At 34.0% G+C, this 121,546-nt stretch overlaps 13 protein-coding genes, 1 non-coding gene and 1 pseudogene across 15 annotated transcripts; 8 read left to right on the forward strand and 7 right to left on the reverse strand.

Annotated features, from left to right (window-relative positions):
• Window positions 1-1,487: 1,487 nt before the first annotated feature.
• Window positions 1,488-6,705, reverse strand: LOC110783189 (vicilin Cor a 11.0101). The gene is made up of 6 exons (XM_021987508.2): window positions 5,527-6,705; window positions 4,384-4,559; window positions 4,205-4,285; window positions 3,399-3,665; window positions 2,282-2,615; window positions 1,488-1,898 (listed from the first exon to the last, which is right to left on the reverse strand). Exons 1-6 carry the CDS (start codon window positions 6,200-6,202, stop codon window positions 1,738-1,740), a joined length of 1,695 nt encoding a protein of 564 aa, XP_021843200.1. The 5' UTR covers window positions 6,203-6,705; the 3' UTR covers window positions 1,488-1,737.
• Window positions 6,706-10,528: 3,823 nt separating this feature from the next.
• LOC110783178 (40S ribosomal protein S29) lies at window positions 10,529-12,582 on the reverse strand. Its single transcript, XM_021987502.2, has 3 exons — window positions 12,422-12,582; window positions 12,199-12,298; window positions 10,529-10,717 (listed from the first exon to the last, which is right to left on the reverse strand). Exons 1-3 carry the CDS (start codon window positions 12,481-12,483, stop codon window positions 10,709-10,711), a joined length of 171 nt encoding a protein of 56 aa, XP_021843194.1. The 5' UTR covers window positions 12,484-12,582; the 3' UTR covers window positions 10,529-10,708.
• Window positions 12,583-14,261: 1,679 nt separating this feature from the next.
• On the reverse strand, window positions 14,262-16,935 carry LOC110783172 (uncharacterized). Its single transcript, XM_021987489.2, has 2 exons — window positions 16,584-16,935; window positions 14,262-14,579 (listed from the first exon to the last, which is right to left on the reverse strand). The coding sequence occupies exons 1-2, from the start codon at window positions 16,705-16,707 to the stop codon at window positions 14,368-14,370; spliced, it is 336 nt and encodes a 111-aa protein (XP_021843181.2). The 5' UTR covers window positions 16,708-16,935; the 3' UTR covers window positions 14,262-14,367.
• A 3,856-nt stretch (window positions 16,936-20,791) lies between these two features.
• LOC110783164 (pentatricopeptide repeat-containing protein At3g20730-like) lies at window positions 20,792-29,393 on the forward strand (annotated as a pseudogene).
• LOC130462322 (small nucleolar RNA U3) lies at window positions 29,176-29,394 on the forward strand. The gene has a single exon (XR_008922418.1). It is a non-coding gene; the product is annotated as a small nucleolar RNA U3 (small nucleolar RNA).
• A 524-nt stretch (window positions 29,395-29,918) lies between these two features.
• Window positions 29,919-31,726, reverse strand: LOC110782177 (PLAT domain-containing protein 3-like). Its single transcript, XM_021986306.2, has 2 exons — window positions 31,567-31,726; window positions 29,919-30,590 (listed from the first exon to the last, which is right to left on the reverse strand). The coding sequence occupies exons 1-2, from the start codon at window positions 31,633-31,635 to the stop codon at window positions 30,195-30,197; spliced, it is 465 nt and encodes a 154-aa protein (XP_021841998.1). The 5' UTR covers window positions 31,636-31,726; the 3' UTR covers window positions 29,919-30,194.
• A 7,462-nt stretch (window positions 31,727-39,188) lies between these two features.
• LOC110782164 (non-specific lipid transfer protein GPI-anchored 16) lies at window positions 39,189-41,256 on the reverse strand. The gene is made up of 3 exons (XM_021986282.2): window positions 40,819-41,256; window positions 40,137-40,274; window positions 39,189-39,593 (listed from the first exon to the last, which is right to left on the reverse strand). The coding sequence occupies exons 1-3, from the start codon at window positions 41,195-41,197 to the stop codon at window positions 39,361-39,363; spliced, it is 750 nt and encodes a 249-aa protein (XP_021841974.2). The 5' UTR covers window positions 41,198-41,256; the 3' UTR covers window positions 39,189-39,360.
• Window positions 41,257-42,476: 1,220 nt separating this feature from the next.
• On the forward strand, window positions 42,477-44,374 carry LOC110782155 (non-specific lipid transfer protein GPI-anchored 5). Its single transcript, XM_021986270.2, has 3 exons — window positions 42,477-42,891; window positions 43,695-43,799; window positions 44,086-44,374. The coding sequence occupies exons 1-3, from the start codon at window positions 42,549-42,551 to the stop codon at window positions 44,208-44,210; spliced, it is 573 nt and encodes a 190-aa protein (XP_021841962.1). The 5' UTR covers window positions 42,477-42,548; the 3' UTR covers window positions 44,211-44,374.
• A 1,658-nt stretch (window positions 44,375-46,032) lies between these two features.
• Window positions 46,033-48,237, forward strand: LOC110781165 (non-specific lipid transfer protein GPI-anchored 5-like). The gene is made up of 2 exons (XM_021985420.2): window positions 46,033-46,639; window positions 47,876-48,237. Exons 1-2 carry the CDS (start codon window positions 46,192-46,194, stop codon window positions 47,992-47,994), a joined length of 567 nt encoding a protein of 188 aa, XP_021841112.2. The 5' UTR covers window positions 46,033-46,191; the 3' UTR covers window positions 47,995-48,237.
• A 1,283-nt stretch (window positions 48,238-49,520) lies between these two features.
• Window positions 49,521-51,348, forward strand: LOC110782149 (non-specific lipid transfer protein GPI-anchored 5). Its single transcript, XM_021986258.2, has 3 exons — window positions 49,521-49,932; window positions 50,052-50,090; window positions 50,942-51,348. Exons 1-3 carry the CDS (start codon window positions 49,596-49,598, stop codon window positions 51,061-51,063), a joined length of 498 nt encoding a protein of 165 aa, XP_021841950.1. The 5' UTR covers window positions 49,521-49,595; the 3' UTR covers window positions 51,064-51,348.
• Window positions 51,349-64,065: 12,717 nt separating this feature from the next.
• LOC110783157 (F-box/kelch-repeat protein SKIP30) lies at window positions 64,066-68,973 on the forward strand. 2 transcript variants are annotated; one of them, XM_021987464.2, is made up of 2 exons: window positions 64,066-64,241; window positions 67,640-68,973. In XM_021987464.2, exon 2 carries the CDS (start codon window positions 67,719-67,721, stop codon window positions 68,754-68,756), a length of 1,038 nt encoding a protein of 345 aa, XP_021843156.1. In that variant the 5' UTR covers window positions 64,066-64,241; window positions 67,640-67,718; the 3' UTR covers window positions 68,757-68,973. The 2 variants fall into 2 exon arrangements, with proteins under 2 accessions (XP_021843156.1, XP_056684692.1); XM_056828714.1 differs by having other exon boundaries at window positions 64,072-64,224.
• Window positions 68,974-69,613: 640 nt separating this feature from the next.
• LOC110783147 (putative acyl-activating enzyme 19) lies at window positions 69,614-73,385 on the reverse strand. The gene has a single exon (XM_021987453.2). It carries the CDS (start codon window positions 73,179-73,181, stop codon window positions 69,753-69,755), a length of 3,429 nt encoding a protein of 1,142 aa, XP_021843145.2. The 5' UTR covers window positions 73,182-73,385; the 3' UTR covers window positions 69,614-69,752.
• Window positions 73,386-74,109: 724 nt separating this feature from the next.
• LOC110783136 (uncharacterized) lies at window positions 74,110-81,287 on the forward strand. Its single transcript, XM_021987442.2, has 10 exons — window positions 74,110-74,470; window positions 74,848-75,012; window positions 75,390-75,570; window positions 75,654-75,710; window positions 75,793-75,863; window positions 76,360-76,438; window positions 76,526-76,585; window positions 80,078-80,163; window positions 80,301-80,361; window positions 80,736-81,287. Exons 1-10 carry the CDS (start codon window positions 74,265-74,267, stop codon window positions 81,120-81,122), a joined length of 1,353 nt encoding a protein of 450 aa, XP_021843134.1. The 5' UTR covers window positions 74,110-74,264; the 3' UTR covers window positions 81,123-81,287.
• A 17,088-nt stretch (window positions 81,288-98,375) lies between these two features.
• On the forward strand, window positions 98,376-101,538 carry LOC110783125 (FCS-Like Zinc finger 8). The gene is made up of 3 exons (XM_021987431.2): window positions 98,376-99,098; window positions 99,203-100,149; window positions 101,205-101,538. Exons 2-3 carry the CDS (start codon window positions 99,206-99,208, stop codon window positions 101,272-101,274), a joined length of 1,014 nt encoding a protein of 337 aa, XP_021843123.2. The 5' UTR covers window positions 98,376-99,098; window positions 99,203-99,205; the 3' UTR covers window positions 101,275-101,538.
• Window positions 101,539-109,527: 7,989 nt separating this feature from the next.
• Window positions 109,528-112,291, reverse strand: LOC110783117 (uncharacterized). The gene is made up of 3 exons (XM_021987420.2): window positions 112,015-112,291; window positions 109,945-111,901; window positions 109,528-109,854 (listed from the first exon to the last, which is right to left on the reverse strand). Exon 2 carries the CDS (start codon window positions 111,531-111,533, stop codon window positions 110,907-110,909), a length of 627 nt encoding a protein of 208 aa, XP_021843112.2. The 5' UTR covers window positions 111,534-111,901; window positions 112,015-112,291; the 3' UTR covers window positions 109,528-109,854; window positions 109,945-110,906.
• Between the last annotated feature and the right edge of the window lie 9,255 nt (window positions 112,292-121,546).

Consider the following 121,546-nt stretch of genomic DNA (forward strand, 5'->3'; position numbering starts at 1 on the left):
AGAGAATTGATTGGGTGTAAGAGATTATAATAAATAAAGGAGTGAGAAAATAATAAAGAAATAAGGTAAGAGAGAGAAGTGATAATGATGGGTGATAAAGGAAGTGAGAGAGTGGGTATATGGGAAAGGGAAAATAATTAAATATTATGGATGGGGTAAATTAGGTGGGAATATGGGTAGAATCTTTAAGTATTTTGGTAATTAGATAGAAATGTAAGGGTATTTTAGGATAAAATGTATATCCAAAATAGAATAGATTCTAAATGGATACAACAATATGAAATGCTTAAAATGAAAACGGATACAACAAAAAGAAACGGAGGGAGTACCATATACTCCTCGATTAAAAATTTATATTTAAAATTAAAAATAAAATAAAAAAGCCAATTTATTAACGAAAATGCTCTTCGATACGTTTTGCTCGTCAATCTGCGAGATCAAGTGGGAGCTCTTTACATTCTCATTTTTTGAGCCATGCGATATAAGTAAGAGATTAGAAAACGTAAGCAACGACGAGTTAGATTAGTAACTCGTTTAACATCACCGACAATTTTCTATATTAAGAAAATCAACAACAAATATTAGTGAATTGTGAACTACTCACTTTTTATGAGTTTCATATTTTGTTTCTACCTTTCTAAGAACAAAAAAAAATAGATAATGAATTGGGCCTAAGGTTTGAAGTATAGTGTTTTACAATTGCCATGTACGACATAAAAATCTAAATGATTATCTTAATTATCTTAGCTTATATTGCCGTCTATCTTGTCCAATTTAGTTTAAGTAGGGTAGATTATGGAGTATATCTAAACGCATATAATACGTGATTCACATTTCAAAAAACATGTACCAGAAGTCATAAATAACACAGAAAATATTAATTTTAAAATAGTAATGACTTTGTTGGTATTTTAGGTGGAAGCCAAACTGCTCAAAAGATGGATAATTAATTAATTATCTTCACTCAGCAACTAATGAAGTTTAGGCAATACTCCGTACGTACCCCGTAGTGTACCGAGTACTAGACATCAGTCTCCTTGTATGGCTATTGAGTATTGGCTATGTGTTACGATAAGGAAAGTTATGCTATAAAACGCTTATTAAAATGCAATATACGGAGTAGGACCTAATTTAAATTGTATTCCGTAGTAGTTATAGTTTATGCTATAAAAAGTCTTATTAAAATACAATATACAGAGTAGGACGTAGTTTAAATTGTTCAGGATAATTTCATAGTAGTTATAGTTTACCTTACTTCTCTTTTGTATGTATGTGTAATTCGCCATCAATGAGAATACATACATAACTTTCCTTATCATAACACTATTGAGTTTATCGACCTTAATGAAGTCCTAATTCAACTAACACAACCAGATTATGTATTGATTAACTTGATTACAGAGCCGGTGAATTAATGATGGGAGTATTTCTGTATTTAGTAAAAAGAGTATTTAATAAAGCAAAATGGGAAGTAAAACAAATAGGAGTTTCACAACAAAAACTGGCAGTACATTTTTATTACCACCTGAGCTCAGCTCCTCATACTGTTATTTATTTTTACAAAGTTGGTTACCATAACATAGGTTTGTTGTTACACTTATGAGGAGGATATTTACAGCAACTACACAGTAAAAAAAAAAAGAACTTCTCTACAAAACCAAACAGCGTCCAAAACTCAGGAAAAGTTAGCCTCATTCCTCAGCTTCATTCTCGGTGTCCGTTCTCTTTCCGGCCATCTCAGATGATCGAAAAACCTCGGCGGTGTTCCTGCTGCCTTGGCCCTATAAAGAAGAACTCTTCCTCTTGACTTTTGAACACCTCATCGACCTCCTCGGCCGAGGTTGCGAATGCCAACTCCTTTGCCTCCCTCTCAATGTTCTTCAGTATGTTCCTTTGCCCTGTTAAACATAGTATGAAATACAACATGAACAAAACGATTCAATCAAAATGACTAGCTAAGGCCCCATGTGGTGCATCTGTTTCGTGGTTCTTTATCAAAATGACTAGCTAAGGCGCCGTTTGGTATCGATTTTTGTTTCCAGCTTTCTATTTACAAAACTAAAAACCAAAAACATGAAAAGTTGAAAACCACAAAATCTAGCTTTCTATTTCCAGTTTCTTGTTGTCAGATTTCAAAATCAACCTGATAACCATAAGTATGACTATTTTTTTGTGTTCATGTTTCAATCTAACTCATATGACTTTCAAAACTGAAAATTAAAAACTGACAGTGATAACGAACGAGTCCTAAGCTAGGTGCATCAGTTTCGTGGTTCTTTACCTGCAAGTGGGAATATGTGGTTGTTCTCGGCATTGATCTCAAAACAAATGACCTCCAAGTTCTCATCTTCCGAAGCTACGGTAACGAAAGGGTGGCCAGGAGGGACTACAAACACAGTGCCCTGGCTCAACTCTGAGTTGATCTTCTCATAGTGGACCGGTGATGTCTCCTCTTCACCACGCCTGGTTCTCTCACCGCGGTGGTGGTGGTGATGCTGCTGCTTGTGGCCAGACTTTGATACATGAGGACATGCCATCTCAAAGTAGCCTCTTCCATTTAGCACCACTGCTATTTTTGTTGCCCTTGAGTTGTAATATGGAGTGTGCATGGATCCCTGTCATTGAAAATGTCATAATCATTCTAATAACACACAAAAACAGTATACTAATCATGATTATTAAAATCGCGATTCAAGTGTTAGAATCTTAAAGATTCAAATATGGTCTTACTATTCTACACTTTTTTCTTGACTAGCAAGGTTAATCTTATAACACACTATAAGAGTATACTAATCATGGTTATTAAAATCGGGAAACAAATATTAGAATCTTAAAGATTCAAATATGGTCTTACTACTCTACACTTTTTCTTGACTAGCGAGGTTAATCTAAAAACACACTAAAATAATATACTAATTATGGTTATTAAAATCGCGATTCAAATCTTAAAATCATAAGATTTTAACATTCAAATATAGTCTCCTATTCTACACGATTCGACACTTTTTTCTTGACTAGCGAAAACCTCGTAAATTTGAATCACGCTAGGAAAGTTATTAATAGATAAATATTGTTAATTATTGCTTAAACAACTATATATTTCAATAACTTTTTCGCCTATATAAGCACTTCCAATCACGCTAGGAAAGTTATTAATAGATAAATATTGTTAATTATCGCTTAAACAACTATATATTTCAATTATTAACTTTTTCACCTATAATATAAACACTTTCAATTAAATTTTTTGAATAAAATCTTGACTATACTTGTTCGCAGAACTTATTCAATTTTACGATTCGATTCTAAGCCCTTTTAGATTCAAAATAAAATCCCGATTTTAATAACCTTGATACTAAACACTAACAATAATAATTCAAGGTACTCCATTGACAAACCTGAGTGATGTTGGCGAAGGAGACAGCAATGTCGAGGTCTCGGAGCTGGTTGTAGTCATTAGAGTCGACTCGGAAGAGCGTCCCGAAATCATTAGACTCTTTAGGACTCTGCCTCAAGAGGTGAATTGGGGATGAACGCTTTCCTCCTGCAAATGGCCAGTGGCTTCCTTTTTCATGAGTCAATGCCCTGATTTGTTCTTCAGATGCCCTTATTATGGCTCCTTGCCTCTGCTGTGAGAATATCCTCTTCAACCTGTCTGCTGGTGTCTGTTTACCATCAATCAACACATAATTTCTTTCAGCCTTTTCATCATTTTCTAATACAAGTAATTCCTAAAGGTGATCAAAATGCAGGTCGGGCCGCTACCTTAAAAATCTGCCCATTATATCGGGTTGGGCCAAGCTTCAGGGCGATTTTGTGTGCCCAAAACCCGCTATTTTGGGCCAAAATAACGGTCTTTTCAGGTCATTTTTGGGCCGTGGAAAATTTATAATTATAAGTGTAGTTTAACGTTGCCCAAGACCTGTTTTTTAATTTAAAAAAACGGGGCGGGTTAGAAAACCGGGCCTAACCTCTCTGCCCTAAACCGCTAATTTCGGGCCGAATCAAATTTATAACTAAAAGTGTAGTTTTACATTGCCCAAAACCTGCCTTTTTTATATTAACAAAAAAACGGGCCAGATCCAAAAACCGGGCTTAACTATTCTGCCCAAAACCCTTAAATTCGGGCCGGGTTAGCGGGCCGGGCTCATGTTGATTAGCTCCAGTATTCCCTGAACTATTAATCTGGACTGAAATATAGTACCTTAAAGGCAGCTTCAAGTATGTCACTGCTGAAGGCGTTGAAAAATGATTCTGGATTATCACCTCCTGGCCCAAAGAAGGACTACATAACAACAACAAATTCATATAATCAGAACAATATTTACTTTGAAAACTTTGTTCCAAATCAAGTACAAGGAGTTCAAAATTCAAACAGATTACCTCAAACTTTCCGGGGTTCGAAACCGGGTTGATGACCTTAACAAGGATGAGTTTCTCATTGTTGCCTCTGTTGATCAAGTAAGCAGTCACCCCAGCAGGTATCACCAAAACATGGCCATGTTCAATGTTGAAACTCTCTCTCCTATCCGTGTAAACCAGACTCACAGTACCCTTTCCTAATATCAATCCAAACATAAACACAAAAAGGCCAATTAAAACAACTGAATGTTATATAATACTCCATATAATATACAGATGAGGGACTTTCATGGCAACCATAGCTGAAGTTCAAATTGTGTCCAACAAACTTGCAAACCAATCTAAACAGCCTAAAATGTGGGACCCAAACAGATGGGTGAATAATATGCAGATTGCAAAGTATAGGGTTGAAGAGATATTGAACTTCCTACAAAATCTATTGATCTCATCTATTTTAAAACTACTACTACATGATAGTTTATTTTTCCTTGTTTTTACCAAATAATGATAATTGCTGCTGTTTTTCTGTTTTAATTACTTTGTCAGAGATTAGTACTCTTCACTCTTCAATGAATAAGGTATAGTATTCATTTTCCTTGTTTTTACCCATTAATTAGAGTATGTTTTATGATTATTGTTTAGCTCTTCACTTAATTCCATATTTTTGCAGTTGTATGTTTTTTGGTTTTATTGTAACATAGTCTTATACTTCCTCTATTAGAAATAGTCGCACCATTTTAACTTTATACACTTTTACAAATACATAATTGGTGATATTAACAGTCAAAGTTATATACGGAGTATTGGCAAACTTTAAAGTCAAAGTGGCGGAACAATTCTAAACGAAAAAAGTCCTCCGTAATACTGATCCAAAATACATTCAAACAAAGTACTACATCAGTTCCTGTGAGAGTTCTTTACATCTTTCACTTAAATTTTGATGGTTTATACTCCTTCTAATCAATCAAACAACAGTTCGAGTTGATGAAAGTAAAAGACTACTTAATTTCACCAAATACACAGTTTGACACAAGACATAAAGGAGGTATTTAGTATTCTTATAGTTGTTAAGCATACTCGAACTCTAAACATATCATAAACACATAGCTAACATACTATCAAAAGAAAAAAAAAATTGATTTGAAGCAGAAACATGAAACTTACCTTGAGCAACAAACAGGACAACATCAGCATCCCAATGATTAGGAACAACAAAAGTCTGTGGATTAGCCTCAAAGATCATCACCCTATAATTCTCAATCCCTTTAAAAAGCTTTGACCTTTTTGTAAACTTCTTAAGAACCCTAACTCTCCCTTCTTCAGTCTTAACTTTTGTACTCCAATGTTGATCTTCAAACACATAAGGCTTCCCACCCTCCCCTCCAACTTCTTCCTCATCTTCTTCTTCATCCTCACTTTTCCTCCCAAAAATGTCATCACCCCTTCTTCTGAAAATCTCTCTTTCTTGTTGTACCCTCTTCTGCTCACACCCACTCTCACAAACCTGTTGCTCTCTCCTCCCTTCTTCTCTCTCCTGGCACCTTTCCCTGCACTTTGTGTACTCCCTTTCGATTTGATGACGTGGGGATGACCTTTCCTCTCTCTCTTCTTCTTCTTCTCTTCCCCTACCCCTCTCATTCTCTGTTGCAAACTTCTCACATGAACTCTCACACTCCTGCTGATGTCTGCTGTCAAACTGTCTCTGTCCAGGTTGATGCCTGCACAGTTGCTTGCACTGTCTCAGCTGTAGATCTTCCTTTGCTACAGAGAGACTAGCACATAGCACCAGAAACGAAACACCCAGCAGAATTACAGACACTTTCCCTTTGAAAAACACCATCTTTTTAAGTTTCTTTACTCTCCCTCTTTTTTTAATTTTGGCTTAGGCTTTTTATCGAACAGTTGGTGTGCACTTCTTTTTTGGTGAATGATTAACTGGGTTAAGTAGTGGAGTTTATATAAACACTCAAATGGGTAGTGAGAATTTGATGTTGCCATGCATGGTGCCATGTGTAAAAGGGTTCTGATTAACGTGGCAAACGTAAAGAAGAAGATGATCACCGCGTATGACACTGGAATTTTTTGTTTGAATTAAATTTCTGGGTAATGTTTGTTTTGTTGGAGGAAGATGATAGACGAGAGTGAAGTGAATGGAATGGAGTGACAATCTGTATTTTTTAAGTTTGAGATTGGGATGAATTCAATTCAATTCAATCTGGGAATTTGTCAGGTTGTGTGTTGCTGTTGGATTTCATGGGTGTTTCATGCCGTAATCAGATGGCACGGTAGCAAGTACGGAATTGCGCAAAGTTCGAGAGATTTGTCACTTGACACTACTCACTAGTGTGTAGTAGTGGACCAGTGGTGTTGTTGTGTACGAAGTATTGTACGGAGTACACTCGATAATACGTACTCGTATAGTCGTATATACTCCGTATTTCATCCCAGTTTTCCATTAAGGTTAATCTAATCAAAAAAAAAAATTGTCAAACATTTGATCATATAAGGGAAATTTTTTAAATGAGTTCTTGAAATTTGATTCCTAGACCATAAGGATATGAGGTGGGAAACGATACCACTACTCAGCCACCTCAATCTCTTGTAAAGATAATAATTGCAACACACATGAATATTTATTTACTTTTTTTTTTATATAGATAAGAAAAATAGAGATTAGGAGGCCCTCCTCTCGAGGGGTATTCCTAATCTATCATTAATCTTTAGAAGTTGCGGACTATTAGAGTGTTCAACATATATAAAATCGTTCACTAGATGAATATTTATTTACTTATTTTTGGATAAGTAAATAGAATTAGAAGGCCCTCCTTTTGAGAGGTAAACCTAGTTGATCAGTTTGAAGAATTGAAAAGAGTTACGGCTACTACAAGTACTAAAGTACATGAGTTTACTATCTGATTTGCTGCTCTATTTCCTTAGTGATATGCGTGTTTGATTTTCTAGTGCTCGAAATGATGGAAAAGTAATTTTATGTCGGTGACGATGATCTGGAATTTTCATGGAAGGTTTCAAATTAAAAGGCGGTCTTTGACTGAGCTAATCACTTGTAGATTGTCGCCTTCCATTTGAATTCTTGAGATGCCTTGATCGATTGCTACTTAGGGGCCTGTGCTAAATAGGTTGGTGTTGAGCCCAATTTATAGGTAAATCCCGTAGAAGTGTCGTCGTTAATTTAAGTACCGAATATGAAGCTAGCAGATGAATAGTTGTTCTTGCACGAGCAGTCGAAGTTAAGTTTGTGGATAACTCATTAAGGGAGGCATCCAAGTGACGTGAGGATTGTTGGTAGTTGGTGACGAAGAGGTTGATGAATAGGAAAATGGGATATTTTTATTGGACTACAATATGGCGAGTCCAAGTCCAGTGTAAAAATTATTGGACTTAGTCTGAAAACTTTTTAAAGTCGATCCATATCACACCCAGTGTTAATTTAAATTTGGATTGAAATAGATTACACTTTGTATTTATTTTAATTCACTTACACCTCTGTTACAAAGTTGTAGTTGTTATGTATCAAAGAAGTACTTCAAATTAAAACAAGCACTAATCCTAAATGTAATCACTTTATTGTTATTATTTTAAAAGAAGTAACAAAACATCAATAGGAGATATTATAGTAATATTATACGAACTATGACTTATCTTGAGTTGCAAAACAAATCCAAGAAGAAAACAAAACACTGCAACTATTATTCATTATTCAGTACTTTGATAGTCGAGTGGAGTACATCAATTCATTATTCATGATAATCATCGCCGCATACGAATGAATGTGGTTCATCAAATTGGATATATACACTTTTAACACTTTGCCAACCGAAAGAGTGACATGTATGGAATATATCCAAAAACAAATTTGAAAAAAAGCGGGTCGGGTCGGATTAGGGCCTGGTCAAGGACATAAAAATATGCCAATTTTGTCGTGTCGGGTCAAGTTTCGGACCAATTTTATGTGCTCCAAACCCGTTATTTTCGGGGCAAAAATAGCGGGATTTACGGGCCAAATTCAGGTCAGGTTAAATTTATAACTAAATTTGTTGTTTTACGTTGCCCAAAGGCCAAAGCCCGCAATTTTTTAAAACAGCTCGGGCCGGACCAGATCCGAAAATCGGGTCAAAATATTCTGTCCAAAAACCGACAATTTTCGGGCCGGGCCCATGTTGATCAGCTCTAATTTGATTACTTGCTCTTCTTTTAATTTCAATTACATTTTGCTTTATTTGAACTTAGAAATATCTATGGAGTAACGAATTGGGATGAGGGTAGATCAATTCTATACGTCCTCTTCTATGAACAACCCGATTTTGTTGTTATCAAATCTGAGAAGATATAAGATACTAGTTTAATACTCCGTAAATGGTAAAAGTATGGAGTAGAAAAATTAAAATCACGAATCTAATATATTCAACAAATGAAAAAATAAAATAAAAAATGACATGAATAAGATCGTTTTTTATGTCCTAGACAGTTAACCCTATACTATCTTCTTAATTTTGTCCACAAACCACACCATTATTGATCTAGATTACAAAAGACTCCCCTTTTCTCTAACCATCATGAATATTTCGCATATTTTGGTTTGGAGGTTATCTGTTTAACCGTGTCTGCCTGCTTCCTGGATTAATCCATCTTATCTCTGTAAACAAACACAAAATAGAAAAGCATACCAATAGTTAAAACATTTATCAAAGACAAATATTCTGCATTCAACATACATTGGCCTCTAATTAGACATGTTCCACTATAACCCGACCGTTGACCCAACCCGAAAGTACAGGTTTGTGTAGCACCCAAGCTGGCCCGAAAGCCCGTTTCAACCTGCATCAAATTTATGAATATGGGCATGCTTATTGTGTTAAAGCTTGACCCAACCCAAATTTTGATCACCTCTACCTAAAGATGGTAGTGGGCTGGGCCAGCCCAACCCGACACGATACCAAAAAAGCTCGGCCCGACATAGGCACGAAGTCGTGAGCCAGGCCCTGGGCCTTATTTTTTTGGAAAAAGCACGACCCGACACGACAAAGCAAGCTAAATTTAGTAATATTAGGCTTAGGCACGACGGATCAGCCCGACCCGATACGACACGAAAGCATGTGGGCTCGGGCCGAGCCTTGTTTCGAACTTTTCGGCCCAACACGATACAATGTGGGCATGCCGTGAGCCCGGGCCGGTTAGGCCCAAGGCCATCTTTACCTCTACCTCTAATTTTCCTAAAGCTAAATTTAATACTCGTATTAACAAGCACGAGGTAGCCAGTGGGTTGAATTAAACTCGACCCCGCCAGCCCAACCCAACTACCGGAGTTGAACCGGTCAAGCTAACAGGTGAATCATGGGTAACTTGGTAAGTGTCCAGCACAAACCAGGCCCACGGCCCACAGGCACATTTATAATGATCAAAACACAAGGTTAACTTACATCCAATCTATTATTTCTGCCGCAAGCGTTGGCACATTTAACATTGCATAAGGCAACAGTTGCACCATCAATGTCCATGCATCGATCAAAACACCCTGGTGAACATTTTTCAATCCAAACCATAGCTGCAACCTCAACCATATTCATGGCAAAAACAACCATAATGCATAACACAAAAATAGCAACTACCTTGTTGGCCATTTTATTTCTTTTTCACTGTTTTTGTTTTTGTTTTTGTTTTGGAGGAACTATTTTTGTTCTCTTTGGTGTTGATTAAGGGCAAGCAAGGTTTATAAAGAGAAATTAAGAGCTAATTTTTGGAAATTTTCTAATCTTAGGAAGTTTTGGGGTACTATTTTTAGGTATTTGACAAGAAAAGAAACCATTAAAAAGGTCAAAGGATTATCTATTTTAGCAAAAGATTTTTCAACATTACCTACATCACTAGTAAAAACTAATGGATGAATGCCTCTATCAAATCGTGACGGTAAATACAAAAAAACCCCATAGTCATCTCCACCTCTCAATGAACATTATACATGAATGAATTGGGTGACACAAAAATTTATTAAAATTTTGCAAAACAAAATAATACTCTGGATTGAAGTATTAAATCAAGGCATTTTACTTCCAAGCAAACATAAAGAGGCTTAGTGAAATAATCCACTTGATAAACACCCTGTGACATAATAGTGTAAAGTAGCAGAAGAGCATGAACTACTACAATATTGAAGCACAAATAGGATTATATCATCTGAAAATCCAAATCTACTACATTCAGCAATGTATGGTATTTCAAAACAGAACAGGTTTGGTAGTCCAGACCTTTTAAGGTCACAACATAGAAAATAAATTCATTGCCTAGTCTAAGAAAACTTCAAGCAGCTTCTGCAATTCCCATGCTACACTTAACGATACTGCAAATACAAAAAAGAACAAAGCAAGTTTAGATGATTTGAAACAAACCTTTCATAGTTGAACAACATACAACTATCACAATAAAAATCATAGAAATCAGGTTAACATGACAGCCAAACTTTCTAAAACCGATATTGATAGATAGATGAGAGAAAACCTCCTAATCAAACAATGTTTGTTGAATGAACCCAACAATTTACTACGAGAGTATTAACAAACAATGTGATTGGTTAACAAAAAGTGATTTGTTGAATGAAGTTTTATATCAAATAACAATGTGATTGGTTAGCAATCGTGAAGGAGAGGAGAGGGACAGAGAAGGAACTTGTAAGGTAGGTGAGGGGAGGGAAAGAGAAAGAACTTGTAAGGATAGATTTCATCATCGACAGGTAAAATAGAACCCTTCGCATATCCAAATGACTAATATGTTGCCAATTTACCCTCCACCCTTTACCTTCAAAGGCCCTCCCCCACTCACACTATAAACTATAAGTTGAACACCAGAGGAAAATTACCCTGTTCCTAATCATCGATATAAAACTTCCAAAGAATAATGCATATATATTCCCACACTTGAAAGCACAACATGATACATTCCTAGTGAATATACAATAAGAACTCCAAAGTAACATTTTCTGATCTTTGCATGTAAAATAATGTTCCGTCTCAACATATACATAGTAACACAGATTAGCAGCTGAACCACAAATAAGGCAGGCTCACAATTGATCATCCAAATCCCAAAATGTATACTATTGACAACAAGCAAGGGGCAGAATACAAGTAAATTTTTTGAAGAAAAGGTTTGACAAAATTATTGTTTGAAAAAACTCGCAATGGGCCATCCGCCCATCCACATTACAATACCCAAAATGCACCATCACAATATTATCTCTTTTTGGTCATCATCTACGAATCAATGCAGAAAACTCCAATATCCAAATGAACAGTTCACCAATTAGGTATATCTAAGATCAGTTTCGTCAATCTATCATCCAATAACTAACATCTAAGCTAAGAAATAAAGAACCAAGTTGACAGGGAGTCAAATCAGTCACAGCTTCTACAACACCAGACCTTATCTAAATTACTCCTTATATAACCAACATATTAAGCAATTCAATATCAAAAAATTAAGTTCATCAGCTTAAATCAATAATCGATAAATCGTATGTCATTGACTCCGCCTTTGGCTTCAATGTTTCAACCACAAACTTTTATACCCAGTAGAAACGCAATAGCTCAACAAAACAAAAATGAAGGGAATTTCACAATTATTTCCTCACTAATTTAAACACTGATCACTAATCTACTAGAGCTAAGAACAAATCAAACCGAAAAACACCAACTTATATGCTAATATCAGGTCAATGAACCAAATTTAACAGAAATAATCAAGCCAATAAACAACAACAACAAAAACAACAACAACAACAACAACAACAACAACAAATTGAACTGAAAATTGAAGGGAAAATACCTTGATGAAACCGATTTCCTTAGCATTGCTACGGAAGCACTGCCTGCAGCACATCAAACCATACTTGCGGATGATTGCGTGTGGGTTTCCGCAAACTCGGCTGCCATAAATTGAAGAAAAAAACGCAATTAAAACATCAGCTTAAACCCAGAAAAAGGAAAGCAAATTAATCTGAAACACTGAACTTAGCAAAACATAAATCGAGAGGGAAAAAGAGAGTTACCAAGCGCGAGATCCAGGACCATAGCTCTTAGGGTGAGCGTTCCAGATGTTAGAGTGCCCCATTTTCTTATGCTTTACTGCTTTTCCGGCGCTCTGAAAGCTTCTAATATAAACCCTAGAAAAAGTGTCGCTTGTTATTGAAGAAGAGGAAGAAATTAGAGGTGTCGACTGGGTTTTTATTCGCTAGATTTTAGAGTTTGGACCCAACACTTACCCGCCCAAACGCAGCGTTTTGGGCCTTTAGGGCTTTAATGACCAACGTTTGAGCAATTTTCATTAGCATAGGAAGGTTTAAGATAGATTTATCCAACAATAGAAGGGTCCAATAATCTATCCCGTGTCAAACCATATGTCACATGATTATATATGATCATCCAAAAAAAAGAAAAAATTGTATATGTGTGAATGTCGAGGAACATTACTTGGGATTTTAATTTCTCCGTTACATCTTGTAAAATGATATAGTACATGGATTATTGTTTATACCTTTCATCCAAACAAATTTTATCTATGGTGTCATTGTTATTTAGCATGAGTTATATTTGGGACTTTTTTTTGAAGGCCAAGTTATAAGTTATTGCATATTTGGATCGATCGGAAGAGGGTTTATTATGCATCCTTTTGTAGTTTTGTGCCTAGGTAACTGTAGACAGGGCCCCAAATTTGATGGTCCAAAAAAATATTAGCAGTAACTTATATAGCTCAATTAATGGTCATATAGTAATCATGTAAATAGAAGATACTTAATTGATTTGTGGATCAATAGTATAACCTTCTCTTAATATTTCATAGGTTGTGAGATCGAATCCCAATATGTACATTTTTGTTTTTGTTTTTTAGTGTTACTAATCATTTTATTAAGTAAAGGGTCTCCAGTTTAAAAAAAGAAAAAGAACAGGGCCTCCGAATTCCCATATACGACCCTAGAAAGCCTTAACGTTAGGTTTACTGAGATGGTGAGTAGTGTAACTTGAAGTTGGAAGTAGTTAATTAAGAGATGAAGAAGCAAAGAATAGCCCAAATTGGCAATTGGCTTGCTCAAGTGCATTGCTATGTTCAGACAGGGCGGGACCAAGGACGGGTTGGCAGGGGCCATGGTCACCCCCCCTCGATTAGTTGATTCCAATTAAAAAATAGTTTTTCATTGTGTAAAAGACAATAAGATGTGTAGCTTAGTTGGTTTAAGCAAGGTCAAATTGGATGAAATTAGGTTTAAGCTTGAAGAATCCGTTGGCTTGGATCGTGCCTGAGCCGCCTTTTTAAATAAAATAGACAAAATACGACATGTAGCGAGTGAGCTTTGTATGATCGAGCCCATGACAAGCAAACTTAACACAAAGCATAGGCCCAACCCAACCCAACCCATAACCGTCTTTAACAACAAGGCCTTTGAAAATAAACCTATGGCAAATGAACTTCTTGGATATCCTCAATAACAACAGAACAAAACAGTACACACATAGTCAGCACAATAGCCTTCTCAGTTGTGATTTATAAAAGCACTCTTGATGCAAAATGTTTGTGGCACACATTATTACGAGTACTAAAGGAATTTTGTACACCATACATATATAGCTAGCTAGATAGATGGCGAAAAAGGTTTTGACGACTCTTTGGGGATGGACAACTGATCTCTTCTTAGGGCGCGTCTTTGCTATATTTCAATTTTCGAGTTTGATTATTTTACTAGAATACTCCTAAGAAAGGATCATCTTCTTAGGGGCGTCTAGACAATATATTCAATTTCCGAGTTTGATTATTTTACTAAAATACCCCTAACAAAGGATCATTTTACCTGCTCTCTACGAGACCAAGTCAATAATTCCTTGACAGATAGTGTCTCTAGGTGCCAAATTATCATCATACACATCCAAACAATTTTTCATTTACATGGAAATGTGGAATAATATTGATGGCCAAATACACTATAACTGTTTTTACCATAGTCTACCAAAACTTGTTGCTTAGACATGTACTGGATCTAGCCCAAGCAACGGCGTTTCTTAAAGGCTTGTTCTTGAGCCATTTAGGGGAGGAATTAGAGCGAGTTACTTCATTAGTACTTGTTGTTGTTGTCTCTGATTTCTTCAACATCTCCCACATAATTCGAACATCTTCGTATTCACAAGCTTTTACTTCTTGGCTTAGTATCAGTATACCTGTTTGTTCATCAAACACAATTTATAAATAACAAACCAATAAGGTAAAATCATGAATCATTTATTGAAAAAGTCAACCAACAATTGTTTGAAGGTCGTTTTCAGATTTATAATTCTTAGCTAAGCTGGTTTAAATTTTAATTAAGGACTGTGAGTTTGAAAGATTAAACTAACGTTGTATCATGTAAGCAGGAACATGCTTACATGATCTTGAGTACGTAGCTTTCAGATTACAGGATTCACAGCCATAATTCGTAATTAGAGCAAATAGTCGACACCAATGTTACATTTGCAAGTTGTCACGTAACACTCTTTAAACAAAACTCTATAATAGACTTACATAATAAATTACACTACGAATGTCTCAAACTTGTTATAATTCACGTTTTTGACACCAGTTGTCACGTAATTATAGCCCCCGATTTCCTTGTGCTTCACATAAATTATACGGAGTACTACATATGTCTCAAACTTGTCTTCATGCACTTGTCTCTAATTTCACGTATCAATTTTAAGCTATGTTTTGTAGTCCAGATAAATTCAGATAAATAAGTTTTTTTTAGACATTTTCACACAAAAATAAATTTATTTCAGGTGGGAAAAAAAAAATTCAGATAAAATAAGTTCAGTTAAGTTCAAATAACAAGTTCAGTGAAAATAAATCGAATAGAATAGAGCCTTAATTATGAAATGGAAACAAAAAGGTTTGAAACACACCCGACCCAATTTTTAGCTAATAGTGGTACGAATAAAGTAGTAATAAACGCATGGTGCCTACAGCCTACGTCATCAACTAATTGTAAAGGTGACCAATCCTCAATATCCCGTGCTAGGTTGCTACCAACGGTTGAACAACCAAAATTGATTAATACGCGTAGTGGCTCTAGTAGTACCAACGGGCAACGGTTGATCAACCATAAAGGTAACGGAAATGATAAAGGTCGCAACATGCGATCTTTAAGCTGTGTCACAGTAATGACGTGACATGTTTATGTGTCATGATTTAAATTGGTAACTAAAAAATTTAACTTATATAACCTATTATACATGTTACAAAAAAATGTAGGAAAATCTTAATATTCTAATTTGGTTACTTCTTTATATCGATTAATTACCTTATTTACATATTTCCATAGTAAAAATATTGCATCGATAGTAAAAATATTCTGATGACGCATAACCTACGTGTCGCCTATATGTACCAATTAAACTCCGACACGTCACAACTTGCGACCTTTATCATCACCATCACCCTAAAGGTAAAACTCGAAAACAAAAGTTGTTGTTGGTTTTACTTCATTGTGACACAGTATCGAAATTTTCATTAGCACCAAGGGGCAACGGTTGTGTACTTGTATGTATGTACAAAACAAAAATAATGATACAGAAGTACTTGGTATGATTTTCAAATCTAATCGAAAAGTTTGGACCTCAAATCCTCAATCAACAACTCTAAACCTTAGTGGTATCGTACACAAAATTATAAATCGTGACTCATATAAGAATTTGTCCATTATCTATCAAACTAAAGCTATGATACTAGCATAAGTATGATTTTTCAAATTAAATTGAAAAGTTCGGACTTAAATCCTCAATCAACAAGTCTAAATCCTCGTAGGTTCGCACACAAAATTAATCGCCCTCAATCAACAAGTCTAAACCTTAATAGCTTCACACATGAAATTAAAAATGACACAATCTCATACAAGAATTTGTCCATTATCCTTCAATTAAAAACATGACGCATACACAATTACACATAAACAAAAACCAACAAATTTCCTCAAAACTAATTAAAATTATGATTTACTATTTTACTTCATACAAAATCACAGGCTCATATAGTCATATCACACGGAAAAAGTTACTACTCTGTCAAAATAAAGTAGTGATTCTAGTTGATAGAATATGTCATCCGATTGAATTACGTTATACTACTTGGATTAATTTTGCGAAACAAAAGAACAAATCAATCAATTTACAGTAACAAAACAAAAAACTTACCGCGCTTTTGAAAACCGAGACGAGCAGCTAAACGACGGCAAAGTTTCTTGACAGGCAAAACGATCCTCTTCTCCAACCAGTAAAACTCCATAGTATTACTAACTCGAAGCAACAATTTCCCCATTTTTCCAGGTATTTATAATTTTAATTTAATTTACAGGATTCCGGATAAAAAGATAATTACTAAAACTTCGAGAAGTATTATCTCCTCAAAATTCCAAGATTCGAAGCTATCTTCTCAATTTATAATTCCTTCTATTTGAAGATAAATAATTTTTATTTTTTTATTTTTTTATTAATGAAAACGGGAAAAAGAAGCGTCGCTCCTGATTCCTGAGGTTGGGAAAGTTTAGGAAAGAGAAAGAACGTCTGCTACTTTTTTATAAGGAGTACACGAGAAGGGACAAATAAAATTAAATTTAAAAAGTTTTGAAAAAGTATCCAGTGAAAAACCACCACGTGGTTGAATATTAGTCGCGGTTTAACTGTCGGTAGCTTTTTCCGTCCACGTGGGATTTTGAACTTGGACCTTGGGTTCACTGGTTCACTCAATGGTCACAAATTCAACAAGGTTTTCTCTGATATTTTTTTGTATGGGTAATGGGCTTTGGGCCCACCAACAAGATATTATTTTTGCTTCTACTATTATTATAGTTGAAAATATATGATGGATCCACCTAATTTTTTTAGACTTTGGCAATAGTAGGGTAATATTGTTAGATTTCAAGATCTTTTTTGAGTTTTTCCACTAAAAAAATTCAAATTGTTTTTTTTTTTTGGGAAAGTTAGAGGATACAATTTGTCAAATTTATTTTGTTTTATGGACTAGTTTGTCTTATTGTGAGGAATGAATAAAATGATACTACATTATTTGAGTATTTGAAAATAGAATTCTTCTCCAAGCTAATGTAATGTATTTTTAAAATATAACTATGGTGGTGATTGGTGAGGTAAGATACAAAAATGGCTTTGAGTATGTTTGTGAACTATTTTTTTCTTTGGTTTAATTATTGAAAGATCGTTCTATCTTTTCCGTAAAATACTGCATTCACTTTTGTGTGTGCCACAATATTTGTTTTCATGTGTAAATGAGTCATTTTCTCAAGTTTGAAACACATTTTTGTGACCGTCATAACCATTGCATAACCCTTCAACAAGAGTCATCAAACAAGTGAATATCGGGCTTCAACATGTCTAAGGGGAAGTGATAAATCCAAGGAAAATTTTACTTCTTCCAAGGAAATCCACATTTTTTTAAAGGTGATTTCCTTGGAAGAAGTGAAATTATTCCTTGGATTTATCATTTCCCATGTCTAAGCGGGTAAGAAAATAAGAATCATTAAATATGATGACAATTATATTTTACATTGATACTTTTCTTCTTTGATCGAATATAGGTTGATACTTAATTACTGAAATGTTACTTATTATTATTTTTACCTTTACTTAAACTTAAAATCTAAGTATCAACGGAGTAAAACCCAAAAAAGTATCTTTAAAACGTTAATGTGTAACTAAAAACACGGTCCAACTTTTTTGAAATAAGCAATTGCCAAAAAGAATTGGCCCGAATAATTTACAACGTTTTATCAAACTATTTCAATATTCGAGTATCCAAAACTGATTTACCGGTACAATCTTACAACTATTTTGGGTTTTGGATTCGGAAATATTAAATGGATATCCGATCTTGTTCACCCATGCCCTTCAATAACTTTAATTTAGAGTGTTTACGTATGTTTTTGGCAACCACGTTTAATATTGATAATGACTAGAATAGACATTTCAACGGTTGTCTTTGTTAATTGGTAAAGCATATTATCATGTACAGTGAGGTTTCTCAAGCCATTTTTAATCATTTAATCTTATACAAATGCAAGTCCAAATCTGTATTATATGCCAAAATATAGTGCTTACGACAAGGTTTTATATTGTATAAGTAGGTTTGTGTTCTATATAAAAGTTAAAACATACTCCGTACGTGATGTGTGCAGCATGCGGGTCGATCGTGCGTGCCCCACCTATGTTAGCCTTGTTAATCCTTAAGAAGTACTAATCCGTACTCCCTCCGTCCCGGAATACTCGACTCGGTTTGACCGGCACAGAGTTTAAGGGACTTGAATTGACTTATTTAATTTAATAGGTAGTAGTTGATAGTGGGGTATTATTTTAATGTAGTTAGTGGGAGGTGGGTTAAGAGGTGGGGTTGGGGGAGAGTAGGGGTTGAATTTTTAATTATTTTTGTATGGAGTAGGGGGTAGGTGGGTTAATAGGGGTGGAGTGAGAAATAATATAGTATTGTTAGAATATTTCCATTTTTAGAAACAGGTCATGTATTAAGGGACGGCCCGATAAGGAAAACAGGTCAAGTATTCCGGGACGGAGGGAGTATTATTTATGCACGCGATATCTACTTGACATTTTACAAAAATATTATGAATTTAATATTATTAAGTATATGAACGTTATTGTTCTTTTAAATAATACTTCGTATTTGAGATATAACTATAGATATTACTCCCACAGTCTTGTTTAAATTTAAAAAAAATTCACACAAAAATTGGTCAAATGAGGCAAGTAAAACAAAGACATACATAACTTACTAGACTGACTAATACCAAGTAGATGATAGATGTTGCCGTGTTTGATTCAATAGGATCTCTTATTCGATCTTACCTAGTAAAAAAAAGTAGTATGCTTTCTTAATTTTGTACGGATTAATGGAGTAATAGTAAACTCCATCCACATAAAATAAGTTTTGATGGAGTTTGTGTCAGCTTCCTAATTCCTAAAGTTATCCCTTGTTAATTTTTTTTTTCCTAAGAAAAGAAAGAAAGAAAAAAAAAAGACACCTAAGAGTAACTCCAATTAGGGATGGCAACGGATAGGATCTGGACCAGATCCTCTAGGATTCAGATCTGTGTTTAGGCAAGGATCCAGATCTTATCTGGATCCGTTGGGTAATGAAATTGAGGATCCATATCCATGTTCAACTGATCCAAAACGGATCCTAACTTATTTTTTCATCAAGACCCTAATTTCCATTTTAACCTTAAACCATAGTTAAATAAGACTTCAATAACAACGTTATTTGTCCATACAAGCATTCACTAAATTAAATTTAACAAATCCAACATAAAGTTCAACAAACTTCAATAATGCTACAATTCATCTTATTTTTATATTTTAATTTTTTTTTTATAAAAACGCTTAAACGGATCCGGGTAATGACTTAGGACCCGATCCCTTTTTAAAACAAGGATCCAGATCCTACCCGGATCCGTCGGGTCCAAAAATTGAGGATCCAGATCCGCTGAAAACGGATCTGGATCCACTGATCTGGGTCGGGTCCATTATCCACTGCCATCCCTAACTCCAATGGTTAAAAAATTGACATGCTCACAAAAAAGAAGAATTATGTGAACATGTAGCTCACCATTGTTACAACAATGACATAAGCAGCTATAAAACCTTCTAGTTATTTTGGGCAGCTAGCTTAAAAAAAAGTACCTCAAATAAATAAATTGTTTAAAGGTTCTTTTGTCGTTGAACCCCTAAAAAAACCAGTTTTTGTAATTTAACACCTTACTTAATTTTTTTATTATACTTAAACACCTTAAGAAAACAAAAAATTTAGAAATCGACACCATTTAACGATTTCCATCAGAAAAAAACGGTGGTTTTTAACTATGTTATAGTTTCCAAGGTATGATTTGATTGTAGACAACTCCTTCTTATTGCTTGGAAGTATAACATAGACTTAAAAACCAACATTTTTTCCGACAAAAATTGTTATTTGGTGTCGATTTCAAATGTTTTTTATTAGGTGTTTAAATATGATAAAAATGAAGTAAGGTATTAAATTAAAAAAACTGATTTTTTTTTTTAGGTGTCAAATGACAAAAGATCCTTGTTTAAATTTTGTAGCCACAATGTGAAAATTTGTATTGTAGCTTAAATCAATTGTAGCTAGAAATTTGATGTGGCGAACTTAGCCACACCACTTTGTAGCTCACAATTGGAGTTCTCTAATTAACTAAATATTCGTGATGTAACCGTCACCGTAAGAGAACATCTTAGGTTCTGTTCGATCTATTCAACTTATTTTGACTTATTCAGACAAAATAAACCAGTTAAGTTCAGAAAAAATATATGATCTTTTCAGACATTTTTATACACAAATAAGTTTTTTTCAAACAAAATAAATTCGATAAATTTCTCGATCATCTCCAACAGACAACAGAGCCACCTCTACCCGTCTTTGTCTCGTTTATTTTGACCGGAATCCCTTTTTCCCACTCTCTCCACCGTCAACAACACCAGTCAACAACAGTCGGCGAACAACGCGACAAGTACAAAATTCTATCGATCACCGTCTTCTCTCTTTCAAGGTATACCATTTCTCCCTTCTAATACTCTCTTTCTCTCTCTCTTTGAATTTACTGTCTAAGTTTGACATTGAATTTCATAATTATCCTATGTTTCGCCCTAATTTAAGGAGAATATGAATTGATTGTCTAATTGTTGGTATGGTGATGACATTTGATTGTTTTCAATTGGTATTTACACAAACTAAGGAGTTGTTAGTCCGATATTTGAAATTGAAATTGAAAAAGTATTTTTGGATGACAAATGAAATATACTCAAATGCAGGGATTATTGATTGTTTCAGTTGGCATAAATTCACTTTGGTGTTTTGTTACGTGTACTTGATTTCATGGTTGTGTATAATTTGTGTAGCGAGTCTAGTGATTAGTGATGCGTCAAATTCGATATTTGAAATTGAAAAAAGTGTTTTTGAATGACAAATGAAATACTCAAATGCAGGGATTAATGTTTTATCGATTGTTTCAGCTGGCATAAAATCACTTTGGTGTTTTTTTTAATGTGTACTTGATTTCATGGCTGTGTATAATTTCTGTAGCGAGTCTAGTGATTAGTGATGCGTATATTTGACACAAGGGGAAGTTTAGCTTGTCTATTGGATTAACAACAAAGGCAAAACAACTACGGAGTACGAAATAGACTAATTTCAGCTCTTATGGGTTATCGAAAATTGCTCGACCACTCGAGCCTCGTGGAGGAGGTAAGTCGCTGTATGTGCCTCAATTGGTCGGTTTACAAGGGGTTGTGTTTTTCACAGGATTCGGACTGCATTGAACCTGTACGGCTATACACGTCATACATTTCCAAACTTACCCCCTTTGTCTTTTTGGAAGGTTGTTAAGTTGACAGAAATATCAAATGCAAGGATTATAGATTGTTTGAGTTGCCACCTGGTGTTGTTTAGGTGTATTTGATTTCATGGTTGTGTATAATTTGTGTAGCAAGTCTAGTGACCAATGTATAAAAAGGCTCAAGGCGCAACAAGGCGATTTAGAGTTCCTAGCGCCTCGAGGCGCGCCTCATTGAAGTGAGGCGCACTAATAAAAAGTGGAAAAAAGTGAAAATTGGTGTGTGCCTTAGTAGGTGCGCCTTTTTTGCGCCTTTTTGCGCCTCAAAGTGCGCTTTTTTGCGCCTTGGTTTGCCTTAGGTGCGCCTCATCGAAATCTCCTCGTCCAGACAATAAAAGACAATAAAAGGCGCTGGCTCCAATCGCCTTGCGCCTGACACGCCTTTTTATACACTGCTAGTGACTAATGACTAGTGACTTAGTGAGTGGTATATTTGACACAAGGGGAAGTTGGGTTTAAATTGTTTATTGGTTTAACAACAAATGCTAAATAGCTACTAAACAGATTAATTTCAGCTTTATATGGCCGGGTTATCAAAAATTGCCGAATCTATTTTTTTGGTGTAGAGAGAGCCACGAAGGGGAAGTCGACAATTGATGTAGACGGGATTCGATCCAGGTCTTGGGTACCACCCCCTCCAGACTTTACCAACTAAGCTAGTTGGTATCCACAAAATTGCTGAATCTAATAAGTGTCTAATGTAGTTCAATGAGTGGTAGCCAACTAGCTGTGTAGGTTGGTTTGAATTGATCGGCTCAGGGGTTCCATTTTAACATTCTATGTTGATGTGATGGATTTTTGCATTATTGATGAGGTAATGGATGATGTAGGCTATACGCTGAACTAATTGGTGTCCAAACCTAATGACTCTGTATGCATTATGACTTGAATGGATGATTAATGTTATTGTAATTGTACATGTCACCTGTGAATTATTAGTTATAATTTGAATTTTGTATTATCTGAAAATTTCAAAGCCATGAGCAAAGCATCCTAGAATCAGGAAAAGAATCTTGGAACGCCCACTGCATATAAATGGTTGTAATTTTGTTACTATCTTAAGCTGTTGGTCCTGGTCTCTGTTGGTAGAGCCATAATTCCTGAAGGGAATGCATGACATACATGTTGAGTTAACTTTAGCAAGTCACTTTCTGATTAGGTATTGTTGCCATCCTTGTTAAGATTCAAGTGTAATAGCCTGTTGATTACATTGACAGTTGGTGTAATGATGCAGGAGTAGTATAAAATATAGTATGAAATGTTCATAGCTGTTTATCATGATACTCGTGCTCCTCTTTTATTGATAGAATCTCTGATAAATATATATTCCTCTGTTTTCTGTCTCAAATTCTTTGAATTTTTTGGTTATTCCCTGTTACAAGTATCACTTATCACAAGCTATAGAGTATAGATGATTTCAGAAATAAACCACATTTAGACATTCTAGTTTCATGATGAAAGCTGGATAAACCATTTTACTGAGTAGGAGGGAGTATTTTGAAAACATTTATGATTGAAGCAGCTGATGTTGCAATATTTTGGAACTCTTGATTTTTGAATTATTTTTTTCCACAACAAAGATAAGCCAGATATTTCATATGCTAATTGAGCATAAACACTTCTAGAAGCTTGAAAGCCTAAATTCTGCACATATTCAATGATAGAGGAAAGATCTCATTCCAAGCTCCAAAACACATACAATATCACCCAGTAGGCCAGTAATAACTCAAAATTACAGATCACACAATTCATCTTCAATCTTTGTTCTTCTACACGAATCGGGAACTTTTATCGTGACTATTGAATGATTTAGATCCCAGGTAATCACTCAGCAATATTGTATACTAGAGAGGAACCACCTCTTTATTGCATAAGATCTATTTTTCCAGTAAATAGTAGAAGCTTCTTGCTGATGACATCCAACACCTTGACAATTTAAGACAAAGTACATACTTGGTTTATAACTATATGTTTCTACTTGAATTTGATTTTCCCTTTCCTTTCCCCACCAAAAATAAGAGATAAATACATGTCTAGAAATCTAGAATTGAATTTATTTTTAGTGTTTGGGTTATGGACTTATGGGTATTTGCGTGGTTGAATTTAATTTGTAATTTGTATACTTGATTTGGGGAAGAAGTACTTCTCTTTCGTTGAGCTTAGGAGTGTTAGGACTTTAATTTGTGATTTGAGTGGTCTGATTCAAGTTGCTTATACTCTCGTGCCATGTAAGTGTGTTATTGTTTATTTGTTTTTTCATTTTGTTTCTTGTTGGATTTGAATTATGTCGTGCCATGGAAAGTGTAATTTTTTAAAAATATGTTTTCATTAGTTTTGTTCTATCTTATATACAAATTTATTATTTTGTTTTTTGAAATGTGTAGGTGACTTTCAATTTTTTTGTGCAATGGAGTTGTATTAAATTTTAGACCTGGATCCGCCCCCGCTTAAAACTCTGCCTTTCATATATTCATGGGTAAATTATATGAAGCTCTGAGACCCATCTTTAGGAACCCAGTTCCTTTAGACCCTTTATTTTTCATGAATTTGCTTCAGACGTGCATTGATGCAAAAGCAGGAAAATAAGGTCGTCTGATTCATAAATATTTGGTCTATAATGGGTTAGACTCAAATGTGAATATAAATACCAAACTAATCATACTTTATGGAAAAATTGGTGACGTGAGACATGCACGTAAGGTGTTCGATAGAATGCCTGAAAGAAATGTTGTATCTTGGACTGCTTTGTTATCTGGGTACTCTCAAAATGGGTTCTTTAAGGATGCCCTGATGGTTTTTGAGGATATGCATCATTCAGGTGTGAAGGGTAATCAGTTTACTTATGGTAGTGCATTGAGGGGGTGCACCAAGTTGATGTGTTTAAGGAGTGGGAAGCAAATTCAAGGGTGTTTGCAGAAGGGTAGATTTTCTAGTAATTTGTTTGTGCAAAGTGCATTGGTTGACCTGCATTCGAAGTGTGGGAGTATCAACGATGCGAGTATCATCTTCCAGACAATGCCTGAGAGGGATTTGGTGTGCTGGAACACAATGATCGATGGTTATGCAGTCCAAGGCTTTGTAAATGATGCATTTCAATTGTTCCCATTGATGATGAAAGAAGGTGAGATTTACCTATTTAATATCCATTTTAATTGGGGTTTGTGTTGTCATTGAGTTTTTAGACAATTGTTTTGGGAGGAAGTCTATGTCAAAAGTGACTTGTATCCAAAATGGATGCAAATGACTCTGATTGGTACTCATTAACTTGGTATTGGTGTGGTATTGGTCACCCGATACACTACTAAGTAGTACCAATACGAGCCATTTACGTTATTGGTAATCGCGTACCCTTTGTTTGTACTAAAATAGGTTGTATTGGGTTACTTGTGTCCTATTTGGTTATAAGCCCCTTGACATTTAGAAAACCTCATTGTTTGGGTACTACGAAGTTAAATTCTTGTCAAGATTGCTTTATTAGGGTTAGTTTTTTATTTACAACTGTTGATTTGTTATGTTTGTCTTCCTTAATAATATAAGGTACAATACCCGATTGCTTTACTTTTGGAAGTTTATTGAGAGCCTGTACTCAAGGTAATAATCTTTCCAGAGTCTTCCAAATCCATGGACTTATGATACAACATGGTTACGGATTACATGATCTGTTGAACAGACTATTAATAGATGCGTATGCAAAATGTGGAAGCACAAAGCACGCGTACACTGTATTTAAGAGTATGATGGTAAAGAATTTGCTGTCATACACTGCTATGATTGCTGGTTTTGCACATGAACATGACCATCATATTGATGCTTTGAATCTCTTCGGTGAAATATACCACAGTGGCATGGTGCTAGATGGTTTTCTGCTCTGCACCATGCTTAGAATGCGTTCTACTACATCTTTGTTGAACTTTGGAAGACAACTTCATGCTCTTGCACTAAAGTATTTTCCTATTTTGACGTGGCTTTGGGCAATGCCCTTATCGATATGTATGCCAAATGTGGGGAGCTTAAGGAAGCCATCCGTGCTTTTGATCAAATGGAAGAAAAGAATGTTATTTCATGGTCATCTTTAATTGATGGATATGCCAAGCATGGCTATGGACATGAGGCAATGTTGTTATATAGGAAGATGGAACATGAGGGTCTCAAGCCAAATGATGTGACATTCTTGTCTATACTATTTGCTTGTAGTCATGCAGGGTTAATTAGGGAAGGATGGGAATGCTTTAATAATATGGTTGACAAACATAATATTGCCCCAACCGAAAAACACTATTCATGCATGATTGATGTATTAGCACGAGGTGGCCAATTAGAGGAAGCTTTTAATCTAATGCAAAAGATGAATATTCAACCCAATGCATCTCACTGGGGAGCAATTCTTGGTGCCTCCAAAGTCCATGGAGATATTTGTCTTGGAAAATTAGCAGCAAAACTTCTTTTTTATTTGGATACCAAAAATTCTTCTACCTATGTTGCTTTGGCTAGTATATATGCTGCATCAGGTTTGTGGAATGATTCATGGGGTACATATAAATTCATGGAAGAGAATAACTTGAAGAAGAGTCCTGGCTGCAGTTTTGACTTGTGCGAAGAGAAGAGAACAGCGCTTCTGCAAAGCTGAAAACAGTTGAAGACAAAATACGACTACTTCTCTCAAAGATGACGCCGTAGTGGGTCTTGTAGTGGTTATTACTGGTTAATTGGTTGCTTCTGTCAACGATACTCTTATGATCAAGAACCCGGCAGTCCTTTATTATCTGTGGTTCAACTTGTAAGATCATGCTTTTGCATGATTGTCTTTGCCGGATTGAGGTGATTTCTGTCTTTCAATATTGCTTTCCCATTGCATTACCCTTCCCTTGAACCCTGTCTTAGAGTCGTAACTTTTTTTTTAATTTTCAAATGCAAGGTCGATCTGTTCATGGGACAAAGAGATGGGAATCACTTTACAACAAGAACTTGCATTTCTTTATCCTTCAAAAATATCATCTGTATGTTACTATTGAGAGCACATGTGAATATTTGCTAATTGTGAGATCCGTTTGTGTAACTGTGTTGTATAACTTGTACTCAGGACATAATATGGAGGAACGATGAATTGAGGAGATGGCTGGCAAGAGTAGAAAATCAATCTTGCCTTTGATAAGTACCTAAGGTAATATCTGGCTTTCCTCTATTTTCTGATTGAGTTTAAGCACTTGAATATATGTGTGCATAAAAGTCTACTAAAATAGAACAAATGGCATATTGTCGACATCATTATTTTTGCAAATTGTGTCTTGGGCGAAAGTTGAAATCAAATAGCATAGGCTGCGTAGCATATATAAAAGGAAACAATGGCAATTTTCCCTTGTTGCCTCCGCATCCCAGTTCAGTCCCCTCTCAGAAAACTGAATGGGCAATTCTAATTATTCGTTCATGCTTGATTGGTGGTTTATCTGAATATGCTAGTTAGGGACAATCAAGGAAGCTGTATTTCACAATCTCCAAAAAATCAGAAGAAAATTATTATCTTTTATTTATTTATTTATCTTACTCTATCTTGGATGCTCTCTGTGTTTTTGGTGCATAGGAGGGCCAAATACCAAACAAAATTTATTTTATAGCAGTAAGATGTGGCTTAAAAAAGCCTTGGAAAATTTCAAACAAAACTCTCCTAATACCTTAGCCTAGGTGGGTTAGCGTGCAAAGTAAAATTTTCAGACATGGATCAGCTAGCATTTGCAAGCCAATGCACAGTTGTGTTGGCCTCAGAGCAGATGCTGTACCTCACCCTGGTGTCAGCTCATGCTTCATGGCATTGAGCAACATAGTAGGTGTGGCCGTGTGGGTAGAAATTATCTATATCTTGAAAGCATTAGTATGCCAAACATAGGATCCATTTTTAGGATATTTGGCTTGATATTCCTGCGTTCCAGCCTCTAAGCAATGTTTATACCTTGGATAGCAGTAAAGAGTGTCACTTCTACAAAGAAGCTGATACCACACTTAGGCTCCGTTCTATTCGACTTATTTTGTCTGAACTTATATTATCTAAACTTATCTGAACTTATTTTGTCTGAAATAAACTTATTCGTGTGGGAAAATGTCTGAAAAAACTTTTTTTTCCTAAACTTATATTATCTGAACTTATCTGTACATATTTTAACTTAATTGAAATTATCTGAACTTATATTGTCTGAAATAAGTCAATATTTCGGTTATTCCCTGTTACGAGTATCACTTATCAGAAGAGTATAGATAATTTCAGAAATCAACCACATTCTAGTTTCATGATGAAAGCTGGATAAAACATTTTACTGAGTAGGAGGGAGTATTTGACAACATTTATGATTTAAGATGGTTATTATAGTTCTGAAGGAGAGGAAGAGCAGAATGCTGTATCTAATCATACAAACTTGCAGCTGAATGCAGATCCCAAACTACTGGATAGGTACTGACTGATAAAGGGGTCAAGAAATGAGAAAAAGGAAGAAATGATGGCATTCCAAGTTGCTGAGCAGGTGAAACTGGAGGCGCTAAATGATGATCGTCATGCTTAATTTTACCATTGTTATTGGTGATCGCGCTAAATTAAAGAGCTTTTGAAGAATGCTGCAACTGTAAAGATATCATCTTATGAGAAAAAAGTATGGTCTGGTTGAACCAAATGGAATGGGGAAGTCCACACGTACTTTTGAAGCTTTTCGCTAAGTTTTGTTAGATTTCTTCCTCTACCCAAACCCAAAATTTTAACGTCCAAAGATTGTGTGATATACTGATATCATTCAGTAATGTAATTGTAAACAAATTAATCCATGATTCTGGATTTAGCTGGCAAATTGAAGCTGCAACTTGGAGAGCTGGACTTTGCTTTTGTATAGGCAAGACTTTTGAACACCCCAGAATGAACTGTAGTATTATGATATATGAATTATGAGTGTGTTACTTATATCATTTCAATATGCAAAGGCTTCAGATGTTTTCAATATGCAGCATAGACTAGAAATATGAATCAAATACAAATATAAAAAATGTCCGCAACATGGCAGAGCGGCCTACTATGTTATTCCGTCTCTTCATTTTATCTCAAGTACCCGTATCGGATTCTCGACACTTCGACATGGGCACGGACACTCTGACACTTAATTTTCGACTTAAATCCTGGAAACTTTTTCACAATTTAGCCGAGTTGGACACTTGGACACGTAACTGGTGTCCGACACTAGTACCCGTGTCCAAGTTACATAGGCGGCCTATGTAACGGCTTCAGTTCTGAAGCCTGAAAAAGAAGTCTGGTTGAAAAAGACCCACATCGTCTAAATAAGCTAGTATATGCTTGTTTATAAGCAGAAGCAAAGTTATAACATGATACGACCTTACTTGAACAGGATCTGTTCTATAGTATTCGTACCTCTGTATCTTTGAGTTCTAAAGAGACAGGAAACCAAGTCTGGTGGATGAATCATGACCGTGTGATCAGAGCGTGATTAACGGCTACCGTTGATCCTCGGATCGCTGTGTGCTGTAGATGATCGTTCCCCTGTTCCTTTGTGTGAGCTTGGGATGTTCATACGGTTGTCTGACAGACTTCCAATCTTTTTTTTTAATTATTTTGATCGGAAAAAGGGGAAGTTTGGAGGGGGGAATCTGCAATCGGAACTCCGTCGTTGAGCTGGTCGTGTGTGGTGGTTGTTTTCTCTTTCCTCGGTGGCGCCTCCATTGTCACCGACATTTACAAACCTGACCTTGTATTGTAATTGACTTTTTTCTTCTTCTTTTATTGTTTTGTTTCTTGCACACCAACTGTTTGATAAAATGCTCCAATGAATGTCTTGTATATATGTTGAACATTTTATACATGTTTGATCATAAACTCGTTGCTAATATAACTTTATGATTGATTTCGGTTACATTACTTGAGGTTTGATCTGTTAATGCAATGCTAACCATGTCATTTTCCTTAATATATCTCAAGGTGAGCGCGTATAGGTAATTTTGAAGTTATATGTTTCATCCGTTTTAAAATAGTTGCACCTTTTATGTCTAGCTACTTCGTTATTACTTGTGTATGGGAGGAGTGTTGAAGTAGATGTGAAAAATGCAATAACGTAACTTGCATAAATATAAATTTGATTAAAACATACTCCGTATATAGATACAAAGAGTACATAAAACATTATAGAACAGGGGAAGTACACAACATATTCACCCATTCGTTCCCGGTTAAACCATGTTGGCATACTTAAGTTTATGCCATTAAACTTATTATATTTTTAGAAAGCAACAACATAATATTATAACCATATAAGTAACATTTATCAGTCTTTCAAATACTCCCTCCGTCTCTTTTCTGTTCTTTCTGTTTGGAATCTTTTTCTTATCAACCTTCTCAGCACAGATTCCTGACGACGGAGAGTGAGTAAGGCGGTTCATCTTTAGCAAGCCATCGGTTAATGTTAAACCTTTTTACCGCGGAGGATTTCTGCGTCTGGTCATTAACAACGGTAACTTCTAAGTAGTTAACGTACCATCCAGGGTGATCACCACCATTGTTGTGGCTCAATTCCATTTTGCAAATCTTGAGGCATTTTCCTGGGATTTTAAATCTGTCTAATTGACCCTTTTCAAAGTAGTTCCTTGAATTAGGTCCATCTCTATATCTTCTAAGACTTGTAGCATCTACTGATTCCCCTTTCTTGTTATAAAGACGAAGTAAAATCTTAGCGTTTGTTCCAGCTCTTTCGTCGTTATTCCCTGTCTTCAATTTCACTACATACGTACATGACTGCATAATGCATGCACAAAAATAAGGGCATAATCAACTCATTAGTAGTAGTTTATGAACTATATGTCAGTGGCGGCACTAGTAAGGGTTCAGTGGGTTCAACTGAACACTTACTAGAGCCGGAAAAAAAACTGTTAAAATAAATTTTTGGTATTGTTTGTAATTATTTCGAATCCTATCCCGTTTCTTTTCCCTTTTCTTTTTTTCTCCGTCTTCCTTTACATTTCAAAAACCAAAACATACACAATCTCTCCACTATTTTTTTTATTTTTTTTTTGTGTTTTGAAATTTGCAATTACTTTTTTCATTCAATTGATTTAAATTTGCTAAACTAGTTATTTCAACAACATAATGTTAGATTTTAGTTTAGAGCTATAACTCACTTGTTGCTTTACAATTAAATTTTTTGTTAGATTGAAATTGACTTTATGAATGTGAATAGGTTGATATGAGATGAATGTTGTCAATTAAAACACCATTTCTTCGAGTTCAACTGCAATTTTTTTTAATATTATTTATAATATATATGCACCGCCATATTATTAGTTGTAATAAGGATTTTAGATTGTCGTGTTTGATTTTTTCATATGCGTTTCAAAATTTCGAACCCTTAATGAAAAAATCCTGGCACCACAACTGCTATATGTCCCCTTCGTTTCTGAATACTTTGACTAAAACGTTGTTTTGTTTGACTTATTTTGACTAATTTCAGATAAAATAAGTTCAGATAGATTCAGTTAAGTTCAGATAAAATAAGTTTTTTTCAGACATTTTCACACCAAATAAGTTTATTTTAGATAAAATAAGTTTATAATATACGTAGTAGTGTGTAAGGTATGACATAAACTACATGTTATGAGTATATAAATACAATAACATCGAGCACCAAGGACAATTCATGTATGCATAAATCAATAACAGAAAAACGAGAAATATTGTATGATTAAAAACAAATGAAGTATAGTTAGGTTCTTACAGAGTGAGCAACAAAGGCTAAAGAGAGGAAGACAATGAGAACACTAAAGAAATGCACACCCTTTGCCATGCCTATTTAAGTTTTTCTTTCTCTATTTAGAAGTTGTGGAGAAATGTTTTAGTTGTGGTTTGGCTTGCGATAGTACCCTGTCTATTTATAGCGCAAAGGCTAGTAGTGGTGAGGCAAATATTACAACGTACGAAATTACTCCATATTATATTTTTAAATAGATATATTATACGAAGTATAGTTTAATGACAAGCACTAAATAAGGAAGGGATAGACAATAGGACAACGCATATATAAGAATTATAAACTAAGTCATGTATATCTGTTCGGAACTCCTTAAATCAAGAGTAAGTTTTGTGTTTGACCGTCTTATACTCATATGTCTCATAAGTCCGTTAATGTCAACATGACATCATTTAATATGAAGTGTGTAATAGCTTAGTGGTAAAGAGTTTTTTATTTCTATATTAAGATTATATGGATCGAACGACTCATAAGCAGAGCGCCACGTGTCACGTAAACCTTTTTAGAAATGTCTTTTAATATATAGTATAGATAAGAATCAGATCAACCATGTTCCATTCTCAAGCGAAGTATGTACTCTTTTCTTGTTGTGGCTCGAGCGATTAGAATATTAGATCATGGACACATACGATTATGCACCCTGTTCGCTTTGCATATTTAAAAGAGCTTGTGATACGTTACGTGTTTCTTTTGATGCAGCATGTTAAATACGGGTCTGGACCGCACCCATCATCAAGAAAACGAATCGACTTAACAAGTCCAAAGGAAGTTCCACCTTAAAACACATGACAATAAGGAGAGTAACCTCTTACCCTTATTAAGTGATTAACTCTTTCATCTTTTATCAATGTAGGACACTTACATGTGTTGTTTGAGAAGACTTGCTTCAACACAGCATGAGTATCATGCACATATGTCCACAACGCAGACTTTAAGGTGAGTATGCTTACTTCTCGATCTTATTATCATATGGTTTTAAGATGAACTCCCGTTGGTCTTATGAGGTATCTCATTTATGAATTTTGACAATATTTAAAATTACTTTGACAAATAATGCAATTGAGTATTCAAAAATGGATATAGTTTTAATGATCAAATCAATAGGTGTTGAATGGATGAACATTGAACAAGGCATAGAATTCGGGTCCATTGATCCGCAAGTACTGCCCTATAGAGATTTCCGCCTCTAATTAAGGAACAATTATGAATATATAACCTTATATTATTAGTCCCAAACCTCAATACAAACCTTTAAATTAAGATTTAATTAACATTTAGCTATTTTGATAATGTGGTGTAGTCAATTATTGTTGGCTTTATGTGACAGATGTGCTAATATCATTCGTCTGAACTCAAGAAGATAACCTAAGATTTAAAGTCAATCACTTGATTTTCTATTTGGGATAGAAGATGGGATCAGATCGGAGGGGAATATAGTATTAATATCAAGATCAACGTTGGCTTAAATCATTTAATGTCAATTACTCCCTAATAAAACAAAACAATATATTACTTTATATTAAAACAGACACCAGAAATCACACGTGTCACTCCCTGGAAAAATTTTCCGTCAAAATTCATTTTCCTAAAAAGTGTACTTGTTGTTAAACAATGAAACCAATTAGATAAGCAATGAAAGTGGTCTTTCCGGTAAAGCGGTCTTACACAAAAGTTGTCGTATTAATAATGAAAAATATATTAACTCAATATTTCGGTCAAATTAGCATATTGCGTATATAAAATATGCATATTAAATAAATAAATTAAATAAGTATGTTCAAATTTTAATAATGTGCAGTAGTTTTGAAACGTTCAGTTAAATATTTTGTAAAAAAAATTAATTAAAATTCGTGCGTACATAGGATCTAATCTATTAACAAATTAAATCTATATCATAGGGGTGGATATAAGCTGGGCCAAAGTATAACATGGCTTGGCTTAGTTATTATTGGGATCTTCAAAAATTAACAATATGGTTTATAACACACTATACAGTAGTATGATGAAAACTAAGTAGTATTGTATACATAGATGAAACTTGGATCGGCTATTACAAAATACTTCTTACCGTTATTTGTTTACTCATGCACTAAAGTAACGAACAACTTTAGAAAATGACATTATTCAAATTAAATCTTTAAAAAACCGGGAACGAAAATTAAAAGGGGACAGGGAAGATTACTTGCCGCGGTGAGGAGGTTGACGGAGAACAGGACGCGGTCGCGAGTCGGTAGAGGGAGATTGAACAACTTTATTTGAAGTTTTTCTCGTCGGTGGTCTTTCTCGGTAGAGGGTGGTTCAGCGATGGAGAACAGAACGCGACGCACGTAGGTGACGATTGGCGAGGAGGCGAGAAAATAGAACCACCGGCGACTGGCGAGGAGGCGAGAAAACAGAACCACCGACAATTAAAATGTACGTTGTAAGTTGTAACAACCTTCGAAAGGTTTGACCCGCGTTGACATGTACGTTGTAACATGGACTTTTTCTACTAGTGAATCTTCGTTTAACAACTTGAACATCCAATTAACTCACTGCAAAATTACAGCTAATTGATAAATAAATCAAAAATTATTAAATAATAGTCTTCACTTTGCTATTGTGGGTATTCTCCCACATTAAAGAAATATGATGTTTTACCTATTTGTAAATATACTCATAGTAGGGCGTTGGACTTGATGGGCTAGTATTGGGTTGATAATATTATTTTCCTCGTATTTTGTCATATTCCAATATAGTATACATCACAATGTAAAAACATTATGATACAGATAAAAACGGAATGGATAAAAATTATTATTTAATGTGTGATTTTTTTTTTATTTTTTTTTTCTATAGAGCGTTGGATTCTGCCTTCATCGTTCAATTCGATATAGTGCAAGATAAAGTTTGATAAAATCTGGAAGAACGGGTAATCGTGCCGAAGCCGAAGAACAAGGACATAATGAATAAAGGAAAAGAAAATGTTACAGAAGAACACCCAGTGGGGATTTTTTTTATTTGACAAAGGCTACCATAAACAAACTAAACATACTAAAAAGAAACCCTGATTTTAGAGCAAGAGTGAGCTTTTATGAGATAATAAATATGTTTTATTGCCACATATGTATTTATAGTCGTACAATGTTGGTGTTCTTCCTTCTGTGAAACTTTTTACCTCATTCACTAGTTAGATTTTTCTAGACAATTATTTAATCAGATATTTCTTAGGTAAATTTTAAATATTATTTCACACTAGATTTTTCTACCTGCTTTACTTATGGTTTTCTATAGTATATTCTAGATCTAGGTTCTAGATATTATTTTACACTAGATTTTTCTACCCACTCTACTTTGGTTTTCTATAGTATATTATAGATGTAGGGCGTGTTCGGCGGTAGCATTTGAGGTAGCGGGTAGCGTTTTGACCGAGTCAAGACGCTACTTGTAAAATTTGTAAGTGTTTGGCGAGGTAGCGATTTAGGTAGCGGTTAGCGGTAGAGGTAGCGGTTGAGTAGCTATTATCAAACGTTAAAATTAGTAGCGTTTAAGGTAGCGGATAGCGTTTGATAAATTTATATTAAAGTTTAAAATAATATTTCAGCTTTTATTTTATTTTATAATATCAACTGCTACTTCTACCGAACACTCATATTAGTTACCCGCTACTTTAACAGCTAACCGTTACCCGCTACTATTGACCGCTACCCGTTACTCCAACCTTTAACCGCTAACCGCTAACCGCTACCGCTACTTTTGCCAAACAGGGCCGTAGATTTTTCTAGATTAAATAAGGGGAAAGAAAAGGTTACAGAAGAACCACCACTGAAGAAGAAGAACAGAAAAGGAAATCTTGGAAGGAGATCATCATTTGGTCTGATAAAGATCTTTCTTAAGTATGATCATTAATGTTGTTGGGTTGAAGTGGATCATCACATTACGGATATAATTAGTAATGCTGATATTACATTTGAGTTAATATTACGGTTCATAACTAGATGTGGAGGATTAAGTCAATATTGGTACTGATTTAGTAGAAATCTGTTTTTTGAATCACAAATCACAATTGATTGTGGAGTAAAATGTAATACATCGGTTTCATAAAAATCTATACGGTTCTTATTTGCACAAATATTACGATAAAAGTAGAAAAATTAGTTAAATATAATAAAATATGGATAAAGTAAGAGAAAGTGTAAAGATCATTTCAAATGGAGGTAGCTAGTAAGCAATAGATTGTTGAGTTCTGGTTATTCAAAGTTGTGATTATATTGATTCAATTTCATTGTCTAATTTGATTTTATAATGTTTAATAGTTGTGCGTAAGTCACAATTGAAGACTTTATTTATTTATTCAATTCCGCTCAATTTGGTATGCGTGGGTAACAGTAACACCACAAATACGTACTTTTAAACTTGTGGCATTTTCTGCTCAAAATCCAAGCGTGAATGGTATGTGCATCTTTATGGCAAGGTACAATCATAGACTAATAAGCACCATCGAACGGCGCACCACTCCACGCACCACTTCTAGCTCGAACCACCATCGAACGGCGCACCACTCCACGCACAACTATTCTCTAGGATTTGGAATGCATTTATTAAATCGGACAAACAGATCAAAATCCGATCTGGTCCGGAATTTCCAGGACAAGACCGGTCTTGTTCGGTAAAATTTAAGACCGGTCACCGGACATGGAAAAAACTCGATTTCGGATCCGGTCCATTCCGGATTCAGTCCGGACCGCGCCGGATTTGGTCCGGTGCACCGGGCCGGATTTGGTCCGGTGCACAGCCCTACCGGTGCGTGAACCATATTTTGTTAATATTATTGCTCATTTGCACCGAAATAAATATGAACAAAAAAATAAAAACTCAAACCAAAGTTGATTATTAAAAAAAAATAGGATGATTGCGGAGTATAAGGTTTCCGGTAAAAAAAATTCCCAATTATTTGAAGGATTCCTAATGGACAATTACATCTATTATTCACGAGATTCAATGAACTAAAAACAGAAGGTTATTTTTATTATTTTATTCATTACAATTTTTTTTTTGGCTCAACAAACATTATAATGCTAGAAATCATAGTTGTTCTACACGAAGACGCTTAATTTCTCAGTAATTTTGGATCATCCTTCGTCTTCGTATATGTCTCTTCATGTTTAGTTCTTTCCCGGTTTGTCAACTTCATCCAGTTTGACTGCAACAAGTAAAACACAAACAAATTAGCTTCATATATAAATCAAACCATAATCTATTTCATTTTTAAGAATTGACGACGACGACAACAACAACAACAAAAAATTGTACACATTCTTAAATAATATACGTGATCACTGCAAAATAATTATTTTATAAGGACGAATTTAAAACGGAAATAGGACTTCCATACAAGTCATCTTATCAAATGTTTTTGAGATAGAATTTTGACAACTCTGTTAAAAATTTGAGAAGTGATTTTGGTAAACCCATACACAATTCATCCAATTGGACGAATGTCGTATAATTATAGGTAGTCTATGGTATACCAATCAAGGTACCGTTTAATTCACTTGAATTATCGACCCTTATTTTACTTTATACTATCTCCGTTTCTGAAATTTCTTGACGCTTTGAAAAGTGTGTCAAAAGTATGAAAAATTTGACCGTAAATTTTCACTATTATATATATCAAAACGTTACATGTAAGATCTTGTTAGATTGTTCTCGGTATATATTTTCATAATATCAATTTTTTATAATTTTTTCACATATGAAAATTGGATATATTAGTGGTTACATATTGCATTGGAATCCGTGCAAATAATAAATGTAAACGGAGGCAGTACTTTGTAGTGCATGTTATCTTATCAAATCTGAAATAAATGAAAATAAGATGAACATAACAGAACTTAATTAGCATCCGTACCTTTGAGTTCTTCTGCATCACATTTCTCATCACAACTCATTTCACAGTAGGTTTCACCTCCCGTGCAAGGCTTGCGGCATGCATCGTAACACTTCTTGTATACGGCAGAACCTTCGCCGTTCGGGTCGCCGGCCTCCACCACCAAGTTCATGGTGGCAGCCACGACCATGCACATCAGAAACATTGCAACCAACTTGTTACCGGCCATATTTTTATTTAATTTTATTGACGTAAGTTTTTTTGTTTTGTTTTGTAAAAATATATTATATTGTGTGATGGTTGTTGCATGAGATATGAGAGACGACTAGTTTATATATGGGCTTGATCATGAGGAAGTGCTTAAGATAGAGTGCTTATTTTTGGACAAATAAAAAAGGCTTAAAATGTGGACAAGTTTATGGTGGATCTTTTGTGGTATTAGATTGGTTCTAAACTTAGACGAGTTATTTTCTGTTTTTAGCCTCAAGATTATTTCTGGTAAGATTAAGAAATACAGAGTAGGATTTATGAAAAAAGAATTAGTTATTTTAAATGATTAGAATAATCACAAAAGGTCTTGCGCGCACAAGGTGTACAATAAATTTATTGTACACCAAGATAACTTTAACCCTTTTTTTGTAACTTTAACCTAGTTTTGATTAACTTTTATATTAGTAAAATTAAATTGATAGATAAATATTTTAAAGGGTTAAATGATTAATTTTATACATTATTAGTGATTTTGAAGAAATAAGTTTTACTAAAATGAAAAAATTTATCACTTAAAAGTAGATAACTTTTACATATATAAGCTTAACTTTTAGACATTTTGAGTTAACTTTTACTCCGGTGTACAATATTTATTGTACACCCATTGTAAATAAGAATTTGTGAGTAGCAAAAGGTCTTGCGCGCACAAGGTGTACAATAAATTTGTTGTACACCAAGATAACTTTTATGCAGTTTTTCGTAACTTTAACCAATTTTTCTGTAACTTTTATATTATAAAATTAAAAAGTGGATAGATAAACATTTTAAAGGGTTAAATGATTAATTTATACATTATTAGTGATTTTGAAGAAATAATTTTTATTCAAATGAAAAAAGTTGTCATTAAAAAATAGATAACTTTTACATATATAAATGTAACTTTTAAGCATTTTGAGCCAACTTTTACTCCGGTGTACAATATTTATTGTACACCCATTGTAAATAAGAATTTGTGATAGGGGTGATAATGAGATAAAAATAACTCGTGAGCTACTCAAGCTCGACAAAATCAAATGTGCATGTATATTAATTGCTTCCAAAAGGTCTATATTAAAAATAAAAATAAAAATAAAACATCTCTATGAGACAGATATACGTGTAAGGTCGCTGATGTCAACATTAGAAAAGATAATTATTTTACTAGAAACTATAAATATTTGATTAGAAATTATAACTATTTGATCACATTGAGTTACTATTTAATTAAAAAGTATAACTATTTGGTAAGAAATTGGTCTTACACATCAGACCATCTTATATAAGTTTCTGTGACAATACAATAATAAGGCATTATTTCCAAATCCATCTCGAGTCGAATTTAATTGACACCATTAAAGATAATTCATTTAATTTTTATTTTTTTTTTAACGTAGGATTAGTATTAAAACGCATATCAGCCACATGTGAGTTATTCTTCTAACAAAACTAACAATAAAAGAAAACAATAATGTAGGATAAATATTTCGTAGTATTTAGTTATTGTTAAAGCCGGAAAATGTGAAATAGGAAAATTGTACTAGTAACTAGTACACATTTTAGCTTTGAACCCAATACAAGTATACAACATACATTAAGGGAGCACTTAACCACGATTTTTTGTGTGATACATGTAACATGTTACGCTACAACTTGAACAACATGAAGGTCATGAACCCTATTATACATGCCCAAATAGTGATAGGTGAAGGGATCATTGATACACCACTCGAGGTCGATGGTGTCAACACTGGTCGAACCCTGGGAGTCCTCGATGGTGCCTCGACTTGCACTGATGATGATGGTGCCACCACCGGTACCGGTGGTAATTCTGTGGCCTTTGGTCCAGATGCTGGTGTAAAGGCGGTTGCTTTGGATGCTAGTATCATGTTTTAACAAAATAAAAACATTCGATTAATCAAGTAATTGATCATTTATGGTGCGTTCCATTCGCCGAATGAAAACTAAATTTATCTGAATGTATTAAACTCGATTGACCTGATAGGATCTGATCAAAACTGATTGGAATTCATTAGACCTGATCAAACTTGAGCTAAGAGAGTAAACTGGAGAGAGTCAACTTATACAATTTGATATATTGGAACTTATTAGACATGATTGAAAGAGAGCAAATTGGGGAGAGCTAGTCAACAAATAGAATCTGGTTAGAACTTATTAGAAATGATCAGACTTGATTGTAAAAGAGTCAACTGGGCATAGTTGACTTATAGGATCTAATTGGAAGATACTGCCCTGATAGGACCTGTTTTCAACTTATTAGACATGAAACTTGTTTTTATTTTTAAGTGAAGAGAACACACACCTTAGTAGCGTATCATTTGTGTTTTAACTTGTCAGAACTTGTTTAATTATTTTATTTTAAATTAGTCAAAATAAGTTGAATATTCAAAGAATTAAATACCTTGGGGACTAAAAGCTGGGCCGGGTGAAGTTGGGCTAGGTGAAGCTGGGCTAGGTGAAACTGGCCTTGGTAAAGTCGGGCTAGGTGAAGCTGGGCTAGGTGAGGCTCCTGTGGGAGGTGCTCCAAACTGCAGGGGACCTGTAAAGACATGAAGTTACAATTTATTTTAAGTAACTCTTCAAAAACATGTAACACAATCATTCAGCATGCATAATGCAGATAATTCTAGTTTTCATGAAAACTTAAAGAGTTGAATTTCCAAAATACTCCATCCATCATGATTTATTTTAATATTACTAGTTCAGATTACACTATTAGCACGACTATTAGAGTAATTAAGAAAAACGATTTAAGTAATGAAAATTGCTAGAAGGTACACATGGTTGTAAGCAAGTATGCAACTCTACATGCAACCGGGTCATTTTATATTTTTATTCCTTCAAAAATCACATTTTTATTGTTTAAAAGCACATATATACCGATTAAAAGCACATTTTTACAACCAAAAAATTGGAAAAAACATGTATGTGCTTAAACTGTAAAAATATGATTTTAAACTGCAAAAATTAGTTTTTAAACCATAAAGTTGTGTTTTTAAACCGTAAAAAATGTTCTTTTAACCCGGTTACATTTAGAGCTACATACAACCAGGTGCACCTTCTAATCTGTAAAGTAATAGTACCTGGAGCAGGAAGAGGACTTGTAGAAGCTTCACACTGCAATGGAACACCACCACTTCTACAAACCCTAGGAAGTCCAAGTGCAAGAGTTCTGTTAACAAGTTGAGGCAGAGGAATACTAGCAGTTAACATGAGACAAGCACAGTCCATACTGCTACTCATCACTGATTTCAATGCACCACAACAGTTCGACGAAGGAGACGAGCCGTTAGCCGTGCTGCCGGTGATGTAGTTCATACATGGTGTGAAGGTGGCTATCATTGAGGCTGTACATAGTGTAGTTATTTGAGCCTTTACTGAACTCACTACTAAGAAATAGGTTATGATTGTTAATGCTACTTTTAGTGTAGTAAAATGTGGGTTTTGGTTAAAACTCTCCATTTTTACTTGGTTTTAGTACCTTTTTTGTTGGTGTATTTTTTGTTTTGATGAATTTTTGTGGTAAAATATATTGAGTGATTTATAGAGTGGAAGTTTAGTTTGAGTGTTGTTTAGGGGAAAAGCAGGGTATTTCTGTAGTGACTGGTAGGAAATGAGTGGTAAGTTCTAATGATTTGCTAAAATAAGGGGGTTTGGAAAATATTAGATTGTCCAAACTTTTGTAAAGAAGTGATTTGGTTGTGTTTGGAATGTTAGGTGAAGATTCTATATTGGAGATTGATTTATGCAAGTTTAATTTTTCTGTGATTTAAATGAAATGTTTATAACCCCTCGAATTAACATGAAGTTATTCCTTAAATGTTTAGGATGTGAGGTTTTCGATTGGAGTTAATAAAATCATATACGACTATTTTAGGATGTCCGGAAAATGTACGTACGTGAGTTAATTGATGAGATAATGATAAAAATTGATAGGTAGACTATAGTGATAAGGGAGTACTCCGTAATACAGAGTATAACATAAGTACATGACAACTAGTTTCAAACAGAGGGATCGAGGGAGTAGAACCAACAGAGACAAGAGCATTGAAAAATTATACTTCCGTTGTTCCTTAAATATTGCACCATGTAGTTTTTACGATTCTCGATACACGACTTTTAATACTTAATAGCTCAAATTATACACAAGTTAAAAAAAAAATAGAAAGTATATATTTTTTTCCCTAATGGCTAAGAAGAAGGGACTCTAATGAACTAACACCTATCACGTGTTAGTCAGTCCAGCTATGCAGGTTTACGCTTGAGCCACTTTCAAACATTTCGCAGTTGATGGGGTCGGCCCTAGGTGCTTGTGTTGGTTATTTAGAATGTATATCAATACAAATCCAACAAGATTTCAAATTAACTACATTTTTTTCTTACGTATAAACCACAAAAGATGGTCAAATATCATTGTTTGAATAGTGTAAAAGTCAACATAGTGCGATATTTGAGAAACGAGTGAAATTGGACTTGTTGGAGATCTTGGTATGACGCAAGTATATGCCTTTTGCTGAATCTAATTTGTCCTACCAAATAATATAATGTCAAACTAGAATACATGCTAGGTAGGAAAAGATAAAACACAAAATCAGACAAAACCAATATGTACAAGTGTATAACCTATAGTTCAACTAACCCTTCGAACAAAATATTGGTTTGGCCACCAAAACTTAACTGCATTATGTTGTCCACTTCCATCTAAAATCCTATAAAACCATCCCTCTCTTTTATCAAAATAATCAAATTAAAACAATTAATTAATTAATTCTCAATTTCCCTCCAATAATTCTTAATTAATTACCTTCTTGTAATGGCTTTTAGAGGATCTAAAGCATGTTTAGTACTCCTAATCCTAGCAATGGCATCAACATGGAATGGAGTAAAAGCACAATCAGGAACCAACAGTTGCACAACTGTGCTACTAACAATGGCTTCTTGCCTTAACTTCATCACCGGAAACTCCTCTTCGCCGGCGTCTTCATGTTGCTCCGCCCTTTCCAGCGTTGTTCAATCACAGCCTCAGTGCCTTTGCGCCGCTCTGAACAGTGGTGCCGCCGCCTCGTTGGGTGTTGCGATTAACCAAACTCGAGCTCTAGGCCTCCCTAATGCTTGTAATGTGCAAACTCCGTCTGTTAGTCAATGCAACACTTCTGGTAAGCTTTAAGTCTAATAACTAGATTACGTCCCGTGTTTGCATGAATATTTCAAATTATTTGACTAATTTTTTATAATATATTTTACTTGAGTATTTCTCTAGCTGGAGTTACAGGATAATTAATAAATCTTTAACGTACTCATTTAATCATCTACCCCGTAATATGGAGTGTGTTATTTCCGTCCTACTACATATTACATGAAGTATTTCATAAGCTTATATGCTAATTTGATCAAAATATTTGACGTTTTAATATATTGATTTTGACCGATTTTTAATATGTTGAAATGGAAGGGAAACAAATAAAAAGTGGAAAGGGTGGCGTTAGTTATTACCAATATTAGTTATTTGGTATACCTTATTGTTAAGAACATAGGGTTATGATAAGTCGCAAGTTACGACAACATTTAATTTAGTTGTCGCAATCTTACGTGTCAAAGTTTAATTGGTACATATAGGTGTCACGTAGTTTATGCGTCATCAGAATATTTTTACTATCAATAAAAATATTTTTCCTATGAAAATATGTAAACAATGTAGTAGATATAAAGAATGAAACAAATTAGAATATTAAGATTTTCCTAGCTTTTTTTGAAACATGTATAATAGGTTATATAAGTTAAACATTTTAGTTTCCAATTTAAATCACGACACATAAACATGTCACGTCATCATTGTGACACAGCTTAAAGATCGAATGTTGCGACCTTTATCATTTTCGGGCAAAGTGTATGGAAGTCCAATACAGATCAGTACACAATCCTATTATCAGTATTGAATTGCGCTGTTTTTTCTATGCAGGATCAGGTGGTCCTTCAACTTCAGGTGCAGCTCCAGTTGCAGACTCTCCAGCAGGAGTACCAGATGAAGAACCTGCTCAAGGTCCATCATCCAATTTCCCCTCAGGTACTCTATGTAAATATATAGTATACAGTTAGGCTCAGTTCTGTTCTACTTAATTTTGACTTATTTCAGATAAAATAAGTTCAGTTAAGATAAGTTCAGAAAAAATAAGTATTTTTTCATATATTTCCACACACGAATATGTTTGTTTCAGACAAAATAAGTTTATTTTTCAGATAAAATAAATTCAGACATAATAACTCGAATAGAACATAGTCTAAACTGTAATTAATTTGTATTTTGGAAATCCAAAAAATACGAATTAATGCAAGTTCTTTAATTGATGCAGGATCTGGATCCAAGACTACACCATCTACTGAAGAATCAAATGGAAGCACAATTAAATCTTCCCTTCATCTGCTGGCTTTTATATTCTCAATTGTGTCTTGTACTTCAGCTTTAGCCATGTTTTGAGTAATTTTGTAGCATCCTTTGGCTTCTTGTTAATTTGTTATAGGGATGTTTATATATTTTGTATGTGATTGTAATTTATTTTTCCATTAGTCAATGATTGTAGAATGACTTTTGGAACCATTTTGGGCTTCCTTGTCTTTGGATTAGTGGAGCAGTTTGTGTTATATTGTTTGGTTGATTGAATTTAATAAAAATTGTTCGGTATTGCTTATAGTTTTTAGTTTTTGTTTTATAATTTAGAAAGTTATACTCCCTCCGTCCCAAAATTATAGTCTTGTTTGACTAAAAATACGGATTTTAAAAAAAGTGGAATTGAGTGGGTGGAAAATTGAAATATAGTACATTGATGATGAAAAAGTATAATATAGTACATGTAAAAAATAATAAAGTACATGGAGAAGAGAAAATAGTACATGTTAAAAGGAATAAAGTGCATTTTCTTTTTGTTTTGTGGTCCCAAATGAGGGTAACATGGGGAATTTTTTGTGTTTAAATAAGAAAACATGACTATAATTATGGGACGCTCGATTTGGAAAACATGACTATAATTTTAGGACGGAGGGAGTATGATTTAGATTGAATCATAAATCAAAAAGTACTTAGTTGTCGATTATGTTGATTTTGAAAACTGACAACAACAAAAAGCTCAAAACTTTTTTTCCTAGTTTTCATATTTGATTTCTAGGCATCTCTATCGATCTTCTACCCAAAAAAATGTGTGCATAATTATCAATGTCTTCCTCCTACGTACATTTTAGGGCCCGTTCGATATCAATTTAAATTGTTATTTTTTTGGTTTTGTAGTTTGACAGTCATATGACCTATATTAAATCATAAACCAAAAAATAACTATACTGATAGTTATCTTGTTGATTTTGAAAACCGACAACAACAAACACAAAATTACTTTTTTTTTCTCTGGGTTTCATATTTTCATTTCAAGGTGTCTCTGTCAATCTTCTACCAATAAAAAGTGTACATAATTATCAATCTCTTCCTCCTACATTTTACATGTAATTCCCCTTTCGGCACTAAAATAGTAAAATATACTCCCTCCGTCCCGGAATACTTGACCTGTTTTCCTTATCGGGCCGTCCCTTAATACTTGACCTGTTTCTAAAAATGGAAATATTCTAACAATATTATATTATTTCTCACTCCACTTCTATTAACCCACCTACCCCCTACTCCATACAAAAAATAATTAAAAATTCAACCCCTACTCTCCCCCAACCCCACCTCTTAACCCACCTCCCACTAACTACATTAAAATAATACCCCACTATCAACTACTACCTATTAAATTTAATAAGTCAATTCAAGTTTCTTAAACTCTGTGCCGGTTAAACCGGGTCGAGTATTACGGGACGGAGGGAGTACTATCTAATATAATAATCCTTGTTTGATTAAGGTCATAAGGAGCGAGGCTATTAGTTAGCCCACATACACCATGTCATAATGTCCTCCTTAGCCATGATGGATTATTGTTCATGTTAGTATAAAATAGCAATTAGCCCCCTTCTACTATTAAGTCTAGCTTCGTTTCAAACTGTCATATTTTATAGACTTGAGTAAAAATCAAGAAATCGTTAACACAAAACTTCAATTTGTTGTCATTTTACTTATTTTTATAAAAATAACATACTTCCCTACATGTCTAGACCAGAGTTACCTGATTCGCTAGCTAGTATGAAATTGGATACAATGTCACAATTCGCTGGAAAATTAACTAAACATACACCCTAAACCTAATTAATTAACTCCCTTGCATGTCTAAAATTAGAAGCATAAATCAATTTTAACTTCTCTTTTAAAAGCATCATCCTCCCTACAAAACCTCAACTCCATTACATTCCCAAACGTCCAAATTTCCCAACTATGGCGGGATCATCAAAACATACAAATTAACCAACAAATATCACAACACCTTTTGTTGTTTCCGTTATTATTATTACTATTTCAACACCAAATAATAATAAAAATGGCATCATCACAACTCCCGGTGGTGGTGGGGGTGGTGGTGCTAGTGGCGGTGCTAGTACTCACACCCGCCGTGTCAGGTGATGCCGTTACTGATGAAGAGGGTTGCAGAACCGAACTAGCGACCTTATCACCGTGTCTAAGCTACTTAACGGGGAAGATTTCCACACCGTCCCCAACGTGTTGCTTTCAACTAAAAGCTATCGTTGAAACAGAACCATGGTGTCTTTGTTATGGAATCATCGGTCAAGATAACGTTATATTTGGATTACCTCCAAACACACCGGTTAATCAAACAAGGGCTTTAACTCTTTCGAATGTCTGTGATATTCAAGGTATTCCGCCTGTTGCCGGTTGCAAAGAAGTACTGCCACCGGGAACGGCTATTCCTCAACTGCCTGCGGGGGCGGGTCAAGCCGGGTCATCAGCTGATGGGGTTGCTTCCGACGGTACGTATGTATTACTCCTTTACGAGAGACAACCTGAGACCACTTTTCGGTATCGATGACTTGACCCATGGCCTGACTTTTGACTTTTCTCACATTTTTTCCTCCAAAATTCTCAACTATGAAAGCTTAAAAAAACAAAAAAAAAAATTAAAAGTCAATGTTGGAAAGTGGGTGAATATAGACAACTTTGACAACACGTGGGACCTGCACGTGATGGTCAAAGGCCGAAAAATTATAGTCAATGCCGGAAAATGGGAACAGGTTGTCTCTCGCAAATAATTTTTAATTTAAGGTTTGATTTCACACAAAAATGATTTTTAAGGGTCTTTCTCGCAAATAATTTTTACGGAGTACTTTAAGGTTTGACTTCACGTCTTCACCCAAAAAAATTTATAAGGGTCTTTCTCGCAAATTTTGAGCTATAAAGCCAATTAATTATCTTATAAAAAATGTATGTTATAAGATACTACCTTTGGCTGGATTTTGAACGTAAAATCAAAATTCCAGGGTTGATTTTACTATGTGTATCTCACGTTGTATTTCACGGAAAGGAAAAACTAAATGGTGCCTAAGAATAGATGTATATCGTAAAGTAAACCCCGGAATTTAAGTCAACAACGTTCATATATAATTCGGCAAAAGGTAGTATAGTACATTACAAAATGATTTTTTTATAAAATGTAGTTAATTACAATATTTTTTACAAAATAGTTTCTACATAAACATGTTTTATAAGGTAGTTTTTGACAAATTTGCCTAACTTAAAAAAGATATATGAGCGTGAGATGGTAAACGAACAAATTAATTGAAGAACTTGAACACCGGTAAGAGAGATCGGCGGGTAGGATAAGGATTATTAAAGCTATAACTAGTTTATATTCCGTGTTATGTGCGATGCATGAGTCTCTTAATTTGAAGGTTAGGTTTTGTTGATTAAGCTATATAGGGGAGGAACAAAAACAAAATTGAAACAATAAAATATGATGCGTTTAGAGTATAATGAAATTGGAATTAGAATGTGAAACAAATAAAATTAATTTCAAAGGGAAAAAAATATCTAATTAAGGCGTATAGATCAAGTACCTTCAATTATTTGTCTATATTGCTACGCTATTTTTGCTTAAAATGCATGTCAAATAGACGTATTTAAAAACAAGATGTGCATTTTGACATTTTTTCGAACATAATTTAATGACAAAATCCGTTACTAATTTATAAATATTTACATGAATGCAGATTATGGAGGACCTAAATCGAGTTCATCTAATAATGGAAACATGACGAAAATTCCAATTCTTATGACCCTCTTCCTTCTCTTCGTCACTTCAAGTGTTTATGCTATCATTATGTTGTAATTTTGAAGTTCTTTTCAAATACAAAGATTAATTAACCCATTAAATGAAACTAGAGGGTGGCTATAACCACTACAAAAAATTGTATCATTAACGACGGGAAATCCTGTTGCCAAAGGCCAATAATCGTTGATTAATGACGGGATTTTCGATTGCGAAACCGTTATAAAATGGGGCCGTCGTTAATGGAAAATGACATGAGTTGGAATTATTAAATAATAACGAGGACTGCGTTTTTACGTCGCATATTAATCTAATTATTTAATTTTTGGTGCGAATGAACCGCATGGACAATATAAGTTTTTAAAAAAAGTGGCGGAGATTCGAAATTGAGACATATCATATACAAAATAACAGTTTTAATCACTAGATCAAAACCTCATTGGTCAATTGGTTTTATATTACTAAGCTTGTGTGTTACGTTCGATTGTTGACTCTCTGGAATCGGAGAACATTTGAGTATTTGAGTTTATCAGCAGCCACATTTTACTTAATTCGTATTATTATATGTTTACATATAAAACAGATAGAATTAGCAAGAATATTAGGAATGTAAGGTTAGTCAACTCCATTGAATAATGATTAAAATAACACCACGAAAGAGTAATTTTAGCTCATTTTGTATTACTCTAGTATTTACAAATCTTAAACTTACAATTTAGAGGAATTAATATCTGGTCAATCAAATAACCAAATAGGTTATAAATCGTGTGTAAATCCCTCTTATTTTGAACTTATTTTTCAGTTCAGTTTAAGAATAGTCAGTCTAAACTTTCCAATACAGGTCCAATAAATTCAATTCTGATTCATTCAATCCAAAATAAATGGACCTAAACGTCAACCAATCACAAAGTATGCCTTTATTGACTTATTTATAACTTATATACTCCGTAAAACTAATTGTTATCAAGTAAAATAAGTTATTTCGTACTAAAACAAGTTACCGAGTCACTAAGCAACGTTAGGAAAATAACACAAGTCAAAGTTTAAATTAGCTATCTTCGAGAATAAAAAAGAACGAACAGAATATAAGATGTGTATCCCAAACTTTTAAAATACTCACAATTTGAGTACTATTACTACGATTTTTTTTATTTTTTTTTCATTCCTTCCCTTTAGATGCTCTATATTACTTGTTCAAACAACCTAGGTTTAAGCCTTGTAATTACTCCATACATATTTTCCCAACTTCTTTTATTTGTTTCACTTTCTCCTTTTCTGATTCCATTTTACGGATTAAATTCAATATATTGGGGGACCGCGCACAGTCCAACAACTAGTAATTCAAAAGAACGGAAGTAGTAAAACATCACCAACGTCATGTTATATTTTAGAGACAGAAAAGAAAGACACGTAATTGAAACTTTAATTGATTAATCAAAACAAAAGTGAAAAGTCACAAACAAAATAATAGTCATAGTACCTTTAATTAATCAAAGCATTAGTACAATAAAAAAGTTGGTCACCTATTACAACCCACTTTTCTTGTTCCTTTCCTTCTAAGCATTCTCTTTAAATACCCACATTCTATTCTCATTTACATATATTATTCAATCATATTACAAAATACAAGAAATACAAAAAAAACATACCAAGAAATTAAAATGGAGACACCAAAAAATGCTATAGTTTTAGTACTAGTAATGAGTTCAATGTGGGTTATATCAATGGGTCAATCAGGAATAAGTGGTGATTGTACAAATGTGTTGGTCACGTTATCACCTTGTTTGAACTACATCACCGGAAACTCGTCGACGCCTTCGTCGGGGTGTTGCAGCCAGCTCGGTAACGTGGTTACGTCCTCGCCGCAGTGTTTGTGTGAGATTCTTAACGGTGGAGCTTCTGGTTTGGCTGCTGGTTTGAACATTAATCAAACTCAAGCTTTGACTCTTCCTAATGCTTGCAATGTTCAAACTCCTCCTCTTAGCCGTTGTAATAATGGTTAGTAATTTTTGTAAATTTAATTCGTCGTGTTCGTGTTTGGTTTCTTGTCGATTTTAAAAGTTGGTTAATTTGGTTAATTCTAATGTTTTTTGGTGGTTTTTTTTTTTTTGTTGCAGGTGGTTCTTCAGCCGGATCTCCACTAGGAAGCCCATCAGGTACTACTTTCATTTTATAAATATCTTTATTGTTACTATTTTCATAAATATTAAAGCAAAATAGAAAATTTGGTTGAATATAATAAAAATCATTTTGAAACGGAGGAAGTATGTAGTTAATTATCTAAGCATAACACAATAGTTAAATTTCATTTCTAATACTTCGTACCTTATTCCAAGTTTCCAACGTCACTTGCCGTGTTATTTCTTGCAAGACCGTTATTTGTGTTTTTTCATATCGATTTAATTTAAAAAATCGAATTATTATATAAAACCGTTTGCTTGCACCCGATATAATATTATTGTGTGGTGTGGTTTATTTGGCATAAAGTAAAAAATTACCCTTATTCTCGATAGGAGTTACATTTTCAATAAAAGTTACCCCAAAATTATAAAGTTCCCCTTTCTTACAACTCCGATAAAATTCAAGCTTGATTTTCCTCACTCTGTCGCCCACAGAAATAGATTAAGATAAAACATATCTCAATTCATAAATAGGGTGGGAATGGAGGTAAAAGATTAGAGCGTAAATAAAGGAGTATTAATAAAGAGAGTCGTCATTCAATAAATTAGTGTACACCTGATGTGTTGAAATATTTATGTATTGAAATAATCCGAAAACATTAGTTCTTATTAAGAAACGGAACCTTGGAACTAAAGGGTATTGTCGGGGTTAATAAAATTGTGCAAAATGTCACGTGAACACACATGTTACATGTGCCAATGTGTAAAAGAATTACTACTTACTCCATAACAATGATATTGTACATTGACATACTACTGTCTTAGTAGCTAATTTGTACCAAAGTGCAAACACAAATATGTAATGTGAAAAAATGATTGAATTACAGGAGGTGGATCAAGAACAACAACACCAACAGACGGTGGTGATTCATCGGATGCAAAAATGTCAAAGTTACCAGCAATTCCTGCGTTATTTGCCGTGTTTTTTGTTGCCTCTCTGGCTTTTTAAAAAGCCCGTCCAATTTGATCTTGATTTGGGCCGTCTTGTTGACTATTTTAGTGGGCCCAAATTGTCTTCTTCATATCCATTTACCACCATTCGGGTCTATTACAGTTTTTTCTTTATAATTCGGGTCTATTACCCATGTTAGTAATAATCTTTTTGGATTCTTTTTCTTTAATTTTTGTTTTTTGAGAGTTGATTGATTTGCTTTGTACGTAGTACTATATCATATGAATTTTGAGGTGTATATTATTTATTAATTGAGGGAATATTTCCATCATTTTGTCATTATTTGAATTGTCATGGTCCTCATGGAGCTTTTTGTTCAAAGCCTTTATAATTTTTTCTTTTGGTCTTCCAATAGAAACTTCTTAGAAGAACAAAAATAAGAAATCATTATCTAGATTAAAATCTTGAGTAATTCGTAAGTAATTGACTAGTCAACTAAAAGCATCTTCAACGGTAAGCTAATTGCTTAATTAGCTTATTATGTCACGTAATATATCAAGCTACTTTCCTTTTTAGCTAGTTGGTACCCCAATGACTAGCTAATAGCTTGATATTAATGTAATCTTATTTGCCAATCAATATTTTAAATTTAATTTAATACTATTTCATTGGCCAATTTTTTTCAAGCAAATTAGCTTGTTTAAGCTAATTTGCTTGGCCAAGCTAATTTATCATTTGAACTCCAATGGTTAAGCTAGTACCTTGGAATTTCTAAAAATTGCAAGCTGGTCCCTAACTACAACCATTGGAGATGCTCTAAGAACGGGGTACATTTGATGTGAGAAGAATTTAATTTCAATCTATCATGCATTCTTGACTTCGAAAATGAAAATTTGTTATTGAACAAGATGTTTGAATGACTTGGTTGAATCGACTTTCTAAGAAACTAACTATTAATAAACTAATAAACGATTTTTTCATGAAATGTCCTGAATTTTCGGGTAATTCATAAAATACCCACTAAATTTTCAAAATACATAAACTATCTTTACTTTTCCGTACAATGCGTTTAATGCCCTTCGACTTAACGGTCGGCCATTAGTGCCTCGTTTTAGGTTCCGCAAGCGGACAACACTGGGAATGGTGGGGCCATGTCTCACCATTATTTCTAAAGAATCACAATTATATAGGTTTTGCGTGCATTTTAACACCAAAGTACTTGTGGTTAGGGATGGCAACGGGTAGGATCTGGACCGGATCCTATAGGATCCAGATCCAGATCCGTTTTTTAGGCAAGGATCCAAATCCTACCCGGATCCGCTGGGTAATGAATTTGAGGATCCAGATCCAGATCCAACGGATCCTACGGATCTGGGTCCAAAACGGATCCAAAACGGATCCTAACTTATTTTTTCATCAAACGACCTTAATTTTCATTTTAACCTTAAAACGATAAAACTTCAATAACAACGCTATTTGTCCATACAAGCATTCACTAAAATAAAATTTAACAAATCCAACATAAATAATATTAAAAGTTCAATAATACTACAATTCTTAAGTCTTTATTTTTATATTTTTATATATATTTTTTATAAACACGAGTAAATGGATCCGGATCCGGGTAATGACTTAGGACCCGATCCAGATCCGTTTTTAAAACCAAGGATCCATATCCTACCCGGATCCGTCGGGTCCAAAAATTGAGGATCCAGATCCGTTGAAAACGGATCTGGATCCACGGATCCGGGTCGGGTCCATTACCCACTGCCATCCCTACTTGTGGTGTCTCAACGGTCTTTTAATACGTATTTTCTCATTGCCTAGGGTTGTTGGTTCGAATCTCCGTCTATGCATTTTCCTTAAGTTTTGTCTTTTGATGCTTTCTTCTCTCTTTCCCTTTCCTTTTATTTTGTTTACTTTTTGTTTTTATTTGTGTGCTTTCTTCTCTCTTTTCCTTTCCTTTTATTTTGTTTACTTCTTGTTATATATATATATATATATATATATATATATATATATATATATATATATATATATATATATATATATATATATATATATATATAACCTTTTCAAATTTTTTAAACAAAAAATAGTAATTTGATTGTAAACTCATTTTTTTTGTCACTATGTACTAGCATTTATTGGTTCTAATTTGGATTTACAACTATGATATTGAAGATTATTTCTTAACGTTAGAAATGCTTGAAGTACACCAAATGTTACAACTATAATTTTTTGGGTGTGTTACAACTATAATTAAGTACAATGTTATTTCGAATTAACTAAATTGAAGTAATAATTTACTTTCATTTGAAGTTTTGTGATTGATAGTGGAAAATGACAATAGAGCCCTACCAAGTTCAAATTCCTGGGTCCGCTACTACCCGCAAGGCCGCAAGTACTCCAAGCATAACTTCCCACTCCTCTCTTCAAGGCAACTCAAGACGTTTCTAATACATGAAGCTTTAGTTGGAGGTAAACCTCCACATCTGATATGATGGCATTCTCTAACAAGTTTTGTTTAGCAGCAAGACCTAAAAAATATAGAGATTGAGCCACAAACAGAATCTAGCATTCCCACACCCTGTAAACTAAGGATATAAGAATTGTTAAAGTTCATCATTTGAGATGAACTTGCAAAGAGAAATAAGAGAGTAAAACTGGGTGTTTCAGTGTTGAATTAATGAAATGAAATGTTACAAGCTAATCAGTATATATATATAAGCAAATGTGGACTGATTGATGATGTGTTTAGACCAACCGGGTTCCTTCATTTGTACACATCATCACTAGCTCTAATTAACTGCTTATGACAGCAGAAATTAGAGGGAAGCTCTTCTAACAAACTTCCTAATTGATAGAAGAGTTTGTTAGAGTAGGTTCTAGAAGCTTGACTCAGCATGGATGTATGATGTTGTTGGATGCTGATGTGTTGTTGTTGTTGGCTTCGAGTAGTGAGATGTAGTGGAGTGGGATGGGTTGATGTGTTGTTACTGTTGATTGATTGTCACAGTGATGGAAAACATGTTTTAAACCATGTATCCCCAATTCTTCTAGCAATCTTATCACCCAAGTAACCTCAGCAACAACATGTGACATGGCTCTGTACTCAGCCTCAGAGGAGCTTTTGGAAATAATGGATTGCTTTTTAGATTTCCAGCTTATAGGAGAGTTTCCTAGAAGGAGGATATAACCAGTTACAAACTTCCTTGTTTGAGGACAAACAGCCCAATCTGAATCAGAGAAAGCCTGCAATATGAGTTGATCAGTTGCACGAAGAATATGCATTATCCTGTAGTATAGTTTACATATCTTAGAGTATGTGTTAGTGCTGCAACATGCATGAGTCAGTGTAGGGGAATGCATAAATTGACTTAGAGATTGGACAGCAAAATCAAGATCAGGCCTTGTATGAGTTAGGAAGTTCAGTTTACCAACATAGCACCGGTATAGTTCAGGGTTGGCATAGATGTCACCTTCAGAAGTGAGTTTGAGATTGAGAGGAAAATGAGTGATGGCTGGTTTAGAAAGGTCAAGTTCACACTCATGAAGAAGTTATTTGGTGTATTTTCTTTGAGTAAGAATGTAGCCTTCAGAAGTGTGACTGACTTCAATGCCAAGGAAGTATTTAAGAATTCCCAAGTCCTTGATGTTGAATTTAGTATGTAAAAAACTCTTGAGATCAGTAATAACAGTCTCATTAGATCCTGTGATGATAATATCCACTGTATGTAAAACACTCTTCCAAATTTTGTCCACAGTATGATTTTTCATTTTACAGTGTTCATAGAATAGATTGTTCATGCTGTAAGTGTAGTTTTTAGGCTGATTTCCATCATTTCCCGTTGCTGAAACTTGAGAATTAAAACCAGAATTATATTGAGTTTTGTAAGACCTGTTATCAGCAAACCTCCTAGCAGTAAATGATGTGGATTCTGAATTGAATTGTCCTTTGTTGGGAACCTCTTTCTGCTGCTCTTCTTGAAGTAGTAGGCCATAGGATTTGGGAATAGTTGGTAGTGGATTCATCATTAAGATTGTACTCTTGCAGTTGTCAAACTTTCGATTCAGCTTCATCAAAAGTTGAATCAACCTTTGATTTTGTTGAGATTTAGAAGTTTTTGAGTCAATGTACAGCTGCATCCAATGCAAACACAAGAAGGTATTGGATCCATTCCATCTAACTGATCCCACAACAACTTGATTTTAGTAAAGAAACTGACAATCTCTTCATTCTCCTCTTGAGTTAGATCACTGAGATTTTGTTAAATAGTATATAATTGAGGTCCTGAAGATTGACAAAATCTTTCTTCAAGATCAAGCCAAATTTCTCTTGCAGTTTTGAGATAGAGCACACTTTTTGCTATTGAAGTTTCAAGTGAAGCCAGCATCCAAGAAATTACAAGGCCATTACACTTGTTCCATATTCTGAAGTTAGAAGAATTTGATGCAGGGTGTGTTAAGCTTCCATCCACAAAACACAACTTGTTTCTAGCTGATAATGCAATCATCATCAAACGTCTCCAATCGTTGAAGCATTTTCCATCAAACACAATATTCACAAGTTTTGAGGCATTCACATCATTGTTGCTAAGATAATATGCAGAATTTGGATTAAGTGAAGGATCAGTTTGCTGGTCAGCAGGCATTGTAACTATTTTGATTTCAAATTTCTGAGAATTTCAGTGGATTATCAAGAGTTCTTGAACAAATTCAGCTGATAACAGTCTGAATAAAGATTAGTTTGAACAGAAAAATTGAAGAGAAAATCGAGCAGGATCAGAAATTCTGCTCTGATACCATGTTAAAGTTCATCATTTGAGATGAACTTGCATAGAGAAATAAGAGAGTAACACTGTATTGAATTAATGAAATGAAATGTTACAAGCTAATCAGTATATATACAAGCTAATGTGGGCTGATAGATGATGTGTTTAGACCAATCAGGTTCCTTCATTTGTACACATCATCACTAGCTCTAACTAAATTCTTATGACAACATAAATAAGAGGGAAGCTCTTTTAACAAACTTCCTTGATAGGAGAGTTTGTTTGAGTAGGTTCTAGAAGCTTGACTCAGCATGGTTGTATAATGTTGTTGATGTGTTGTTGCTAGCTGGTTGTTGATGTGTTGATGCTGTTGACTTCGAGCAGTGAGATGTAGTGGAGTAGGATGTACCAATAATAATCCAGCATTCCCACAAAGAGATTCAATACAAAATAAACACTAGCTCAACCAATACTCGCGACTCTTATAGGTGTAATGCTTCACAATAACAGATTAACAGTGAATTCAAAAACAGAGAACATACTCTTTATTAAGGAGTATAAACAAAAAATCCTAACTTATTACTCCGTATGTAATAGAAACTATACTTCCCATCATTAAAGGGATTAAACAGTAATCCAAAGTATGTCATCAGTAGCAAGAAAGTAATATACTGGAGTACCTGGTTGGCCTTCATAAGACGAAAAAGCAAGAAATTTGGATCCCACAAATCAGTCTCCATGTGACACATAGCTAAAGCTTGCACTTTGTTTCCATCTTCACCAACAAGAGGAACCACACGAAGCTCAATATTCTCTTTATGGTGGCACCAATACACTGCAAATGGAAGAAAAGGCTTCTTGTGACAACCAAAAGCGTCACGCCTTATCGTCATTGGTTTATCTGCAACTGTATACACTTGCCATTTCCCAAATGGTGTTGAAATAGGGTTCACTTCTTTGCCCATGATTCCAGTTACGAACTCCATCATAGCCTCTAATGATGCCACACACGACTTCTTCTCTCCAGGAACGGTTGACCCGCAAGAAGATTGGTTCTTCGTGTATGGATTATACGTACCCGGCTGGTTCTTCTTCATGAATACAGAGGATGTAGGTACTTGGTTTACGAAAAGACAAGGTAGCTTGTTCCCTAGATTAATGTCTTCATATTTGTAGAAGGTAGTAAGGTTGATAGAATCGAGATTCATGCCCCTGAATGATAATTGACTCTCGTATTTCTCCTTTTCAGCCAGAATGGGGCAGATTTGGTTGATGAAGTCTTCGTTAACCCGATTCATGTATGTTTCGAGTTCGTTTATATGGATTGGATGTTCGTATTCAGAAGGAATATACGTGTATTTATTTGCAAGTTTCTGGTTGTTTATGATGGTGTTGTAATTGGTATCAAGGGTGTGTGACGAAACAGAGACAAACAGGGGAAACACAATCAATATAGCAAAAAAGAAAGACATATTTGTTTTGTGAATTTGATTGCTTACTTTCGTTTGGTTGTGGGGGATTGTTTCGTTTTGAAGGGGTTCGATATTTATAGTAAGAAGTCATACCATTTTCGTTTGCAGTGGTTTGGTTTCAGTTCTTTAATTAAAATATCATTTGCAAGTTCATTAAACTCTAGAAACAGTTATGATTTCCAAGATTATGGCCCTATTCATTAAACTCCTTATATAATATATAATATATATAATATATATAATAAATAATATATATAATATATATAATAAATAATATATATAATATATATAATAAATAATATATAATAAATAATAAATAATAAAATAATTAATTATTAATAACTAAATAATTAATAATCCAAGCCACACCTGGTACTCCAATATGTCACTTCCTAGCTAATGATGACATTCTTTAGATATCTAAATTTTGGAGTTCGAACAAACCCTTCTTTTTACGTATTACTAGTTGTTTAGGCCCTATTCTTTTTGTCTTAACTGTAGCTTCATGACTTATTTAGCAGTCCAATTCAGTTCAGTTCAGTCAAATTCAATTCAATTCAGTTCAGTTCAAGAGCATTTAATTCAGTTAAGTTAAGTTCAATTCAACTTATTATTACTATTATTATTATTATTATTATTATTATTATTATTATATATAATTTAGTATATACTATTAATTTATTATTAATTATTACAATTTACGAAAAAGAAGGTAATTTGGGTCCCACGAAGCAGTCTTCATGGAGCATATAGATAAATCTTTCTCACACTTGTCTCTGTTTCGTCTAACCTTCAAAAAAAAATAATTTTTTTTAAGGTTAGACGAAACAAAGACAACAGTTAGAAACAGGGGAAACACGAACAATACAACAAAAGAGAAAGACATATTTTTTTGTGAATTTGATTGTTTGGTTGTGGGGATTATTTCGTTTCGAAGGGGTTCGATATTTATAGTAAGAAGTCATACTATTTGCATTTGCAGACTTGCAGTGGGTTGGTTTATGTTCTTTAATTAAAATACCATTTGCAAGTTCATTAAACTCTAGAAACAGTTATGATTTCCAAGATTATGGCCCTGCTCATTAAACTCCGTATATAATATATAATAATATATAATATATAAAATAAATAATAAATAATAAAATAATTAATTATTAATAACTAAATAATTAATAATCCATAATCAATTACTAAAAAATAATAATAAATTATAAATTATAATAATTAATAATGAATTAATAGTAAATACTAAATTATATTATAATAATAAATAATATAATAATAATAATAATAATAATATACACAATATTTTATAATACTCCATCTGTCCCATATTACTTGTTACACTTTTCTTTTTCGTCCGTCCCATATTACTTGTTACACTTCTAAAATTGGAATGAGCCTACAATTATTATACTGTCTCTCTCTTCCCACTAAAAAAAGTTTGGTTCCCACTCTCTCTCTCATTCAATTAAAAAAATACTCCAGTAACTCTTATCACATCTACTTTTTCAATAAAATAACAATTGATGACCAAAGAACCACTTATAACCTAAAACTTTGTGCAAAGGTAAGTGTAACAAATAATGTGGGAAGGGGAAGTTGAACTGAATTTAACTTAACTTAATTATACTGAATTGAATTGAACTGAACTGAACTGAACTGAATTGAACTGCTAAATAAGTCATAAAACTACAGTTAAGACAAAAAGAACAGGGCCTAAACAACTAGTAATCTGTAAAAAGGAGGGTTTGTTCGAACTCCATAATTTAGGTATCCAAAGAATGTCATCAGTAGCTAGGAAGTGACGTACTGGAGTACCGGGTGTGGTTTTCATGAGAAGAAAGATAAGGTAATTTGGGTCCCACGAAGCAGTCTTCATGTGGCATACAGATAATGCTTTCTCACAATTGTCTCTGTTTCGCCTAACCTTTAATAAAAATCGGATTTTGTTTTTGAAGGTTAGACGAAACAGAGACAACAGTTAGAAACAGGCGAAACACGAACAATACAGCAATAGAGAAAGCCATATTTTTTTCGTGAATTTGATTGCTTACTTTCGTTTGGTTGTGGGGATTGTTTCGTTTCGAAGGGATTCGATATTTATAGTAAGAAGTCATACCATTTGCATTTGCATTTGCAGTGGTTTGGTTTCAATTCTTTAATTAAAATTCCATTTGCAAGTTCCATAAACTCTGAAAACAGTTATGATTTCCAAGATTATGTGCTTGTTTGTTGAGCTTTGAAACAACTAATCTAGGAAAACATTGCATTACCTTAGTATTAAAATCCTCTTTACACTTTTCATTTTAATCTATTTCATAATATTTTGTACAATGTGTTTAAAACTCATCCCATAATTGTTTATTATTTATATTTTCCTATATGCTCACTTAAGGGCGTGTTCGGCAATAGCGTTTGAGGTAGCGGGTAGCGTTTTTACTTAGTTAAGACGCTACTTGAAAAATGTGTAAGTGTTTGGCAAGGTAGCGGTTTAGGTAGCGGTTAGAGGAAGAGGTAGAGTTTGGGTAACTTTTGTCAAACGTTAAAATTAGTAGCTTTTATGGTAGCAGATAGTTTTTGACAATTTTATAATAAAGTTTCAAACGATATTCTACCTTTGATTTTATTTTAGAATATCAACCGCTACTTTTGTCGAACACACATATCAGTTAGCCGCTACTTTCACAGCTAACCGTTACCCGCTACCATTTACCGCTACCAGCTACTCGAACCGCTATCCGCTACTCAACCGCTAACCGCTACCTGCTACCGCTAACTTTACCACATATCTAGTTTTGTTAACTTTCACGTCTTACTTGCTTTTTTCTATTTATTTATCAAAACGTTATTAAGATATTGTTAGGGTTCTTATGTATTTTCGGAATATCAACCTTTTATAATTTTTTCAGAGACGAAAGTGGATATATTTTATAACTTCAATTGAAAACAAATGTATTTAATTTGGTTTGAGGGAATTTTTTTTTTTTTTCTGTTTATTTATCACAGGACTAAGTGTCCATAAATAAACACACACAGAACAACCTCTACAAGATAGTGTTCTCCCACATTTGTTCAACTCTAAAAGGCACTAATCTCTAGTTAGGGAATGGGCAATAAAGTTTTGATGATGACTGTAAATGAATTTGGGGAATTGTGGGGCATCCAAAGATGCGTTTTTTCTTTTCTTTTGGCGCGCAATTATGTTTGGATAGGCTGACCATCCGTAAAAATATGAATTTCACATCAAAGTCAAGCCCCTTCTGCTCCTTTTGACCGGGGGTGACCGAAGACAATGATCCTTTTCAGGAGGTGTGTCAGGGCTACAGGGCTAAATTGGGTATTGTGGTGGATATGTCTTCCCCGTTTAAAGATTGTATTAAGATGAATCTTCCCTCCACTTCTCATGGGCTTCACATTGTGCCTAACAATACCTTTTTACTTTTGGGATTTGGGGTGTTTGGAAACGCAAGGATGCGTGGATTTTTGCTCAAAACAATATCCCAATTGCCTCTTCAACTAATCAATTTTTGTGGGTTGCTTTAGAATGGTTCTTCACTTATAACACCACTATAAGGAAAGCCCAACCCCTTTCCTTGGTCTCCCCTCTACGGGTTTCATCAAAATTAATTCAGACTCTTCTTTTGTTTCATCTCTTCTCTCTTCGGGTATTGTTGTGGTTGTCAGAAATAGCTCTTGTCACTGGATTGAAGGAAGCTCTCCTTTGGGATGCATCAAGTTCTAACAATTATTGTATTGTGTCTTCAGATTGTCTAGTTATTGTTAATGAGATTAATGGGCCTGTTTTATGTAACTCCATACATAAAATGATTACCAATGATTAAGCTAGATCCACCAACATATTGGTTAACTTGTTGACGAAAAGTGCTAGAAAGAATTGTAGTATAGGCAATGAGAGTAGTATTTTTCATACCCCTCCACGGGTCTATATTAATGATTACTTTAATGACACTAATTTTACACATCTGGTACTCTTGGTTAGTGTAATGAGGTTATGACCACGAACGACGACTCGGTGTAAACCCAAGGGAAGACGGTACTTTACTGATTCCCAATTTAATCTATCTACTTTATTACATCAAAAAATATTACTAAAAAACGTGTATATATTTATATAATAGTGGATTACATATTTGTTCTTGTTAACCAGTTTAAAACTTGAAACATACAATTATAGAATACTAGTATAACACTTACAATATCTTATTTATTTCCTGGTCAAATCTATTTTATATCCACGATCGAATTCCTTCTTTTTACATGCTCATATGGTGCTATTTTAATTTAGAGAGTGTATCTCGATTCTAATCAAATAATGGTGTTACAACTTACTGGTTCCTCATGTTGACATTAAGACTATAAACATTTCATCTTTAAGGGATTAGTCGGGCAATAAGAGAGTTGGTCGACTGAGAGTTAACGTTGCCATCATCAAGACGACTTCGTGGCTGATCAAGGCTTACGATTGCTAATTTGCTAATACCCTAAACTAAATTAAAATACCAGCAACCATTTTTACTTGAAACTGTAAATAACCATCAAATTTTGTCTTAAATAAAGAAAATTAAGAGGGTAAAAAATAACTTTAAGGAAAAAAGTGGTAAAAAAAGCCACATTCTTCGCAAAAATTTAAGCAATAAATTTAATAGGGTATCAAAGTATTTTCCACGACTCAATTCAAAAATTGCATGGGTTAAATTGGAATTTCAATTTACCAATAAAGGATTAAATTGTGATTTTAATTTATCTATTTGCGCAAAATAAATCAATAAATAATTTTGGCGAAATAGAATATTTGCAAACATAACGTAAAGGGTGATGATTTTTTGTGTGTTACCATCCGGTTCACCCTTAGTACTAATCCGGATTCGGAAGTGAGTTATGGGTAGATAGTTTTCAGTCCTCTCCCAATCGTTGTTGCGGAGGATCGAACACACGGTCCGCCCTACCAAGTTCTGCCCCAATCACCACTAAATTAACAGACAATAGGTTAAGGGGTAATGATATGAGTATGTTTATGATTAGAGTCAGTGTTGTTAGCCTTTTTATATTAATAAGACTATAACTATTAACATAAAAATCATAACTTTTATTGCAAAACATTTTGTTATGGAGAGGAAAATTGTGCTAATATGAAGTATATTATGTTATGGAACATTTTGCATAAGGATCGGAGAGTTTGAAGTATGAGAGGGAAGGATATATATATTGAGATATTAAAAATTCTAAGGTGGTGAATTGGGTGGTATATATAGAGGGAAATACTTTGGCCAGATATGGTTTTGGGTTGAGAACATTCATAGGCAACCACTTGTGGATATTACATTAGTTGAACACATTATTTTTCATTAGATTAGACTCTGTTTGGTAGGGTGTAAAACATTTTCATAAAAATCGATTTTTATCCTTTTCAATCATTTTTACGTTGTTTGGTTTGACAATACATGTAAAACATTTTTCATATCTCCCTCAAAGGTGGAAAAACATTTTACATTTGAAATGAAGGATAACCACTTTTCCATCTTTCCTTCTTACCTCCATCCTCCTTATTCACATCAATCTTCACCCATATTCTCGCATTTTCCATGTTCTATTAATTTTCTTGTAAGGAACCAAACAAAAACTAGTTATGGAAAATTATTTTTCAATGAATTTTTTTACGCCAAACCAAACGGAGTATATCTAAATGCATCGTGGTATTTGAATTTCAAAAAGGTATGTACGACAACTGTATCATTGGATAAGATGAGAACTTTAAATATAAAAACTATATACTTCTTAATAAAGTGTTAACTAGTGCGAAATATGAGCAGATTGAAGACTGAAATTTTAAAAATTCAAGATAGGAGACCATACCGATTATACTTGGACTGAACTCCGAAAAGAAGGTCCATTTTTTCAGTCCGGACCGAATTCTGCACATCCGTACTTCTGTACGGGGTATAAATTTGCACATACTTGTTCATTCAAACACTTACACAATATACAAATTAATAAATTGTTTATAAATTCAATTGAAAACACGGGCATATACTTGCACATTTATAAATTTATCATTGCTAACAAGTTTAGAACTCAAACAATACAATAATATCATGCCATTACTATATATCTATTCTATATTTTATCTTTTTTCACGATCAAATACTATCCAAAATTGATCAAAACATATACATTTAAATTTAACACGAGAATAAACCATGTGATATGTTATGTACATTTTGATAAAAAGCAATTCACCAATCATTTTGAAACTCAAACCAAACAATAATACCATGCTATTACTATATATCTATTCTATACATTAACCTTTTTTCACGATCAAAATCTATCCAAAATTGTTTAAAACATATAAATTTAAATTCAACACGAGAATAAATCATGTGATATGTTGCGTACGTTTTGATAAAAAGCAATTCACCAATCATTTCGAAATATTATTCATAACTTGGTAATTGGGTTCCCTTTAAAGATTAACTAGATTGACAAAATAAGAGGATACATCAATCTATAATGATTCCTTAAGCATCCCAAAACTGATTCCTTTTTCCAGGTAACCCAACTCTTTTGGGCACCTCCTCTACAAATCCAATGGTTGAGATTCATAGTTTACCACAAATCCAACGGTTGAAAAACAGCCCTATTTTTTTATTTTTTATTTCTTCCAAAATTTGATTTTTCCAAACTATTCTCCGCGTCGAACCCTACTAAACCCAAACCCAAACCCAAACCCAAACCCAAACCCAAAGCTACAGGCTTCTTTCTGTTCTATCGTTCATCTCTTTTTCTCACCCATAAAATAAACAAATAAAAATTAAAACTCAAAAAAGAAGAAGGAAAAAAAATAAAATTATATATCCCCTCAAAAATCTGTAGAGGAAGGGAAAAAAATCGACATTTCGACTGTCTGAAAATTTCAGATTTGAATTGAAGACAAAGATTTAAGTGCGGTAGGAAGAAATTCTGGGTTAGTTGTATTTTCTGATCTTAATTACTAGTACTCTCTTTTTTGTTGCTTTGATTATATTTTACAATTTGTTAAATTAATTTTTGGATATCTTTTCTTTAAGTTGGCTTCGTATTGCATTGAATCTCCATTTTCTTGAATCATTTTTAATGTTGATTTGTGATTTTTTGGCGGATTGGGTTAGGGTTTTGTGAGTATTTTTTCGGGGAGGTTGTTAGAATTATGTATTTTGTAATTGTTCCATGCATGTTTGTTTTGGAATTTTGATAATGTATTTGGAATTTATGATTAGGCTCTTCTTCGAATTTGGTAATTTGATGTGTTGGAATATGGAAGGAAGCGTGAGTGGGGATTTGAGCAATTAGGTGGTCGGAGTACTCATTCTTGTGCTGATGTGGTATTTATGTGACATCATTAGCTTTGGAGATCATGTTATGGGAATGATTTTGTGTTTTAGATCTTTGTTTGGGCATTGTATTATTATCAAAATGTCATTCTTCAGAACAATCATTTTGTAAGAACTTCAAACAATCTTTAATACAGAGTAGTAAGAAACTGTTCATCATTTTGGAGTTGGGAGGTGGTTTCAATGAGCCTTATTATGATCACAAGAACTTGTAAACATGAAAAACCACTCGGGGGATCATCTTTTGATATTATAGAATTGGTAGCGGGATAAATAGCATATGTATCAAGGGAGTATCTCATTATTGGAGTTCATACATATTGAAGGCGACAAAGCATTTTTCAAACAATATGTAGGACAACCACGTTCATCCTTTATGGAATGAGTGTTTAGCAAACTTAATCTATGATTTTCAATGTAGGTGTACAATATGGGTTGAGATCATATCTGTCTTTTTCATTTCTTGTCCTCTACTGATTTTGACACATCTTAGTTTATAAGTTGAAATTGAATACTTCAAACTATTGGTGAATGCTAAGCATGTGGAAGAATAAGAGATGTTAGCCTGTTAGGATATGACTATATGAGGTAGATGGTCTTCAAGAGCAAAATATCAGGGAGGTACCAAAGCAATTAATGGAGGAGTGTAAATTTGGATAAAGTTTGATTACTAAGACTAGGTAGTCAGTCATATAATGTTTTGTTCATTTCCTGCTGTGCTTACCATTTCCTTAGCACTTAAAAGTGTAGTTTTGTTGTCTTTGTTGAGTCGAGGCAGAAGCTGAATTTCTGACACTTTTTTTTTATTCTATTGCTCTCCCGTAGCTGGCAGCCCGAGATCATATTGTTTATTTGTTTTCTTAGTTTAACTTTGAGCATCTATTACCATTTTGAATTGCTGAGAAATCGTTTTTTGAAAGTAGTCTAGCATTATACTGTTTGTTAGATACAATGTTTAAATACCATGGCTTGGTTATATGTGTATTGTTGAAGATCCCGCAGGTGCATATGTTGCAAAACTCCATATCAAGAAACATAATGGTACTGTTTCGAAATTAGAAAATACAATGGGTATATAACCCCTTTTCTGGTTAACAAAGAAATACATTTGTACTTACTAGTTCTTATGACTTGTAAGGTGTGTTTGGTTATGACCCCTAGGGCCTAGACCCATTCTATTTCCACTACCATCAACACCCCCCATTTGGTATCTCTCCTCAAGCTGCCCAGGCCACCACGGCATCACCTTGTTCTGTGCTCTCTTGATATGATACTTTGTCTTTGTCATTTTCTTATAACCACTGCTAGGTTTGTCTGAATCCTAGTAATGACATTGCAATGTCATGGATGGCCTGAAATGTAGTAGTGTAAAATAATGTCTAAAAAAAAGGGTGTTTTCTGTAAACATATGTAATTATTGATATCCACCAGCAATTAGGATTGGAGGCAGCACCATAGCACCAAGTGGTGGGATGCCAAAGTCTTTAATCATCAGTGGTGACTTTCTGTTCAATACTTCAGTGTCAAGTGCTAGTGATTAGGGTGGTAGTGTTATTGGTTCTTTTTCTTCCTTTCTATTCTGACACTTGTGATGAAATTCTGAAGATGATTTCTTCTAGATCTACTAGCAGGTGCATTATATTGTCTTTGCAGTAAAGTATGTCTGTATGTCCATGGGGAGATAGGTTATACAGCAAAAGGATGATGATGTTTTGGATTCTATGACAGTAGTTTTGGTTGCATAGGCTGAATAGCTGTGACCGGAAGCGGGGTTAAGGTGAGCTGTGGAAAGAAGCAGGGAGGGCTGTCGACTCCATTGTTTTAGAAATAGGGCTCGATGTTTTGTGTGACCCAAAAGGAAATATAGTATGTTTTATGCCATTGCTTGACTAGTATGAATGACCCCAACTCCAACCAAGCCCTTTTAATAGAATAAGGTTAAGAAACTTGTGTACTTTATGGGTGAGGTGATAGGTCACTACAACGAAGGAACAAATTCTCAGGTGTGGTTCACCTAGAGGTAGGTGTACGGTGTGACCCAAGGTTTTCTTTTGCTTCATTTGATCTTTTTTAGTTAATTTGAAACTCTTCAAATCAGAAAAAAGTTGGCAAATCAGCAGAATGTATCCTTGGATACAGTGTAGGTTTTCCAACAATGGCTTTTCCTTTTTTTTCCCACATATCACTCTATGGCGTGTTCTTTTGCTTTTCCCTTAGATGTCAGAAAGCATGTACCCCTTTCATATACTTTTTCCTTTCTTTTCTTGGAACTTCAAATCCCGGGAACTAATGGAGAATTGTAATCCATGTGACTTAGCCTAGAACATTCTGTCTTTTCCAGTGTGATTATTCACATAGAAGAGGTTATTGCTTCTCCTTTTGATGTCAGAAAGCGTGTATCCCTTGTATATTTTCATATACTTTTTCCTTTCCTTTCTTAGAACTTTGAAGCCTGTGAAATAGTGGAGATTGATAATCCATGTGACTTTACCTTAAACATTCCTTGTTTATCCTGTGTGATTATCCACATGCATATAATATAGCTTATACTTCGTAGTTATTAGTACTGGAATCTGTATAACCTATAGTTAACTCTTCACTCTGCTAGTTGTTAGTTAAGCATGACCCTATTGCCTCTTTATCAGAGTTTTTCATGTTGTTGGATTCATGTTGTCATTGTCTTGTAAAGGTTTGCTGGCTCTATGTTTGTGGTTCATGGAGTGGTATGTCGTATTACCAAATGTTGCATTTCATAGTAGTGGTGTGATCACTGTGATGGTCATGAAATGAAAAGCTGATTTACCGGTTGATGGGAAGATGTTGGTCGTATGTGAAATAATGCTGCTGAACTCTTTCTTTCAACTAACCCCCTTGTTGACATAATTAATATAGGAGGGTCAATATCTTCAGTTCTGTTCACTTAATATGCATGCTAATGCTAATTTATACTGAATGGTATTTAGTGACGTGGGTACAATTACTATTATTTCAGGCTTGTGCTGAACCTTTACCCAGGGTTTTAATCAACACATACATTATCTTCACATGAAACGGATGTGAGATCTTTAATCATGCCTGTGTTAATAGAAGGTCTTCCAGATGCTGTTGCCATAAGATGCCTTGCTCATGTTCCATTTAATCTCCATCCCAAGTTAGAGGTTGTAAGCCGTACATGGAGAGACGCCCTTCGCAGCCGTGAGCTTTTTAAGGCCAGGGAAGAGGTAGGTTCAACAGAGGAGTTCTTATGTGTATGTGCTTTTGATCCAGACAATCTATGGCAGCTTTATGATCCCCTCCACGATATTTGGATTACACTCCCAGTTTTCCCGTCAAAAATCAGGCATCTTGCTCACTTTGGGGCGGTCTCCACTGGCGGGAAGCTATACGTGCTTGGTGGTGGGAGTGAAGCTGTTGACCCATCGACCGGTGACCAAGACGGGAGCTTCGCAACCAATGAAGTATGGTCTTATGACCCTGTTATGAGGAAGTGGGCCCAGTGTGCTCCTATGCTCGTACCCCGTGCAATGTTTGCTTGCTGTGTCTTAGACGGGAAGATCGTTGTTGCTGGCGGTTTCACCATATGCCGGAAATCAATTGCTCATGCGGAAGTTTATGATCCTGAAAAGGATACGTGGGTTTCGATTCCCGATCTCCCGTACACTCATAACTCGGCGTGTTCGGGAGTTGTGATTGGTGGGAAAATGCATGTTGTGCACAAGGGGCTTTCTATGGTGCAGGTACTCGAGAGCCCGTGTGATGGTTGGGTGGTGGAAGACCATGGTTGGCTACAGGGTCCAATGGCGGTTGTTAAAGGGGTTCTTTATGTAATGACCCATGGTCTTATTTACAAACAGGAAGCTGATAAAAGAAAGGTGGTTGTTTCAGCATCAGAAGTAAGAAAGAGAATTGGGTCTGCAATGATTGGTGTTGGTGGTGAGATATATGTAGTTGGAGGTGTGATTGGTCCGGACCGGTCGAACCGGGATATTAAGCCGACTTCTGATGTTGATGTTCTGACCGTAGGAAGTGAGAGACCGAACTGGCGCAGGGTCGCTCCTATATCCAGGTGCCGTGGAACTATACTTGGATGTACACAGTTAAGAATTTAGAGTTCTTTTTGAAAGAATGAATGTTATGTTTTGTTTGTAAGAATGGTGCCTTTGTTTGAGATTTGGTGCCTTTGAATTGTGTTGTAACTGGTTTCTTTTCGCTTGATCTTGAATTGCAAGTTTATAAGGCAATAGATCATTCTGGAATGTAAACTTGTAAAGTTTTTTTTAGAAGAATTATTCTTTGAGCAATTGAAGGACTACAATTTGTTTTTAAGATCTTGGAATTAAGTTTGAGGATCATTTTCTTTTTTAAGCTTCACTTTATTGGATTATTTTTGCTTGGATTGTGGACCTAAAGCAAACGGTTTACTCTAACACCTTTTTTACATACATGGCAATGTTAATTGTTCACATAGTGACTATAAAGTTAAACACCAAATTTTCTTAGGTATATTAACCATTTTTTGAATCAAAATAACCTTATGTTTTTAAAAGAGAATCGTGACTTAAAATTACTTTATTCACGCACAAATGTACTAACGACACCGAATTGTGATTATTTTCATAATAATTCTAATAAACATGTCAAAAAAGAATTTGAATCAAGTTGTTCACTTTTTCTTAGACACGGTCTATAATAAATTTAGTGTGTCCATTTAAGAGTTAGTGCACTTTATTAGTGTTAGGCTTTGTTCACTTCAGACCTTAAACAAGATAAATCAGAACGGATCAGGTGAAGAGAACAAAGCCATAATCGATAACTATATAAGGTAATGGATTTGAAAGTAATTTTAATAGCTTTTTCATTATAATTTAAAGGCAATTATCCTGGAGAATTATAGTTATATACTTGAGTGATTAGAATTTTGGTAATGTACTTGTAGGCTTGTAGCCTTTGTCTTTACCAACCCTCATCCCATAAATTCAGTCCTTATATTACTCCATGAATATGCATGTTGGTACAAATCCTACAAATGTCCAAGTTCTAACAATTTGAAATGTTTGTTCTTTAACTTCTTATCTGAAAGTCTATACAATGAAAATATGTATTCATTAATCTTTCTCCAGACAGGCTTCAACAACAATGCAATGCAAAAAATCATCCCTGCAACCTACAAAAATCCTCCCACCAACCATTACTGGTGAAGAGAACACATCTCCTTGAACATTAAATTCTGCAAATTTCTTAACCATCTTTTCCACTGTATTATCATCTTCTATAATAACACAGCTTACCTGAAGCAAAACAATTTTCCCAGAACTAGAACAAATGCAAACCAATCTTTCTGCAGGTAACAAAGGATCAGAAGAAACCAACTTTATGTTCTCATCGACAAAAGCTGAAGATGTGATTGGATCTTCAACATTATACTTCCACAAAATTCTTCCCTTTTCCAATTCAAAAGAGTAAACATTCCCATTCCTAGAACATACCAGAGCCTGAAAATCAAGCACCTTAGATATACACGGTCCAGCAAATATCGGACCATCCGTTTTCACCCTCCAAATAGTTGATCCGTTCGGGTTTAGAGAAAGAACATCCCCATTAACTAAGCAACACAACACATTTCCATTAAAACAGATGGAAAGAGACCCGAATATTGGAGCTTCAAGTTCAACCTCCCACGCAATAGAAAATGAGGAACCCTTTAATGTTACAGCTGTCACGTTTCCATTGGTTGTTCCCAGGTAAAGCATATCTCGACCCTCATCGATTACAGGGGAGCCAAATATACTTCCTTTGCAAGGAAACTGATAAACACAGTGATGATTTCTGTAATCAAGAGCATATAGAGTATGATCATGTGAACCACACCATATGAGGTTTCTGCATTTGTCTAGGGTTGGTTGTGACTTCACTTCACCACCTGTTTGAAAAGTCCAATTAATGGAACCATTTATCATATCAACAAAGTATATGTTTCCTTTGTAGCATCCAACTATAACCTGAGAGAAATCTCCATCTATCATAGCCGAACATTCAATTCGACCTTGTAGTTTTATCTCCCATTTTACGGAACCATTTATGGCGTTAACACAGAGAAATTTGTGGGAGTGTGACCCTATAAATACTAAGATTTCATTATCCTTGAAAGTAATCAAAGGTGATGCATCAACACATGAATCCAAGGAAACTTTCCATATTTCTCTTAAGGAAGCTTGGCTGTTTCTAGGAAGTTCAAATTCCCGGGTCTCGGGCCACTTGATATTCAACCCATTCAACCCACAGTTTCTTTTGTACATAACTTTGTTGCAACGGGTGATTGCATATTCATGTGAAGTCACACCCTTGAGATTTGAATATAAATCAGCATCTACTTTAAGGTGCTTAGATTTTCCATGCTTATTATCACTGTCACTTTCCATCCACGAACTTTCTCTGTGTTTCCTAGATTTAACTAATCCAGAATCAGAGGAATGAACCGAGTCAACCTTTTGAGTTTTGGGCAAAGTTTCCCACTTTATTTGCTGATCAACTTCAATAAGACCTTCTTTGTTTACAAGAGCCTTGTGAAGCAATGAAGGATTTGGAAACATATATAGAAATCTCATATCAATTCCTAAGTTATGAGCAACATGAGCTGCAATCATCGAATCACCACCCATTGCAAAGAAGTCATCATCGTTGTCAACATTTGCAACATCCAAAGAATTACAAAAGGCTTCTTTAATACGGTCTAAGGTTGCTGCGCCACATTCAACATGACCCTTGTTAATTAAACCATCAACGGGAGCAAATAAACTAAGCAGTGACGTATAATCAACCTTTCCAGTGGAAGACATAGGAAGTGCATCAGTAAAAAGAATTTCTTTTGGAATCATAACTGAAGGAAGTCTGTCAACCATCCAACTTTTTACAGATGCCAAAATTTGAGATGATTTTCCATTGTCTTTCAATACTAAAACCGCTTTGAGAAAGACATGGACATGCCCTTCTTGCTCATTACAGGAAACTACAGCAGCATCCACTATATCTGGGTGTTCTCTTAATGTATCCTCTACCTCCTCTAGTGCAATACGTTGACCATTAACCTTTATGGTTCGATCTTCTCTTCCACAAAATACCAAATCACCACTTTGAACCCTTCTAGCAAAATCCCCTGTTCTATAATAAAGTTTACTACTCAGTTGCTCATTGTTCAATGGTTTGATGTTACCTTCAATATAATAGCCTCTCGAAAGACATACACCCGATACACATATCTCTCCTTCATCGGACTTTCCATCTTTCTCAATAAGCTTAACATCACAATTAGAGATGGGTTTACCAATAGGAACACTGCTCATTGTGCTCACCATCTCAGTTTCGAGCATTCCTGGTAAATGTTTACAGTCAAAGTAAGTACAATCACCAGATACCTCAGTGCTTCCATAAATATTCAAGATAGTACAAGCCTTGGGCATTGTCATAGAAAGCATCTTCCACAAAGATATAGAAAAAACTTCACCACTCAGCACCAACAACTTCAAGGAAGTGTGCCCTTGTTCAGAACACCGTCCCTCTAAAGCAGGAACAATCGCCTTTATCAAAGATGGAACGGCTGTTATTCTAGTGATAGAGTAATCATATAGATAATCAACAATACCAAACAAATTCCCTTTCAACTCATCAAAAGGGGGCACCACTAAAGTACATCCTGCTAGTATTGGAGCTAGAAATTCTTGAAGATGATCAACAAAACTAATCGAAGTCTTGAACAACAAAATATCATCCTCTTTCAATGGATACAACTCTTGCATCCACAAAAACCTATTCAAAATCCCTTCTTCTGTCCCACAAACACCTTTAGGCTTACCAGTAGACCCAGAAGTATACATCAAATAATTAAATTTCCTAAAATCCCCACTTTCACATGGCCAACACAAATCCAATTTCCCACATTTTTGTTCAACAACCCCATCAAAATTTATACACAAAACATGAAATTTGCAGCAATTTACAATCCAATGTGATTCATCAACCAAATGGGCACTACTATTTTTCTCAAAATTCAAACACCCAATAATCAAACCAACATTTGAAGACAAAATTATTGACAAAACCCTTTGTTTTGGCCAAGAAGGATCAATAGGGAAGAAAACCCCACCACATTTTAATACAGAAAGAACAGTAATTACATATTCTACTGAGGGTTTCATGTAAATTCCCACTAATTTTGTTGTACTAAAATTCAATTTGATGTTACCTGAGGTGGGTTTGATTAAGGAGGGATCATCACCACCGTTGAGGATGTGATTAAGCCTGAAGGTAAGAGAATCAACGGCGGATAGTACCTCGGAGAAAGTGAAGAACTTGTCGCCGTCATATAATGGAGGGTTAGCATCATTAATGGTGCTGGTTTTGTGAGTAATAAGATTTTTGCGGCGCTTTGTGGCGTGGATAATGGCTATTTTGTTGGGATTATTGGAAGCAGTTTGGTGGAATACATGGGATATGCAGCAGTAGGAAGAAGAGAGCTGATTCTGCTTCTCATTTTCCATTTTTTTTTTCTCTGGTTTCTTTCCCTTCACTGATCTTAATACAGAGTTACAGACTGTACAGGTAACAACGAGGCTGAGGTTCGGCCCGGTGGGCTAGGACGATGGGTTTGTTTATGATACGTCTCATGTAAACCTGGTTATTGGGCGGGTTGGGTCAGAGTCGGTGCGAGTCATTAACAATTGGGTTAGTAACTTAGTTATCCGTAACAATTTCAATTTATGTGTGATTTTGTCAATTAAAAAGAAAATTTAACGATATTACGGAGTATGTATCAATGTTTTTATAACGATTTTTTCAGATGGGAGCATGTGCAAGAGGGGGCACCCAAATAAGCTCCTCCGTAACGACTATGTATCAAATAATGACCCGAAAAGTGAAGTACACCGTGTATGACGTATTGTATTCTCTAATATATCTCGGGAGAAACTAACCAAACTTGTTTCTTCAACATCTTGTCATTAGATCATATACTGTGATGTGTGCTTTAAATTCTAAAAAACACGTATGACAACCAATTGAAAGAGCAATAGTGCGTAAGATACAAATTTTAGTGGGTAATTTTTCATACTTGTATCAAGCTCGAATTATTTATTAACTTATGAACATACACGAGCTTTAAGTACGAATTCGAGTTTTCTTTATTTTTGGTGTTACTACCCGTTCACCCTTAGGGATAATTCGGATTCGGGGCGAGTTATGAGTGGATAGGTTTCCGTCCCTTCCCAATTGTTGTTGCGGGCGATCGAACACGCGGTACGCCCTACCAAATCCAGTCTCAATTTCCACTGAACCAACAGACAATTGGTATGAATTCGAGTTTTTTTTTTGACGCTTGCACCCGATTCACCTTGAGGCTAATCTAAATTTAAGTTGTTTATTAAAAGTCTCAACTTCATGAGTTTTACTAGTTTTACATGTTGATGATCATTTGGAAGCCCAAGTGCCTACCACAACATATCCGACAGCCCAACGCTCGCAACTCCGCAACTCCATTGATTGGCTAAACCGTCTAAACCCTGCAAAACCCTAAAAAATAAGCAAGCAAATTTGGGGAGAGTCGAAGCAAATTAATTGTAGCAACAATGGAGGAAACTCAGATGGAGGAAAAGTGTAACAGTGTAACCAACGGAATCCCGATTGAGGAAAAAGAAAGTGAAGAAACCCAAACAATGGAGGAGAAGGATTCATACACACAACCCGAGGTCGCTCCTGCTCTAATTGCACTTCACCCCTTTGATCAATCCGTTGCAGTGACTGTTGGGTCGGACCTCCGCATCTTCAATCTCGCGTAAGTTGTTTTTCCTTCACTAATTACTTGATTTTGATGGCTAATTACGGTTTTTGATGCCATTGTATTATGTTAATTATGTTTGTGGAAAGTCCTCGATTTTGGGTTTTTGATATGGAATTTGATTGAACTGGTTTGGGAACGAAATTTCTGGATGTGTTTTGATGTGGGTTTCTCTTGAAATGGATGCTTTTGATGTGCTGAAGTTTAATTGACCTTAAAATTCAATAGGGTTTTAGTCTTCTGATTTTGTTATTCATTGGATTGTTTAGTAGAGGGAGTAATTATGTTATATAGATATTGAATTTGGTGATCAATTTGTGAAAGTTTGATGTTTGGAAAGTTGAGCTTTTTTAGTTTTTTTCCACACTTTGCAGCAAGAATTGTCCAGTCTCATTGGCAGATCAATCCAAGGAAGTACTACATAAAGATTCTATTAGAGCTATACGTTTTAGTGACAATGGAAAGCTATTGGTTTCTGCTGGCGATGACAAGCTTGTTAAGATATGGAGCGCTGAAACTTGGCAATGCCTTTGTACTGTGTAAGTTCTTCTGATTTTTCTCGTCTTTGGCTCTTTGTCGTGGTATGTTATCGCCAGATAATAAGGTTGCTTCAATTGTCAAATGCTAGTACTCGTAGTATTGTACTAGAAGGAGAACTCGTTGAATTCTTGAACCTTACACCATGCCAATTTGATTAGGGTATCTCTTTATTTTTTATACTCAGTACAAGATAAAGATATCTATTTCCTGGATCATCCAGCATTTGTCTGCACGTACTTTAAGCTATTTGGCTGACATGTTTGCTGGATAGCATGTATATTTTGGTGGAAATGATTAGGCCTTTGTTTTGTGATTGCATTTTCTTTTACTATTCCTCTTTAGGGTAATGATGTAATCTAGATTGTTGATGGAACAGAAATTCGGAGAAGAGAGTAAGCGCAGTTGCTATTAGCAAAGATGAACAGTATGTCTGTTTTGCAGACAAATTTGGGGTGATTTGGATTGTGGATCTTGTGGGGCTTGCTGAAGATCAGTCTGTCACTGAGAAGAAGGCTGTGGCAATTTTTGGTCACTACTGTAGCATCATTACTAGTTTGGTATGTGATTCTAGTGCCCAATGCCACCACTTTACCTCTACATTTGCACTATCATGTTTTGAAGAACTTGTTGCTCCTTGCAGGAATTCTCTCCCGATGGACGTTTCATAGTCAGCGCTGACCGAGACTTCAAAATTCGTGTAACCTTATTTGCATTCTTTTGTATGAATATTCAGGCCTTAATCACTTGCACTTGCTTTATTGTAATTTTTCTTGTGACAGGTTAGTGTGTTTCCCAAGAATCCCTTGAAAGGAGTCCATGAGATCCAGAGTTTCTGTCTTGGTCATTCAGAGTGAGTCCATCTTTGTATTTTTGTTCTGTTTGTTTTTTCACTTTTTGTTGGAGTGGGTGATCATAAGATTATGCCTTACATCTTAGATGCATGACTTTATGTGATTGTGTCATTATTTCTTGGAAGGTTAACAGAAATTTTGATATTCTGCTTGCTGAAATTTATTCATAATGACATATACATATCCCAAAACATGAATTCTGACATCTATATCTTTCAAAAGTTGTGAAGGTGATTAGAAAGGCTCACATCCTCACATAGTTGTTAATTTGGACCATTTTTTTCCGTTCCCTTTAACGAACTTATCGATTTGACTCATAGCAAGTGATTCCAGCTTTGGCATAATGAGCAGGTTTAGAACAAAGTACAAACTAATACCGCTTTAATTCATAAATTAGTTGAGTTATGCCACGATGGTGTTATGCACATTTAGACTTCTAGCCAACCTGATTACCAGTATAACCTCAAGTAAGTTCTTTATCTTTATCTTTCTCAGGTTTGTATCATGCCTCACTTTTGTGTGCAACCCAAATTTCCCACAGGGCTTTCTTGTGTCAGGAAGTGGTGATTCAACTGTGAGTGAAGTCTTATTTCTGTTTTTGGTGATGAACCTGGATTGCTATTTTCAGTTTATATTGAATTTGATTTCTGATTTCCTTCAGGTTTGCTTGTGGGATGTTACATCCGGGTCACTTCTTTGCACAAGTGAGGTGGGAAGAGAGGTAGGTCAGTGTGCACGAGAAATAATTTTTTGCCTGCATTTCTGTACAACCCCTACTTTTAATCTTCATATTAACTAGAGGAAAAATGAACCTGGGGGGGATTAATAAGCTGATCATGTCAATCGATGTCACTAAATTTTCAACTTTGGATTAGAAAATAGGCAAGTTATGGAACTTATGGTATATAGTTACTTAAACATTAGTTTTGAGTAAACTAGGGCCTAGAGGAGTAGCACTTTAAGTTGTTGAGGTTAAGTAGTGCCATTTCGATCCTTTAGGTTTACTATGGTGTTTAGGAATTTATGTGATGAAAATCAGATTAATGCAGATGCCCTGGCCGGCTATGAGGATTGACCGATTGAGGAGGACAGTTTAGCCAAAGGCTTTAAGATTAGAGTAGCCTTGTTACTACCTGCCTCTAGCGCAACCACCTTTGCTACAAAAGTGCTTATCTGATATTATGAGTTCAAAATGTGCTAAAAGGTTTGTTCCCGGTCCATTGTCATGTATGGTGATCCAGATAACCCGAGGCACCCTAAACACCTTTGTTTAAATGTATTTTATTAGAAATATTTATTATTTCTATTTTGAGAAAAATGTTTTAAAAATAAATGAGGCGAGCTATTTCTATTTTTGGGGGAGAGAATAATTTAATATGCAAGTTTAATTAGAATTAGAAGTCATGTCTTTTAATTTTAAAGCAAAGACACTCTCGTCTCTTTCATTCATTAAACCAGATCTTCAAACCCTATAAATATAGGTGATCACCCTCAAAACCCTTCACAAATATTCATTAAACACAAAAGTAAAACCCTGACCCTAATTCTCTATTTTCCCGTCGAACTTATGTTTGACCTTATTACACTTACATGCGTTCGTTTTTAGTCAAAGGTTCTTTCTTCAAAGTTGTAGATCTTGAAAATTTATTGTACTTCGCCTCAAGAATCGTTTGATTTCGAGTTAAATATTAGGAATTATGGCTTTTTCAAAATTGTGCAACACTATTTCAATTTCTTCTCTCCCCTTCGGTTCCCCTTGCCGCGCACGGCAGCCCGCATAGGCCTAACAAGAAATTGAAATAGTGCTGCAGAATTTTGAAACGGCCATAACTCCTAATATTTAACTCGAAATCAAACGATTGAGGTAAAATATAATAAATTTTCAAGATCTACAACTTTGAAGAAGGAGCCTTTGGCTAAAAACGACCGCATGTAGGTGTAATAAGGTCAAATATAAGTTCGACGGGAAAATAGAGAATTATGTTTAATGAATATTTGAGGGCGATCACCTATATTTATAGGTTTTGGAGATTTGGTTTAATGATGAAAAAGATAAGTGTCTTTGCTTTAAAATTAGAAGACATGGCTTCTAATTAAACTTGCGTATTAAGTTATTTTCTCCTCCAAAAATAGAAATAACTTGCCTAATTTATTTTCAAAACATTTTTCTCCTTAAAATAGAAATAATAAAATACATTTAAATTAGAGTGTAGCACTTTGTCCCTTAATTAATAAACTAGCTTAACTTTTCCGTCAAAAAAAAAATTAGAGTGTAGGGGTGAGGGCTAAAAGTCTAAAACGTAATTAGAGTGTGTAAGGTTATGACGCTCAAAAGGCTGTTCTTAAGAGAATTTTTTGAAGAAGGATTGTAGGAGTATGGTTGTCATTCCACTATTCCAAAAAGTCATTTCTTGCTTTTAAAAGTTCGGGATTTCAAGGACCAAATTGGTAAAAAAAAAAATTGGTGTTTAGGGACAATTTGCTAGTAAAAAAAATATGCTTAGGTGACCATTTGATGATAAAAGACAAACTCGGCGATGATAAGACAAATTTGGATTCAGTTTGCAAAAGCCTGCTGGTGACTTACAATTACACTTGTCCTTTTTGCCCCTTGATATTTGTACTTTTTCTTTTTTTTCCCTTTCTTCTCTCCCTTACTTTGTCAATTATGATTCCAATAAGTATAAATATATGTACGTATTATACAAAATCATAATATTTGTTGATGGCTTGTTCTATACATACAAGAACTAGAGGCGATTAGCCATAAAATCAAATCAATACATTAGCTTAAACACCCACCAAAAAATATTTAATTACATACAAAGCATAATGTTATTAAGGTTTAAAGTTAATAATTAACAGAAAGAAAACCAAAAAGATCTTGTGGTTGCAAGTTTAGTAGAAAAAAATTGAAATGGTATCCACGTGTGGGCTTTTACAAGCTCAGTCCGAATTTGTGGCCCAACTGGCGAACTGTAGTCGGATTTATTTTTTATTAGTACCAAAATTGTCACTGGCTATTTTTATTTATCAAATTGTCACCGACTACCATTATTTTTACCTAACTGGTCAATTGGCCCATGATTCACATTAGTATCCTTATCCGTTTGAGGTGTGAGATAGATGCCTAGCACGGGCATGGCAACATAATTGTAGTGTTGGGGTAATAAAAGGTGTGATATGTGCTATGCTTGAATGACCCTATTAGCAAGTATAAAAGTCATGAAACTATCTATATTACTTTGACTCTTCATCCTTCCTAACCCATGTGCACATTTGACATTTCGACGGAGGTGTCATTCGGAATTCCTCATGTTCACCTTGGAGCCACAATTCGTAGTTAAACATACAAGGAGATGGATAGAGACCAGATATTTATGCAATATGTATTCACAAATGTGCTTGAGATAAGAAGACCAGAATTTTATACAAGAAATAACAAATAAGTCAACGTATAAGTGTATCACAAGAAAAGAAGTATTTGTATGTGAAAGCTCATGCAAAAAGTCTTCTACGGTTAAAATTATATTTCGTAATGCTATTTCCAATTTAGGAGTGTGTCTTTGGTTAACATATATAAATACAAGGGAACTTAAATTTCCTAGAATGTGTATACAGTATACGTGTGCACTTGTTTAGTTGACAATAACATATGAAAGTGGAACTTTCTAGGAAGTTGTATGTATATGTGTGCACTTGGTTGGTTGGCAATAACATATGAAAGTGGAACTTCCTAGGAAGTTGTTCTTTCCACCGAATGGGGAGAAGTTGCATACCTAGGTAACTGAAGTACTCCAATTTGTAGGTAGTAGAACTTCCTATGCAGTTTCACTTCTTATGTTAGTGTCAACTAAACAATTGCATATATGTTAGTATATGTCAACCAACCCTAGGTCAGTGAAAATCCCCTTTATCCAACCAAACAACCTTTGGCATTTCCTAGGACATTGGAACTTCCTAGGAAGAAATACTTCCTACTTCTAATCAAACCGAATCCTGATGAGTCTGGCTCTTCGATATGTATGTGTATCCTTCACACGTACCCTTGTCGGAGTAACATAGCTCGTTGTGGACTAACTTGTGAACTAACTTGTGAACTCCTGTTTATTATGAAGTTGACCACGACCTGCCTGAGATATTCTCTTTTTTTTTGGGTTAATTGTTGATTCTATGAATGTCTTACACTAAGTGCTATTCCTGGTCAATGAAGGCAAATTTGTCAGAGGAAAGCCATCCTGCTGTTACTGATCTATACGCCACTGGTGATGGGTCATTAGTTGCAGTTGCAATTCAGAGGCAAGTTCTTGAAGAAATTCCTTGGTCTTTTTATCTGTTCATGTTGATGTTCTGTATTTAACATTGCTCTTTGAAATTTCCTTTTATTCTCGTCTTATATCTGCTTTTTTAGTTTGATTTCCTTTTTCATTTTTCAGCTTGCAAGGGATATTACTATTGAGCTGTGACCTCTCAGCCAAAAAGCTTTCCACCCTCAAGGTAGGTGCATTTCACCTTAATTTCACTGAAACAGAAACTATAGTAATTATCTAAACCGATGGTCTGTCTCCATTGTTGATTGTCCTACCCTTGATCCGCCTTACTCCATTTTATATTTATATGGTCAAGGGTGCCTCTAATTAGTCTTGTAGAAGTGAGTTAGGCCCTGTTCTTTTGAGCTGAGCTGAACTGAGTTGAACTGAATTGAACTGAAAAATAAGCTATGAAACTGAAATTAAGCCAAAAAGAACAGGGCCTTATACAAAGTAGTATTTTGCCAGGATAGAATGTGTAAACACCCTACTCTATGAATGCACTGTATAGATTTTTATTAGCTGAAAAGTTTCAGAAGTATTAATCTAGACTTTCTGCAGGTGGTTTATGTGCCTGGAGAAACATTCATCCCTACAAAACTTGGGATGACTTTGTCAGGAAGTTTGCTATGGATGGTAACGGGTGCCTCTAATTTACCTGGTTCAAAAGAATCATCCTTTGCGCGAATCAGAGTTGTGTCAGATTTCAAGAAATCATCTCACGAATCAGATCCCGAGCCCAGAGTTTTGGAAGATACAGAGATACCCGAAGGAGAGAAATTGTTAGAGAAGTTGCAAGGAAGTGTTTCTGTAGATAGCGCGGTTTTCACGGCTGCTGCTGAAGCCCTAAACTCTGCAATGAGCAGTCTGTTAAGAAAGAAGCAATATTCTGATGAGAAACGCGATTTCAGAAAGAAAACCAGAAATGATAAGAAATTTAAACAATAAAAAGATTGTTAGCCTAGCTCTTCATTTTTTATTGAAGTTTTAATTGATAGTTTAGGTTTGGCTTTTTTGTTAATGCCATTTGTTGTATCACTAAATCGAGTTTTTGTAAGTTATTTTCTATTTTCTCTTATTCCTCAACTTATTTATTTAATTGCCAATTTGCCATTTATGGGGTATTTTTCTTACAGAGTGAATGTACGGGGGTCTATACAACTCGAAACAACCATAAACGACTTTCACCAAGTGAAAAACCCGACCTTTTTGAACTTGTATGTACGAAACCGGGCTCTTGTAGAGTCGTCATTGTATGTTGATAAAATTTTAAAACCCGCTCAAAATTTATAGTCTTGTACACATCAATTGACTTGAAAATGACCCGAAAATGATCGGAAAGCTTACCTATACTGCGGCGATGACTACGGCGCGCGCGACCGATGTGATATTTCGATGTTTATTTTCCCAATTGTAAACCTCAAGGTTCAAATCATGAGTATTTAGGTTGATGACTACGATGCCAAAAACCTATCCTAATGTAGATTCCTAAACCATTGATAGATAAATTGCCACTAGCACGGCTATGTTTCAATAATTCATAAGTTAAAGACAATAGTGTAGTTGGTTGGGCCTAAAAGACAAAGACAAATCTATCAAAGTGGTTCCCTTTTCAAATCAATTAATGTTCATTTCTCTATCTTTCCCTTTATTCCTATTTATAAACCTCCCTATACTTCTTTATTCCTATTTATAAACCTCAACCTCCCTATACTCCGCTCTTTAGGTCTACTTCTTCCGTTTCATAAATATTTACACGTTCAAAGATTTATATTGGTGTAGGTAAATCACAAAAATTGATCAAACTATAGTGTCTAAACAAATGTTGCAATATTTATACGATATAAAATAATAAGGGTGAGTTTATTCCTAGTCTGGAGGGGAGCTTGAAAGGGAGTCTAAAGCCAAACTCTTGGGATAGTGTGGTAAAAAACTACAGCATGTCTGGAGTTCAGCTTGAAAAATCAAGACTCGCTTAAATCTCTACTTTTTCTTCAACTAAATCAAATCATACCATATTATCATAATTTATCTTAGTTAATTATCTTTTTTTAGGAGTTTAGGTAAGTGTGAGGTGAATATCAAGATGATGTGTAAAAATGGGAAGAGTGTTATATGAGTTTAAATAATAAAAAAGTAGATAAAATGTAGTATGTGTAAATATAAATTGGCAGTGTTGAGATTGGGGTTGAGTCTGAGAGTTATTAAAAGGATTATTATTATATGAATAATAAATTTGGGTGTTTTCACTGCAAAGTACGTCACTGACATGCTACCTGACTGACACCCATCAATTTCAACAAATTTTATAAGCTCTTTGCATAATCATAATCAATGCTAACATTGAGTTTAATAGTAGTTGGCTTGTAATTATTGGATGCAAATAATAATAATAGAGTACTCTAATCTTAATCTTTTGGGGTCAAAAGTGGATTTATCTTACCCAAACACATTTCTTTTATCTCGATTTGAGACAATCTTAATGGGATATGATACCATAATGAACACATTAGGCCCACCATGTTTTAATATTGTTGATTCAATTTCAAAAGTGATTTTATTAACAATTACATCTCGTAAAACTCTTTCGCGTAGGACCTTTTAACTATGTTTAAAGTCATGTTTAAAGTCTTGTTTAGTTCATCTTATGTTAAGATCGTATTAGACACTTTAAACCTAATTAGATCAGCGCATATCAAAAGAAATAGCATCGAGAAATGGAGAAAATGCATAGTTGAGGAAAGCGATACCATAAACATCAAGAAAATTATCATTAAAAAGAAAAAAGAAAGTAATCAAACTATGATTGAGGAAGCAAAGATGATTAAGTATACATTATGAGTAAAAGAAGCTAAAGCTTTTTTTAAGATTGAATTTGTAATTGTGATGTCCTTGATGGGGTCCAAGCTTAACATGAAACATCACTATAATTAATTATCATCAATTTATCATGGTTACCCATTCTCTTTAGGACTTGATTAGCATTAAAACACTTAACTAAATTAAACTTTTTCAAGTTGTAAATTTTGCTAATATCCTATGATTATAATTTTAATTATCCCTTAAAAAAAATTCAACTTCATCCATTTATAGTGCTAATTAATATAGCCCACCTTAAACAATATCTTATGAGACAATATACAACTTTCTCTGTCATAAATTTACCCAATTATGGACTCTTTTCCTCAAACCAATTAACACTCTACATTTGCTTCTAGTGTAATGGCTGTGTTATAAAAACCATCTTTAAAAAAGTTCATCAAATTAATGGACAACACAATGAAAATCATTTAGAACTACATTCTAAATATTTAATTAATTAGATCAAAGAATATGCTTTTGATAATTTTACTTTGCCTAATACAAAGTCCATATCAAAGGCAAATCTGACACTACAATATAATAGCGACAATATAATAGCGATAGGTCAAAAATAGCGTCGGAAAAGCTTTTTACGAAGGTCTAGTAACCAAACAAAGACGGGGCCAACCGTCTCAAATGTCTTGTACGAGGGGTTATCGACGAGATTTTTTATTAATGACGACCCCCTTTTATGACAGTTTCGTGTTAGAAAATCTCGTCGTTAATTAACGATTATTGCCTTTAACGACGGAATTTCCCGTCTTTAGTAGCACAATTTCTTGTATAGTTCCGTCCTAAAATTAATAATGTGATAATAAAGTATTCCATCAAGTTTACATGTTATTCCTTTTTTCTCTAATTCTTAGATATGAGACGATTAATCCCAACGCACAAATGGATTAGTAGTTACGAAGTATATTATTATTAAGGTATAAGAGAGGCCCATTAAATAGTCAAAGATTAAGGAAAATAAGGCATGTGAAGTGGGACCTAAAAAACTGATATTTAATTCCAAGTGGAAATAAAGACAAATGAAACTTATGATGACATAATTTTTCTTTTTCAAAAAATAAATAAATTGATGTGAATGTGAAAGTTGAAAGTGATGTGGCAAAGGCAAATAAATGAAAATGACTCCATAAAAGAATTGAAGATAAGGTCATTGGATCGAGGAAGTATTTTCGGATATCAGATATGTGCTTGTAAATACATATCATAGCAAAAGATAAAATAGGAAAAAGGACAAAAAAATAATTAAATAGTACTTTTTTAAACAAAAATGGTATTTTTTTTAACAGAATGATACTTTTTTTTACAGAATGATACTTACTATTTTGTCTTTTACCTATTTGAATTTTAGCTGATATGTGTGTTATCTGATATGCGAAAAAACAACCTCCATTGGATCAATCATAAAATCAAGGAGACTTCGGTTTAACATTGTACCAAGTAACAAGCTAAGATGGTCTCGTCTCTTTTACGTATCGATCGAGTATTAATATTCCATTTTTTATACCATTTCTAGTTTTACACCATTCTACTCTTTTATACGACTTTTTTGGCTAGTTAAAAACAAAAGTATATTTAGGATAGTTAACTAGTTATTGTCACAGGGTCCCCGGCGATGCCCCGATGACTATATATAATTTGAGAACTAATCTTGATAATGAGTTAAATAAAAATAATTACAATAGTTTAATATTAAATACTTAAATATAACATGAGATAAATATTTGTGCATAATTTATTTTTATATTTTATTTATGTAAGGGTGATTCAATATAAAATTTGGTTAAACATCTTAGTAAACTACTCCGTAAATTTAAATTTAAAATGAAGTAGTCTTTTGTTACGTGTAATACTCTCTTTTTTATTGCTCTAGGTAAATTTATATGAACTGACCTCCTAAAAAATGTAATTATGAATGAACCTAAATGAAAATGTAAATGAAAAAAAAAAAATTAAGTATAGTTTAGTTTCATAAGAAAATTATTAAAATGTACTCCGTATAATTATGGTAGGCATTAAAGTTTTAATACAAGGTATTAATAAACATAACTTATATGTTTTCGATTGCTTAAATATCATAAGTTGTATTTTTGGATTAGTGGTTAAAGTTCGAACTTATGAACATGAAGTCATGGGTTCAAACATTGATATTTGCATTTCTTCGTCTTTTTGTAAGAAAATATTATATGTCATTGTGGCTATGCCATGACACTTGTCATCTATTGGTGGCGACATGTATGTCAATGTGACTATGACATGTCCCTTACCATCTAATAACGGCGACATGTGGCGAGATGACATAAAATGCCATTGAGATTTAATAACAGTATAGATATATGCGTTACTTGTGGTATTAATTTAGGAGTGTGTCTGTGTAAGTGTGTCATAATACAAAGAATATTTATGATTATTTTAAAGCAATGAAATTATGTTACATACACATACAAATTACACAAAATATTTAGGAGTTGTCTATATTTAAGGAGAAATTCACCTTGATTTCTTTGGAAAAATCATTTACCTTGTCAGTATAGGTATGTAATTACGTTACTTCCCTCAAAACAAAACTAGTTAGGGCAAGATTGACATCATAAATTAGAATTGTTCTAGAATATTATTTATTTTTATTAAACCGTCTACAATTATAGTTCGCCAAAGTCCATTGAAGTGTTTTCCACATCAATTGATTATGATATGCTATGAATTCCTTCTTTGGTTGATGAACTATCCTTCGCTTACTGTAAACACCATATTCATTGTATAAACCAGAGTACAATAAATCGAAAAATGGTTGTTTTTGGTTCACCATACACCTACGTATTTAGACTATTTGTTCATGTACGTAGAGTTCCAAAAATGCTTAGAAGTTAGGGCAATATCAATAACAAAGGTTTGTTCTTATTCTACATCATGATAGTACAAACCTCCCTCCCAACAAACCTTTCTTCAATAATAGATAAACCTATCAAATGGTTTGTACGTAGGGCCCAGTAATACATATTATATTATTACTTGACTTTTTAAATGTTTATAAAAAAAATAATTAAAGCAAAATTATATTTTCTTATCATTTATTTTGACAGAGGCCCACCAAAAAATTGTCAAGTGAGAAAGATGAACCGGTTACTAATTAGTAACCTCTACATTTGTAACTTTTAGTAACTTTCTTTAGCAATAAGAGGTTTGTCAACAAACCTCTAAAAAGGCTAAACAAACTTCTTGACAAACCTCTGGTTGAAATTTGAGGACGCACTCGGAAATTTTGATAGACCTCAATTATATAACAAAATTGCATTTTCATCATTGATTACATTAATAAGAATTGTACAACGATATTTGCGAGAGCCCATGTCTCTTACTTATATCTTTGGTAGAACTCTTGTTTCTACCCGTCACTCATATTTTTTTGGGAGCTCTATTGATTAGCTCACCTCTCAACTCATGCATACAACATATTTATAGTGGGTGTATCCTAGTTTCTAGATTTTTCTACGCTTGTCATTTATCTAGATTTTTCTTAGGATAATTCTAGAAATTTTCCTACTAAATTTCTACAAACATATTATCTAGATTTTTCTAGATTAATATTTCTAACAACCTCTCTTTGCTATTGCTCTTAGAACTACGTTTGTATATAGCAAGACAATCACGTAAGGACAGTCATGTCACCCATTATGGACAACCGGAGGTTGCACATTGCCAAAAGCCACAAAATTCATTACAAAATCGACATTAATGAAAGCAAAAGTAACATTATAATTTCTAATATGCTAATTACAAAAATAGGTCTATTAAAGATTAATTATAGGGAACAAACTATAGCATATAGCTTCCTAACTTTACGATATATCAAGGTCATCTTTTTTAAAAGTCTTACTATTTTGTTTCGCCTTTCCAATAATAATTATGGGCTTTAAGTTAGATTATAATTGCCAATTAATTAATTAAATTGAAACTAGGGTTCTAGGTATTTTGACATTTCCACTAAAAAGCTATTAAAATTTTTGCGACTTGGACTTGGAGTAGTATAATATTACGTCTAACGTACATTATCACCCTCTTTCTTTTTCTCCATGTTGTCTCCTGGCTAGCTTCCTATTCTTAAAGTTGCAATAATATATCATGTAGGTGTGATAAATGTGTAAATTAAGTTTTTTTTTTTTTTTTTTTTTGACAAAAGGTCGAGTATAATTGGAAAAAAAAAAACATCGATCGATCAATGAGTATTGGATTTAATTAAATAGATAAACAAATTTTACTAGCTAATTGATAATGTAACAAAATGAACTAAATTCGTAGTTCAAACGTACTAGAGAATATTTTCAAAATCGTGACTAAAAATTTTTTATGGTCATTTTCGATCCAATGACCTTCAAATCTTCGTTAGAAATGGAGTCTTTACTCTGTGAAATTTGAAATGAATAAAGATCTCAATATCTTTAAAGACGGTCAAATAAATAAATAAATTATATATTGCGTTTATATATGTATACTCCGTAACAAAGAAATTAAAAATTTACACCATAGACGTCGAGAAAGATTGAAGAAATGAAGACCTAACATATTTTATGAGTGAAAAGTAAAGGTATATATATTTTTTTTTTAATAGGTAAGAAGAAGGGACCCCCTACCTGAACCAGCACCTAGCACAGGTTAATCAGCCCAGCTCCGCAGGTCATCGCTTGAGCCACTCCCAAGCATTTCGCAGTTATGAGTTCCCCACCAACTCCACCAACTTATGTTATATAACTAGCTTTTTTTAATTGAGGAGTTAATTCTACTTCGTAGTACCTTAATTAAAATCAAAACTATACATATGAAATATCTGAAACCTTTTCTAGAAGATCGATCGAAGTGTAAAAGTTGTTGTATAATGTTAAAGTTAGACTATCTTTTGAAGTAGAAGCCAACTTGATCGATGAAGGGAGTATATACGATCATTATTTTATTTATTTTTATAATTATTCTTCAAAAATGGGAAATATAAAAACTCTGTACCTAAAATGTACGTACCACCCCCATTCATGCAATCATGCACCAATAAAACTTAAAAGAAAAATAAGTGGTTTAATATCTTTTGTAAGTTTTTAGTTAGAACTGAGATGTAAGCTAATCTTAACATATTAGTTTCGCACCTCTTTCATTTAGTAATCAAAAAAAAAAAAAAAAACATGCAATTTTCATAATTCTAGAGGTGTTTACTTGCTTAGTAATCGATAATAAATGGTGGAAATGATAATGAATTTAAAGTGGTGTTTGGCAAGAAAAATAACATCATAATGTTCATGGTAATCTAATATATACATATAAAGGGGAGTTTTTTGGAGAACATTTAGAGCGTCCACATAGGATTTCCACGTCATCACATGGAATTAACTAATATTAAAAATAAATAAATAATATTAGAGTCTTGCATGATTTAAATTGTAGATAATATGATAAAGATAGATTTCAACAAAAAATTATCCTACTTCTCTTCTAACTTTTTGTATATATATCCATATTCCTTTTTCAATTGAGTCGCTCACCAAGCACATATAGAACAAGGTAGAATATTACTCAAAATTAGTCATCCCCTCATCCTAATCGCCCATTTTACAACCACCAAAAACTACATGTTGGATATGAAGATACCTTCACACGGATGAAACATTGCTCGCTCAAGATTTAGTGATAAACTAATTAATGGTGTCAAACTTTTTTGGTAAAATCATTAGAAATTTAGCAGATATTATGGCACTAAGTTTGTTAAAAGCTTGGATAATAATCTTAGTCCGAGCTTAACACGGTCAAGCAATTCAGCTGAACATGCTTACAAAGTTTATTCATACCGTAGTATTCTTTAAAGTCGATGGTGGAGTATATATTTAATTTAAGGAGGGCGATTGCTGCAACAAATTATAGTAGACTGCTACTGTGCAATTGAGGAATATTTAAAAATGGATTTTACTTGGATAGTTTTTTTTTTAAGCACGCCGATTGTAGTTATTGGTAATTAATAAAATTGTAATTGTAATTTCAATTACCTTAATAGTAAGGATCCCATTCACTTTTTATTCCTATCTCTTAGCCCGAATAAGTGGCGTTCATTAATTAACTATAAGCTTTGCCTTCGTGGCTTTCTTTAAAGTCATACTTAAACTAACAAATAATACATGTTTTCGGTTAAATTAAATTCCAAATAATACATGTTTTCGGATAACTTTACGTCAAAGTATACATTAAGGATTGTACATAGCTTCTTGCAATGACTTCTTACTTTTGTACGTGTGGAGTGAATAATCAATATCCCTCGGCCTTGGTTTTCCTCAATCCGTTGACGAAAGTTTATCATCAGATAAATCTAGAATCTTCTATTGGTATCAAATGGTATAGCACATTAGCACCTTCGGTATTGGATATGATCATCTAAACGACGAGTACAAAGTAATTTCGATGAATGATTGGGTTCCATACAAAGTTTATGTTTACAGTTTAAGAGATGGTTACGGGAAAACGAAACTATTTAATATACAATTAGTTTATATTTTTAGATAATTATCAAGTATGTAATAGAGTTTTATTTACATTAAACCTTTGATGGTAAAAGATAATAAGAGAAAAAGATACAATTATCTCCTTTAAAAAATCTCCTCAAAAAAAAAAATTCCTTATAAAATATAAGATAGAATTACAAATAGGGAGTTATCTCAAATGCAAAATAAATACAATAGCAAGTTATCTTAAAGTTTTTATTCTAAAAAATAAAAAAGTGCTCCGTATTGAAACCCGTGCATCGCACGGGATTCATACTAGTCAAACTTTAATTCAAACTTGGTGTTTTCTTCATAAATTTGCATTCTCACCCAATACCGTTCTCCCGCCAAATGGCCGGTAACTAATAGACGGTAATGAGAATTTATTAAGTAAAAAGAGATAATGTTGAATGAACTAGCATTATCATGCGAATGAATATTGTTTTTTCTTACAAATTTACATACAAATTCATTCTCATTGAAGCTATTTATGACCAGCTACCAAACGGGTTGTTAAAGACATAAAAAAGCGTATGGCTTGGTGTTATATGTAGAAAAGGCATTATTTTCCACCTTATTCTTATTGTTTATAACTTACTACCTACTACGTATATTTCATAAAGATCTTAATTGTTACTATTTGGTTGAATGTAATAAAATATGAATAAAGTAAGAGAAATGTGTAAAAAGGTGGGTGAGGGTGTAAGAAAAAATGAATAAAGTAAGAGAAAGTGAGTGGAAAATTGTAACTATTGTGGAGTAAAAATGGTAAGACAATAAAATTTTATGTCAAAAAATATAATAAAGCAAATTGTAAAAGATATTATGAAAAAGACTAAAATGGAAAGTATAAAAACATTTTGAAACGGAGATAGTATTCTTTTTTAAATCAGAGAAGAAAAATTCAGACTAAACTAGACCAAACCCGACCAGAAAAAACAAGTAACACTCATATAAAACATTCAGATCAAACCATAATCCGTACCAGACTATAAAAAAAAAAACATACCAAATTAGAAAGGATAAGACCAGACAGACAGAAGTTTAAAAAATCATACAGATTGCCAAACTTTATAGTTGAAGATAACAAATCTTTAAAATAACTAATTGAAGATAACAAAATTTTAAAATAGTTGGTGTTATATGGAGAAAGGAGAATAAGTAGAGTTGATAAAAAGGCGGGCCAGGTTCAAGCCGGGCCGAGAACATACAAATCTGCCAATAATGTCGGGTCGGGACAGCTTCGCGCCAATTTTGTGTGCCCAAAATCCGCTATTTCGGGCCAAAAATAGCAACTTTTCGGGCCAATATCGTGCCGGGTCAAATTTATAACTAAAATTCTTGTTTTGCATTGCCCAAACCCCGCAATTTTTAAAAAAAGTCCGGAGCGGGCCGGGTCCGAAAATCGGGCCGAAATCTTATACCCAAAACCCGATAATTTTCGGACCGGACCAGCAGGCCGGGCACATATTGATCAGCTCTAAGAATAAGTTTGTCAACTAATCGCCGCTCACACGTCAAGAGACACCCTTAGAAATAAAGAAGATAGGGATGCATGTATAGTATGATAATTTGATCCAATGTATGCAAAAAATGAAGGACACAATTGATCAAGGTGCATGTCCTACAAGAGGTTATACATTATGAATTTATGATCAATCTTTTATATGAGAAGCATATACCTATCTACTTTTAATTTGTTTTGGGATATTATGATTAAAAAAAAAGCTGCAAAAAGAGCATGTTAGTGCATGATAATACCCAAAAAGAAAGGTCCACCAATCTACTTTGTGTTTGATTTAATGATGATCATTTTTGTAAGGCGTTAAAAGCTACGAATTGTGTCACATATTAACATTTGTTAGTGCGTCAAGAATCTTAATTTCAAAATGGAGAACATCTTGATTGAACCATTGGAAATTTCTTTTGTGCAATTTTTTTCAAATGATGTGATTACGCAAATTGGGTAGTCAGTAACGTACGGTCTATTTTTATTCTTTGATTCTTTTCTTGAAATTGTATCATCAATCGATCAATATAATAATGTCTTCCCTACCATCAACTAATATGTCTTCATACAATTAGTTATATACTTAGGCTCTCTTATCTTCATCACGTATTCGTTTGGTCTGGTCTAATTTTTCAAATTTCTGATTTGAGTTGGTTTGAATATTTTATATTAGTGTTTTTATTTTTTTCTAGTCTACTCTGATTTGGTCTGAATTTTGTTGGTCTAACCTGATCTAATAAGGAATAAGAAAATGGTGAAAAGAATAGAGTTTTATTGTATACATAATCTTTTTAGGCTTCATCCATCAAGATATCGACCCTTTTATAAATGCTAATGTTTTTTTTCTTGATGCGTTAAGTTATGTCAGGGTGTTAACCTAAGAAATGTTAACAGTCTAACTTCTAACTAGATTAGAATTTCTCTTACATACTACGGGGTAGTAAATTAATTTGACAGGAAACCTATTAAATAATGCCATACATACAAGTTACAAAGTTCTACTCATTATGTGTTTTCTCCGTCTTTAAAAGATTGTCCATTTTCTTTTTAAATCGCTCCTAAAACATACATTGTCTCTATCTCCTCTTTGTTAATTTTCTCAGGTGCGGTGCCGAATTGAAGCCGAGTACAGGGGTGTGGCTAACGTTGTCTATGAATCTTGTTTCTTGAATTGCATTGTCCGATCACCAAGGCCACGTCGGTTTACTGCGATAATGTAAGTGTCATTTATCTTTCTGGTGATCCGATACAACATCAACGCACTAAACATATTGAGATTGATATTCACTTTGTTCATGAAAGAGTGAAACATGGTGAAGTACGTGTTCAACATGTTTCGTCTCGTTATCAGATTGCCGACATTTTCACAAAAGGGCTTCCACACATACTATTTGACGAATTTCGGGACAGTCTTACCGTACGTAAACCTCCCGCTTCGACTGCGGGGGTGTGATAGAATACATAATTTGTAATTAATGTAACTGAATTATTTTTGTAATTTTGTAATTACTAGAATAGCCTTAGCTAAACCCTAACCTAACTATGTATACATTCTGAGAAAATTAATGAGAAAGCACGGCAAATATTTCTCACATTCACTACTTCGTATGATCTCAAACTTCCCAATTCCCATTATGTCATTATATTACTAAACGACAAATCTACTAACCTACGCACCCAGACATATAATACCACTCTTAACTAAATAAAAGAACCCATAGAATATATTATGCAATACTTAAGGGACATAACCACAAATAATGTTTTATTTTTTTTACTTTTTAAATGAAAGATATAACAAAAGTTAGAATAATTTTTTCTCAACACTATATCCTAACTTATCTAAATACTCCCTCCGTTCCTAAATAAGTGTCCACTTTGGACATTTACGCGGGATTTAATAAAACTGAATTGTGTGTAAGAGGTAATGATCGAGCATGTTTTTTTTTTTGGAAAGGAAAAAGTAGATAATTGTTTATTGATAAAGTACAAATAAAAGTGGATGTGGTGATTGAAAAGTGGGAAAAGTGTAGAATGTGTAAGAAAAAATAATAATGATTTATGGAAAGTAGGAAAAGTATGTGGAAAAGTGGGAAAAATGTATGGAAAAGTGGGAAAAGTGTATGTTCAAAAATGGAAAGTGGACACTTATAAGGGAACGCTATTTTTAGAAAGTGGACACTTATTTAGGAACGGAGGGAGTATATAAAATAAAAAAATTTACTACTCCATCTACCTAACCACAAATGATGTTTCATTAGAGATGTCAAAAATCGACCCGACCCGAAAACCGACCCGAACCCGACCCGAAAATACTGGGTCCTGAACAAGATTTTGTGACCCGTAACCCGATTTTATCCGAACCCGAACAACCCGAAAAGGAATGGGTCAAAACCCGACCGAACCCGTTTTAGACCCGACCGATTGAAAATCATTGTATTTATAGCAATAAATGAGATTATGAGAAAATTGTTTTTACTATTGTTCTGTGTAATATGATTTTAATTTGAATTATACGCCATTTTATGATTGAATTTGACAAAATATAAACTTTCGTAGGAAAATTTGTTAACTTGTGCCAATATTTTGTATATTTTTCACCTAAATTAATGAAAATATAATGCGCGTTTTAAAATCTCTCAACCCGTTGGGTCGACCCGAACCCGGAAGTTCTGGGTCTTGAACAAGCATTTGTAAACCCGAACCCGAAAGTGACCGACCCGATTCAACCCGAACCCGAAAGTAAATTTTTACAACCCGACCCGACCGACCCGTTTGACAGGTCTATATTTCATGGTACTTGTACAGTATTTCTTTATCTTGTTACTGTAGCAATTATGCATGAATGAATGAACCAATAGTGTCGAAGTTGTAAAGAAGGATATACTCCGATCCCTTTTATAGTTTTATCGCATTGGTAATGACGGTCATCTGAAGTGGAAATAGAAGTATATAAATGGTGACATGATATGGTGTACATACTATTATAAACCATAGCAGTTTATAAAAGGTTAGGAATTTTGGAATGGTCAGCATTCAGCAGCTTCACCCTTCACATGCGTGCGTGCTACGGCCCTACTTTTATGTTTATATGTGCGTGCATCATATAATATCTTAAAAAAAATATTAAAAAAATCATATTATATCTCTCCGTTTCTGAATAGATGCAACACTCATTTTAGTTGTTCATGCATTTATTCGAAATATAGTTTTATTTGAACAACACATAGAAATACGAGTACTAGCTCGTTTACAAACTACAATTAGATTTCATCTGACGGTCTTGAGGTATCAGTCTAAAGATGATTTTGGGTCGGATTGTGCTTCGTGTCGGGCCCACGTGTCTTGGATCTGAACGAACCTCATCCATGACAAACGCACTTGTTATGTGTTGGTTCTAGTGGTGTCGAAACTTAGAAAAATGCAGCCCCTCGTGTTGGGCGTAGCTTTCATGTGGGTTCGTACCTAAGCCTAATTTCACGCAAATTAATATGCATGGTTTTGTTGTGGCAGGTCGTGCTATGTCGTGATTTTTATATCATGAGTGCGTACTTGTATCTGGCCATGCTTGTATCATGCTGGAAATACGTCGTGTCTCGTATCGGCGCCGACTCAATGCCATCTTTATTTCTTTAGGTGTCACATGTATCTTCGATTCCTGCCCGTTAATTTTTACGTTTGAAGAATGAGATTTCCCTTATCGTTCGCTCAAATCCGAAGAACTTGAAATTGATGCGTACTCGAGCCAATTTATGCCGATTTATATGCGAGGAAGGTCCGATTCAATAGGGTCGTTCTTCTTATCAATTACTCGTAATAAATACGGAGAAAAATAAAAAGATTGAAATACATGTATTCGTACGCCAAATAATCAGTGTGGACAGTGCTGACAAATAGTAACAGTAAGAAAGAGAAAAAATAGGAACTTGTTCACTAAAAGACAAAACTCAGGTGTCAGCTTATTGATAAATCCCAAACCAAGAGGGAACAATAAATTAATCATTGGTGCATCGCCTCAATAATTAAATAAAAATTTACTGTACAAGTAAATAAATACAAGTTAAACAATGGTTACGTTTGGTGCACATTTACTGCATCTTATGGAAAATTTAACCCAAAAAAACTACCTTCGTGGACTCACGTCTAGGGATGGCAATGGGTCCAAGACCCGATCCAGATCCAGTTGGACCCGGTCCATTTTTAAGGGTCTGGGTCCAAAAAAATTAGACCCTGTGGATCTGGGGCGGATCTGGGTCTTTGTTCAATGGGGCGGGTTTGGGTCCGGGTCCAAGAATTAAATATCCAGATCCGGTCCAGATCCGACCCACAGACCCATATATATAATTTTTTTTAAAAAAAAATTAAAATTTAAATATAATTCAATCTTTACGTGCTAAACTTTATTAAGTTCTTATGATACTAAACTATTTAAAAATTGTTTGACGTGACATATACATAATAATATTAGAAACTTTAAATACTTATTGTATTACAGGGTTAATATGATTTTTTTTCATAAACAAAATTAACGAATATTCCATATTTAGTGGTTTTATTAAAGCAACGTTACGTTTACATACAAAAAATGGGAGAAAAAATTACGTAATATAAGAAAAATGAGGGACAAATTTTTTTTTGAAAAGAAATACGCTTAGACCCATTTAGGATCCAGATCCGACCCTAGACCCATTAGACCCAGTGGATCTGGGTCTGGATCTGATTTTTTTGGACCCAGCGGATCTGGGTCGGATCTGGATCCACCTCTTAAAAAGCGGGTCTGGGTCTGGATCTTGTCGGACCCGGTCCAGATCCGACCCATTGCCATCCCTACTCACGTCTTTATCTAAAACTCCTACTTTTACTTTAACTTTTACTTTTACATGCCGTAAATGTAAAATGTGAACTTTAGTTGTGTAAAATGAAGTTTGGTTAATTAAAGGTTACTTCTTCCTTCTCTTAATACTCGACCTGTTTTAACTGGGTACGCTTGTCAATGCACAATTTTGACCACCAATTTCTTTTACTATATATTATAAAAAATTATAAAATATTAATATTTTGAAAATATATATTAAGATGAAGCCAACAATATATTATATACTAACATTTATTTTCATATACTAGAATAAAATAAAATAAAATAGAGTCAAAATGAATTATGTGAATCGTGCAAAAAGTCAAATCCGGTCGAATATTAAGGGACGGAGGGAGTAATACTTAATAGAAACAAAAAAATTATAGTGTATCGCATTTAGTTGTTTGGTTTTAGGCCTTCAAGCTCGAAAAAGAAATGAAACTTTTCTATATCAGGAATACTCCATATATTTCTGAAAGAAATGTGACATTTAAATAGGGATAACGGATAGAGTATTATTTACATTTTGTTTTTAAATAGGAATAACAGATCGAGTATTATTTGCATTTTGTTTTTCATCTAAAACAAGTATTGTACGGAATAGCTCAATTCAGTAAATATATATTCTTGGACAAGTAAATCTAAGACCTAAACTCATGTATAGTAAGAGTTCTAAACTTAACTTAAGAATGCACATTTCCCCTCAACTTAAGTTATTTTAGCATGAGTTTTTGAAGAGTACTCCGTATAAGATAAGTCTGGACAAAACATGTTCTAATAAGTTTTGAAAAAACAAGTTTATATAAGTAAAATTAGGTTCAGTAAATTCATATTTCACTTAATAAAAAATTAAAGTAAGTTAAACCGCACACGCATACTATAAGTCCGCGCATAAATAATTGTGTAAGACGGTATCAAGTTTAGTTAGGTCATTCAAGATTAATTACCTGCAATGCCAACACACATTCCTATAAATATTGACGAGTTCTCTCACTTTTCAGGTATCGGATTCTTTGTAAAAAAAAAATCTCTTTCTACTCTCCCTAACCACTCATACAATGATCATCGGCAAGAGTTTCCTCGAAAACACACCTGATATAGCTCCCACTCTGCACGATGAGCTCCCTACTCAACTCACTATTTAGAAGTTCTTCACAAAACAGACAATTTACCACTCGGTATATACAGAGAAATACATATTTAAAGAATATTTATCGATATGAATTTAACATGACCCACATGACTAAAATTTCCTTACGTATGAATCACAAAAAATGGTCAAAATCGTAGTGTGAATAGAGTAAAAATCAAATGGTGCGATATTTCCGGAACGGAGGAAGTAGTATATTATAAATTAGGCAGATTTGTCAAATACTACATTATAATTTATTTATTTTTTGTGCGAAACTGCCTTGTAAAAATGTTACAACATATTTCTCCGTCTTTTTCAGTTGATACAATTTGACTTTTGACTCTATTCATATAATTTACTATAACTATCAATTATGATTTATACTTTAAAAAAATTATAGTAATGTGGGGTCTTGTTATTCGTTTCATTGTATAGATTCATAATATCAATGTTTTAGATTTTTTACTCATTGATAACTAAAGATATTATAATTGCAAATTTGCAATATTGCAATGTAAACCGTGATAAAATAAACGTGACAATTAATAAAGAACGAAGCCAATGGATCGGATTCGGAACGGGTGGTGCTTCACCTGCATCCACCCGCTTATCAATCCGCTTCACCCGCATCTATCTGTCAGCCGCATCCACCCATCTGTCACGTGCGGATGAAACGGGTGGATCGAGTGAATAACGGATGAGTGCTTTATTATATATAAAAAATACATCAACTTTAACATATGTAATTTTCATAAATAAAAAAATATTTTGTAAAAAAAATAACAACAAATGATTTGAAAAAGATAATTTGCAACAAGAATTAAAAATATTTTCTTAAATATATAATATTTTTTTATTAAAATTTGTGTGAAAAATATATTAAACGGATGATAAACGGATGTAGCGAGGGTCATATGTATCCGACCGATGTCACCCTCTTAATCCGTCACCCGCATGTCAATTGTTTAGTTCGGGTTTCCATCCATTTAGTAATGGTGGTATCAGATAAATGAATATCCATTTATTTTTGCCATCCCTACTCTACATTCTCTCGCATTCCATTAAAAAAAGCTACTATGTATCTATTAAACTACAATAATAAATAAACTTACAATAACTTATCGCATAAAACTTAATGAAAAATCTATTACGACGATTAAGTTTAGAACGAGTATAAAAAATAAAATAAAATAAAATATCAAATAAATAAAAACCGAAAATGACCCACCTATAAATCCCCCTTTTTTTTCCTTGTTGGTGGGACCTAGTGTGTTAATTGACACTCTTCTCATCTTTTTATAAAGTCACTCCTCCAAACTGAAAAACTCCCCTCACTCTTTTCCCAACTCCTTTTCTTTCTCTCCCTCTCTCTTTCCTTTCCATTAAAACCACCTACTTTCTCTCTCCTCTTTCTCTCTCCCCCTCTACAAAAATTCAGCACATCCGTGGGCAGTTTCACAGAAACAAAAAAATAAAAATAAATTAAAAAAGCTTACCTCAACTGAAACTGGATAAAACTCCACACCTGCGCAATTTATGGGCTTTACTCATTAACCCACCAACCATTTTTTAATACTTCATCCAAAATTTATTTTATTTAATTTAAAAAAATATATGAAAATGAGTGTTTATTTCTTTATTGGGATCAGGAAAACTAAATTCTGCTGCAACTGATCAACAACAACAGCAGCAGCAGTTAACAGCAGCAGATTCACTATCAGTAGTGTGATTAGTAGCAGAATTAAGCTCTTAAAATCTGTAATCACATGGGTTTTGCATGTGGATTTTGGTGGTCCCTTTTTATTCTTTGATCTTCATTTCTTTTGATTATTAAAGTTTTCATCTTTTAAGCAAGTTACCCATTCATTTTTTTTTTCTGGGTTTGTTCTGCTGGGTTTTAGTCTTCCTACTTTGTCTGTTTCTTTGAGTTTGTTGCTCACAGATCCAAAGTTTTGATCTTTCAAGGAAAAAGTTTGGATCTTTATCAAAAAGATCATATTTTTTAGGGTGTTCAAAACTTCTCCAATTTCCCAATATTGAGGTAATTTTAGTTTATTTATTTATTTATGAATTAACTCCCTTTTATATATACTCCAATTTACAATATATTGATTGTGTTTTGGGTGTTTATGTTATTTTTTGAAGGTAATGCTGAGGAAAAGAACAAGACAAGTGACAAGTACACAAGGGATAATTAGTGATCATAGCAATAGTTCATGGATTCCACCTGAGAAATCCACAAAACCCACTTCATTTTTCTTAAATTCTCCTAGATTTTTCAAGAGTTTGTTCTCTTCTTCTTCATCTTCTTCGAATTCACCTTCACCTTCACCTTCATCTAGCTTGAATGATCCAATAATGAGTCCAACTTCAATACTTGACAGTAAAGCATTCTCTGCTTTAGCCAACTCTTTCTGGGTTGTTGACAACAACACCAACAACAACAACAACAGCAACAAAAACTCAAAAACTTTCTCATGGGAACAACCCAACAACACAAAGGGGATTGGCCTTGCTTTAATTGATGAAAACAGTTCTGAATCCAACAACAACAACAACATCACCACCAACAACAACAGCAACATGAACAACACAGCAACATCCAAACAACAGAAAAGAAAACTAGTAGTGTTTGGTTCACAACTCAGAATCCAAGTACCTCCTTTACCACCTTCCTCTGTTTTCCCCTGTTTTTCCCCTGAATCACCAAGAGAGTTTGGGATTAAAACTCCAAGAAACAGTTTATGGCCGTTTGGAAACAAGGATTCCCAAGTTCACCCCCATGAATCCCCCGGAAACGGGAAAGGGAATGGGAATGGAAATGATAATAACCTTTCTTTGAGTGACATGGAGTTATCTGAGGATTACACCTGTGTAATCTCTCATGGTCCAAACCCTAAAACAACTCATATATTTGGGAATTGCATTGTTCAAAGCTGTTGTGGTGTTGTTGGGTCTTCTTCGTTTTCATCAAGGAGAAATGGGTATTTGTCCAAATTTGGAAACTCCATTTCTTCACCTGAGAATTTCCTTAGTTTTTGCCACCATTGCAAGAAGAAGCTTGGTGAAGGAAGTGACATTTACATGTACAGGTATACTCCCTTTTCTTCTTTCTTGTTCTTGAGCAAACAATAATGTTGTACTCTTTCTAGGTTAATTGATAGCGTAATTTGAACTAGTAATTATCCGTGTCCTAACCAAGATAATATCAATATCAATATCAATATCAATAGTACACTTGTATGTTCCCTAAAGATTAAAACCATTAATTAGTACTTGTAATAAGTGATCATGTTACTGATTGATAGCGTAATTTGAACTAGTAATTATCCGTGTCCTAACCAAGGTAATATCAATAGTACACTTGTATGTTCCCTTAAAGATTTAAACCATTAATTAGTACTTGTAATAAGTGATCATGTTACTGATTGATAGCGTAATTTGAACTAGTAATTATCCGTGCCCTAAGCCCCTAACCAAGGTAATATCAATAGTACACTTGTATGGTCCTATTGGATATCTAATGTGATCTTGAGCAAATAATGGTGTACTCTATTCGTCCTGAATTAGTTGTCATGTTACTAATTGATAGCGTAATTTAAACTAGTAATTAATCCTACCTCCTAATAGAGGTTATTTGTCCATTACATTAACTATTATCATGGTTAGTAGAAAACTAGAAATCCTATCTTGTAGTATCAAGTTTGCCATTTAAGTGAAATAGGTTGTGTTAATGTTATTATAGACTTGGTCCATTTAATTATTTGTATTTGATCCAATCAATCATTGTACCTTTAGGAATTTGGCCTATTGATATATAGGCAAGTAGGCTTAGCCCCATTTGTTTATGTAAGATACTTTATCAATGGATCACTACTTTGATTTTTTTTTTGGCAATAATTAATACCCATTTCCATCAAAGTTTAAATAATTACTCCTTCCGTTTCTAGATAACAGGTCTCATTTAACTTTGTGATCCTTGAATTAAATCTAGCTCGTAGTGTTATTTTCTTTCAATATTATAGTACTTGGATCAGTTACACATTGTAACGACTAAAGTCAAATGTGATCTATTATTATTATTTCAATTTTCGAGACGTTAGAAAACGTACTAATGAGTACACAATTTTTTTTTATGAAAATGCAGAGGAGAAAAGGCCTTTTGCAGTCAAGAATGCCGCTGCCAAGAAATGCTTTTTGATGAAATGGAGAACTAGAAGAGTTTTGTTCTCAGAGAATTTCAAACCAGAATTAGCTACCTAAAAATCGAAAATCCCCCCAAATTTTTCCTACTATTTTGATTATAATAACCTAATTGGAACCCCCTTTTTTTTTAATTTTAATTTTATTATCAATTTCCCTTTCTTTACTCAATGTTGGTTTAGTCTCTAAGAAGTTTTGTCCAACAATGTATGTGAGGTAAATTAAAAATGTAGAGTTTATTTCTAATGAAAATGATGACCTAAGTTTTGATTCTCTCATTTATTTTATTATTATTGTTGTTATTTTTGCACATAATTTATTTTCATTTTTAGTGGGTAGATGTTGAATTTTTGTTTTATTTATTTTTGAATTTTTCTTATTTTTGTAATTTTATCTTCGAAAAAATTGTTAAAAATGATCAATCATGCATTATAAATAAATAAATTTAAAATATGGGCAAGGGTGGGACCCTTAATAACTTATTCCATTAAAGTGATGTCCTGTCTTGTTTGTCCATCTTGGTTGATCAATAATTATGTGTAGAGACTCAATATCAATTTATTTTTGTCCATTTAACTTTAGTTAAGTAATCATCCAAACAACTACCACAATTGATAAGAGCCAAAATACATGACATAATAACCAGGAAAATTCAATTATTTTGTTCTTATAATTGAGTAGGTAAATTTGAGACGACCTTAAAAAAACATTACCTTTCGCTATTGTACTACTATTTGTCATAGCATGTTTAACGTTGTAGTAATAAGATATTCACTCCATTATCTTAAAACTTGAATATGAACATACACCTTAGTCTTTACCAGTGTCTACTTACCCTACCAATGATGTCTTGGCCTAGTGGTTAAGACTGAGGGCCTGTGTACAATAGGTCTCAGGTTCGAATCCCCCCGCCCCCATTTGTAATTTATATTGCCCTTGTGGCTCATTCGCACCAAAAAAAAAAAAAGTGTCTACTTACCCTAGGAAAGCCAAGGGTGACTCATCCACGACCCAAATTACTTGAATCGTCGTATCAAAATTGTATACGAGTAACTCGTTTGTGAAATTACTTGAATCGTATTAAAGTAGTATGGCGATTTATTGATTAACAATAGATATAAATATGATCTGGCTTGAAATGTCCCAAAATCAGACAAAATGACTTATTTTGAGTTGATTGGATCATATCGAACTCAATCTGAATTCTAAACGATCTTTATTTTGCATGCATCTTTTACGTACGTTGTCTACAACAATCGACTATCGTACTAGTCTACTTAATCCACAATGTACGGGTATACAACTTGGTTTCCCTTTACGTTCGATCTCCCGACTTGTAATGATTTAATTTTACCTTGCCAAAAAAATAAATAAATTATAATAAGTGTTACGTTTGAACCTCTTAACTTCTCATGAATATCATCTCACATCACCATATAATTTCTCTGAGAGTGGGGGATAGCTAAGTTGGTTAGAGCTTCTCTCCCGATTCCAGGTGATCCTGTTATCGATTCTCATCCCCGCCGTTATGGCTCATTAGCACCCAAAAAAAAAAAAAAAATCTAATTTCCCTGTAGTTTAAACCTAAACCTCGTGATTATCATACCATTAGGTATATTAGGCCAACTTTTGTGTGGTTCCCCTACATCACGAATATAATACTTCCTCCATTTTTTTTTAATTGCACCATCTGGGATTTTACGCTTGCCACTGCACTATTTTAACTACTAATATCTCTCATTATACATTTTAAAAAATTATAAAAATTTGATAATTTGAGAGTATATTTCGAGACGAATCTAACAAGATCCCACATGAGTATATTTTTCCTTACATATAAATCACAAAAAATAACTATATAAGAATAAGCGAATAATGCTAAAACCAAGATGGTGCAATTAAAAAAAAATGGAGGAAGTATGAGTTATGTACCCTTTATTTTAAGGGCTAAGGAACTTATAACTCTAAAAACCACCAAACTTGTCCTACACATTAAGGGTTTGTAACTTTTGAGTTTGTAAATTATTGCATTATGAATTTATGATCGAAATTATTCCCACTTTCGTGGCCTCCTATGATCTTATCATTTAGTGGAGTAGTGGCGTGGTGTACGTGAGCGCGTGACCAGCTGAATTCTAGCTCGGGGTTTGATTGTGCCAATTGTGGGTCTCATTTACAATTAATCATCTCAAATATATGCGGGACAATTATATTTCTCGTCGTTTTTATAGTCTGAAATAAGTCAAAATAAGTATCGTAGAATATAAACATAATGTATAACCTTATTTACTTCATTCTCCTTATAATGACCTAATTAAAACATTATTATAAACTAAACTAGAAAGTCCATTTATAAAAATTCTTATCCAAAAGGTATCCAAAACATAATTTTATTACTTGTCCAATGTTTGAAACCTAAATGTAAAACTTTTATTAAATATATACATTTCATAATCACATAAAATTAGTATGAACAGGATATTACTCCGTATTTCATATCATACACTTCCTCCGTTTTTAAATACTCGCAATGTTGGTTACTTTCACCCATGTCAATGCACAACTTTGGTTATTTATATCTTAAATTCTTTTTATGACAAAAATTATAGAAAGTAGATATTTTAAAAATACAAATTGAGATGAATCTAACAACATATCACATAACTATGTTTTATCTTATACATAAAACACCAATAATAGTCAAAGTTGATTATATAAGTAGTGTAAAATGTTCAAACATTGCGAGTATTAAAAAACAGAGGAAGTACTGCGTAAGAAGTAGAACCACATTTAGTAACCCAAATCCTTATCCATAAGCTACATATTATCCATCCAATAAATAATTTTATTACTTATCCAATGTTAATCTGAAACCTAAATGTAAAACTTTTATTAAATAATATACATTTCCATCCAATGCATAATTTTATTACTTATCCAATGTTTGAAACCTAAATGTAGAACTTTTATTAAATAATATACATTTTGTAATCACATAAAATTAGTACGTACAAGATATTACTTACTATCAGATAAGAAGTAGAACCAAATTTAGTAACCATTTATGAATTAGGACAATATAGAATTGAAATTATATAATAGAACAAGTCAATTAAACTACGTAATTGCTACCAATTTGTACTGTTACAAAGTTTATTTATGAACTTCATTTTACCTTATCACATAATTAGGATTATGAACTCAATTTAGGTAAACGTTCCTCCTACCGTTACTAAGTGGTCCAAAAACATGTCTCTATCTTACAATCAAATATACTACTTAAGATATATGATAGTCTACCCTAGTACCCTTGCCCACATCAATTACTATGACGAATACACTATATTTACGCATTCAGATATCCAATAATTTTATTTTTATTTTCATATTTTTGACGAGAAATATCCAATTATATACTTGTACGTACTTATTATTACTGTTCCTTTTTATATGATGACTTATAGTTCAACTACTTAAACTTATTGGCCGCCTCCTTAGAATTTAAGACTGCCTTTTTTAATAACAATAATAAATAATATTTATTATTCTTCATAGACAAGTCACATAAGAATAATTAATTAAATCATTAAGTTTCTTAATTAAGACATACATAGTTGTTTCTCAAGTTAGGAATTTAGGATCATCCCACGTTCAATGTTCACTATCAAAGCAAGGTTGGTGTCAAATTACAGCTCGATTATTGTTCTAATGCTTGAAAAGATCCATTTATATCTTTCGCAAATCATTCAAAACAAAATTTGAAAACGCAAGCCAATTGTAAATGAAAATGATAATACATTTTGTCGTTGTTGAATTATATTTTTTTTGATGTATCTTGAATTTGACATTTGAGTGTATTATTGTCGCGTCTTATACGATTATAAAGTCAAACACGCGTATATTAGTTATTTTTAATTTCACAGAAAAGAAACACAAACTATCTAGATGTGACACGTCTAAAATCGTATTTCATACTGATGCGTCATCCACCAATGATGTCTTGGCCTAGTGGTTAAGACTGAGGGCCTGTGTACAATAGGTCTCAGGTTCGAATCTCCCCGTCCCCATTTGTAATTTATATTGCCCTTGTGGCTCATTCGCACCAAAAAAAGAAAAAAAAATACTGATGCGTCATCCTTCAATAAATCAATCAAAATTTCGAGGATAACTTTCTTTTTTTGTTGAATATTTGCATTTTAAAATCATTATTATTCCTCGTCTTTCTCGTATCATTACTAGTACTTTGTACGTGGTAATTACTACTCCGTAATTTGTAATTCCTCATCTCATGTACTATTCGTGTTTAAGTAGCAATTCAACCACTTTTGAATCTAGCTATTATAAGGTACCACTTATCCATTTTGAATTAATTGAAGATGATGTTTGTTTCAAATAGTGAAAAGGAATGGAATAAAGAAAAAGAATGAGGAGTAACAAAATGAAACTCCCTCTCAAACCTATAAATTTGTTTGGTTGGCAAGAAGAATAGAATCAAATATTCTTTGACATCGTTGCCTTCAAAACTACTTCCATTCCAAGTTATTAATCCACTTAGGGTCTGTTTGGTAAGCAATTTCAGTCACCTTAAATCATTAGATGCTAATATGATAAGTCACCTTAAACAATTAGGAGTGTTTGGCGGGTAGCTGAAATAAAACACAAGTTGGATAAAGTGACTGATATTGAAACGTTAATCTGATTAACGTTTGAGTTTCAGCTCCTGAAATTGTCTTTTTTCTTTTTAAAAAAATGATAATAGAATCCTAAATAATGAAAAAAAAAACGTGGAGAATTTGCGAGTGTATTTCACCTCTCCCCTAATTCCTCCCAAACACCAAGCATTATCTTTGTTTTTTCACCTACAAAAAAATCTCGTATCTCCTTCTTTCCAAATCTTTCTTTGATTTCTAAACAAAAATCATCCTAACATATGGAAAAATAGGAAGAAAAAAAAAAAATCAAACAAAAATTTGTGCCCTCGCAATCAATTAAAAAAAACCAGACCTTTGATTTGGAGTCATCATGAGCAACAATGGCAATGGAACATCATCGAACAACCCCTGTCAATTACACAATGGCAATGGAACATCATTGAGCAATCAATAAAAAAAATCCTAAATAATGAAAGAACCCCTAATGAAACGTTATATTTCACAATTTACCCCTGTCAATTAAACTACTAAAAATTTCAGGTACTTACAAAACTAGTACTATCAAACAAGCTACCTTATCAGTTTCAGCACCTTATAAGTTTCAGGTACTATCTTTTCAGTTTCAGCTCGATTTCAACTAGTGTTGCCAAACAGACCCTTAATGAACTTTTCTTTTGACTTATTCGAAAGGTCTTGCGCGCACAAGGTGTACAATAAATTTATCGTACACCAAAGTAACTTTTACCTAGTTTTTTGTAACTTTTACTATGTTTTGGTTAACATATATATTACAAAAAAAAATTGATGGATTAACATTTTAAAAGGTTAAATGATTAATTTTTATACATTATTAATGATTTTGAATAAACTTTTTTATTAAAATGAAAAAAAAAATATCAATAAAAAATAGATAACTTTTACGTATATAAGGGTACTTTTATGTACTTTGAGTCAACTTTTAGTTCGGTGTACAATATTTGTAAATAAGAATTTGCGTGACCTATTTGCTCAATTTGACTAAAATAAACTTAATTTGACATTTCCCCCCAAAAAAAATTCTTTGCGCAACAAATTGGAGTTAAGCAACGACATAACTCAAACGGTGGACTCTTCAATCTTAGTAAAAGGCTAAAAGTTACTTGTATTTTCGTAATAACCTTGTATTTTGTCCAATAAACGTCTTTTATGATTAAACGAAAATGATGAAGTTGAAACCTAAAACATGGATAATCATGGACCTGAAATCTCGTTTTTTTAAACTTTTTCTTGTTTTTGTGTTTGCTTATGAATTCAATGGATTGGTTATGATCATCAAATATATTTTTTTTCCCTTAACAATTTGTTTGTGCCACTCTTTTTTCCGGATTGAGAATTATTAGGAACATAAATCAAGATTGTGTGTTGTAGCTACAACAGATCGAAAGACCCCTTCGTTGAAGATTGTATCAAACATCGATGTAAAAGAGGATATTCAATTATTCATCATTGTCAGATCTCATCTACAACGATCGTAGTTTTGCCGGATTATAATTTTGTTTGATCCAAATTGTTTTGTATTTGTTAGTGTTGATTTCTACTGTAGATGTCGTATGACTATTTTATCAATGAATTACTTTTTACCTTAAAAAAAATATTGTGTGTGTTTTTTTTTCAAATGAATCAAGATTGTGTTTAACGCACAATTTTCTGAAGTTCTTTTACATGTATAACTGTATAAGGCTTTCGTATGATGGTTCCGCGTTTATAGTGAAGCATCTGCGCAAGAAATTATTGATGCATAGAAGCCTAACTGCCTAAGCACGCCCGCTTGCTAGCCTAAGACGATGCCCAGTTTGGTTGCTGTTGATTTTCAGATCGTTGATCCTTCTGTATTCCTCACCGGCACGTCTCCTATGTGACCAGCTACACCATCAACTTGATGGTGTGACGTACACGCGCAACTCCCTCGCGCACATATACTATAAAAAGTTATTGATTTGTGTTACTTACTGTCTATGATGGTATTACTTATACATTATATTTGTTGTTACTTTTATTGTTTTACATTAATTTCTTGAATTTCATGTTAGAGGTTCCCTTGTATAGACGGTTGTTATTTGACTTTCTACGTTGGTGTTGCTTATATATTGTATTCGTTGTTACTTTTCTTGTTTTATTGCAAATTTGCAATTCCATGTTAAAGGTTCCTTATATGGACATGTGTTACTTATAGTTCGTTGTTACTTATCTTGTTTTAGTGCAGTTTCTTCAATTTCTTGTTAGAGATTCCTTATATAGACCGGAGCTACATTTTTGTGTGCTACAAACATACAAACTTCACTCTTTACCGCCACCTCCAAAAAGGATCTTTCATGTAAAATCCTGCATAATCTCGAATGTTACCGGTTCCGCCTGGGAGAACAAGTCATTCGAAAGGGAGATCCTGAAATTGCAGAGGCTTGGTTGCAATGGTTCGATCAAGCCGTTGAATATTGGAATTTCCTGAAATTGCAGAGGCTTGGTTCGATCAAGCAGTTGAATATTGGAATTTCCTGAAATTGCAGAGGCTTGGTTCGATCAAGCCGTTGAATATTGGAAACAGGCTCTAACGCTTACTATTGGAAATTATATTAAAGCACATAATTGGCATTTTTTTTAGGATTTTTTTGGTATTTACTACCTTGAAAATACACCACTTTTGTATTTACTACCTTATGAAAATTTTATTTTAAATTACTACCTTAAAGTTTCAATTTATTTTTATTTACTACCACTTTACAGTTTTCTCATTTTAAAATTGAGATATCTCTTTTGTTTTTTAATCATTTTAAGTGATTCAAAGTCCATTCTTCTCATTTAAGTGTAAGGATTCCATATGGATCTTGCTTTTAAAATTTTGCAAAAGGTAAAAATAATTAAATATTATTTGTAAAAGTTTAAAATATATATGAATTATCAAACGAATTGTTTTGAAATGTTGTTCTCAATGAAATCCCTATAAAACAAGGAGAATAGTGAACTTTGAATCACATTAAACGATTAAGAAACGAAAGAGATATCTTAATTTTAAAATGAGAAAACTGTAAAGTGGTAGTAAATAAAAAAAAATTGGAAGTTTAAGGTAGTAATTTAAAATAAAAATTTCATAAGGTAGTAAATGCAAAAGTGGGGTATTTTTAAGGTAGTAAATACCAAAATTTCCTTTTTTTTATTCACAAATCCGGGTTTTAAGTTAAAACAGATACTTAGATGAGTGAAAGAAAACAGCTCTAGGTGGGTGGAGAATATGAGCAACTGATGCACCACTATAGTGATCCTAACGGCTAGCTGCTGATCAGATTTTTACATGTACACACATTCAGAAATTCACCATACACATCGATATGCTTGGTTTATACTCCCTTGGAAGATGAGCCAAATGTAATCTGAATGCAACAAGACTAGGATACACTCATAACATGCCTAAGCAAAAGAGTTGGCAACGTAAATCAATGTCGAGATTATACATTTAGAAACCCAGAATGTATCCTGCTTAAAATATGCTAATCAACGAATAAATATCCACATCCCTAAGCAAATTCTGTGGAAGATGAGATAGCAATGGACAATGGTATCATCGAAATTTGCGAGAGATAATTGTAACACAACACATAATATAATTCATCAACATCAACAAACCTCAAACAAATGATAAAAACATCTGAAACCTTACAAGAAAAACCAAGAGTCTGGAATGAAATTGACCCACAGGGAAAAGGTCGACACAGGTGCTAAACTAGAGATGAAACATCAGAAACATAGTCCATACCACAAACTAGTTCATCGAAGATACAAAGTGCACAAGACGAACAAGCCAAAAACAGCTACAGCACAACGGACAGTTCCAGAAAGCGGACTTCATAAAGCATATACTAACAGAGTAGATGCCACCATTCCAAAGAAGACGACTCCAATTCCATTCAACTGCATTAGAGAAGAGAAAACAGTGGTTATTATTCCCGCATTCTAAAGTAATTTACCAAAAAAAGGATTTAAATTAGTTGTGTATCTTACCTTCAATAGAAGCTATGGATTGCCACGAGCCAGACGAAGAAAGGAAGGAAGCATCTCTTGTTAGGAAAGACTGAAAAAGCTAGGTATTGTATTGAGGGGAGGAAAGTGCAGCAGAAGCTAACCAAAGAATCTCAAGCTAATGGAAGAGAGTAGAGTACTGTAAGTAATTTCCAAGTGCTATGCCATCTTTTCCTCTCAAAAAACCAGAAAAGAAGGCGAGCACGGATGAGATCTGACACTACTGTTAACTAGAGTCATAAGCTAACTAGAAACCAGAGAAGAAAACGAGCTAAAGCTTTTTAAGGATAGTTGCGAAGAAAAGATTAGCTAAAGAGTAAAGAGGAGTAATGGTAAGAGTTAAGGAAACTAATGAACCTAGGATTAACAGATGAAGAAGAAGAGAGAGTTTTTGAGTTAGTAAAGGATTTAAAAGAAGAAGTATAAGAAGAAAGTCAGGAGATAGATCAACGGAGCTAGTATGTTCAGGAGTCTACACCTCTACAGTATATGCACAGAAATGTTAGATTTAGAAACTACAGCTAAGAGTAATGATCAGAGAAACTTTAGGTACATTAGATGAGGAAAATTAATCTATAACTTGGCACAATCAAGATATAACCAAGCTGAAATGAGTTGCTAATTCACCCACGTCTTGTAAACGTGCAATAAATTGTCACTTCTTTTGTTCTTCTTCTGCCTTTGAAAGTTTCAGACAGATTCAATCATCCACCAATTCAACACCCCCTCCACAATATAATCCTTTCTAGAAAACATACTGAAGCTAAACGAACCACCACTAATCCGTAAGGAACCCGGAACCCTGTTGACTGCTAGCTGCAAGCCTGCAACTTTAATCTTGTGCCTTGTCTACCATAACTACTAAACTTGAAATCAGCCCAACTGAAAGGCATTTTATTTCCCTGTATATACACATCTATACTACCAGTACTTAAACCCTGCACTCAATCATCAGCAATATCGAGATTGAGGATCCGGCGAAGTGTCTTAGTAGCAGAGTCATCTTCTTCACGAAGGAAGCTGAAAGGTGAATGGGTGGATTCTCTAGTTGGGGAAGCAGGGGCTGACTTTGGCAATGGTGGCAAGTTCAAATCAGACTCAAATGCAGGCAAGTGAGGCAACTCAAGTGACACAGTCCTCTTTGGTTTCATGGAGAATTTGGGCATAGGCAGAGAACTCGGCGGTGGTGAGTTCGAATAAGCGGGCCCCGCCCACAGCTCTGAGAATGACATACTTTCCCTAGACAATATCCCATTCCTACCACCATCCCCCTTCATGTTAATAGGGATTGGGCTACTTTTCGCTGATCTTTTTCCAGGTTTGGTATCCTCACTCATCGATTTCCCACCACTTTTAGCAGATGGGGTTTGCATGTTTGGGGACATAAAACCTCGGTTCATAACCGGAGAACCATAGCCATTAAAAGGACTAGGAAGTAAGCCAATCCCAGATTCAAAAGCCCTACAATTGATGTCCCTAAACCCTCCAGTAGGTGATGAACCACACCTTCCCTTTGATATACTACTGTAGTATTGGTTCCTGTGCTGTGCTACAACTACAAGGGTTTCCATCTCAATAGCAGACAAAATACACCACAAAATTCACCAAATCACAGTCGATAAATCCCCTCTTTCTGAGCTAATATGATCACAATCTCACTAAAAGAGTAAAATATCTTTGAATTAAAGCCTCTAACTTCCTCTTTACCAAAGTACTGTCAGATCTAACCAAAATATCACCAATTTTCTAAAGCATCAAAATCAAACTTTCAAGGCCACTAAAACAAACCCCAGATCAGAAATTCCTAGATCTCCACCTAACCCGCAACAACAAGAACAAAACACCAGTATAACTCAACCAAAATCAACAAATTTACCCAGATTTCTAGCCCCTTTTCTGATCAGATCCAGCAATCAACCAAACGAGCAGGTTCAAAAATCTGCAAAACCCCATTAACAAGATCAGAAAAATAAACAAAACCCAAACTAAAACTGCTAAAAATACAGAAAAACCTCAAACAAAACCCAAAAAACGAAGAAATGAAGCACATACCAGATCTGGGAGTGAGAGAAGAGCGAGCGAGTGAGCGAGAAAGAGGAAGAGGGAGAGACCCTTTGGGGCTCGAAGTAGGAAGAAGAAATGGGAAATGGTGAAGTAAATGGTGGGTGGGTTGTTACTTTTAAATACAAGTACAAAAGTGAGTGAAAGAGAGGAGACAGAGGAGGAGAGAGAAAGAGAGAGTGAGAGGAAGTTGAGGAAGGAAATGGAGAGATGATGGGAATGTGGGAATGAAAGATGGTGTTGGTGGGTCTTTGGTCAAGTGTGGTGTGTGTTGGGTTGGGTTGGTTTGGGTGGCTTTTTTTTACTCTACGATTAATCCGTTTGAGAGGGACTTGATTATTGAAAATGACACGTTTTACTACTCTTTGAGTCTTTTCGCTACGGAATAGTTGCACCAATTTGACAGACACTTTTTACGGAGTAATAAAAGGTATGGATTTATCGGAGTTAGAAAAAACTTTAGCTCGTAGAGTTAAGTAAATCACAACTCTGTAATAGTTTAACGGTTGTCAGTGTTTCGGTGACTCGAAATTAGGGGTGTCAACTGACTCAAATACGGGTCGAAGTTCGGAATTTGATAGTTACAGATCTGGAGATCGGTCCGGTTATGCTTAGATAGAACTCGTGACGAACTGATTAGATCAATTTAGACCTTTTAAAAAAATTACAAAATATAGTTTAAAAAAAGAAACTAATTGTTCAACCCTTTTTTAAAAAAGATATACTTTATAAACTATTTCATGACATAGTCATCTTTTCAACTTATCAAATGAGAAAATTAACTTTCTAAGTGATTTATTCATACGAAGTACTTCATTTTTAATGAAAAAATTGGTGTGATCTATTACGGAGTAGATTTTAAAGTATGTTTGGTATATAGTTTTTAAGTGATGGAAATTGAATCAATTAACTATTTTCACTACGGCATTACCTGGTGTTTTGGTGTGAGAGTTATGGTAATACAATCCATTTTTAAGGGCCGGTAACCATTGCAATCATTTGTTATCTCTCCCAACCCTTCGACAACAAATTGATATCCTCCTTAAACCCTCATTTTGTTACAAGTGATTCATTTCTTAAGGTATACCAAACAAGTGAACAACTAATAACATTACCCTTTTCCCTTCTCATTTATTTCACTTCCTAAACTTATACCACACATGCCCTTAGAGGGTTTGGACATATCGAATATCGAAATTACATTTTCCATTCCTAATATCAGGCCGATTGTCTTTGTTGCAGTCCGGTTCAAGGTGGGTCTGATCGATTCTTCCATTTCGAGTCAGCTTTTTTTTTGAAGGTAAGATGAAGGACCCTACTGCACTGGTATCTCGCACAGGTATTTCCAGCCAGCTTTGCAGGTCGGACTCATTGAAAGTGAGGGGGGACTATAGGGGAAATCCTCACTCCCAAAGAGCCCCTAGTGGGGTTTGAGCCAAACTTTTACCACTAGGCCAAGCCTTGCTTGGTAATAACAAGGTTACTTACTACCGTTGTACATAAACCTCTAAATTTTAGCCGTTAAGCCAAGACATTATTGGTAGACTTTATATATATATATATATATATATATATATATATATATATATATATATATATATATAGATAGATATATATATATATATTATGGAGTACTTTAATTTTGGATGGGTGGTAGGGGGCAGTGTTTGAGTGTTGATTAGTACGTTGATATTCTTTTTCTTGTCTTCCAAAGTGGTCCAAATTGTTAGTTTTTTTTTCTTAGAAAAGAAATACTTGAACAAAATACTCCATATTTTTATATGGACTCGGTTCAAAGCTGAACACCGTCCAAATGGGGAAAGAAAGTATTCAAAGGAATTCAAAGATAGTCTACGAAACCGAGTTGACAATCTATCTATCTATACTACTCCCTCCGTCCCATAATATAGTGCCTGTTTTCCTAAAATGGTGTCCCTAAATGATGTGCCTATTTCTATTTTAAACCATTAATTTTTACTTTGAAAATTGTACTTTTTGACTTTTATTCAACCCATGTGCTTGATTTTTGTCCTTTTTAGGCCTATTTATTATGTACACACCTTTGATCTATAATTTATCTCTCCATTTTTGCCAACTAACATGTACTTTATCTTGAAAGTACAAATCATTATTGTTTTTATTATCAATGTTATCCTTAACCTTAATAACCGTGATTTTGGTCAAACGGGCACTATATTATGGGACGGAGGGAGTAATATATTAAAAGGTGTTGTGAAAAACGTATATGTGTCGCGTATTACTCTCTCATTACGCCACATCATCCACTCACCAAGTGTTATGTAATGGACAACCAAAAATCAATACAATGAGATTTGAACACCAGACCTCAAATGTGGATGATAATCCTTATTACCATCTTAACCAACCATCAATTGTGGTTTATCTCTTCACATTAATTTATAAATAAATGTTAACATGATTTCATGACGTCTAAAATAACTAAATTTTTATGTGACTTTTTTTTTATTTTTATTGACTATTTTGGAAAAAAAAATTAAAGCATTATGACAACCATGAACAAACATGATGTCATAAGTACGTCTTATAAGCATTAACTATAGGATTCCCCTACATAGCTGCATATAAATCTAATTTGGTGTTTATTAATTTGGCACACTTAGTTCCACGAGAAAACAAATTATACATAATTGTAAGATGATATGATTGAAAAATTATTTGTCATGATAAATTGACATAGCGTGTCTGTGTAGTTGACGAACTTAACAGATGTTTTTCATTCTATAAAATACAAGTATTTTGGTCAAATATTGAGCTCAATAAAAAATTAAAAATTTAATTATTCAATGTAACAACCGGAGCATCGTCCGGACCACACACTAGTTTCTTAATGATAAAGGTCGCAACATGCGACCTTTAAGCCGTGTCACAATGATGACATGACATGTTTATGTGTCATGATTTAAATTGGAATCTAAAATATTTAACTTATATATTTTACTATACATGTTTAAAATAAAGGTAGGAAAATCTTAAAATTCTAATTTGTTTCTTTCTTTATATCAATTACCTTATTTACATGTTTTCATAGTAAAAATTTTGCATTGATAGTAAAAATATTATGATGACTCATAGCATACGTGGCGCCTATATATACCAATTAAATTTCGACACGTGAGATTGCGACAGCTAAATGTTGTCGCAACTTGCGACCTTTATCATCGCCCTTCTTATTAAAAGATGTTGTACACACTAGTTACTTTCAGTCTTTCAGATATCCGATTTGCTGAGCCCTAACTAAAATTAACAGAGGAAACTCAAATATTATTCATATGTGAATTGTTCAAAGATGTTAATTGTTTTTGGTGTTAGCACTCGGTTCACCCTTAGGGTTAATCCGGATTCGGGGCGAGTTCTGGGTGGTTAAGTTCCAGTCCCCTCCCAATTATTATTACGGGGGGATCGAACACGAGTTCCCCTCCCAATTGTCGTTGCGGCGAGTTCTGTTCAAAGATGTTAATTAAAAACTGCATAAAAAATATAAATTACTCGTAATGTATAGTATAGTACATCTATATCTTGGAGAAACGAATGCAGTATTACGTGGGGGTAATTCGTGTGTGGTTTTGCTTTATTTTTAATCACTTTTAACTTCGATTAAGCCAACTTTAGGTCTTTTGGCCATACAAGTCTAGAAAACAGTAAAATAGAGAGGGGGGCATCTTGAGTAAGAGATACTCTACAATAATCCAAGAAAGCCCTCCTTAATTATTGATTGCTTTTTTATGTTGATTACTAACAGCTTGAACAGGTTGGGGACAAATAATTGTAAATTATTGCAAGGATAAGGGTAATTTTGTTATTTGCAACTAAATTAAAAAATAGTTGAAACCTTTTAACGAAAATTTTATATGGAGAGTTCATGTTAAATTACAATATTAAAATGGATTCCACCTTAAAATTATATGGTTGGTAGATACCTCATTTTTTTTTATCAAGACTAATTCTTAAATTAAAAAAATCGATCAGAACATCGCCCTATTTAATAACTAATTTTAAATTAATATGTACTGTTTAAATGGTTCACTTAAAAAACAAAAAGGAAAACAAATGAAGAAGTAAAGTGTTGAAACTGAGAGCAAGATTAGCATTAGTACGAACAAAACTCTCATTGCTTATTAATGTAAGACCTTCCATTTAAGCACGTGAGTATGATAAAAGTTTGAGGAAATATCTTTGAATAACATGACTCTATTTCTGATGATTAAGCAGCAAATTCTCTCTTGGATTTTTTATTTACTTATTAAGAAATAAATGAGATCAAACAACCAGATTTAGCAACCCCTAGCAACAATGAGATTTAGCAACAAACAACCAGATTTAGCAACCCCTAACAACAGTGAGATCCAATGTCAATACAAATTGAACAATCTCCAATCAAAACACAATCAAAATCCATGTTTAAATGAATCAAGCATATGAAAAATCTAACAATTGATTTTCCAATTCGAATCAAAAATCATAAATCAACAAATACTCTCGTAATTCCAGGTGCTCACAATATACCTCGGGGGTATTTCATTAAAGTGAGACCTTTATTTAAGTGCGCGAGTATGACAAAAGTTTGAGGAAACATCTTGGAATAACAAGACTATATTTCTGATGATTAAGCAGTAAATTCTCTATCAAATTTTTTACTTTATTTATTATTTTCACAAATGAAGGATGAAGTGAAAAAATTGAATAAGCTAAAAGAGTCTTTGCCAAGAATTTGAGAAATTATAAAAAAAAAACTGATGTGAAAGTCTTAAGTTCTTCAGACTCCACTAATACAGCTCTAAATTTAGGACAGGAAAAGTACGGAGTGAGTATGTTTTTATCGATAAAGACAACTTACGAGAGCGACCATGGACAACCTAAGCATGGCGGTTGTTGCGAGGTGGTCCACCGGTTATAGCCAGAACAGCCGGTGGTTAGCAAAAGTTGTCTGCAAAGGTCGAAAGAGGGTCGTGTTTCCATTTTGGGACCTGATAAAATTAAAAAGTTGTACAATAATTAAATTCTAATAAAGGCAACCCATTTTTGCCGTTGATGTCAATTTTACTACGACTACTTATCTTTTAGCTTTAGCTTTTGTTTGCACGCCGAAAGCTACACTAAACAACAATAACAATCTTAATATTTAATTACCATGTCACCCTTGTAGTTCTTGTATTTTTTTGTCTCGATTTAATCGTCGCACTATGTTTTGTATGAGTTTTACGCAATAATTTATACTCCCTCCATATTTATTTAAGGGATACACTTGGTCGGGCACGGTTATTAAGAAGAAGAATTGAATGAAATAAAGTAATAAAACAAGTGGAGTTGGGAAGATATTTTAATAAGTAAAATAAGTCTCGATTACTTCGTATTACATATTTTTCACTCATGTATATTTTAATACAAAAGTATATGTGAGGAAATATATTGGAGTAATTTTTTGATTGAATGATACATCATGTGAGAATCTAACTTTGCTAGTGAGAAAGATATATTACCTCCGTTTTAAAATAATCTTTATGATTATTCTTTGCAGAAATATTAAGAAAGGAAGGAAGAATGTGTAAAAATGTGACTGGATATAATTAAATGTGCACAAATATTAATAAAAAGTTAGATAAATGTGTAAGAATATGGGTGGGTGTAACAATCCGTGGACTATGGACCGTGGTGCACATAGAGCATGGTGCACCAAAAGAACATATGTGCATAAGCAAAAGAACATGACACTACGGCAAAAGAACATGCGATATAATATTTCACTTTTTTGTTATAAAAATAATATATTATTTTACTATTTATTAAAAACCTAAATAAAAAAATACTCATGCTTTTTACTCGTAACCAGATGTTCTTTCAATTATATACTAGTGTTCTTAAGGTGCACCATGCTCTATGTGCACCATGGTCCACCTTCTAAATTGCCGTGGGTGTAAGAAAAAGTTAATCAATAGAATTTGACTGTAAAGATCTAAATGTTGTGGGGTAAAAAGAGTACGATAGTTAATTTTATGTCAAAGAATAGTAATTTGTATTTCGTATAAACACAATGTAAAAGTTAGTATGAAACAGAATAAATCGGAAAGAGTAAAGATCATTTTGAAATGGAGGTACTAGTAGAGCTGATCAACGTGTTGGTCTGGCCCGAAAATTACCGGGTTTCGGGCAGACTTTTCCGGCCCGGTTTTCGAGCCCGGCCCCGCCCGGCCCGAACTTTTAAAATAATTTACGGGCTTTAGACAACGTAAAGCAACAGTTGTAGTTATAAATTTGGCCCTGTCTGAAAATGGCACGAAAAGACCGCTATTTTTTTTGGCACACAAAACCGGCCCAAATGTTGGCCCAATGGGCAGTCTTTATACACTCAGCCCGGCCCGAACCGAACCCGACCCGCCTTGTTATCAGGTCTAGGAGGTAGTAATACATATGTTCAAATATGAGTGAGCTCATGTCATGCCATAAAATGAAGTTTTTTGGGTGCGCAAGTGTGTTCCCCAATTGGGCCCATTGCTATCAAGTCCATAGAGAGCTCAACATGGCAACAATAAAGGGCTAACGAGCCTAAATAACTTAGAAGGCTCAACCATTATTCATTAGGCCCAATTGGTTTAAAAAGGCAACAAATGCCACTATAAACAGAACTTCAAAGACAAATCTCAAGGTATATTCTATACATTATTTGCACACATTTACTCCTTGAAGGGATATACATTGTACTTTCAAGTGTTAACTTAGCTAGGTATAGGAGAGGGCGTTCCTCGAAAGCCCTCTCGCCTCTCGGGGATAGCTTACGCGTCTTGTGTGTAGGTTAGACTAATGTAACTTCCGTGGCTAGTAGTCGAACACTCCTAACTCATTAAGCTAGTCCCCGCCCTCCCAAAATTAGGCATCTTTCCGGTCAAAATAGGTAAAAAGAAGAGTGTGTAGATACCTAGCTCGCATCTCTCCAACTTTCAAGTATTGACTTAGGTAAGTATAGGAGAGGGTGTTCCTCGAAAGCCTTCTCGGGGATAGCTTACGCGTCTTGTGTGTAGGTTAGACTAACGTAACTCCCGTGGCTAGTAGTCGAACACTACTAACTCATTAAGCTAGTCCCCGCCCTCCCAAAACTAGGCGCCTTTTCGGTCAAAATAGGTAAAAAGAAGAGTGTATAGATACCCAACTCGCGTCTCTCCAGCTTTCAAGTATTGACTTAGGTAAGTATAGGAGAGGGCGTTCCTCGAAATCCCTCTCGGGGATAGCTTACGCGTCTTGTGTGTAGGTTAGACTAACGTAACTCCCGTGGCTAGTAGTCGAACACTACTAACTCATTAAGCTAGTCCCCACCCTCCCAAAACTATGCGCCTTTTCGGTCAAAATAGGTAAAAAGAAGAGTGTGTAGATACCTAACTCGCGTCTCTCCGACTTTGAAATTGATGATTAAATCATATGGTTGTTAAAAGGTCCAATTTTGTGATCCCACCTGATTGAAAGTTGGACGAAATTTGTCAAGTGATAGCAAACCTTAAACCTTTGTATAGTTTAAGGTAACGAATAACAATGAAACTTTCGAAAATACTGGAGTAATTGTTTAAAAGGAGTTTATTTTAAGACAATAAATGATAAAAAAAAATACTTAGTCTTATGACAAACTATCAAAAGAACTTATCACGGTAAGGACTTGTTCGATATCAAAGTATGTTTTAAGTTTTAGTAAAACTAAAAACAGATTTTTGTTTTGGTTTTTATTTTTTCAAAATCTGATTTAAACATTAGTTAAGTACTAGAACTAATTAGTTAAGCACTGAAACTAATTAGTTAAACAATGGAATCAATTAGTTAAGCAATCAAAGTGATTTTTACGATAAGACGGTCTTACACAAAAGTTGCCGAACATCTACTACTAAACTTGACAATAACTTGACATGTCCACTAATGATGGCTAATAGTTGGGTGTATGGTGTATCGGTTGACAATAACTTGGCATGTCCACTAATGATGGCTAAATTATAAGTAACTATTGCTTGGTATTACAGAGTTTGGGCCTTCTACTATCTAACATAGTCGAGATAATTTCAAACAAATAAGTTCAAATAAAAAGAGTTTAAATAAAATGGATTCATATAAATTCAGATAATTTTAAATAAGTCAATACTGTCTAGTTTTTTTTGACGACACCCTCCCCCCTAAGTATGACAGGTGAAATGAGACGGCGGAGTATAAAATAGGTATAAACAAAATAAGTTGAAAAAAATAATACTTCGTATAAGTATTTGGAAACGGAGATAAATTAGTAAGTGATAATTAAATGTAAATGTGAACTTTGTTCTCCTCACCGGCTCACCTTCCCTCCTTATTCTCCTCACCTTATTTTTCACCTATTTCATTTGTAATTAATACGTGTAAGATAATATAAGACTTCCGATAACGGATAATAAGTTCAAAAAAGATAAGATTAAATGAGTCATATTTAGGGGTGTTCATCGGTCCAAACCCAGAGCGGACCGGACCAGACCGATCCGGACCGGACCGAAGACCGAAAGTTGATAATTCAAGACCCGAAGACCGGACCGATTATGCTTGGATCGAATCCGGACTGGACCGAAAAAATTGGTCCAAAATCCGGACCGGACCGGTTTGGACCTGTTGTAGACCTATTTCTATATATTTTTTATTTTTTCTGAAAAATATGGTAAAAAGAAAAAATATATATAAAAAGCCAATTGTACTTTTTTTGGAAACTAAAATAAAATATATCACAATATAGTAATATTTACAACATAAGAAAGGAGAGAATTAAATTTTTAAATAATTTATATTATATTTTATTATGAAAAAATTATTCCGGTCCAAAACCCCGATTTTGGACCGGACCAGACCGGATCGGACCGAAGATCGAAACTTGAAATTTCTCAACCCGGAGACCAGACCGACTGCCTTTGGTTTGGTCCGGTCCGGTCCGGACCCATTTTTGCACACCCCTAGTCATATTAGTGTAAATGATTTTTGTCAAACATTACAAAGCATTATTTATTTAACTTACAATTTTTTTTGGCCTGCACAACACCCCAGATAGTTGATCAATACTATTTATAATCTTATCACAAAAGTAATAATCAGAACCCAGGTGTCACAAAACTACTCCCGCTGTTTTTCTTTTTACTTGAACCATTTGCTATTTCACATTGGCCAAATAAAATATTTAGTTTCTAATAGATTTCATTATGCATTAGCCAAAATTATGAAAGTTGATATATTGAAATATATATCGAGAAGAATCTAACAAAATCTCAGATTACTATATAATTAATTATGTATAAATCACAAAAAGTTGATTAAAGATAGCGTGTGATAGTGTAAGATTGCAAATAGTGTAGTAAAAAGATTGGATGAAGTATTTTTATGACATACACTTTTTAAAAGTGGTCGTATTTTTATATGAGTTACACTTTCTATTTTTGTATGCAATGAATCTTTCTTTTTTTCCCCAAACTTATTCACATCCTTTTTTCCCACAACAAAT

The sequence above is a fragment of the Spinacia oleracea genome, chromosome 5 (assembly GCF_020520425.1).
Source record: "Spinacia oleracea cultivar Varoflay chromosome 5, BTI_SOV_V1, whole genome shotgun sequence".
Lineage (NCBI taxonomy): Eukaryota > Viridiplantae > Streptophyta > Magnoliopsida > Caryophyllales > Amaranthaceae > Spinacia > Spinacia oleracea.

What these genes read in the sequence shown, in the direction of transcription:
- LOC110782155 (XM_021986270.2), top strand. Translation starts at nt 42,549, where the DNA reads ATGGCTTTTAGAGGATCTAAAGCATGTTTAGTACTCCTAATCCTAGCA. An exon ending in TAGTCAATGCAACACTTCTG is followed by an intron (nt 42,892 to 43,694) that starts GTAAGCTTTAAG and finishes TTTTCTATGCAG; the next exon opens with GATCAGGTGGTCCTTCAACT. An exon ending in ATCATCCAATTTCCCCTCAG is followed by an intron (nt 43,800 to 44,085) that starts GTACTCTATGTA and finishes TAATTGATGCAG; the next exon opens with GATCTGGATCCAAGACTACA.
- LOC110783147 (XM_021987453.2), bottom strand. Translation starts at nt 73,181, where the DNA reads ATGGAAAATGAGAAGCAGAATCAGCTCTCTTCTTCCTACTGCTGCATA.
- LOC110782149 (XM_021986258.2), top strand. Translation starts at nt 49,596, where the DNA reads ATGGAGACACCAAAAAATGCTATAGTTTTAGTACTAGTAATGAGTTCA. An exon ending in TCTTAGCCGTTGTAATAATG is followed by an intron (nt 49,933 to 50,051) that starts GTTAGTAATTTT and finishes TTTTTGTTGCAG; the next exon opens with GTGGTTCTTCAGCCGGATCT. An exon ending in TCCACTAGGAAGCCCATCAG is followed by an intron (nt 50,091 to 50,941) that starts GTACTACTTTCA and finishes ATTGAATTACAG; the next exon opens with GAGGTGGATCAAGAACAACA.
- LOC110782177 (XM_021986306.2), bottom strand. Translation starts at nt 31,635, where the DNA reads ATGGCAAAGGGTGTGCATTTCTTTAGTGTTCTCATTGTCTTCCTCTCT. An exon ending in TAGCCTTTGTTGCTCACTCT is followed by an intron (nt 30,591 to 31,566) that starts GTAAGAACCTAA and finishes TGCATTATGCAG; the next exon opens with TCATGTACGTATGTAGTGAA.
- LOC110783178 (XM_021987502.2), bottom strand. Translation starts at nt 12,483, where the DNA reads ATGGGGCACTCTAACATCTGGAACGCTCACCCTAAGAGCTATGGTCCT. An exon ending in GGTCCTGGATCTCGCGCTTG is followed by an intron (nt 12,299 to 12,421) that starts GTAACTCTCTTT and finishes AATTTATGGCAG; the next exon opens with CCGAGTTTGCGGAAACCCAC.
- LOC110783125 (XM_021987431.2), top strand. Translation starts at nt 99,206, where the DNA reads ATGCTGAGGAAAAGAACAAGACAAGTGACAAGTACACAAGGGATAATT. An exon ending in AGTGACATTTACATGTACAG is followed by an intron (nt 100,150 to 101,204) that starts GTATACTCCCTT and finishes ATGAAAATGCAG; the next exon opens with AGGAGAAAAGGCCTTTTGCA.
- LOC110781165 (XM_021985420.2), top strand. Translation starts at nt 46,192, where the DNA reads ATGGCATCATCACAACTCCCGGTGGTGGTGGGGGTGGTGGTGCTAGTG. An exon ending in TGATGGGGTTGCTTCCGACG is followed by an intron (nt 46,640 to 47,875) that starts GTACGTATGTAT and finishes ACATGAATGCAG; the next exon opens with ATTATGGAGGACCTAAATCG.
- LOC110783157 (XM_021987464.2), top strand. Translation starts at nt 67,719, where the DNA reads ATGCCTGTGTTAATAGAAGGTCTTCCAGATGCTGTTGCCATAAGATGC.
- LOC110783172 (XM_021987489.2), bottom strand. Translation starts at nt 16,707, where the DNA reads ATGGGGAAATTGTTGCTTCGAGTTAGTAATACTATGGAGTTTTACTGG. An exon ending in TCTCGGTTTTCAAAAGCGCG is followed by an intron (nt 14,580 to 16,583) that starts GTAAGTTTTTTG and finishes ATGAACAAACAG; the next exon opens with GTATACTGATACTAAGCCAA.
- LOC110782164 (XM_021986282.2), bottom strand. Translation starts at nt 41,197, where the DNA reads ATGGAGAGTTTTAACCAAAACCCACATTTTACTACACTAAAAGTAGCA. An exon ending in AAGTCCTCTTCCTGCTCCAG is followed by an intron (nt 40,275 to 40,818) that starts GTACTATTACTT and finishes ATGTCTTTACAG; the next exon opens with GTCCCCTGCAGTTTGGAGCA. An exon ending in CCCAGCTTTTAGTCCCCAAG is followed by an intron (nt 39,594 to 40,136) that starts GTATTTAATTCT and finishes ACATGATACTAG; the next exon opens with CATCCAAAGCAACCGCCTTT.
- LOC110783136 (XM_021987442.2), top strand. Translation starts at nt 74,265, where the DNA reads ATGGAGGAAACTCAGATGGAGGAAAAGTGTAACAGTGTAACCAACGGA. An exon ending in CTCCGCATCTTCAATCTCGC is followed by an intron (nt 74,471 to 74,847) that starts GTAAGTTGTTTT and finishes CACACTTTGCAG; the next exon opens with CAAGAATTGTCCAGTCTCAT. An exon ending in GTAGCATCATTACTAGTTTG is followed by an intron (nt 75,571 to 75,653) that starts GTATGTGATTCT and finishes TGCTCCTTGCAG; the next exon opens with GAATTCTCTCCCGATGGACG.
- LOC110783189 (XM_021987508.2), bottom strand. Translation starts at nt 6,202, where the DNA reads ATGGTGTTTTTCAAAGGGAAAGTGTCTGTAATTCTGCTGGGTGTTTCG. An exon ending in TGTCCTGTTTGTTGCTCAAG is followed by an intron (nt 4,560 to 5,526) that starts GTAAGTTTCATG and finishes GATTGATATTAG; the next exon opens with GAAAGGGTACTGTGAGTCTG. An exon ending in CCACATATTCCCACTTGCAG is followed by an intron (nt 1,899 to 2,281) that starts GTAAAGAACCAC and finishes TATGTTTAACAG; the next exon opens with GGCAAAGGAACATACTGAAG.
- LOC110783117 (XM_021987420.2), bottom strand. Translation starts at nt 111,533, where the DNA reads ATGGAAACCCTTGTAGTTGTAGCACAGCACAGGAACCAATACTACAGT.